Here is a 144179-nt window from a genome sequence, read left to right on the forward strand (position 1 = left end):
CACTTTCTGACAACAAAGGAGCTGCGGGGGCGGGGGGCGGTTGTTTAGCTTGCAAAAATGAAAACTGAGGAGAATGATAATAGCACAGGCTACAAATATTGAGAAAGCTGTTACGGGTAAGAAGGCAGAGCTGTTCCCTATTGGGAAAGACAATGACTAAATGATGATGATGATTTGTTTAAACAAAAGGAAGACTTGGGTTGTTGTTGTTGTTTTAAGGAGGGCTTTCCTGTCAGGGAATGCTGTTCAAGACTGGACAACCCTTTGTCTGAAATGATATAGGGCCATGATGGCGAACATACGGCAATTGTGCCACAGGGGGCACGCAGAACCCTCTCTATGGTAAAGTGACCAGATTTCAGCGATGGCAAAGCGGGACACCATTGACGGGGGGGGCACTGCGCATGCGCGCTGAGTCTCGCCACCTGGCTGAAGGAGGAGGAGCGGCTGCTGCTTCTCCACTCTTCCAGGCAGGCTCGGCTCTCCTCTCAGCTCTTCCAGGCTGGCTCGCCTCTCCTCGGCTCTCCTCTCGGCTCTTCCACGCAGCGGGCGATCTCGCGGCCCCTTCTCCACCACTCCCCCTTCTCCGCCTCCTCCTCCTCCTCTTGCGTTGCTGCCTCCCATTTTCAGAATGGGAGTGGGGGAAAAAATCGGGACTTTTTTGAAACGCGGGACAAATTATTAAAAAGCGGGACTGTCCCGCCAAAAACGGGACGTCTGATCACTGTACTCTATGGGCATGCGAGCCGTCGCCCAGCTCAGCTCCACTCCATATGCGAGGACGCCTCCCGCTGGCCAGCTGAATAATGAGACACGTGCGCATGCCCGGGGGGGGGTGAAGGGTCACATATGCATGCACAGAGACAAGCAGGAGCACGGGGGAGCGGTGCACCTTCCATGGCCCGTTTTGGGCCTAACTGGCCTTCCCACAGCCTCTTGGGACCAAAAAAGGGCCCCCGGGGGGGGAAGCAGCACTGTCCCTCAGCCCGTTTTTGGTCCCAAGAGACTGCAGAGAGGCCTGCTAGGCCCAAAATGGGGTGTGAGGGGGTCGCGCACTTGCACTGGGGGCGGAAGCGTGGGGGTTGCATGCGCATGCACAGGGGGCAGGTTGCAAGTTGCACGTGCATTGCATTATGGGTGCTGGCATGCGCGCACGCACTGTGGTACACACACTGTCACGCACGCACACATGCGCTTTCGGCACGCAATGACAAAAAGGCTAGCGATCACTGGTATAGGGTTTCCTGCTTGAGCAGGAGGTTTCCCTACAACAGGGGTCTCCAACCTTGGCCACTTGAAGCCTGGCAGTCTTCAACTCCCAGAATTCCCCAGCCAGCTCTATCTGTTTCTTTCTTTCTTTTTTTTTTAATCTCTTAAAGTGGAGAGATTGCAGAGGAAGGGATTACAAGAGAGTAAGCTTTGCTGGCTGGGGAATTCTGGGAGTTGAAGTCCGCCAGGCTTCAAGTGGCCAAGGTTGGAGACCCCTGGACTAGAAGACCTCCAAGGTCGCTTCCAACTCTGTTATTCTGGAACAGGGAATTTGTTCATTTGGGATGATTTAGAGCAGTGGTGTTTTGTTTTTTTTCTTTCCAAACTTCACAACTTGAAGATGTTGTGGATTTCGATTCCCAGAATTCCCCAGCCAAGCAAAGCTGGGAGTTGAAGTCCAGTTGGGAGGAAAGCTTTTTGTTTTAGCTCTTCACTGCGCCTTCCCCAACCACAAAAGAACACCGCCTTGTGTTCTGTCTGGAGTCACAACACCTTGTCTGTGATTGCCTTCCATCGCTTAAATTGTTTAAAGATGAGGAGGAGCAGCAAAATAAAGGATTACATTTTTAATCTCCCCACGCTGCTGCGGTTTAGCATTTTCTGTGTGCAGAATCTGTTCCTTGAGCTCTCTGCATTATTGATTATTGTTGGGAGATTATAACTTTCTACGCTCGGCTCAGAAAGCACCAGTGTTGCTTTTAGAGCAACTACCTTTGCTGCTTTAACAATTTCCTGTTGTATAGAAATTATGGTTTTTAATTTGGTTTTGATCTTGTATCTTGCCCAGAAAAAGGGAGGAGGAGGAGGGAGGAGGAGGAGGAGGAGGAAGGAAGGAAGGAAGGAAGGAAGGAAGGAAGGAAGGAAGGAAGGAAGGAAGGAAGGAAGAAGATGGATAAAGGAAGAAAAGGAAGGAAGGAGGGAAGGAGGGAAGGAGGGAAAGAAGGAAGGAAGAAGATAGATAAAGGAAGAAAAGGAGGGAAGGAAGAAGGAAGGAAGGAAGAAGATGGATAAAGGAAGAAAAGGAGGGAGGGAGGGAGGGAGGGAGGAAGGAAGAAGATGGATAAAGGAAGAGAAGGAAGGAAGGAAGGAAGGAAGGAAGGAAGGAAGGAAGGAAGGAAGGAAGGAGATGGATAAAGGAAGAAAAGGAGGGAGGAAGGGAGGGAGAGAGGGAGGGAAGGAAGGAAGAAGATGGATAAAGGAAGAAAAGGAGGGAAGGAGGAGGAGGAAGGAAGGAGGAGGAGGGAGGAAGGAGGGAAGAAGGAAGAAGATAGATAAAGGAAGAAAAGGAGGAAGGAAGAAGGAAGGAAGAAGATGGATAAAGGAAGAAAAGGAGGAGGAGGGAGGAGGAGGGAGGAGGGAGGAAGGAAGGAAGGAAGGAAGGAAAGAAGGAAGGAAGAAGGTAGAAAAAGGAAGAAAAGAAGGGAAGGAGGGGGGGAGGGAGGGAAAGAAGGAAGGAAGAAGATAGATAAAGGAAGAAAAGGAGGGAAGGAAGAAGGAAGGAAGGAAGAAGATGGATAAAGGAAGAAAAGGAGGGAGGGAGGGAGGGAGGGAGGAAGAAGATGGATAAAGGAAGAGAAGGAAGGAAAGAAGGAAGGAAGAAGGTAGATAAAGGAAGAAAAGAAGGGAAGGAGGGAGGGAGGGAGGGAAAGAAGGAAGGAAGAAGGTAGATAAAGGAAGAAAAGGAGGGAAGGAGGGAGGGAGGGAAGGAAGGAGGGAGGGAGGGAAGGAAGGAAGGAAAGAAAAAGATGGCTAAAGGAAGAAAAGGAGAGAAGGAAGGAAGCAAGGAAGATGGATGAGGGAAGGAGGGAGGGAAGAGAAAAAGTGAGCAAAGACTGGTGAAAAAGATGGCAATGAGAAAGTCAGAAAAGGCTCATCTTCTTGGCATAAACATTCCCTGGGTACCATTTCTTTGGTCGCGTTTTCATGATGTTTCTTTTGTCACATCCCCCACCCTTACTTGGGGCAGGTTTAAAGTTCTAAACACTCATCTGTGGAAGGCCAGATCCTGAAGCTGGAGCTCAAAAACTTTGGCCCCCTAATGAGAAGAAAGCACTCTTTGGAGGAGCCCCCGATATTGGGAAAGATGGAAGGCAAAAGAAGGAGGGGGACAGCAGAGGATGAGAAGACTAGAATATGGGCCACTGATGCAATGAACAGGAATTAGGGCAAACTGTGGGAGACAGTGGAGAACGTACTACACGTACGTAGAACGTAGTACTACCTGACGTACTACGGTCCATAGGATCACGAAGAATTGGACATGAGTTTTTGGTCACCACAATATAAAAAAAAAAGAAGTTGAGACTCTAGAAAGAGTGCAAAGAAGAGCAACCAGGATGATGAGGGGACAGGAGACTAAAACATATGAAGAACGGTTATAGAAACTGGGCCTGGCTAGTCTAGTGAAGAGAAGGACCAGGGGAGACATGATAGCAATCTTCCAATATTTGAGGGGCTGCCACAGAGAGGAGGGGGTCAAGCTATTCCCCAAAATACCCGACGGCCAGACAAGGAATGATGAATGGAAACTAAACAAGGAGAGATTCAAGCTAGAAATAAGGAGGAATTTTCTGACAGTGGCAGCAATCAACCCACGGAGCAGAAGTTGCCTTCAGAAGTTTGTGGGAGCTTCATCACTGGAGGCTTTCAAGAAGAGAATGGACTGCCATCTGTCGGAAATGGGGTAGGGTCTCCTGCTTAGGGAGAGATTGGACTAGATGACCGACATGGTCCCTTCCAACTCAAATCTGTCTGCTAAACAACTTAGTAATCGAATGACTAGGTCCTTGACTGGTTCAGTGGGTTGTGTGAACGCATGCCTTATTCCCTAGGGAAAGATCCCGGGATAGCAGCAAGGCAACCTAGCAAAGAAGAGGCAGGGGGGGGGGAGGTGTTGACATACACACACACCCCTGCCCTGGCCTCTGGATCACCCTTCCATGCCTCTCTCCACTGACCCAGCGTGGGCTTTGGATGCTTGCTAAAAATAACCATGGGAATGATGGATTGGGGGGGAGAGAGAGAGAGAGAGAGAGAGAGAGAGAGAGCAGGAGGGCATTGGTAAGGCGCTCATTTGGTGGCCTGCAAGTGAACCAGAATGATTAGGAGGAAACCTTGCCAGGCAGGAGACCCAGGGTGGGCTAAAGACTGGCAGAGCAAGCTAGGGAATAACTGCAGCATCCCATCAGCCTTCAGCATCTCCAGAGGCCTCAACACAGGAGGACCGCAAAAGGTCCTTGTTGACGAAGGCTCTCCTTGTCCAATGCACCCATCCAACCAGGGGTGAAATGTAAAATTTGTTACTACTGGTTCTGTGGGCGTGGCGTGGGGGGAGGGGTAATGTGACTGGGTGGGCGTGGCCAACTTTTTTTTCCTTTTAACTTTTAAAAGCATTTTTTTCTACCACCTCTTCAGCCGAAGAGGTTGTAAAAAAAATGCTTTTAAAAGCCTCTGATGATCAGGCAACTCAGCTGGGATCGCCAGAGGGAAAAAAAGCTTTTCAAGGGTTCTGACGATCCCAGCTGAGTTGCCTGATCGCCAGAACCTTTTAAAAACAATTTTTCTACTGCCTCTTCGGACGAAGAAGTTGTAAAAAAAAATGATTTTAAAAGTCTCTGATGATCAGGCAACTCAGCTGGGATCGCCAGAGGAGCCTTTTAAAAGCATTTTTTACAACCTCTTCGGCTGAAGAAGTTGTAGAAAAATTGCTTTTAAAAGATTCTGACAATCCCAGCTCAGCCACGCGATCATCAGAGGCTTTTTTTTTTACTTTTAAAAGCACTTTTTCAGCTGAAGAGGTTTTTAAAAAATGCTTTTAAAAGGTTCTGGCGATCAGGCAACTCAGCTGGGATCGCCAGAGGAGCCTTTTAAAAGCATTTTTTCTACAACCTCTTCGGCTGGGTTCTGACGATCCCAGCTGAGCCGCATGATCATCGGATGCTTTTTGGTTTTTTTCACTTTTAAAAGCATTTTTTTGTTTTGGCCAAAGAGGTGGTAGAAAACTAAAAAAAAAACCCTCTGAGGATCACGTGGCTCAGCTGGGGATGGCTGGGGTGGGGGGCGGGCAGGGATTTTTGCTACCAGTTCTCCGAACCAACTGCCACCATCGCTACCAGATCGGGTGATCCGGTCAGCATTTCACCCCTGCATCCAACCCTCAGCCCAACGGAACAAGGAGTTACCATTCAGCCTTCCCTGGTCGATCCACCTAGGGAGAGACCTTGGGCTCACCTTCTCCAAGCTGGCTGGCCTTCCGCTAGGTTGGAGAAGCTCTGAGAATGTCCAGCTGGTGTGGGCTGTCCCTGGGGGGCCGCCAGGAGTTCAGAGCACGCCAGCTTTTCCCCCCCCCCTTCTCTTAATTAAAATTCCCCAACCGGGTCATTGTGGATTGTCAGGCAGGAATCTTTTGATAATCAAGGGACCCCAGAAGCTTATTAAATCCCTAATGACAAGTTAGACAGATGGACCTTTTGCCATGTGGGTCAATCTGCACGCTTGGTTTCTTTGGGGAGAATGGTGGGGGGGCGGCTTCCAAGAAGCATCTAGACAGGGATGTCTATGGAGCTCCTCCGTCATCCAGGTCACGGTTGTCTCAAAGGTGTTTCCTTGGTTTTTCTTTGAAGACATTTCGCTGCTCATCCAAGGAGCTTTTTCAGATCTGACCGGATGGTGGGGAATGGAAGGATTTGTACTCCTTGTAGACAGCTGGCCATTTGCGTTGTTTTAGAGCAGGGGTCTCCAACCTTAGCAATTTTTTTTTTGTCACACAGTATATATAAGCATAAGCATGTAATAACTATACAATATATAAGCATATATATGAGTATGAGTATGTAATGACTATATTAATTGGATATAATGAAAGGAAACAATAGGACAGGAATGGTAGGCAAGCTTGTGCTCTTATGCACGCCCCTTACAGACCTCTTAGAAATGGGGTGAGGTCAATAGTAGACAGTTTTTGATTGAAGCTTTGGGGATTTTGAGTAGAGACCACAGAGTCTGGTAGTGTGTTCCAGGCATTAACAACTCTGTTACTGAAGTCATATTTTCTGCAATCAAGATTGGAGCGGTTAACATTAAGCTTAAATCTATTGTGTGTTCGTGTATTGTTGCAATTGAAGCTGAAGTAGTCTTTGACAGGAAGGACATTGTAATAGATGATTCTATGAGTTAAACTCAGGTCATGTCGAAGGCGGCGGAGTTCTAAATTTTCTAATCCCAGGATTTCAAGTCCGGTGGCATAAGGTATTTTGTTGTATTCAGAGGAGTGGAGAACTCTTCTTGTAAAATATTTTTGGACACGTTCAATTGTATTGATGTCAGAAATGTTGTATGGGTTCCAGATAGTCGAGCTGTATTCAAGAATTGGTCTAGCCAATGTTTTAATTCTGGGAGTTGAAGTCCATAAGTCTTAAATTTGACAAGGTTGGAGACTCCTGTTTTAGAGAGTTGTTGAAGCCACCAGGAGGTTTATCTGTATCTCCTGACAGTCACCTGAGTGGTGCAAATGGGTGTGGAGCCTTCTTGGAACTGTCGAAAGGACCATGTTGTAGACTGGAGATAGATGATGTCATATCCCCCCCCCCCGGCCACTTGTTTGAAGTCCATATTTTGGATAGAGAGGATTGCTGGTTTGAAAGAGGGATCAAAGAGGACATTATGTCAAAATTGAACAGCCCTCTCTCAGCAGAGAATAGAATAGAATAGAATAGAATAGAATAGAATAGAATAGAATAGAATAGAATAGAATAGAATAGAGTAGAGTAGGGTAGGGTAGGGTAGGGTAGGGTAGGGTAGAGTAGAATAGAATAGAATAGGGTAGGGTAGGGTAGGGTAGGGTAGGGTAGGGTAGGGTAGAGTAGAATAGAATAGAATAGAATAGAATAGAATAGAATAGAATAGAATAGAATAGAATAGAATAGAATAGAATAGAATAGAATTCTTTATGGGCCAAATGTGAATGGACACACAAGGAATTTGTCTTGGTGCATATGTTCTCAGTGTACATAAAAGAAAAGATACGTTCATCAAGGTACAACATTTACAACACAATTGATGGTCAATATATCAATATAAATCATAAGGATTGTCAGCAACAAGTTACAGTCATACAGTCATAAGTGGAAAGAGATTGGTGATGGAAACTATGAGAAGATTAATAGTAGTGCAGATTCAGTAAATAGTTTGATAGTGTTGATGGAATTATTTGTTTAGCAGAGTGATGGCCTTCGGGGAAAAACTGTTCTTGTGTCTAGTTGTTCTGGTGTGCAGTGCTCTATAGCGTCGTTTTGAGGGTAGGAGTTGAAACCATTTATGTCCAGGATGCGAGGGGGTCTGTAAATATTTTCACAGCTGTCTTTTTGACTTGTGCAGTATACAGGTCCTCCATGGAAGGCAGGTTGGTAGCAATTGCTTTTTCTGCAGAGGGGGAGGGATGCAACATCATCTCTCGCCAATCCGCAACACAGTCCTTCCAGCAGTTCCAAGAAGGCTCCACACCATTTGCACCACTCAGGCGACCCTGAGGACACAGATAAACCTCCAGGTGAGTTTAAAACCCCCCTAAAAGAATGCAAATATTCAGCTGTCTGCAAGGATTCCCCACCATCCGGTCAGAGCTGAAGAAGCTTCTTGGAGGAGAAGCAAAACGTCTTCAAAGAAAAACCAGAAAGTCCGGTTGCTTCCCGAAAAAGCACCTTTGGGGTGTCTACGGAGTGCTTCTGCGTTTATAGGTCTCCCGGAGAGCTGTATGTTACCCAGCCACCATGAATTAGAACTAAGGAGAAACTTCCTGACAGTGAGAACAATTGATCAGGGGAACTACTTGCCTCCAGAAGTTGTGGCTTCTCCACCACTGGAGGCTTCTAAGAGATCGGACAACTATTTGTCTGAAATGGCATAGGGTCTCTTGCTTGAGCAGGGGTTGGCTAAAAGACCTCAAAGCCCCCTTCGAACTGTATTATTCTGTTATTATTAGCAATGGTCTGCACCCAGTTTAATGTCGATGGAACCACAGTGCCCCCTGCTGGAACAAGCACCGTCTTCATCTCCTCCAGTAAAAATCAACCCCAATTTTTAATAAGCAGCTGTATATTCATAGAACAGAAACCTAGATAGGGAAGGGCTGAAGGCATCAAGTCCGAATGTCTGCCTCCATGAGAAACTCAAGTTCAAGAAATTCACAGCTGTCTCCTTTCTGCTCGTCCAGGAAAAGCAAGTCCATCAACTCTCAAAGTTGTCCTATTTTCTCACGGCTAAACTTTCCCAGCTCCTGTCCGCTCTATTTTCACAGGGCAAGGCTGCTGGTTCCCACCTCTGGAGTGATTCACATTTCATTGAACCCATCCGGATCCTGCTCAGAACTGGATACGGATCTCGGGGCGAGATCTAACCCCTTAAGGATGAAATGGAGCTGTCGCTTATGAAGATTTGGAAATAACGCCTCCATGGGAACAGTCAAAACTTGTGCTCGTATTGCTGGCACTCATTCATCAGCCTGTCACATTGTGAGCAGCTAGGATTCCTCCGTCCCCTTCATGTAGGTCAAATCAACCTCACTTCTCTTTGAATTGTTCACCTAAGTTTATAGGCAAGGTGGATTTGATTTGATTTAAATCAGGTTGGTTTAAATCATGATTTAAATCAAGTTGAATGATTTAAATCACTAGTAAAAAGGCTTGATTTAAATCAACCCGATTTAAATCATACTTTTTAAAGAGCAACTGGTCATCTCTGTCCCGCAGCGGCTCCTCCTTCGATCTGCTGTTGACTCACCGACAAGGGTACACGGTGGCTCAGTGCCTAGGACACTGAGTTTGTCGATCGAAAGGTCGGCAGTTCAGCGGTTCGAATCCCGAGTGCCGCGTAATGGGGTGAGTTCCCGTTACTTGTCCCAGCTTCTGCCAACCTAGCAGTTCGAAAGCATGTAAAAAATGCAAGTAGAAAAATAGGGGCCTCCTTTGGTGGGAAATTAACAGTGTGCCTTTGGCATTTAGTCATGCCGGCCACATGACCACGGAGACGTCTTCGGACAGCGCTGGCTCTTCGGCTTTGAAACAGAGATGAGCACCGCCCCCTAGAGTCGGGAATGACTAACACATATGTGCCAGGGGAATCTTTACCTTTATTCACCGACAGTCCCAATATTGCAGAATATACAGCATAACGAAGCTCCATTTCATCCTGAATAAACTAAATTGTTAATGCATCTTAAATAGAAAACTATCTTTAGATTGATTTTTACTCCAAAAGCATAAAATAAATTTGATAAAAATAAAAAAAAAATCCAATTTAAATTTTAAAAATCTGTTTGTTTTTTTAAAAAAAAAAATTAAAAATCGATTTTTATCCACCCTGGATATAGAATTGGCAGCAATTGCCACACGTACATCTGCTATATATACACTGTACGAGCGTTGATTTCTCAGGATGAAATAGAGATTAATAACTGGGATGCTGTGATGGCAAACCTATGGCACACATGCCACAGGTGGCACACTCATCCATATTTGTGGACACGCGAGTATTGCTCTAGCTCAGCTCCAGCGTGCATGCGCATGCCAGCCAGCTAATTTTCGAGCCTTCCGGACCCACCGGAAGTTGGGAAATGGGCCATTTCCAGCCTCCTGAGGGCCTCCAGGGATGAGTGGGGGGGGGTCCTTTTCGCCCTCCCCAGGCTCCAAGAAAGCCACTGGAACCTGGGGAGGGTGAAAAATGGGCCTTCCGGGCCCATTGGTAACCTTTTTGCTGTCGCATGCCAAAAGCGGGGGGAGTGCGAGGGGTCGTGTATGCCTGTGCAGAAGGGCGGGGACATTGAATTATGGGTGTGGGCACATGTGCATGTAACCCCCCCACGCTCCCCATGCTTTTGGCACCTGATGGCAAAAAGTTTAGCCATCACTGCTCTATTGCAACGGTTGTTAAGTTTGAAAAAATGTCACAAGCCACCTTTTTCAGTGGCGTTGTAATTTCAGTCACCGAATGTAAGTTGAGGACTACCTGGATACAGCTGTGGGCTCCTTCACCTTATCTGATCATTCCCTAAGCAAGAGCTTTCCTCCCTACCCAATCTCCCAAGGCTGTTCCCACAGACCACTGTAGGAAGCCCTCCAAAGTCCTTGGAGATTTTGAGCCAGACTCTGTCTGCCTTTCTCCCCCACCCCCTGGCCTACCTCACAGGATGGCGGTTGGGAGGTTAAAATGAAAACCCTGGGTAAGCTGCCTTGAATTCCTGGAGGAAAACCTCACAGGCATACACTATCTATCTATCTATCTGTTGTGACCCAGGTTCCTGGACCCGGACTCCTGGACTCGGATGATTCAGAAAGTGAGGGAGAAGACCTGGCAAGCCCTGCTTCTCTTGAGCCCTCTCCCTCCCTGGCACCCACTTAAAGGGAGGAGGAGGGGCCGGCAAGACCTGATTCTCTGGAGCCTTCTTCTGATTTGGCAACGCCCCAAGAACAGTTTTGGAGTGATGCAAGACTGCGCAGACGTGACCGGCGCGTGCAGCAGAAGCAGCGTTGGGATAAAGCCAAGTAATGATTGTCATGCAGTGACATCTGCAGAGACTATAAATAGGAGGCGGGACTTCCTGGTTTTTTGTCTTGGACAAAGCAATGAATTTGCGCGGGCAAACTGTATCAATGGAGGGAAGAATATATTCGTGAGTAATTCTGGCCTTATCTATAATTTCCTCGTTATCTCCAGAAACTTGGCAGGCCCGTGGGTAGACGTGGCCAGGACATTCATCTATGTAAATAAATGAGAAAAGGAGGCCTCTGACTGACTCTTTGCTGGGAGTATTGGGGGGAGGGAAACAGAACACTATCTATCTATCTATCTATCTATCTATCTATCTATCTATCTATCTATCTATCTGTCTATTTCTATCTCTCTGTGTGGGGGGGGATGTGTGGGTGTGGGTGTGGGTGTGTGAAAAAGAGAGAGAGAGAGAGTGAGTGTTGTGGTCCGCCAGAAGCCTGCGGAGCTGACAATGGAGTCGGAGAGCGATGAGGCTGAGGAAGAACATGGGCCAGTCCTGGAGGCTGGGGAAGGCCCGGATGAGGACTCTGCGTCGGAGGCAGAGCTGGGGCCAGGGCCATCTGGGAATGATGTAGCAGACTGCAGAGCCTCCAGAGACTGAGGCAGAGGAACAGGAGGAGCCTGTTCCTAATGCACGCATGAAAAGAGCTGCCAGAAGGCAAGAGCAGCTCAAGCAAAGAGAACAACTCGGGAGTAGGGCCAAGAGATGATTGGCCCCTCCCATAAGGCTTAAAAGACCAGCAACGGCATTTGGGCTCTGTCAGAAAACCAGCCTCTGGTGGCTCAACAGACTAAGACAGTCTGTTATTAACACAGCTGCCTGCAATTACTGCAGGTTCTAGTCCCACCAGGCCCAAGGTTGACTCAGCCTTCCATCCTTTATAAGGTAGGTAAAATGAGGACCCAGATTGTTGGGGGCAATAAGTTGACTTTGTATATAATATACAAATAGAATGAAGACTATTGCTAACATAGTGTAAGCCGCCCTGAGTCTTCGGAGAAGGGCGGGATATAAATGCAAATAAAATTAAAAAAAAAAAGAAACATTGATAGCCTTGCTCCTTGTCTTGCAGCATTTATTTCTCGTCGGCGTCTTCTGCTTTTGAACTTTTGCCAAAAAAAGCCTTTGGCAGTTTGCCTAATTAGACCAAGGTTTGGTGATAAGACTGAAGAATTGTGTTATGAAGAATTTGTTTTGATTTAGTTTGGACTAAATAAAACCTGTTTTTCAACTGATTGCATCTACTTTTACCTACTTGGGCCTGGGTCACAACAGTGAGCCTTGTGAAGAAGTCCAAATAGGAAGCACATCTACATCAGCTAATTCTGCTTTATCTGCAAGGCTATGTTCAAAGAATCTTGCAAATCCGAAAAACTACATTTCTAATACAAGATGTGTGGCTCAGGATTGAACTTGTGCAGTGTGTGGCTCTCTCTGAGCTTGGTTGTTTTCCTCCGGATGTTACCTAGTCCGATAAATGGGATTATCTGCAAGCAGTCAAGCTCAGAAACCATCACAAACTCCACAATACATTTCTGCCGTCGCCTTTGCAGCCCAAGAAACTTGGGAGGGTCCCTTCTGAGTTGCCTATCCCGTCCCCACCCCATTCCTGCTATGGGCTGAGCTGCCTCATATCCCATCGATGTTGTCTCCAAGGTCATTTACACATACCAACGCAGGGGGTTGTCAGTTTTGGAAGGCAATTTCCTTTTTTGCTTCTTAACTGCCACATATTTTAGCTGGGGAAGTTGGGAGGGGGTTGTTGTTGGAGCGGTAGAAAGTTAGTCATAACAACATTCCGTATTCAAGGACATCCTGCATCTGATGAGACTGCCTGAAGATTGTATCCAATTGAGTGTGTAGAGTTGATTGGACAATGTGATGAATTTGTGGGTGTGGGGCAGGACTGTGAACTGTCAACTGAATGTGGAAAATCTGGAAGTTTTCAGTTTCGGGTTTTCCCAGCTGTGCCAACATGACATCTCTAATAAATTGGAACTTTGAGGAACCTCAAGCCTCAGAGCTTTATTTTGCTGGGGGTGTTCCTTGGAACCCTGATAGGGGTCATGTTAAACACTCAAATGGGTGTTTTTTCCTGCTTTGCACACTTTGGCGGTATTTCTGGAAAAGGGTGGGATTCTTTATGATATCCCGAGCCTCTGTGAAGTTTTCCCACACTTACTAACTTGGTACTGTTATTTGTTTGATGAATGTCTAAGCCCATGATGGAGAACCTATGGCACATATGGCGGAAGTGGCACGCAGAGCCATCTCTCCAGGCATGCGAGCCGTTGCCCGTTGCTCTTCCTGGTTCCGACGCACCGACCAGCTCGTCTTCCGGACTCCGCAAACTCTCCTTCCAGACCTGTTGTGGGATTTTTCCAATTCCAGTCTTTTTTCCCAACCAACTTAAAAACAAACAAAAAAAACCAAAGGGGAAACTTGGCTTAACGGGAGAGAGGGATCTTGTGAGTCCTAGTGAACTATCACTTAAAGTGACCAGATTTCAGCGATGGCAAAGCGGGACACCATTGACGAGGTGGGGGGGCTGCGCATGCGCCCTGGGTCTCGCCACCTGGCTGAAGGAGGAGGAGTGGCCGCTGCACTGTTTCTCGGCTCTTCCAGGCAGGCTCGGCTCTCCTCTCGGCTCTTCCAGGCAGCCTCCGGCAGGCGAAGTCAAGCAGCGTCTCTCCTCCCACCTTCAGACGTAGACTCCATTCTTTCCCATTCTGAAAATGGGAGGTGGCAATGCAAGAGGAGGAGGAGGTGGGCGGAGGAGAGACGCTGCATGACGTCTGTAACACCCACTCCCCCGCCTCCGCGTCCTCCTCCTCCTCTTGCGTTGCCGCCTCCCATTTTCAGAATGGGAGTGAATGGAGTCTGTGCCTGAAGGTGGGATTTTTTTTAAAAAAAAAACTTTTTTTAAAAAAATCGGGACTTTTTTGAAATGCCGCGGGACGCGGGACAAATTATTAAAAAGCAGGACTGTCCCGCCAAAAGCGGGACGTCTGGTCACCTTAACTTAAATATGAGCCAACAGTGTGCGGCAGCATCCAAAAAAGCCGACACAATCCTAGGCTGCATTATCAGAGGGAGAGAATCAAGATCAAATGGAACGCGCCTCGATTCTTTAATAGGTTTTGTCATTCGTTCGTTCCTTCATTCATTCGTTCATTCATATAGCCTAGACACATTTCTAGGCTGCGTAAAACAGAGGGATAGAATCAAGATCACATGAAGTACTAGTACCACTTTACAATGCCTTAGTAAGGCCACACTTGGAATGCTGCATCTGCAGTTTTGGTCGCCACGATATAAAAAAGATGTTGAGACTCTCTGGAAAGAGTGCAAAGAAGAGCAGCAAAGATGATCAGGGGCCTGGAGGCTAAAACGCACGATGAACGGTTGCAGGAATTGGCTTTGGCTAGTCTGATGAAAAGAAGGATTAGGGGTGTCATGGTAGCAATGTTCCAATATTTGAGGGCCTCCTACTAAGACGTGGAGGGGGGTGGGTGTCAACCTATTTTCCAAAGCACCAGAAGGCAAAACAAAAAACAATGGAGGGAAACTAATCAGGGAGGGAAGCAACCTGGAACTAAGAAATTTCATTAGAAATTTCCTAATGGCGAGAGCAATCAACCAATGTGTCGTGTCCCACTCCTCCTCCGACGGCCGGGTCTGGGAAGTCTGTATCAAGCGTGGCCACGAAGCCTCTGCAGCTTTGCCAAATTCCTTTCAGATTTCTCAGGGCAGGCAGGAATCCAAGTTGTGACTTCAGCAAACCAGATGAGACTTTGCTTGACTCAAATTGCTTGACTCAAGCTGGTCTTTTATATAGGCCATGGGGTGTGGCTCCATGACTCAGCACTTATCCAGGCCTGCCCCTCCCTTCCTTCTGCTGACGTCGCCTCTCAGATCTCCGGAAGCGCGGATCCTCCCACTTTAGATTGTCTTCTGCTGTTTGAGAAAGGGAGGGGTCAGAAGGAGCAGGCCCGGGCAATTCCAATCCGTGGCTGACTGCCTGTGATGGCTGCGTGTGAGTGAGGTTTGTTTGTTCATTCCCGACATCCCCTCCAGGCATGGGGCCAGGGCTGGGAGCTGGAGGCATGCCAGGCCGTTCCTCTTCATTATCAGACTCTGAATCTGATAGCAGGCCCGGCAGGAGACGGGAGGGGCCCGGCTGAGGAGAGGAGGGACGACGAGGCACAACACAATGGAACAACTTTCCTCCAGAAGTTGTGGGTGCTTCACCACTGGAGAGTTTTCAAAAAAGAGACTGGACAACCATTTGTCTGAAATGGTATAGGGTCTCCTGCTCGAGCAATGGGGTGGACTAGAACAGGGGTCTCCAACATGGCAACTTTAAGACTTGTGGACTTCAACTCCCAGAGTTCCTCAGCCAGCCAACTCTGGGAGTTGGAAGTCCACAAGTCTTCAAGTTGCCAAGGTTGGAGACCCCTGGACTAGAAGACCTCCGAGGTCCCGTCCAACTCTGTTATTTCTTGTTCTACGTTCTATTCAGTCTTCAACCCAAAGGTGGAAAGCAAAGACAGGGTGGAAATACTTTTAATAAATAAAACATCCAGCCCTCCCAGTGCAGTTTAACAATCATCAAAGTCAGAACTGTGAAAACAGCAGCAGCAGTAGCAGCAAAATAATGAGTCGTCACAAAAGTCATAATAAATTATAACAAAGTAAAGAAAGTAAATAAAAGGCTGGGCGTTTTTTCTTCTCTTTTTTTTTTTTGTAGAAGGATTTCAGATTCACCAAGCAGCTCATTTTTGTTCTCTTCTGCAAAACGGGACATGAGATTTGCATGGATCTTCGCTCGACTGAAGGGTTAGCATAACTTTTTTCCTTCCAGCAGCCCAAAAGAAAGAAAGATGGGTTCGTATCCAGGGGGTGGGGAGGAGGGGGAATAAAAGAAAAGAAATATTCTGGTGGAAAGAAAAGACCAAAACCAATTCCATCCGACTCCTCCATCTCTAAAGTGGACACAGCCATTACTGGCTTCTCCTTGACGTTGCTGAGTCTGGAATTTGAAAGCCAAAGTGGTTCCTTTGGCATGGCCAGCTGGCTGGCAGTTCCTTCACCTGGAGGGGGTGGGGATAGGAGCTTCTCCATCCCTCCAAGGGCAACTCATCGGATCCTCATGAGTTGGACTCCTCCTGGGTTGTTCGTGGCAAGGGGTATTGACTCGGGATCTCGACCAGATAGTTGTAGGACAGCCCCACCATGACCTGCAGGAGAAAGAAAAATAACAGTAACAGAGTTGGAAGGGACCTATTATATTTGCAGATCACTCGCATCCTGGACATAAACTGTTTCAACTCCTACCCTCAAAATGACGCTATAGAGCACTGCACACCAGAACAACTAGACACAAGAACAGTTTTTTCCCGAAGGCCATCACTCTGCTAAACAAATAATTCCATCAACACTGTCAAACTATTTACTAAATCTGCACTACTATTAATCTTCTCATTGTTCCCATCACCAATCTCTTTCCACTTATGACTGTATGACTGTAACTTTGTTGCTGGCAATCCTTATGATTTATATTGATATATTGACCATCAATTTTTTCTTTTATGTACACTGAGAGCATATGCACCAAGACAAATTCCTTGTGTGTCCAATCACACTTGGCCAATAAAATTCTATTCTATTCTATTCTATCTAGGCCAACCACCTGCTCACGGAGGAGATCTGTATTAGGGATTCAAACCGCCGAACTGCCGACCTTTCTGATCGACAAGCTCAGTGTCCTAGCCACTGGGCCACCTGGGGAGGGGGGGTTGTTTACAGGAAAGGAAAGATTTGGCTGAAGAAGGATGGAAGGAGAGCAAGCCTGAATTTGACTCCAGGTAATTATTTATAGGTGGTCCTCGGCTTACGACCACAATGGAGTTCAATTGTGGTTGTACGCCGAGGACCACTTGTAAATAACTAAGCGAGACAGTTGTTAAATGAGTTCTGCCCCACTTTATGACCTACTTGAGGTAAACAGAGGTGCTCTATGTGTCCATCCGCACCCCGAAGCACTTTTTTTTGCCTTTAGCAATAGCACTTTAGACCAATGGTGGAATTCCAATTTTTTTTACTACCAGTTCTGTGGGTGTGGCTTGGTGGGTGTGGCTTGGTAGGCGTGGCAGGGGAAGGATGCTGCAAAATCCCCATTCCCACCCCACTCGAGGAAGTATATTGCAAAATCCCCATTCCCACCCCACTCCTGAGAGAAGGCTATTGCAAAATCCCCATTCCCACCCCACTCTGGGGCCAGCCAGAGGTGATATTTGCCGGTTCTCCAAACTGCTCAAAATTTCCGCTACCGGTTCTCCAGAACCTGTCAGAACCTATTGAATAGCACCCCTGACTTAAGACTTATATACCGCTTCAGTGCTTTACAGACCTCTCTAAGCCGTTTACAGAGTCGGCATAGTTACCCTCCAGCAATCTGGGCCCTCATTTGACCCACCTCGGAAGGATGGAAGGCTGAGTCAACCTTGAGCCGGTGAGACCTGAAATGCCAAACTGCTGGCAGACGGCAGTCTGCAGAAGTAGCCTGCAGTACTGCACTCTAACCACTGCGCCACCCTGGCTTTGCCTCTTAAGAACTATTCGGTTCCAGCAATTGTCTGAAAATGGTCATGGAAATACTTGGCTGCCTTCTGTGATCCTGCTCTGTCCCCCTCGCCTCAGTCCGAGCAATGACTTAATTAGCCGGCACTATCAGCTCTGGCAACAAACTAGCGAGTGTCTGCCAAGTGACTCTGTTATCTCTCTTGATGAGTCAACCAGGAACAAACAGTACTTCAGCTCTAGTCAAGCAGTTGATTTGCCTGCTACGAAGAGGTATAGCAGCCCTTGCTGCTTATATATCCTGTGGGGTGTGGCTCCATCACTCAGCACTTCCTAGGCCTGCCCCACCCCTGCTTCTGTTGTTCCCACCTCTCCTGCCTACGAAACCTAGGGTCCAGCCAGGCCTGATTGCCATCAGCTGGGTCTGGAGGCGTGGCCTGGGGGGGGAAGAGTCAGGGGATGGAGGCCTCGTTACCTCCTCCACATGGCCTGCCTCTGGCTCCTGGAGCTGAGCCAGGGAAGCTGGTGCTCCAGAGGTAAGTCCTGATGGCCCTTCCCCCTCACTTTCCAAGTCACTTTCTGGCAGGGGGCCCGGCTCGGGGGGCACAGACAAACTGATCCTCAGCTTTTATTTTTCTATTTTTTTCCCCCCACAGCTGGGGAAACCCAGGAAGATCTTCAGAACTGGGATCTCAGAATTACACTTTTAAAACTGGCCTTCGCACACTCACCATCAAAAGGCTGAGGAGCCCCATCATCACACCTAACATGATGTACAGATTATCCGTCAATCCTCCAGCCCACAAAGGCCCAAGGATGGTGGCAATTCCCCCAATGGAGCGACGGAGACCCTGGCTGAAACCTGCCAAAAGAAGAATGAGAGAGAAATAAAGGTAAAGGTAAAGGTAAAGGTTCCCCTCGCACATACATGCTGGTTGTTCCCAACTCTAGGGGGCCGTGCTCATCTCCGTTTCAAAGCCGAAGAGCCAGCGCTGTCTGAAGACGTCTCCATGGTCAAGTGGCCGGCATGACTAAACACCAAAGTCGCCCGGAACGCTGTTACCTTCCCACCAAAGGTGATCCCTATTTTGTCTACTTGCATTTTTTAGGTGCTTTCGAACTGCTAGGTTGGCAGAAGCTGGGACAAGTAACGGGAGCTCACCCCATTACACGGCAGCACTAGGGATTCGAACCGCTGAACTGCCAACCTTTTGATCGACAAGTTCAGCATCTAAGCCACTGAGCCACCCCGTCCCTATTCACCTTACAAAAGCACAGCTTAAAATTAAGAGACCCAGCTTTACACCTGGAGAAAGAAGGAGCCTCGTTGTTCGGCATCCTTGACGGGAGCCAAAGGAGAGGTGGTTGTCTTCTAATGTGGGATGGTATGAAGAAACGCATCGAAATAGCTTTTTTTTTTCCCCCAACTCGAGAGCCAGGTTGGGAGTAGCCATGCCTGGGAGATCGGAGGTGGTTGGAATCAGGAACGGGGTGGGCTTACCTTGTGTCCTCTCTGCTGTGACTTTAGAAAAGAGGGACACCTGGGAGACAGCCACAAAGGGCAGGCCCAAAACCTGCAAGAAGACACCTACGACCAGCTCCGTGAGGAGGACAGCGAAGGTACCTGCGTGAGGGATGGAGACACGCAAAACAAGGTAAGGAGAAAGTTCACAGCAGATTATTATTTATTTATTATTCAAATTTTTATACCGCCCTTCTCCGAAGACTCAGGGCGGTGTACAGGATAGGTAAAACACATATACAAAAAAAAAAAAAAATTAAAATACAATATATAGTTAAAAATCTGATTCCATGAGCTGAATATTTAAAATAAGTAGGTAAAATTATAAAATAACCCCGCTAAAACCCCACTAAAAACTCTCAATTAAAATTTATCATTAGGCCAGCCCTGCTTGATGAAAGAAAAAAGTCTTAAGCTCGCGCTTAAAGGTCCGAAGGTCAGGGAGTAAGCGTAGCCCCACGGGTAGTTCATTCCACAGGGCAGGAGCCCACACAGAGAACGCTCTTCCCCTGGGGGCCGCCAGCCGACATTGTTTGGCCGACGGCACCCTAAGGAGACCCTCCCTGTGAGAGCGCACAGGTCGATGGGAGGCTACTGGCGGCAGCAGGCGGTCCCGTAAATATCCCGGTCCTATGCCATGGAGCGCTTTAAAGGTGATGACCAAAACCTTGAATCGCACCCGGAAGACCACCGGCAACCAATGCAGCCTGCGCAGGAGAGGTGTTACATGGGAGCTACGAGACACTCCCTCTATCCCCCGCGCAGCCGCATTCTGCACCAGTTGGAGCCTCCTGGTGCTCTTCAAGGGGAGCCCATGTAGAGAGCATTGCAGTAATCCAGGCGGGAGGTAACAAGGGCATGAGTGACCATCCATAGAGAGTTCCGGTCCATAGAGAGTCCCAATCATACCAGTGTAAGTTACACCCTCGCTCAAAGCTGGCTTCCTCAGCTGGACGTCCGTCTTCAACTTGGCCATCCTAACTTACCCGTATTTTTCAGACCATAAGACGCACCTTAGTTTTTGGAGAAGAAAATAGCTGATCGGCAGGTGGATCAGCCTCCCGGAATACCCCCAATCAGCTGTTCCCAGAGGTGAATTTTAACAACAGGTTCCTTGGTTGTGAGCTCTTTGCCTTGCTTTTTTTTTTTTTTGCTTTTTTTTTTCTGCCTCTGAAACTGTTTCAGAAAAAAACTTTTTTCTGCCTCTGAAAGCCTGCAAAACAGCCTCTGAAGCTCTTTTTGGGGGCTTCTTTTCTGAAGAAAAGAAGGAGGAGTCTAAGCTATTCTCCGAAGCACCTGAAGGCAGGACAAGAAGCAATGGATGGAAACTAAGCAAGGAAAGAAGCAACCTAGAACGAAGGAGAAATTTCCTGACAGCGAGTACAATTAATCAGTGGAACAACTTGCCTCCAGAAGTTGTCAATGCTCCAACACTGGAAGTTTTTAAGAAAAGATTGGATAACTATTTGTCTGAAGTGGTGTGGGGTTTCCTGCCTAAGCAGGGGGTTAGACTAGAAGACCTCCAAGGTCCCTTCCAACTCTGTTAGTCTATCCTATCCTATCCTATCCTATCCTATCCTATCCTATCCTATCCTATCCTATCCTATCCTAATTCTACTCTATTCTATTCTATTCTATTCTATTCTATTCTATTCTATTCTATTCTATTCTATTCTATTCTACTCTACTCTACTCTACTCTACTCTACTCTACTTATATTCCTTGCAATCATCTGGTCATTAGCACTCTTTCTGAGAGTTGTTGAGGCCACTTTGAGGCCATTCTATAACTTGTTGCTGGCAATCCTTATGATTTATATTGCTATATTGATCATCAATTGTGTTGTAAATGTTGTACCTTGATGAACGTATCTTTTCTTTTATGTACACTGAGAGCATATGCACCAAGACAAATTCCTTGTGTGTCCAATCACACTTGGCCAATAAAATTCTATTCTATTCTATTCTCTACTCTACTCTACTCAACTCTACTCTACTTATATTCCTTGCAATCATCTGGTCATTAGCACTCTTTCTGAGAGTTGTTGAGGCCACTTGGGGATTTGTCTGTGTCACCTGAATCAGAGTGCCAACTGAGTGTGGAAATTTTTTTGGAACTGCTGAAAGGACTGCATTGTAGACAGGAAATGGGTGGTGGTACTGCATTCCTGCCCCCCCCCCCGCCCCCCCCCCCGCATCCCCCCGTTGAGAGACGGCTGTTTGATCTTAATGTGAAGAGCCTCTTTGATCCCTTTTTCAAACCTGCCATCCTCCCTGTCCAGAATGTGGGCGGTCACTGGGACAATCATGATCTAGGATCTGGGGTATCAAACTCGATTCCACTGAGAGCCGCATCAGGGTTGTGTTTGAACTTGGAGGGGCCGGAGGGGTGGGGGCATGGCCAGGGTGGGTGTGACCAGCTCAATGTCACTCGTGTTGAGAGCACGTGTGGTGGCCCGGGCGGGGTTGGGCGGGGGGATCCACTTTTGTTAGTACTTCTCTTTTGCCAGCACTCTGCCAGCCAAAACAGAGCTCAGGCAGCTGCGCGCGGCCCTCCTAGGCTCCGTTTTTAGGTGTGTTAGCCTCAGTGGTGAAATCTGAACCGGTTTATTACCGGTTTGCTAGCTGTGCAAAAAGGAGTTATGGGATAAGTAGAACAGTGCACGGTGTGTGTGTGTGTGTGTGTGTGTGTGTGATCAGCTGTGACACACAATCTTTTTTTTTTTTTTACTTTTAAAAGCATTTTTTTACAACCTATTCCTACCATTCGGGTGGGAAAAGCGAGTGAGCCGCAAAGAAACGGCAAAAGGGCAAGCAGGCAAGTGGGCGATTGGGTGGACATGGGGCTGGGGGGGGGCAGGGATTTTTGCTACCAGTTCTCCAAACCACCCGCCACCATCGATACCGGATCAGCTGATCCGGTCCAAACTGGGAGCATTTCACCTCTGGATGGCCTCCTGCAGCCCTCTACCAGCAAAAACAGAGCTCTGGGGGAGAGGGGGGGCTGCATGCATCCCTCCGAAGCTCCATTTTTACTGGCAGAGGCACCGCAGGCTGGTCCTTCACTGTTTCCAGGGCAGCCCCATGGGCCAGAATTAAGCCTTGAGTTTGACACCCTTGATCTAGATGACTAAGAATCTCCATAGAGATTCTATGGATTCTATGCTAGCATTGATGATGCCACTTCCTTAGCAGTAGTGGAACTCAATTTTTTTTTACTACCGGTTCTGTGGGCGTGGCTTGGTGGGCATGGTGTGGCTTGGTGGATGTGGCTTGATGGGTGTGGCAGGGGAAGGATACTGCAAAATCCCCATTCCCACACCACTCCAGGAGAAGGATACTGCAAAATCTCCATTCCCTCTCCACTCCTGGAGGAAGGATATTGCAAAATCTCCATTCTCACCCCACTCCAGGGGAAGGATACTGCAAAATCCCCATTCCCTCCCCACTCCAGGGGAAGGATACTGCAAAATCCCCATTCCCTCCCCACTCCAGGAGAAGGATACTGCAAAATCTCCATTCCCACTCCACTCCTGGAGGAAGGATATTGCAAAATCTCCATTCTCACCCCACTCCAGGGGAAGGATACTGCAAAATCCCCATTCCCTCCCCACTCCAGGAGAAGGATACTGCAAAATCTCCATTCCCTCTCCACTCCTGGAGGAAGGATATTGCAAAATCTCCATTCCCACCCCACTCCAGGGGAAGGATACTGCAAAATCCCCATTCCCTCCCCACTCCAGGGGAAGGATACTGCAAAATCTCCATTCCCACCCCACTCTATGGGAAGGATACTGCAAAATCTCCATTCCCACCCCACTCCAGGGGAAGGATACTGCAAAATCCCCATTCCCTCCCCACTCCTGGGGGAAGGCTACTCCAAAATCCCCATTCCCACCCCATTCTGGGGCCAGCCAGAGGTGGTATTTGCCGGTTCTCCGAACTACTCAAAATTTCCGCTACCGGTTCTCCAGAACCTGCTGAATTTCACCCCTGCTCATGAGGTAATGAAACATCCTCAAGAAAACAACCAAGTTCAGGCAGCACCAAGCGCCCCATGGTTCAATCCTGAGCTACAAATATTCTCTTCTACTAGAACTCTATGTCTCCAGGGCACCAAGAGGTCAGAAACCGAGAAGGTGGGAGCGAAGACACCTTCACGCTCTTCTCCAGCCGTCCAACGTCATTACCCTGGGGGCGTGCCAGGAACAGAAGGCACCAGATGCAGGCTACGTTGCAGATGACCAGACCCAGGAGCAAGATGAACCGATCTGATAGCCGGGCGCTGAGAAATCGCACCAGGAAGAAGCCAGCGATGACCTGAAAAAGAAGAGACGCAATGACAGTGTAATCAGACCCTGTGTGTGCAGTGACTCTCAGAGCAAGGCATGGGACAACTCGCTGCGATCAACTCACCGTGACCAACTCACCGCAGGACAACTCGCGATGGAACAATTTAACAATTCAATTTACCATATTTTTCGCACTATAAGACACATTCCCCCACACACACACACAAAAGGAGGTGAAAATTTGGGTGCATCTTATACACCGAATGTAGCCCCGCCCACCCACTGGCCCCCACCCTTTGGCCTCTGCCTCCCAGCAATTTGCCCCCTTACAGCAAACAGCCCGTTTCAGCTTCAGCACAGCCTGATTAGCACAAGCAGCTGATTGTCGGTTGGATCCGCCTCCCGGCCATCAGCTGTTTCAGGCTGCAGGGATTGCCATTGCCTATTGTCGCCTCCGCACGCCCCATTTTCGGCCTCCACTGTTTGCTGCAAGGAGGCAAATTGCTGGTAGGCAGGCAGATTTTTTTTTTCTTGCACTAATCAGGATGTGCTGAAAATGAAAATGAAACTGAAACAGGCTGTTTGCCATTGCAAGGAGGCAAATTGCTGGGAGGCAGAGGCAGATTTTTTTCTTGTTTTTTTTTTCTTGTTTTCCTCCCTTAAAAAGGTAGGTGCCTCTTATAGTCCGGGCATCGTATACTCTGAAAAATACGGTAATTATTTAAAATGAATATTTTAATTGTTGTCTTTCACATCTAAATTCTATTCCTCCTTTTGCATCCTTTTTTTTTAAGATTCTATGTCATGATTTATTTAATGCTAGTTTGACTCTTGTCCTGAAACAAGTTGTCCCACGGTGAGTTAGCCGTGGCGAGTTGGCTGTGGCGAGTTGGCCGTGGCGAAGTGTCATAGCCCCCTCATAGCATGCTTCCAGGTTGTCAATCAAAGAGATCAGGAATTACTCCAGAATCTCTCTGTGTTCAAAAGGAGGAGCCTGCCTCTGAATGGCTTTCCTTGACCACGAACCAAAGAATTTCAGTTAGTTAGATGGTGGGGTTTTGTGTGTATGACACAGCTTGTCAGGCAAACCACATCCCATTAGGTTAATTTATTTTATTCATCAATTCTGAAACCCTCCCTCCTTCCCTCCCCCCAATTCAACTTATGTGGAAATGGATTAAGCAGACTCATAAAATTTAGACTAATTCAGCGAATGGCTTAACGGTACTGTGTGAACACAGCCTAAATCATGAGATGGATACTGAAATGTAACTGGTGGCCAAGGCCTTCACATTTTTGAACGATAGAAACATCAACTGGAGGGAGGGAAGGAGAGCAGAGAGACCCTAAAACAGGGTCTATTTATACTACAGATTCACAGCCCCACTTTCTCAAAAGATTTGTCAGGTTCCTATCTTATTTAAGAACCTGCTTACCAGAGGCATTAGCTACATTAAAAATATCGCTTCCAAACCATTTTTAGTTCTTAATAACCGCCGTCTATCAACAGCCAAAATCTGATTTTATTTATTGGACTTGCTTGTCACCCATCTCGCCTAGAGATGGCTCTTTTAAGAGGGAGAGATAAAGGGAAAGGATTGTGCATTGCTTTAGTTTGATGTGGAAGAGATACATCGGAAGACCTGGCAGAAGAGACGCTGCCAAGCGAACAGCCAGATAAGAAGTAGCATAGCTCAAAGATGGATACAGGTAGTCCTTGACTTATGACCACAAGTGAGCCCAACACTTACCTTGTTAAGTAAAACTGTCAAGGTGTTAATTTAAGAGCTGACCAGCTGATGCAATGAGGGGAATGAGTCAGAAGGCTCTTTGGCTGTTATCCCTTTAAGAGCCTGTATAATAAGAGGCGGCCCTGCTGGAGTGTTGGTTGGTTCATCGAGTTTTTTCCCCTGCTGTAATTGCTGTTTGTTGGGATACTGCTTGTAGCACATGTGTGTATACTATTCCTATATTCCTACTGTAGATAAAAACCACTATTTGATACAAACCACTATTGGCTGTATTTGTTCCTGGGTTGATACACAGGATAGACCTGTGCACACTCCGACAGTAGTAAGTGAGCTTTGCTCCGTTTTATAATGCTTCTTGCCACTTATTAAATGAATCAGTACAGCAATACAGTTAAGTGTCCACGGAGATTCTCAATTACCCAAGTCATGGTTTTCCCAAAGGTGCTTTTTCTTTGTTTTGCCTTGAAGACCTTTGGCTTCTCATCCAAGAAGCTTCTTCAGTTCTGACTTCAGTTCTGAAGAAGCTTTTCGGATGACGAGCGAAACATCTTCGAAGGAAAAACAAAGTCCAGTTGCCTTTTGAAAAAGCACATTTGGGACATGGCTGTTAAGTAAATCTGGCTTCCAAGGTCGCAAAAGGCGATCACGTGACCCCGGGACACTGCAACTGTCATAAATATGAACCAGCAGCCAAGCCCCCCCGAATTTTAATTACCTGATCATGGGGATGCTGTAACAGTCGTAAAGCGTGCAAAACGGTCATATGTCATAGTTTTTTTTCAGTGCCATTGCAACTCAAGAGTCACTGAATGAATGGCTGTGGGTCGAGGACTACCTAAAATAAACAGGGCAAGCGGGTCAGAAGAGACCCTCCTAACTTCTTGGCCTGTAAAAGAGATGTGGTGGGGAGGAGGAAGGAGAGCAGAGAGACCCTAAAACAGGGTCTATTTATACTACAGATTCACAGCCCCACTTTCTCAAAAGATTTGTCAGGTTCCTATCTTATTTAAGAACCTGCTTACCAGAGGCATTAGCTACATTAAAAATATCGCTTCCAAACCATTTTTAGTTCTTAATAACCGCCGTCTATCAACAGCCAAAATCTGATTTTATTTATTGGACTTGCTTGTCACCCATCTCGCCTAGAGATGGCTCTTTTAAGAGGGAGAGATAAAGGGACAGGATTGTGCATTGCTTTAGTTTGATGTGGAAGAGGTACATCGGAAGACCTGGCAGAAGAGATGCTGCCAAGCGAACAGCCAGATAAGAAGTAGCATAGCTCAAAAATGGATACAGGTAGTCCTTGACTTATGACCACAAGTGAGCCCAACACTTACCTTGTTAAGTAAAACTGTCAAGGTGTTAATTTAAGAGCTGACCAGCTGATGCAATGAGGGGAATGAGTCAGCAGGCTCTTTGGCTGTTATCCCTTTAAGAGCCTGCTGGAGTGTTGGTTGGTTCATCGAGTTTTTTCCCCTGCTGTAATTGCTGTTTGTTGGGATACTGCTTGTAGCACATGTGTGTATACTATTCCTATATTCCTACTGTAGATAAAAACCACTATTTGATACAAACCACTATTGGCTGTATTTGTTCCTGGGTTGATACACAGGATAGACCTGTGCACACTCCGACAGTAGTAAGTGAGCTTTGCTCCGTTTTATAATGCTTCTTGCCACTTATTAAATGAATCAGTACAGCAATACAATTAAGTGTCCACGGAGACTCTCAATTACCCAAGTCATGGTTTTCCCAAAGGTGCTTTTTCTTTGTTTTGCCTTGAAGACCTTTGGCTTCTCATCCAAGAAGCTTCTTCAGTTCTGACTTCAGTTCTGAAGAAGCTTTTCGGATGACCAGCGAAACATCTTCGAAGGAAAAACAAAGTCCAGTTGCCTTTTGAAAAAGCACATTTGGGACATGGCTGTTAAGTAAATCTGGCTTCCAAGGTCGCAAAAGGCGATCACGTGACCCCGGGACACTGCAACTGTCATAAATATGAACCAGCAGCCAAGCCCCCCCGAATTTTAATTACCTGATCATGGGGATGCTGTAACAGTCGTAAAGTGTGCAAAACGGTCATATGTCATAGTTTTTTTTCAGTGCCATTGCAACTTCGAAGAGTCACTGAATGAATGGCTGTAGGTCGAGGACTACCTAAAATAAACAGGGCAAGCGGGTCAGAAGAGACCCTCCCTAACTTCTTGGCCTGTAAAAGAGATGTGGTGGGGAGGAGGGGGGAATTGTGCTTTCATACTTGCAAGATTCTATTAATGTAGCTTTGCAATAAAGTAGAATCAGCTCATTTGGTCATAATTCCTACCTGCTTTATCTGGTCAGACCGATACTGTACCTTATTAAAGTGGCACACAGCAAAATCTCCTATAACACACACAGAGCTCAGTTACAGGGTCACACCTTTTCGCCCTTACCTCCACACCACACAGGAAATACATGATGCTGTTCTCCAGTTCTCCGAAGTTCAAATACCTCTGCGTAATTGGAGTCACCATAGTCTGTAGAGGAAAATCAATATAAGCTTCAGGTTGTTTACCTATTCTTAGAATGACCTCCAACACTACAAGCAGCAACTTTCAATACATTAAACTCCTGGTTTGGATTCTCAACATTTCAACTCCCGAGTCTTCCAAATGAGGAAGAAGGAACTTGGTTCTGGGGGACCACAAGGTAGAGAAGTATGGTCTGTATCAGGGATTGTTCAAATCTTGGCAACTTCAAAACCTGTGGACTTCAACTCCCAGAATTCCCCAGCCAGCCATGCTTGACCATTTTAGGAATTGTGGACTTCAATTCCCAGAATTCCCCAGCCAGCCATGCTTGACCATTTTAAGAATTGTGGACTCCAATTCCCAGAATTCCCCCAGCCAACCATGCTAGCTAGGCAATTCTGGGAGTTGAAGTCTTCAAGTCTTAAAGTTGCCAAGACTGGACATCCCTGGTGTATATTGATTGATATATATGATGCACACAAATATCAAGTTTTGACCATACAGTCGCAACCACCATTGTGATTATTTTTGAAAGAAGTCCCAACCTTTATCCCTGATTTTGTATCATTTGTAAAGTTGACCAATGAAAGTTGTGGGTGGCTTTGAAGCATGAGGGGAGAGATTCCCTGAGTTCACACAACCAGCTAGGCTAAAATAGGGCTGGGTAGTTTGTGGTGGTTTGATGTGCTGTGAAAAATAGCTATTCCCATCACCCAGCTCCTCCCACTTATGACTGTATGACTGAAACTTGTTTCTGTAGCCTTACAATTTATATTGATTGTTTCCTAGTATGATTTGATTGCTTACTTGTACCCTATGACTAGCATTAAGTGTTGTACCTTATGATTCTTAACAAATATATCTTTTCTTTTTATGTACACTGAGAGCATATGCACTAAAGACAAATTCCTTGTGTGTCCAATTACACTTAGCCAATAAAGAATTATTTCAATCTGTCTGTCTGTCTGTCTATCTATCTATCTATCTATCTATCTCTATCTATCTATCTATCTATCTATCTATCTCTATCTATCATATCTATCTATCGAACTATCATATCTATCTATCATATCTATCTACCTATCCATCCATCCATCCATCACTATCTTATCTATCTATCTATCTATCTATCTATCTATCTATCTATCTCTATCTATTATATTTATCTTTCCATCCATCCATCCATCCATCCATCCATCCATCCCTATCATATCTATCTATCTATCTCTATCTATCATATCTATCTTTCCATCCATCCATCCATCTATATTTATCATATCTATCAAATCTATCTATCTATCTATCTATCCATCCATCTCTATCATATCTATCTATCTATCTCTATCTATCATATCTATCTTTCCATCCATCCATCCATCCATCCATCCATCCATCCATCCATCCATCCATCTATATCTATCATATCTATCAAATCTATCTATCTATCCATCCATCCATCCATCCATCCATCCATCCATCCATCCATCCATCCTTAATAGATTAGGTTGAACCGAGCCAGCACATTAATCTAGAATGGATTGGGTGACTTTGGGCTAATCGCTCCAATCTAAGCCATCTTGCAGGGTTGCTATAGGGTTGGGGTGGGGAGGAGAAGGAATAAATTGTAAAAATTAGAAAGGAGATTCTAGATCAAGGATGTCCAACCTTAACAACTTTTCAGGTGTGTGAACTTCAATTCCCAGAATTCTGGGAGATGTAGTCCACAGGTCTTAAAGTTGCCAATATCACCTAGTCCTGCGTTTTTCAAACTTCAACCCCCAGAACTCCCCATCTTAACAGTTGCCAAGTTTGAAGCGCACTGATCTAGTTCCAACCCCCCCCCCCTGCTTAATGCAGGAATGCTTAAATACTTGTTCTGGGAACACAAAAATCAGGCTTTAGTCAACCTAGCTGAAGGGTGTAGTGTGTTGGGTGAAGCCAGACAATGTATCCCACACAATTCCCTTTAGCTTGCTCCCTTTCATCCTGGAAGACAGACCCATGTTTTCTCTTCCCCGATTGCTCCAAATCTAAACAAGAGGGACTAGTGCTAACTTCCATATTCTTGTTTCAAAGATGCAGCAATAGAAGCAGAATGAAGGACATGCTGAGAAAAGCTCAAGTTAAGCGTCGGGGATTTGCGCAGCCGATGTCCAAATGAAGTCAGAGACGCTGACACGAACTTGTACTTTTATACAAATAAATATATTTTACAACTACAGTGGTGGCCAAAATTGCGGAAACCTTTTGGGAAAAGTGTATTTTTTAAAACTAACTAATAACACCACTTTTTTGGGGGGAAGTATTACCATAAAATTATATATCAATGGAAAAATAATTTAATCAAGAATGTGATGTGATAACTTTTATGGAGGATTTGCTATTAGAATGGCAGTTACAGTATAAAGAAGAAAACTGGAACACGTAGAAAAAACGAGATATACAAAAATGATCATTGTGTCAGTTAATACTTAGTTGGGTAACCTTTAGCATGAATTACGCCCTTACAACGTCTTCCCATGGAGTGAACCAAGTCTTTTAATTCTGCAGTCTGTTATCATGTGAAACCAAGATTGAACAATGGCTTCTATAAACTGGGTTTTATTGCTGGGTCCCTTCTGACTAACAAGTTTCTTTAGTCGGCTCCATAGATTATCAATTGGGTTAAGATCTGGGCTATTCCCAACAGCTGAATAGGATTATCTTGAAACTCCCCCCAAAAAACTGGTGTTATTAGCCATAAAACCTCAAAAATATACTTTTCCCAAAAGGTTCCCACAATTTTGGCCACTACTATATATGTACAGCACACTAGATAGCCAGGCAAACAGGAACATCATGAGGTAAATCAATACGGCAGGAACATCATGAGGTAAATTACAGAGCACATACAGGGCAAAAAAAAAGCGGGGGGAGGGGAAGAGAAACTCCGCCTCCACAACCACAGCAACCAATCACAACACAGATTGCCTCAGACAGGAGCCAGCAATCTACATCCAGCGCCGTGGTGGCGCAATGGTTAGAATGCAGTATTGCAGGCTAACTCTGCTCACTGTCAGGAGTACGATCCTGACCAGCTCAAGGTTGGCTCAGCCTTCCATCCTTCTGAGTTCAGTAATATGAGGATCCAAATTGTCGGGGGCAAACAGGGTGACTCTGTAAACCGCTTAGAGAAGGCTGTAAAAGCACGGTGAAGCCATATATAGGTCTAAGTGCTATTGCTAGAACTGTGTGTTCTGGCTCACTACACAACCCCACTGTTCCCAGCTACTGAATTTAAATATCTTAACATTAAGTCTTCCACTTTCTGCTTCAGAGCTCCCCAATGAGCCCAGGATCGATGCGCAACTAGGGCCTACTTACCTCCAACGCCGTTTGATTGAAGAGAGTAATGAACTGGGCGGTGAGGAGAACCACCACTTCCTCCCGCAAATATTCTGAAATGAAAACACAACCACCATCAAGTCTGGAAGAGCCTCGTTGAGGCTGAGGAGGCAGGAAGCCCTTTTTACTCTGGGGAGGTGAAAAAAATAATGAAGGATTAATCATAAAACCGTCCCTCTGGGTCTTTCTTTGAGAGCTCTACTTGGCAACGTTCAAGATTGGATTCACACAACCCTATGAATTAGGCTAACAAAAGACCCTGGTTATGAACTTTGTTAGAGATTTCTAAAGTTTATGGAGAAGTGCAAACTTTTGTGTATCTGGTTAATCTATAACGTGGATGCCAAATACGTTAATTCAGTAATTAAAATCATCGTAGGAGGAAAGCCGTGTTCGGCTACGGTAGCCAAAACATTCTTCCACATTTGCACTGCCTTTCAGTAACTACATTGCTTTACGTACTATAAGCGCACCAAGTTTTGTTATTGTATTTTACTGAATATAATTTATCTGATTCAATACAGAATTGAGGAGAAATTTCCTAACGGTGAGAACAATAAACCGGTGGAACACCTCGCCTTCAGATGTTATGGGTGCCCCATCACTGGAGGTTTTCAAGAAGAGACTGGACAGTCACTGGTCTGAAATCGTATAGACTGCCTCGCTTGTGCAGGGAGCTGGACTAGATGACCTCCAAGGTCCTTTCCTTTGTTATTCTACGTTCAATATATTAATAGGATTTTTTTTTTTAAATGCAGAATTCAGTGGCCATGTAGAAGACCACTGTTATTGTGTGGATTTAGTGACGCATTTCTCCTTCTTATTAAGATGAGTCTAGAAGTTTACAGCTCATTCTGAGCCAACCTGCTTGTTTTTCACTCTTGCTTTACCGAGCAAAGGAGAAGGCAGGGAGGGAAATCTTCACACGGTTTCAAAGTTTTCCCACTGTGAAAATCTCATCAGCCTTCCGATTCCCATCTCAGAGCAATATATATCATACACCAAGGTCAGATCTTGCAGTCTCCTGACTGTAACAGGGCCATGAAGTCATGGTGCCATGTTTCGATAAAGCCAGGGGGTTGTTGTTATTCGTTGGGAGCTTCTGAATGGAACCCAGCACTGGTTATTGTAGAAACTGGAGGTATCTCTGCTGTCCTTATTAAAGAACTCCTGGCAGCCTATAAGACGTTTGGGTATCACCTTGTTCGGTGATGTTATGCTTTTAATCCTGTTTGCTTGAGCTGATAAAGGTAAAGGTTCCCCTTGCACATACGTGCTAGTCATTCCCAAATCTAGGGGCGGTGTTCATCTCTGTTTCAAAGCCGAAGAGCCAGCGCTGTCCGAAGACGTCTCCGTGGTCATGTGGCCGGCATGACTAAATGCCAAAGGCACAGGGAACAGTGTTCCCTTCCTACCAAAGGTGATCCCTATTTTTCTACTTGCATTTTTTACATGCTTTTGAACTGCTAAGTTGGCAGAAGCTGCAACAGTAACGAGAGCTCACCCCATTACACAGCACTAGGGATTCGAACCGCTGAACTGCCGACCTTTCGATCAACAAGCTCAGCGTCTTACCCACTAAGCCACCGCGTCCTTTTTCTTCAGCTGATAATAAAGCTTAAAACCCCTTTATTTCCTGAAGCGTTCATTGTCTCTGGATCCCAAAGAATCATTTGCCAGGGCATCTCATCACTGCCCTGACACTGGGCAAAACATTCAGTAACCAGATCAGACTATTTGTATGAATCAGTCTCTATCATAAAATCTAATCCTGTTCCCCCACCTGGAGATTGGAAAGTATTTTTTTCGTGCGATGCTATGCATTATAATTATTCTGTACTTAAGACACAGACAAAACAACTTTCAGGTTTCCTAAATTCTTTGACACATGCCTAGTGATGGGAGATATAAAGTCTGTCCAGATTTGTCCAGATATAGAGTCTACTGCTTGAGCAGGGGGTTGGACTAGAAGACCTCCAAGATCCCTTCCAATTGTTATTCTATGTTCTATGTTCTAAAAAGAGACCACGTGCAACCCACAGCCTGGGTAACTATTGACATCACCTGTTTCTGCCACAATGAGGGTCACTCACCTTTCACAGAGCTAAATTGATGGAAGGGGTTCTTGTCTTCTTCAGCCGATTCTTCATCTGCCAAGTGTCCATTGGGCACATATCGGCATTCATCACCGAGGGAAGATTGTGGAAGTGCCACAGGGGTGCTGCCATAGCAGCTCCCCCCCGTGGCCTCTTCTTGGCCGCCCTCATGCCCTATCAGTGGCTTCTGCTCCTCTTCCAATGCATCCTGCTGCAACGTTGGTACACCCCTTGCAGTGTGAGTCGGTGGCTGTATGTCGTAGTACATCGTCATCACAATAATTTGGAGCAGAATCCACACCAGACACATGAAGAGCTGTCGACAGGAGTCAGAGCCGAGAACAGAAGAATAGAAAGCACAGAACTGAGCGCAGGGAATAAAAGGAAGCCCAGAAATAACAAGAAATCTTTTTATTCTATTTCATCAAAGGACAAAGGGTATCTATCCAATGCTGAAATTTTAAGACAGCACTGAAGACAACAAATGACATTAAATAAATATTTGACTAGCCTAAAGCTAGACTGAGATCTCCATGAACCGAAGGGGGCCTTGTTTCTGAGTAGGCTTGAATGATGATAGGAATTTAAAATCTTGCTTTTAAAAAGGGCTTTTTTTTAAAAAAAAAACCATGCTTTTTGAGCAGGTTTTTAACGGTGATTATTTAAACTTTGGATTTGAATTCAGTTCAACGTTACTGTAATTGTTCTTATGGTGAAGTGAGAGAAGAAATATACTTGGAAGAATGTGAACTATTGCAGTTTGGTCTAGTGCAGGGGTCCCCAACCCCTGGTCCGTGAACCGACACCGGGCCGCGGTATGCAAGCAGTCGGGCTGCGTAAAGAAGCAAAGCCCCATCCGGGAATCAGGAAGCACGTGAAACCATGCCCTCTCCATACCCGGAAAAACATTTCTCCAGAGACACCTGTCTCTGATGCCCAAAAGGTTGGAGAACACTGGTCTAGTGTTAAGACTTTGAGCCCATCAACAAGAGTTGGTGAATTCTAGTTCCACCTTAGGCATGAAAACGAACGGGTGACTTTGAGCCAATCATTAGGAGACAATGAATTCTAATCCCGCCTTAGGCATGAAAGTCAGCTGGATGACTTTGGGCCAATCACCGGGAGATGGTGAATTCTAATCTCGCCTTAGCCAAGAAAGCCATGCTGGATGACTTTGGGACAGTCACTCTCCCTCAGCCCAATCCACCTCACAGGGCTGTTGTTGTGAGAAAAATAGGAGGAGGAAGATGTGTTGGATAAATTCGCCACCTTGATTTATTTGTAAACATAATAAAGGTGGAATATAAATAAATAAATAAGCCAATGAGATGATCAAAGGGCCGGGGAATGTTTTATTTTTCACTATATAATTCTCTCCCCAGTACAGGTAGTCCTTAACTTACGATCAGAATTGAGACCACCAGAATTTCTGTTGTGAAGAAAAGCAGTCGTTAAGTGATTACTGCCTGATTTTATGACTTCAAAAACTGTTGGACTAGTTTTGTACCTAATCTTATTAATATTTTAACATTAACAGAAGCCATAGTGGCACAGTGGTTAGAATGCAGTACTGCAGGCTACTTCTGCTGACTACCAGCTGACAGCAATTTAGCAGTTTGATTCTGACCGGCTCAAGGTTGATTCATCCTTCCATCCTTCTGAGGTCAGCAAAATGAGGACCCAAATTGTTGGGGGGCAAATATGTTGACTCTGTAAAACCGCTTGGAGAGAGCTTTAAAGCACTGTGAAATGGTATATAAATCTAAGTGCTATTGCTAGTTGTGATATTAATTGTAAACCAACCCAGAGTCACTTTGTGGAGTGAGACAGGCAGCATGTGTACATTTAATAAATAAATAGTGCTTCCAAAAAGAACACATTCTTGAGACTTACCCCAGGGGATGTAAACTTATTGACCACGAAGGGCCCCAGATGGAAATTGCAGAGGCGCAGGAAAAGGTTACAGGCTGGCCCTGGAAGCAAATAGGACAGAACAGGTATATGAAGAAGGCATGCAGGTTACCTGCCAGGACCTTAGCATCTTCTGCAATGACCTTCCTTCAACCTCCAAGCCACCCAGAGTTGCTATATAGAAATTTAATCAATCTATCAATCAATCAATCAATCTATCTATCTATCAATCAATCTTCCTTTCCCATAGGATGGCAGCTACAAGAAAAACACTCTTCTTAGTGGTGGTGTTGCGGTCCGCTGGCAGCCTGCAGAGCTGGCAGCAGAGTCGGACAGTGAGGAGGTTGGGGAGGACAATGGGCCAGTCCTGGAGTCTGGGGAAGGCTCGGATGAGAGCTCTGCGTCAGAGGCAGAGATGGGGCCAGGGCCATCTGAGAGTTATGTGCTGACTCCCCGGAGCCTCCAGAGTCTGACATCAGCGAGGCAGAGGAATAGGGCTAGCCTGTTCCCAGTGCGCGCATGCGCAGAGCTGCCAGAAGGCAAGAACAGTTAAGTCAAAAGGGGCGAATCGGGAGTAAGGCTTGGAGATGATTGGCCCCTCCCATAAGACATAAAGGTGGAGCAAAGGGACATGAACCTTTACAGGAAGCAACTTTGTTCGTTTTGATCAGTTTAACTTCTGAAGCTCCGTTTTGACTCTGTGCTCCGTGTGGCCTTGCAAAGCTAATTGCCAATTAGGCCTTTGGCAGCATGTTAAGGGAGATAAAGGTAGGTGTTTATCAGCCTTATCCCGAAGGACTGTGGCAGACTTCTGTCGGACTCTTTACAAACTATTTGTGATTCATCACGGGCTGTGAATGAACAGAATTCACAGCCATTGAAATAAAAAGAGGGTTTTGGGGGATAGTTGTGTGCTTTTTACTGTCTTAGGAAGCCTAGGTCAGCACAGGTGGTATCCCAGCCACAGGTATGAAAGTTAACTTGTCCTAGAATTATAACTTTGTAAAAGGACCTTTAGGACCATCAACTCCAACAAAATTGTAATTATTTGGAAATGCACTAAAAGCCTTCTTCCTATTTGAACCTGGCAACATCTATTTTCTGCTGCGAGCTCATGAGGTTATCCTTAAGGGTCCCCAGTTCACGAGGCCGACGTCTTATTTCTACCAGCATTAAAACATTTTCCTCCCTGTTCCAACACTACAGATTGTCCTCAGCTTATGAACATTCATTTAGTGACCGTCTGAAATTACAACGGCACTGAAAGAAATGTGGCTTACGACCGTTCTTCACACTTCCAACCGTTGCAGCAACCCTGCGGTCAGGAGATCAAAATTCAGACGCTTGGCAATTGACTCATATTAATGACGGTCACAGTGTCCCGGGGTCACGTGATCCCCTTTTGTGACCTCCTGACCGGCGAAGTCAATGGAGAAGCTAGATTTGCTTTACAATCGTGTTACTAACTTAACTGCAGTGATTCACTTAACAACTGCGGCAAGAAAGGTCGTAAAACGGGGTAAAACTCACAACAACAGTCTCGCTTAGCAACAGAAATGTTGGGCTAAATTGTGATCGTAAGCCAAGGATACCTATACATGAAAGACAGCCCATGGATGCGTAAAATCTGCTAGGCTTAGTTCATTGTTATCATGAAGGAAAACCAAGGAAATGCATGACAAAGGTGAGCGGGATAGGGACTGGCAATGGGGAGAATTTCACGCTTGTGTTGTGGGCCGCCAGCAAATCTGGCAGCAGATTCGGACAGTGAGGAGGTTGGGGAGGAACATGGGCCAGTCCTGGAGTCTGGGGAAGGCTCTGATGAGGGCTCTGCGTCGGAGGCAGAGAGGGAACCAGGGCCGTATGCCAGTTATCAGCTGCCTTCGGAGTCAGACATCAGTGAGGCAGATGAACAGCTGGAGCCTGTTCCCAGTGTGCGCATGTGCAGAGTTGCCAGAAGAAGGGAACAGCTAAAGAACAAGGGTCGACTTGGGAGTAAGGCCACAGGTGGATGATGAATGGCCCCTCCCAGAGGGAATAAAAGAGGAGAGAAGGGGAATGGAGTTTGCAGGAGACAATTAGTTCATTCCTGCATTCTTGCTAAGTATTGCGGTATCTGAAAGATATCGGCCTGGCCGATCTCCAAGCCTGATAAAGGTCGGAAATTGTGAACTATCTTGAAAGACTGTGGGAGAGGAAAGACTTTGCTGGACGGGAATTCACTGTAAATTAAATAAAAGGGGTTTATCGGGACGAGGACTCGGCTTCATGTTGCTGGTGAAGCCTAGGTCAGAACAGCTTGCATAATTTTTCGGTGACAGGTGAACGCCATTATTCAGCTTTGACAAAAGATCCTAAGTCCCAAAAATTTTTGCAGAAAGATCAGGAAACTTGGGTCAACCCTGAAGCTGGCCTGACTGAGGCCATTTTTTAGGCTTCAGTGTTGCCAAACTGGAGCTGAGGGGGGAATAGAGATAGCTAGTGATGTGGTAGCCAAAACAAAATACTTTCTCCTGGGAACCAAGGTCATTCCCACAGGTGATCCGAGAAAGGAAGAGTGAAGTTACCAGGCAACCGGACAGCACCTTGATTGGACTATGTGACTGATTATTTGGAAAAAGGGGAAAAGTTTTATTTTAATTAGGTGAAAACCGCGGAAACATTCAGAGTCATTTTTCACCAGTCTGTTATCTCCAAATAAAACTGTTCTTTGAGGAATCTACCTGCCTCAGAGTTCTGTATAATAATAATAATAATAATAATAATAATAATAATAATAATAATAATAATAATAATAATAATAATAATAATAATAATAATAATAATAATAATAATAATAATATTTTAATTTGTATACCGCCCTTCTCCCGAAGGACTCAGGGTGTTAACAATAAATAAAATAACAGTCAAGACACATACAATATTACTAAAAACTAATTTAAAAACTTATACTTATTAAATTTGCTATGGGTGTATTACTTGGAACGCTGACAACTTGTGGTACTCCCAACGTAAAAGATTAAAGGTTTCCCCTGTCCAGTCATTTCCTATGCTAATGTTATTAGGGCTGATGGGTGCAACCACTATGGTTTTATTCAACATCTGGGCAGCTATACTGTAGGTTCCTCAACTTGTTCTAGAACTTCCAAGCAATTTACAGCATATAAATAATTCGTTCTAGTTGCTATTTATTTATTTATTTATTTATTTATCAAACTTCTATACCGCCCTTCTCCCGAAGGACTCAGGGCGGTGTACAGCCTTCATTTAAAACAATAAATATACATATTAAAATAACCATTAAAAAGCTTATTCAATGAAAGGCCAGATTAAAACCGTCGATTGACCATAAAAATACCCAATAAAATTACCATTAAAAGTTTAAAATTTAAATTTAGAATTTAAAAAGTCAGGCCAGTCCTGCTTGTATAAATAAATAAGTTTTCAGTTCCCGGCGGAAGGTCCGAAGGTCAGGCAATTGGCGTAAACCGGGGGGAAGTTCGTTCCAGAGAGTAGGTGCTCCCACAGAAGGACCTTCCCTGGGGCCGCCAGCCGACACTGCTTGGCGGACGGCACCCTGAGAAGACCCTCTCTGTGAGGCGTGCGGGTCGGTGGGAGGCATGTGGAAACAGCAGGCGGTCCCGTAAGTACCGGGCCCTAAGCCATGGGCGCTTTGAAGGTGGTAACCAAAACCTTGAGCGCACCGGAAGACCACAGGTAGCCAGTGCAGACTGCGCAGGAGAGGTGTTACCGGGAGCAGCGGTGCTCCCTCAATCACCAGCGCAGCTGCATTCTGGACTAACTGCAGTCTCCGGTACACTTCAAAGTAGCCCCATGTAGAGAGCATTGCAATAATCCAGTCAGTGGCGAGCATGAGTGACCGTGCATAAGGCATCCCGGTCAAGAAAGGCGCAACTGGCGGACCAGGCGAACCTGGTAAAAGCTCTCCTGGAGGCGGCCGTCAAGTGATCTTCAAGCGACAGCCGTTCATCCAGGAGAACGCCCAAGTGCGCACTCTTTCCGTTGGGGCCAGTGACTCGCCCCAACAGTCAGCAGCGGTTGCAGCTGACTGTGCGGGATACCGGCATCCACAGCCACTCCGTCTTGGATGGATTGAGTCTGAGTCTGTTTCTCCCCATCCAGACCCGTCGGCCTCCAAACAACGGGACAGCACTTGACAGCTTCGCTGGGGTGGCCTGGGGTGGAAAAGTACAGCTGAGTATCATCAGCGTACAGATGATAACTCACCCCAAAGCCACTGATGACCTCGTAGCGGCTTCATGTAGATGTTGAACAGGAGGCGAGAGAATCGACCCTGCGGCACCCACAAGTGAGGCGCCTCGCGGCGATCTCTGCCCCCTGTCAACACCGACTGCGACCGGTCGGAGAGGTAGGAGGAGAACCACCGATAAACGGTGCCTCCCACTCCCAACCCCTCCAACCGGCGCAGCAGGATACCATGGTCGATGGTATCAAAAGCCGATGAGAGATCCAACAGGACCAGGGCAGAGGAACAACCCCTATCCCTGGCCCTCCAGCTAGTTCTGCTGTTCTGCTGTTGTCTTCAAAATCAAAGAAAAATATTTGTGTCTTCATTGAAACAGCAGCTGCTCAGTACATATGCTTGCTTAAAAACTGTTCTGAAGTTCCAACTTTAGAGAAGTTTTATCTTCTCAAACTGGCTTTTTTCATGCCAATTTTAATTTCATCCACAAACTGCCTTGGCTGAATAAAATCCAGTGCTGGTAAAGGGCCTTACATAACCAGTCTTCTATATTTTTATTTGTTTTGATTTTCTCCTTCCAGAAACCCTCTCAGAGGAGGTAAAGAAGGCCAGTGACAAAATACAGGTATTCCTTGACTTACGACAACGATCGAGCCCAAAATTGCTGTTGGTCCCTCTTAAGTGAAACATTTGTTAAGTGGGTTTTTGCCCCCATTTTACGACCTTTCTTGCCACAAGTGAATCGATGCAGTTGATAAGTTAGTAACACGGTTGTTAGCAGTAGCACTTAGATTTATATACCGCTTCACAGTGCTTTATAGCCCACTCTAAGCGGTTTATAGACTCAGCATATCTCCCCCAACAATCTGGGTCCTCATTTTACCCACCTTGGAAGGATGGAAGGCTGAGTCAACCTTGAGCCTGGTGAGATTCAAATAGCCAAATTATAGGCAGCCAGCAGTCAGCAGAAGTAGCCTGCAGTACTGCATTCTAACCACTGCGCCACCACGGCTTTTACCGTATTTTTCAGAGTATAAGACGCACCGGAGTATAAGACGCACCTTAGTTTTTGGGGAGGAAAATTTTAAAAAAGCTGATTGGCAGGTAGATTGGCCTCCTGGAATACCCCCAATTAGCTGTTCCCAGAGAGGAATTTTAGCAACAGGTTCCTTGGTTGTGAGCTCTGTGCCTTTCTTTTTTTTTTGCTTTCATTTCTGCCTCTGAAACTCCGTTTCAGAAAAAACTTTTTTCTGCCTCTGAAAGCCTCCAAAACAGAACTTCAGAAAAAAAGCCTCTGAAGCTCTATTTGGGGGCTTCTTTTCTGAAGCTCCATTTGGGGGCTTTTTTTCTGAAGCTCAGTTTGGGGGCTTCTTTTCTGATGCTTTTTTCAGCCTCTGAAACCTCCATTTGAGAAGCTGGGTGGGGCTACATTCGGAGTATAAGACACGCCCAGATTTTCACCCTCTTTTCTGGGGGAAAAAGGTGCCTCTTATACTCCAAAAAATACGGTAAGTGGCTTTCCCATTGACTTTGCTTGACCGAAGGTCACAAAAGGCGATCACATGACCCTGCAACCGTCATAAATATGAGTCAGTTGCCAAATGGCTGAATTTTGATTACTGATGACCATCACTGCCATGGTCATAAGTGTGAAAAATGCCTAAGTCACTTTCTCCAGTGCCGTCGTAACTCTGAATGGTCAGGAATTGAAAGGTGGCAAGTCTACCTGTAACTGCAATGCAAATTTCCTGCGTTGACACAGACTATCAATTCTTGGGGGAGGGCTGTCAAAAGCAGAATCCTTACCAATAATCAGCCCAACCTGGCGGCATGCCATGACGGCCGCAAAGACCTTGGACCTGTCCTGCGAGTGGTAGAACGGGTGAGGTAGCCAAAGATGGAGGCACCTGCTCCAGTTCCCACACCTGATCCGAGAAAGGAAGAGTGAAGTTACCAGGCAACCGGACAGCACCTTGATTGGACCATGTGACTGATTATTTGGAAAAAGGGGAAAAGTTTTACTTTTAATTAGGTGAAAACCGCGGGAACATTCAGAGTCGTTTTCCACCAGTCTGTTATCTCCAAATAAAACTGTTCTTTGAGGAATCTACCTGCCTCAGAGTTCTGTATAATAATAATAATAATAATAATAATAATAATAATAATAATAATAATAATAATAATAATAATAATAATAATAATAATAATAATAATAATAATAATATTTTAATTTGTATACCGCCCTTCTCCCGAAGGACTCAGGGCGGTTAACAGCCAAATAAAATAACAGTCAAGACACATACAATATTACTAAAAATTAATTAAAAAACTTATACTTATTAAATTTGCTATGGGTGTATTACTTGGAACACTGACAACTTGTGGTACTCCTAACGTAAAAGATTAAAGGTTTCCCCTGTCCAGTCATTTCCTATGCTAATGTTATTAGGGCTGATGGGTGCAACCACTATGGTTTTATTCAACATCTGGGCAGCTATACTGTAGGTTCCTCAACTTGTTCTAGAACTTCCAAGCAATTTACAGCATATAAATAATTCGTTCTAGTTGCTAGTTCTGCTGTTCTGCTGTTGTCTTCAAAATCAAAGAAAAATATTTGTGTCTTCATTGAAACAGCAGCTGCTCAGTACATATGCTTGCTTAAAAACTGTTCTGAAGTTCCAACTTTAGAGAAGTTTTATCTTCTTAAACTGGCTTTTTTGATGCCAATTTTAATTTCATCCACAAACTGCCTTGGCTGAATAAAATCCAGTGCTGGTAAAGGGCCTTACATAACCGATCTTCTATAATTTTATTTGTTTTGATTTTTTCCTTCCAGAAACCCTCTCAGAGGAGGTAAAGAAGGCCAGTGACAAAATACAGGTATTCCTTGACTTACGACAACGATTGAGCCCAAAATTGCTGTTGGTCCCTCTTAAGTGAAACATTTGTTAAGTGGGTTTTTGCCCCCATTTTACGACCTTTCTTGCCACAAGTGAATCGATGCAGTTGATAAGTTAGTAACACGGTTGTTAGCAGTAGCACTTAGATTTATATACCGCTTCACAGTGCTTTACAGCCCACTCTAAGCGGTTTATAGACTCAGCATATCTCCCCCAACGATCTGGGTCCTCATTTTACCCACCTTGGAAGGATGGAAGGCTGAGTCAACCTTGAGCCTGGTGAGATTCAAACAGCCAAATTATAGGCAGCCAGCAGTCAGCAGAAGTAGCCTGCAGTACTGCATTCTAACCACTGCGCCACCACGGCTATTACCGTATTTTTCAGAGTATAAGACGCACCGGAGTATAAGACGCACCTTAGTTTTTGGGGAGGAAAATTTTAAAAAAGCTGACTGGCAGGTAGATTGGCCTCCCGGAATACCCCCAATTAGCTGTTCCCAGAGAGGAATTTTAGCAACAGGTTCCTTGGTTGTGAGCTCTGTGCCTTTCTTTTTTTTTTGCTTTCATTTCTGCCTCTGAAACTCAGTTTCAGAAAAAAAACTTTTTTCTGCCTCTGAAAGCCTCCAAAACAGAACTTCAGAAAAAAAGCCTCTGAAGCTCTGTTTGGGGGCTTCTTTTCTGAAGCTCCATTTGGGGGCTTTTTTTCTGAAGCTCAGTTTGGGGGCTTCTTTTCTGATGCTTTTTTCAGCCTCTGAAACCTCCATTTGAGAAGCTGGGTGGGGCTACATTCGGAGTATAAGACACGCCCAGATTTTCACCCTCTTTTCTGGGGGAAAAAGGTGCCTCTTATACTCCAAAAAATACGGTAAGTGGCTTTCCCATTGACTTTGCTTGACCGAAGGTCACAAAAGGCGATCACATGACCCTGCAACCGTCATAAATATGAGTCAGTTGCCAAATGGCTGAATTTTGATTACTGATGACCATCACTGCCATGGTCATAAGTGTGAAAAATGCCTAAGTCACTTTCTCCAGTGCCGTCGTAACTCTGAATGGTCAGGAATTGAAAGGTGGCAAGTCTACCTGTAACTGCAATGCAAATTTCCTGCGTTGACACAGACTATCAATTCTTGGGGGGGGGGGGGCTGTCAAAAGCAGAATCCTTACCAATAATCAGCCCAACCTGGCGGCATGCCATGACGGCCGCAAAGACCTTGGACCTGTCCTGCGAAGTGGTAGAACGGGTGAGGTAGCCAAAGATGGAGGCACCTGCTCCAGTTCCCACACCTGTAGCGGAGAGGCAGAAAAGTCCGTTGGAAAAGGGAAGAACGGTAAATCTTCGCTCATCCACCCATTCAAAGCACATTGTTCTGTCCTCCTTCGCCTCTGTCCGAGTGATGGCTTAATTAGCTGGTACTATCAGCTCTGGCAGCAGAATAGCCAGTGTCTTGCCAAGAGCCTCCGTTATCTTCCACGATGCTGGTGAGTCACTCAGAAACAAACTTCAGCTCTTAATCAGTGGATTTGCCAGCTACGAAGAGACACAGCAGCTCTGGCTGCCTTTATATCCTGTGGGGTATGGCTCCATGACTCAGCACTTCCTAGGCCTGCCCCACCCCTGCTTCTGTTGTTCCCTCCTCTCCTGCCTACGAAACCTAGGGTCCAGCCAGGTCTGATTGCCATCAGCTGGGTCTGAAGGCGTGGCCTGGGGGGGTAAGAGTCAGCGGACAGAGGCCTCGTTATCTCTTCCACCTGGCCTGCTTCTGGCTCCTGGAGCTGAGCCAGGGAAGCCGGTGCTCCCGAGGTAAGTCCTGACGGCCCTTCCCCCTCACTTTCCAAGTCACTTTCTGGCAGGAGGGCCGGCTCGGGGGGCGCAGATACAACACACGTTATCCAATTTAGCCCTCCCAGTCTGACACCTTCTCAGAGGCTACATCTTTTCTATTCTGCTCTATGGAATGGAGAGTTGGTCTCTGACAGAAAGCCACTGGAAGAGACTAGATCTCGGCTAGCTCAGCCACAGTTGTGTCAGACGCTGTGAGAAGAAACAAGCCAACTTGGTTTTCTTTCCAATAGTGAGTTTGTTTATTGGGTCTACTACAAACCGGGTCTCAGTAATAGTCGGGGTCTCTCTGTATAAAGTCAGCACTGAGAGCTTCTGCCTCTCAGCCCCTTTTCAAACATCCCGCGCTAGTCATGCCCCACCCCATGGCTGGACTGCTCTGTTGATTGGACGCCTGGCCGCTCTCTCCCTCCTCGTCTGACAGCCTCAGCTGCCACGTCATCTGCTAAATTCAGGAACTCAAGCAGCTCTTCCTAACGCCCAGCCCTCATCTCCCTCTATGCCGGCCACCAGTGTGCTGATTCTTTTCTCATGCTTGCCAAACGCAGATCCCTGCAGCCCTCAAACAAGTCCTTGGATCTTTGATTAGAGGCTGCTCCCATGATCTGGATCCCTGTAGAGTCATGTGTCGAGCCGGAGCTGGGTTCGACACTAGAACCGTGATGGTGAACCTAAGGCACACATGCCAGAGGTGGTACGCAGGACCCTCTCTGTGGGCACACGAGCCGTCGCCCCAGCTCAGCTACGCATGCATGTGTGTCTCCCACCAGCCAGGTGGTCTTTGGGTCTCTGCCACACATGCACGGGGCACATGTGTGGGGGGGTGGCGTGCACATGTGCGAGGGCCGCATGTGCAGGGGGCGGGGTGCATGCACAGGGCCACATGTGCGTTGCATTTTGGAGATTCAGGTGCACGCACATTCTCACACTCACACACATGCTTTGGGCAATCAGTCCGGAAAAGGTTAGCCATCATTGGACTAGAACAGTGGTCTTGGCTCTTTTAAGACTTGTGGACTTCAATTCCCAGAGTTCCTCAGCCAGCTCTGGGAGTTGAAGTCCACAAGTCTTAAAAGAGCCAAGTTTGCAGACCCCGGGACTACAAGCATTTGGAATGTGGATTTAGAGACCGCCATTACGTATAAGCAGGGCTGACAAAATCAGAAATGAGGAGATGATAAGCCGCCTGGGAAAGCCAAGGGAAATCATCCAAACCATTAAAAAAAAGAAAGTTAGAATATTTTGGACGTGTGGCGTGACACCCGGAAAAATACGGCATCCTTCACTTAATCCCCCAAGGAAAGATTGAAGGCAAACGAGATCCAGAACATCATGGCTTCAAAATCTAAGGGGCCACTTTGGACAAAACTCAGCAGCATTTTTTCGTGCTGCTGTTGATAAAAATAGGATCGCCAATATGATCGCCAACATCCGATGACGGACATGGCACAAGAAGAAATCTGACACCTTCAAGATTTGTCCAGTTAATATCTGGTTGGCTGGGCAAGATATTTTCTTCTGATGCAGTTCTGTTTGTTAAATTTAGAACAAGGGTAACAAGACCAAATGTAATACATTTCAAATGTAACAAAACCAGCTAAAAACTAGAAATCCAAAATACAATTAAAGTCCTGAACTTGTGCAATACTCTTAACTTGACACTCGGGCATTTTATTTTTATTTTTAATTTGCACAGTACACCCGGAAGTAAAGACTAACGAAAATAAGCTAGCTTGACCCAACAGGCGAAGTTGCAAAACAAGGTTATAACAGCACACTAATATTTTTTTTTTGCTAGGCCTTTTACCTAAGAGATTTAGTAAGTTGTGTGGACAGAGGAGGAAAGATGAGAAACAAAAGGGCTGATGGACTTGCAGAAATTTAAAGCCCACAAATTAAGGAAAAAGTGAAGAAAATTATCTTATTTGTACCTCAAAGCTCAATTAGTTGAGCTAGGTTACAGTTGAGTTAGACTCGGAAAGGATAATAGTCCCCAGTCCTTACCTGCTACTAGTCGGCTGCTGAGAAGCATCCATTTGGAGCCACCAACAAAGTACATGAAGTTTCCTGAAAAAAAAGGACAACGGTAAGAAAGACTAGAAGTAGCATGGTGGGGAGCTCAGCCATACGTCGCAGGATGAGAACTCAACCTGCAGGGAGGCAGCCCACGATGCCCACCAAAGTTGACGGCGCCCAATGCTAAATCATTTATGGACAGAATGATGCTGGTTGGGGTTTTGTGCACAGCAAAACAGCTCTCGCACTATGATCAGGGGAACAAGTGGATTATGGATAGATGTGTCCAGATGTGCAGGCTCCACATTTTTTAACAATCGATTCTCTGCCCTAAGGACTGGGAGGGTGGGCGTGGCTGGATGGGTGGGGTCATGTGACTTAAGTGGACGTGACCAACTCTAGGTCACTTGTATGGGTAGTACAGAGAGAGTGGAGAGAGGGAGGGAGACTGTGTCAAGCTAGACTGGGAAAGCTGGCTGCGAGAGGAAGAGAAACTGGATAAGCTGGACCCAGACGCTTCCCGGGTCCCCTCATTCCAGAAGCAGCAACCTCACACTCTCCCCTCTGCTAGCCCCCTTCTTCGCATGGGATCGCCCAGCAGCGGAGACGGAGAGGGAGAAGGGGCAGCGGAGGCCGCGAGCATCGAGGGGAGAGTGCCACACAGAAACGGGAGCACACAGAAACGCCGCCACCTTCTCCTTCTCCGTCTCCATCGCTGGGCGATCCCATGTTTCAAGAGTTCTACTTTCTTGAACGGAGAGGAGAGGCAGACCAGGGGGTGAAATGCTACCGGTTTGCTCCGGTTCTGACGAACTGGTAGTGATAAAAATGACCGGTTCAGTGAACCGGTAGTAAAAAAAAAAAATGCTTTAAAAAAGTAAAAAAATAAAGGTTCCGACGATCACAGCTGGGCCACGCAATCGTCGGAACCTTTTTTTTTTTTTTACTTTTTCAAAGCATTTTTTTAATTAGGGCCGGAATAGCTCAGGTTGTAAGGAGCCTGTTATTAGAACACAGTAGCCTACAATTACTGCAGGTTCAAGCCCACAGCCCAAGGTTGACTCAGCCTTCCATCCTTTATAAGGTAGGTAAAATGAGGACCCAGATTGTTGGGGGGGCAATAAGTTGACTTTGTAAATATACAAATAGAATGAGACTATTGCCTTATACAGTGTAAGCCGCCCTGAGTCTTCGGAGAAGGGCGGGATATAAATGTAAAAAAACAAAACAAACAAACAAAACAATTACCCATTCACCTGAACTGGTAGTAAAAAAAATACTTTAAAAAAGTAAAAAAAAAAAAAGGTTCCGACGATCGCACAGCATAGCTGTGATCGTCGAACCTATTTTTTTTAAACTTTTTTAAAGCACTTTTTTATTACCGGTTCGGACAAATAGGTAGTAAAAAATGCTTTTAAAAGTTTTTTTAAAAAAGTTGGACACGCCTACTTAGTCACACAACCCCTCCCCCTCCAAGCCACGCCCACAGAACCGGTAGCAAAAAAAAAATTGCATTTCACCACTGAGGCAGGCTCTTACAAAGGGACCTTGGAGATTTGAAGGGACAGAAGATGGCAAATTATCTTGTGAGGGCAACCTATGCCAGCCTCCCACGGCAGGGTCCACTCACCTGCTATCTGAAACAAGTTGGCAAACATGATGGTCCCCTTGGTTCGATGGGTACGATCGGACCAATATCCAAAGAAAGGGCCTGTGATTAATCCAGCAAAGCTAAAGGCAGAGAGAGCCAGGCCCAAGTAGTACGGTTCAGCATTAAGCTTTTGCAGATAAGCCCAAATGGTAGGCAGGATCACCGCTGGGTGAGGAGAAGGGAGGAAGAAAAGAGACACAAAAGTTAAAAAAAAACTTCTCTAAAGAAGCGTGCATCAGAAGACATCGTCCGATCAGGAGTGAAATGTTCCTGGTTCGGAATGGATCGTGAGATCCGGTAGCGATGGTGGCGGGTGGTTTGGAGAACCGGTAGCAAAAATGCCTGCCCACCCCCACCCACCCCCGCCCATGCCCAGCTGAGCCACGTGATCATCAGAGGTTTGGGGTTTTTTTACTTTCAAAAGCATTTTTTCTTCAGCCTAAAAAATGCTTTTAAAAGTAAAAAAAAAAAAGGCTCTGATGATTGCGCAGCTCAGCTGGGATCGTCAGAATCTTTTAAAACAATTTTTTCGGCCGAAGAGTTTTTTAAAAAATGCTTTTAAAGGGTTCTGGTGATCAGGCAACTCAGCTGGGATCGTCAAAACCTTTTAAAAGCATTTTTACAACCTCTTCAGCCAAAGAGGTGGTAGAAAAAATGCTTTTAAGAGTAAAAAAAAGGCTCTGATGATTGCGCAGCTCAGCTGGGATCATCAGAACCTTTTAAAAGCATTTTTCTTCAGCCTAAAAATGCTTTTAAAAAATGCTTTTAAAGGGTTCTGGTGATCAGGCAACTCAGCTGGGATCGTCAGAACCTTTTAAAAGCATTTTTTAAAAACCTCTTTGGCCGAAAAAGTGCTTTTAAAAGTAAAAAAAAAAAGCCTCTGATGATCGCGCAGCTGAGCTGGGATCGTCAGAACCTTTTAAAAGCCTTTTTTACAACCTCTTCAGCCAAAGAGGTGGTAGAAAAAATGCTTTTAAAAGTAAAAAAAAGTAAAAAAAGTAAAAAAAAAAAAGAGTTGGCCACATCCACCCAGTCACATTACACCCCCCCCACCAAGCCACGCCCATAGAACCGGTAGTAACAAATTTTACATTTCACCCCTGCCTCCGATAGCCAAAATTACACAAGATCTTCAACTTAAGGCCACAGTTCAGCCCAAAATTTCCATTGCAGAGTGAAACAGTTGTTAAGCAGGTTTTGCCCCATTTTACGACCTTTCTTGCCACAGTTGTTAAGTGAATCGCTGCATATCGGGATAGCTCAGGCTGTTAAGAAGCCTGCTATTAGAACACAGCAGCCTGCAATTACTGCAGGTTCAAGCCCGGCCCAAGGTTGACTCAGCCTTCCATCCTTTATAAGGGAGGTAAAATGAGGACCCAGATTGTTGGGGGGCAATAAGTTGACTTTGTAAAAAAAATATACAAATAGAATGAGACTATTGCCTTATACACTGTAAGCCGCCCTGAGTCTTCGGAGAAGGGCGGGATATAAATGTAAACAAAAAAAAAGTTATTAAATTAGTAACACCGTTGGTAAGTGAGCCTGGCTACCCCATTGACTTTGATGGTCAGAAGGTCGCAAAAGGGGATCAAATGAGCCCCAGGACACCGCAACTGTCGTAAGTACATGCCAGTTGCCAAGAGTCTGAATTTTGATCACGTGACCATGGGGATGCTGCAAAAGGTCATTAAGTGTAAAAAACAGTCACAGGCAGGGATGCAATCCAGCAGGTTGTGATAGGTTCTGGAGAACCAGTAGCAGAAATTTTGAGCAGTTCGGAGAACCGGTAGTGGAAATTTTGAGTAGTTTGGAGAACCGGCAAATACCAGAGCGGGGTGGGAATGGAGATTTTGCAATATCCTTCCCCCAGGAGTGGGGTGGGAATGGAGATTTTGCAGTATCTTTCCCTGCCACACCCACCAAGCCACACCACGCCCACTAAGCCACGCCCACAGAACCAGTAATCAAAAAAATTAGATTTCACTACTGGTCACGAAACAAATGGTTGTAAATCGAGGATTACCTGCATCATCTTGAATCTAGGGGCCGGGATAGCTCAGGCTACAGAGAAGCCTGTTATTAGAACACAGAGCCTGCAATTACTGCAGGTTCGAGCCCGGCCCGAGGTTGACTCAGCCTTCCACCCTTTATAAGGTAGGTAAAATGAGGACCCAGATTGTTGGGGGGGCAATAAGTTGACTTTGTAAAAATATACAAATAGAATGAGACTATTGCCCTATACATTGTAAGCCGCCCTGAGTCTTCGGAGAAGGGCGGGATATAAATGTAAACAAAAAAAAAAATGAAGCAGATTCCCACCAAACCTAAGTTTCTTGTCTTATGCCCCAGCCATTTCCTTTCTCATTTTGAAATCCCTGGTTTTCCTTTTCTGGCTGGATGGCAAGTTCAACTCTGCTAAATTCAAGTTTCGGATTGCAAAACCTTTGATCCCAGCGACGCAGCCGCTGCGGTTAGCCACGTTTCATATAAGCTCTGAACCAAGCCGGGTGACTCCTTTGAACCTTTGTTGGCTGGGATTATACAAAAGGCTAACCCCAAACCAAAAACAACAAACCCACATTACAGCGTAACACCAATGTCCTAAGCGGGCTCTTATCTTGCTTGTTTTCCCATTAAGAAAAAAAAACCCACCCTCATTTCTATTGCCTGTAATGTGAAACCACAACTAAGGGAAGGGAAACAAAACCGAGGATTTTATACATATATCTGCCTGGGGACTATTTTTATTTTGGTATGTGCTTATATTTAAATGCAGTACAAGATGCGCTCCCCACGAAGGCCACCCTGTAGATTAGGTTGGACTGAGCCAGAGGTCAGCAACCTGCGGCTCTGGAGCCGCATGTGGCTCTTTCACCCCTCTGATGCGGCTCCGTCACTCAAAATATGCATCACAACCACCAATGGGCAACACCTGCCGGCACGTGATTTATTGAGCTTTTCAATAAATTTCAATTTTCAACCCCCGGTAGGCCAACCACGGATAAATCCAAGAAAAGAAAAGTTTCAGAAGAAAACAGAACATTTATTTCAACTACATATGCTAGTTTTGTGGCTGCTCAAGAAATAGTCAGGCACGGGAAGGGTTTTGTTATTATTATTATTATTATTATTATTATTTATTAAATTTTTATACCGCCCTTCTCCCGAAGGACTCAGGGAGGTTTACAGCCATAATAAAAAACAACAGCAATATACACATAAAACCATAATTAAAAAAACTTATTATACAAATGGCCGAATTAAAACATTTAGAATAAAACCCCAAATTTTAAAATGTTCAAACATTAAAACTAATTAAAATCCTATTAAAATCCTATGCCAGTCCTGCGCGAACAAACAAATAGGTCTTCAGCTCTCGGCGGAAAGTCCGAAGGTCCGGCAGTTGCCGAAGTCCAGGAGGGAAGTTCGTTCCAAAGGGTGGGAGCCCCCACAGAGAAGGCCCTCCCCCTGGGGGCCGCCAGCCGACATTGCTTGGCGGACGGCACCCTAAGGAGTCCCTCTCTGTGTGAGCGTACGGGTCGGTGGGAGGCATTCGGTAACAGCAGGCGATCCCGTAAGTACCCTGGCCCTAAGCCATGGAGCGCTTTAAAGGTAGTCACCAACACCTTGAAGTGCACCCGAAAGACCACAAGTAGCCAGTGCAGACTGCGCAGGAGAGGTGTTACATGGGAGCAACATGTGGCTCCCACTATCACCCGCGCAGCTGCATTCTGAACCAACTGGAGCCTCCGGGTTCTCTTCAAGGGGAGCCCCATGTAGAGAGCATTACAGTAGTCCAACTGAGAGATCCTGTGTGTTTTGTGGCTCCTGGTGTTTTCTTTTCAGTAGGAACCTGGTCCAAATGGCTCTTTGAGTGTTTAAGGTTGCAGACCCCTGGACTGAGCTATAGGTAGCCCTCGACTTGCAACCATTCACTTAGTTACTGATTGTTTTTCACACTTACGACTGTTGCACCATCCCCATGATCACGTGATCCAAATAAAGAGGCATGTATTTATGACAGTTGCGGTCTTCCGGGGTCATGTGATCCCCTTCTGCGACCTTCGGACGAGCAAAATCAAGGGGGAAGCCCGATTCGCTTAACATCCGGGCTATTAACTTAACAGGTGCAGCGATTCACTTAACAGTTGTGGCAAAGAAGGTGGTAAAATGGGGCAAAAAACTCACTCAACTATCTTGCTTTGCGATGGAAATTTGGGGCTCAATTGTGGTCATAAGTCGAGGACTACCTGTATGACTGGCCCACTGTCACCCAACAATCTCCTAAGAAACAAAGAAACGCAACCCTGTTTTCTTGGCTGGCGAACACCACAGCACACAATGCAACATATTGCGTTCGACCAGCTTTTTTTAAATCTTGGGTTTAGAAAACTTAGAACTCCGCTGCCTTCGACAGGACCTGTGTTTAACTCACAGAATCATCTATTGCAATGTCCTTCCTGTCGAAGACTACTTCAGCTTCAATCACAACAATACAAGAGCAAACAATAGATTTAAACTTAATGTTAACCGCTTCAAACTTGATTGCAGAAAATATGACTTCTGTAATAGAGTTGTTAATGCCTGGAACACACTACCCGACTCTGTGGTCTCTACTCAAAATCCCCAAAGCTTTAACCAAAGACTATCTACTATTGACCTCATCCCATTCCTAAGAGGTCTGTAAGGGGCGTGCATAAGAGCACAAACGTGCCTACCGTTCCTGTCCTATTGTTTTCTTTCATTATATCCAATTAATATAGTTATTGCATGCTTATGCTTATATATAAGGGACACGGTGGCTCAGGGGCTAGGACGTTGAGTTTGTAGATCGAAAGGTCGGCAGCTCGGCGGTTCGAATCCCTAGTGCTGCTGTATAACGGGGTGAGCTCCTGTTACTTGTCCCAGCTTCTGCCAACCTAGCAGTTTCGAAAGCACGTAAAAATGCAAGTAGAAAAAATAGGGGCCACCTTTGGTGGGAAGGTAACAGCGTTCCGTGCGCCTTTGGCATTGAGTCATGCCGGCCACATGACCACGGAGACATCTTCAGACAGCGCTGGCTCTTCGGCTTTGAAACGGAGATGAGCACCGCCCCCTAGAGTCGGCAACGACTAGCATGCATGTGCGAGGGGAACCTTTACCTTTACCTATGCTTATATATATATATATATGCTTATATATTATAAAGTTACTTTCATGCTTATGCTTATATATACTGTTGTGACAAAATAAATAAATAAAATAAATAAATAAATAAAAATAAACTTTATAACTTTATTGTCATTGTACGTATATACACAGTATACCCGTAAAACCAAATTCACTTAACACCCGAAGACCGGGCCCAACACACATAAAAATCCCCAAACACACCCACCACCCACCAAAAATTCCCCGCCTCTAAACCACCCAAACATCCACACAACAGACCAAGTAATGCGGTCCAACAGCTCACTGACGGTGGCCCTTTAGTTCATTGTTGAGTGCAACGATAGCTCTGGGATAAAAAACTATTCAGAGAAGGCGTGGGGTCCGAGTTTTAACTGTTAAGTATCTTCTGCCAGAAGGCAACAGCCCAAAAAGATTGTAAGCAGGATGGGAAGAGTCTCTGGGAATGTTATGCAACTGAATAATATTTGTAGTTCTATATCCAGTACCGTGTGCAAGACAGTTGTCTCCTCCCCTGGAATTTTGAAGCTAAGGTTCTGTTCTACCTCTCGTCTTCCCTCGTTCCCAACCCAAAAAAGGAGCACAGCGTTCCCCAGAGGTCTTCTAGTCTAACCCCCTTGTTGTGTCTCGTCCGATCTCACCACAGCCGGGGCCTTCTCATCTGCTTCCGAACACGGAGGAATATCCTAGTATGCCTCCCGGCCCCAGCCCTGACTCCATGCCCAGACAGGCTGAAGAGGAGGAACTATCTCCAGCCCCCAGCTCTGGCTCCATGCCCAGGCAAACGGAGCAACTAGACCCCTCCCCCTCCTCCACAGCATGAGAACCTGAAGGAGGTCAATTGCCAACAGCTGCAGACTGGTGTGACCCTCGCGTCAGAAGACTTGATAGACGGAGGCAACAGAAGGAAGGGAGGGGCAGGCCTGGATAAGTGCTGAGTCATGGAGCCACACCCCATGGCCTATATAAAGGACCTGCTTTCTGGCATTCTCTGAGTCAGGCAAAGTCTAAACATATCTTGCTGAAGTCACTTTCTGGTCTCCTGCCTGCCCTGAGGACTTTGCTAGGACTTTGGCAGAGCTGCAGAGGCACACCTGATTCGGATTTCCCTGACCCAGCCGTCAACGGAGGAGTGGGACACGACACCCCTGCTCAAGCAGGAGACCTTAGAGCGGTGGTTCTCAACCTTTATAGTGCTGCGACCCCTTTAATATAATTCCCCACGATGTGGCGACCCCAATCATAAAATTATTTTCGTTTTGAATTTATAATGCCTGAAGACATATTGGCTGGCGATCTGAACTGCTTGCGATTGCCTTGAGGACGGAGGCATTAAAGCAGAGACTCCTCCCCTATTAAGTTTATCTCACTTGAAGCCAGATTAGGCTATTGATTGGGAGTGATTGCAGCTGGCTTGAGAGGGAGACATCAGAGCAAAGATTTCTCTCTTTTTTAATTCATTGCGCCTGAAGCCGAATTCAGCTAGCAATTTGAAAAGCCTGCAGCTGGCTTGTGGAGTCAACCATTGGAGCGCGATTCTTCGACTTGCAAGTATACTTCCCATATTTCCGATGGTTTTAGGCGACCCCTGGCAAATCGTCATTCGACCCCCAACGGGGTCCCGACCCATAGGTTGAGAACCGCTGCCTTAGAGCATGCCAAACAAATGGTTGTCCAATCGCTTCTTAAAACCTTCCAATGATGGAACACCCACAACTTCTGGAAGCAACAGTTCAATTGTTCTCACTGTCAGAAAATTTCTCCTTCTTTCTAGATTGCTTCTCTCCTTGATTAGTTTCCACCCATCGCTTCTTGTCATGTCCTCAGGTGCTTTGGAGAATAGCTTGACTCCCTCTTCTTTGGGGCAGCCCCTGAGATATTGGGAGACTGCTATCATGTCAGCCCTAGTTTCAAGAAAGGTGCATTGTCTTTAAACAATGGATCTATGAGGTTAACCCATTCTTTGGGTTTGCAGCACAACACACTAAATCTTAAATAGACAACGTGAGGCTGCATAAGAAGACTGAGTCTACTCGGTCATTATCTTGTCACAATTAGACACACCCTGCTAACCCAGATAATGGATTAAAAAGGCAGAATTCATAAAGCAGGATCCCACGCATCCTTCTTCAAGTATCCTGACCCAAAAAGCAATTTTCTTTCTTTCTTTCTTTCTTTTTCTTTCCTTCGTTCCTTCCTTCCTTTCTTTGGAACAAGATCCAAGGTTCATGAATAGCTAAGGCTTCTCTCTGGAATGAAGAAATCCTATCCTCTCTTTGCAGGCAAAGATGGGAGAAATTTGGGGCTTTAAATAAGGGATGTGCTAGTCATTCCTGACTCTAGGGGGCGGCGCTCATCTCCGTTTCAAAGCCGAAGAGCCGGCGCTGTCCGAAGACGTCTCCGTGGTCATGTGGCTGCTATGAATAAATGCTAAAGGCGCACGGAATGCTGTTACTTTCCCACCAAAGGTGGTCCCTGTTTTTCTACTTGCATTTTTTACCTGCTTTCAAACTGATAAGATTGGCAGAAGCTGGGTCAAGTAACGGGAGCTCACCCCATTACGCAACACTGGGGATTCAAACCGCTGAACTGGCGACCTTTTGATCAACAACCTCAGTGTCTTAGCCACTGAGCCACTGCGTCCCCTATACATTCCTCTTCTACTTTTCTCCAAAGGGAAGAATGCAAGTGGTTTTATGGATATTTTAAGTCATTTAGGATAAACTCAATCCTCATATCCTACATTAAAATCCTAATATATTTTTTTTTCATTTATATCCCGCCCTTCTCCGAAGACTCAGGGCGGCTTACAGTGTGTAAGGCAATAGTCTCATTCTATTTGTATATTTACAAAGTCAACTTATTGCCCCCCCAACAATCTGGGTCCTCATTTTACCTACCTTATAAAGGATGGAAGGCTGAGTCAACCTTGGACCTGGTGGGACTAGAACCTGCAGTAATTGCAGGCAGCTGTGTTTTAATAACAGGCTTCTTACAGCCTGAGCCACACCGCGGCCCTATAAGTTCCTATAAGTTAAACATCCTTGAGATATTTTGCAATCTAACAAAAAAAAAGGAATACTGCCAACTTTTATGATTTTTTACAAATCTGCTTTATGGAGATATAGGTAGTCATAATGCCATGCTATTTAGCCACAGTTTCGAGGCCCAAGACAGCTAAGTGAGGTTTGCCTTATTTTATGACCCAGTTCTTGTCCCAGTTGTTAAGTGAGTCACTGCAATTATTAAGGTAGTAATACAATTGTTAGGTGGATCTGGCTTTCCCACTGTCTTTGCTTGTCAGAAGGTCACAAATATTCTAGGAAATATTTAAAAGCAGAATATTATACCTTCCTGGATGAGAAATGGAGAAACATATTTTAGACAATAGACTTCATTCTATTTGTATATTTATATACAAAGTCAACTTATTGCCCCCAACAATCTGGGTCCTCATTTTACCTACCTTATAAAGGATGGAAGGCTGAGTCAACCTTGGGCCTGGTGGGACTTGGACCTGCAGTAATTGCAAGCAGCTGCTGTCAATAACAGACTGCATTAGCAGGCTCAAGCAAGCTTGAGAGACAGCCAGCAAGGCTAGCTAAGACCCCCACCCCCTGGGAGTCTGACAACCAATCAGGATACTCTTCCTGTGCCCCAGAAAGGTCAAAGCTCAGAAAAATCATAAAACCAGGGAGCACACAGGATCTCAGCCCCTTTTTCTGTTCAGGATCTCAAGCCATGTGATCCTGACCACCATTAAACCATCTTTCCAAGCAGCCTCCGTGTTTCCAGTGTCTTTGTCCCCGGTCATAACTCTGAAAAAAGAATCGTAAGTCACTGTTTTTGAAGCCATTGTAACTTTGAACGGTCACTAACTGAACTGTTGTAAGTCAAGGACAACCTCTTTCTGTTCCATGAGGTATACTTATTGCTTCTGGGCTCAGCTCACAATTGATTAATTATTCCCACAATGATTGATTGTTCTCACTGTCAATGATTAATTGATCTCATCCTCTCCTTAGCTCTAGGGTTTTTTTTGGTGTTTTTTTTATTTACATTTATATCCCGCCCTTCTCCGAAGACTCAGGGCGGCTTACAGTGTATAAGGCAATAGTCTCATTCTATTTGTATATTTTACAAAGTCAACTTATTGCCCCCCCAACAATCTGGGTCCTCATTTTACCTACCTTATAAAAGATGGAAGGCTGAGTCAACCTTGGGCTGGGCTTGAACCTGCAGTAATTGCAGGCAGCTGTGTTCTAATAACAGGCTTCTTACCAGCCTGAGCTACCACAGCCCTTTAGGTTGCTTCTCTCTTTGTTGTTTTGTTAATTCTTCGGCATTTCTTTAATGTTTTGTGAGTCTTTGGCAGGATGTTATTTGCCCTATTCTAAAATCTAGACCAGGAAGAGATACTTCCAAACAGGTTAACCTTTTACCAGCAGATGAAAATTCTAAATTTAGAGGCAACTGCCAAGATTTTTAACTACGGCTACAAAAACAAGGCCCTTAGTAACACAAATCAGGGGTCTCCAACCTTGGCAACTTTAAGACTTGTGGACTTCAACTCTCAGAATTTCTCAGCCAGTTTTGCTGGCTGAGGGATTCTGGGAGTTGAAGTCCACAAGTCTTCAAGTTGCCAAGGTTGGAGACCCCTGACACAAATAATTTGGAGTTTAAAGCGTTTTCTGTAATATTTATTACATTACATTACTTGTTAAATAAAATGCCAAAGTTTAGATTGTATTTGCAACTTTCTATTTGGATCTTGTGGCTATACATAATTTTAAAAAAAAAAAAAACCTTGCTCCTTTCCAATAGTCAATGATTTATCAGACATTGGATATACAAAGCAGTTCTTGATTTCTGACTGAAGATCAGGTGTCATCACATTTTCAAATAATAACGGAGAGAGAGAAAGACAAAACCTATTTTCTATTGTAGGAATTTAGCACCCACCCCCCTCCTACAAGAATGAAATATTTTAGAAAATATTTAAAAAGGCAAAATATATTTCCCTGGATGAGAAATGGAGAAACATGTTTTAAAGACAGCAGCTTCCTGACTCCCCCCCACCTTTGTCAATGGGCCATTAAAAGCCTCAGCTAAGCTCACTCATTCTCCCCACCTTTGTCAATGGGCCATTAAGACTTGAGCCAGTCCATTGTCTACATGACAAAGATAGGATTAGCCCCTACCCATCTAGCAACAGAATCTTACCACATGGCAAGGCTCAAGCAAGCTTGAGAGACAACCTACAACATTAGCTAAGACCCCCACCCCCTGGGAGTCTGACAACCAATCAGGATACTCTTCCTGTGCCCCAGAAAGTTCAAAGCTCAGAAAAAGCATAAAGCCAGGGAGCACACAGGATCTCAGCCCTTTTCTGTTCAGGATCTCAAGCCATGTGATCCTGGCCACCATTAAACCATCTTTCCAAGCAGCCTCCATGTTTCCAGTGTCTTTGTCCCCACTTGGAACTGAACCCAGATGGATATTTCTTCCAACACTATCTACTCTCTCTGCTCCATTTACAACAGGGGTCTCCAACCTTGGCAACTTTAAGCCTGGCGGACTTCAACTCCCAGAAAACCCCAGCCAGCAAAGCCCCTGATTTACAATTTAAGAAACCCAGATCCTCTCCCTCCTTTCCCACTTCCGTTCACTTCTCTCTGAGCTAATTAGCCTAAGTGACTTATTAATGTCTCACATGTGTCTCTCACCTTCCTTCCATTATGGTGTGCTTAAGTTTTTCCTGGCAAGCTGGATCCTAGATGATGACAAACCCCAAATGTCTCACCTTCTCGTGTTCAACACGGCCCTCTGGCCATTAAGCCAGACTGACTCAAGCTACACTTTAACCCAGTTTTTATTCCAGTAAGATTTATTATGCCAGGATCAAATTCAGGGTGATTTTTTTTTTAACCACAAACTATGGTGGGATGTGCTCCGAATTAACATCCTTCAAATAAGCATCAATTGGAAGAAATGTCCATCTGGGTTCAGTTCCAAATAGGGAGAAAGACACTGGAAACATGGAGACTGCTTGGAAAGATGGTTTAATGGTGGACAGGACCACATGGTTTTGAGGTCCTGGGCAAAAAAGTGCATGGCTGTGTTGGAAGAAATATCCATCTGGGTTCAGTTCCAAGTGGGGACAAAGACAGAGAGAGAGAGAGAGAGAGAGAGATGGTTTAATGGTGGTCAGGATCACATGGCTTGAGATCCTGAACAGAAAAGGGCTGAGATCCTGTGTGCTCCCTGGTTTTATGCTTTTTCTGAGCTTTGAACTTTCTGGGGCACAGGAAGAGTATCCTGATTGGTTGTCAAACTCCCAGGTGGTCTAGGGGTCTTAGCTAATGTTGTAGGTTGTCTCTCAAGCTTGCTTGAGCCTTGCCATGTGGTAAGATTCTGTTGCTAGATGGGTAGGGGCTAATCCTATCTTTGTCATGTAGACAATGGACTGGCTCAGGCCTTAATGGCCCATTGACAAAGGTGTGGGGAGTTGCTTTGACTTTAAAACATGTTTCTCCATTTCTCATCCAGGGAAATATATTTTGCATTTTAAATATTTTCTAAAATATTTCACTCTTCTAGGAGGGGGGTGGGTGCTAAATTCCTACAGCTGAGAGAGAGAGGGGGTGGAGGGAGGGAGACAGAGAGAGAGAAAGAGAGAGAGATTTATACCCTCTGTTGGGCTTTTGAATTTGAGCTTGTATTCTGATTAGTTTTCTGACTCCCATGGGGCCATGCAGGGGTAATTTTGTAGGTTGTCTTTTGAGTCCCAGGCTTGGTTGAGCCTTGCTGGGTGATGCAGTTTCCCCAGGTGCCATGTGGTGAGTTCTGTTGCTAGAGGGTTAATCCTATCTGTTGGATTTTGGGTGAGGGCATTTGCTCATGAATAGAACTAGCTATCTCTTTATCTCTTAAGTGAGGACATCTGCTGTGGGCTATTAACATAATAACAGAGTTGGAAGGGACCTTGGAGGTCTTCTAGTCCAACCCCCTGCCCAGGCAGGAAACCCTACACCATTTCAGACAAATGGCTATCCAACATTTTCTTTAAAATTTCCAGTGTTGGAGCATCCACAACTTCTGGAGGCAAGTTGTTCCACTTATTGATTGTTCTAACTCTCAGGAAATTTCTCCTTAGTTCTAAGTTGCTTCTCTCCTTGATTAGCTTCCACCCATTGCTTCTTGTTCTACCCTCAGGTGCTTTGGAGAATAGCTTGAAGGCAGGACAAGAAGGAGGGTGGGGGCTATTAAGAGTAAGTCTGCTTCCTGCCTTAAAAAAAACATGTTTCTCCATTTCTCTTCAGGGGAATTTAATAGTCTGCCTTTTTAATATTTCCTAGTGTAGGAATTTAGCACCCACCCCCCTCCTAGAAGAATGAAATATTTTAGAAAATATTTAAAAAGGCAGAATATATTTCCCTGGATGAGAAATGGAGAAACATGTTTTAAAGACAAAGCAGCTCCATGCAACTTCCTGCCACCCCCCACTTTTGTCAATGGGCCATTAAAGCCTCAACCAAGCTCACTCATTTCCCCCCACCTTTGTCAATGGGTCAGAGGTAGAAACTCATTCTCCCCACCTTTGTCAATGGACCATCATCTGCAACATAATAGGACCCATCTAGCAACAGAAACTCACCACATGGCAAGGCTCAAGCAAGCTTGAGAGACAACCTACAACGTTAGCTAAGACCCCTAGACCACCTGGGAATTTGACAACCAATCAGGATACTCTTCCTGTGCCCCAGAAAGTTCAAAGCTCAGAAAAAGCATAAAGCCAGGGAGCGCACAGGATCTCAGCCCCTTTTTCTGTTCAGGAACTCAAGCCATGTGATCCTGACCACCATTAAACCATCTTTCCAAGCAGCCTCCATGTTTCCAGTGTCTTTGTCCCCACTTGGAACTGAACCCAGATGGATATTTCTTCCAACACTAGAATAGTTCATTCTTCTAGGAGAGGGGTGGGTGCTAACTTCCTACACATCCAAAGATTAAGAAATTGGCTGGAAAAAAACCTCAAGGTCAGCTGATAAGTGAAAGACCCTTTAATTTATTAAATCCTACCTTTTTTCAGAGCAAAATCTACTACATTTAAAAAGGAGGTCTACCTAATTCTATGCCTACGATTACAGTCCTAGTTAGATGTGCAACTGACTCTCCATGCTCCAAATCGTAACGCTTAACATCTCTAATGGCTCCTGAAGACCAAGACTCAGAAAGCTAGACAGAAAACTTAATTTAAATTTAACAAACTTACTTTAAATTAAGAGACATTGACTGAGATGGATGGCTATGGAAACGGATAAACAAATGAAGGTGTGCTCATCTACATTACTGAAAACATAGTTTAATGAATAATTTATATTTAATAATTTATATGTTTTTTAAGTGCCTGTTAACCGCCCTGAGTCCTTCGGGAGATAGGGCGGTATATAAATATGATTAAATAAATAAATAAATAAATAAATAACTGGTTGGGTACACATAACAGATAATAGATTAACAGTGTTGGAAGCGACCTTGTAGGTCATCTAGTCCAACCAACCCCCCGAAGCAGGAGACCCTACACCCGTGATGGCGAACCTATGGTACGCGTGCCACAGGTGGCAAATGGAGCCATATTTGTGGGCACGCGAGCGTTGCCCTAGCTCACCTGCAGTGCGCATGCATGTGCCAGCCAGCAGATTTTTGGGCCTTCTGGGACCACCAGAAGTCGGGAAACAGCTTTTTCCTGCCTCCGGAGGGCCTCCAGGAGGGTGAGAAAGGCCATTTTCACCCTCCCCAGGCTCCTAGAAAGGCTCTGGAGCCTGAGGAGGGCGAAAAACAGGCCTTCCAGGCCCACCATGCCATCGTGTTGTAAGGTTCACTTATTAATACGTCTAAACTCATAACTGCCAATCAAGAGACTTAAACAGAGGCTTGAGTAAAATAGCATTTAATCCTGATCAGGTTCAAATGGATAGTCGTTCCAAACACATAAGATGGTACATACATGCAAGGAAGGAGCTACCAAGCTCATGAGAGAAAGCAATGTCCTCTTATACCAAAAGGAGGTCTTTGAAGTATCTTTAGGGATGTCATAAACCATCAACTGGCATCTGCATATCCTGGAATCTGGTTTGTATATCCCATAGTAAAGGTCAGTGATATAAACTAACTCTAAATTTGCAGTCCTCTGTAGTGTTATCTTTTCCTTCTTTTTGTCTTTCTAAATAGCCACTTGGTCCCCTATTAGCACTACAAAGGTGTGTAGATTGCTTCTGCTAGTTTGAGATACTGACAATTTCTTGTGGGAAACAGAGTGGCATTTTATGGAGGTTTTTAGATCTTAATGCAGGTTAATGCAGGAAGGATGTACTTTTACAGCAAAGTATGTTCTTCATGAGAAAGGAAATGCAGGTATCCAAAGACATCAGTATATATGTTGCAGGAAACAATTCTAGTATTTTAGTATATATGTTCCCTTCAGTGTGTCGAAAGCGGAGGGAATGTGGGGGTGGGAGTCATGTGCACATGCACGGGGGAGCTGGGCGCATTAAATTATGGGCACACACATGCGTGACACACACCCCGGTGCTCCCCCAACTTTTGGCACATGACGGCAAAAAGGTTAGCCATCGCTGCCCTACACAATTTCTGACAAATGGCAGTCCAATCTTTTCTTGAAAGTCTCTCAAGTGCTGAAGTTCCCACAACTTCCAAAGGCAAATTCTGTTCCACTGGTTGATTGTCCTCCCATAATTCTTGTTTTATGTCTGCCCTTCCAGTTGAACCAGGCAGGAAACACGACTAGGTGAGCTAATTCTACTTTATTGTAAGGCCACATTAACCTAATCTTGCAGATCTGAAGGTATAAATCTCCCGTCACCATTTTCAAGCAACTGAACAATTAGGGACTGTCCTGCCTAAGATTCTTCCTCACCGTTGAGTCACTGAGGACACCTGTCACTCTTATCTGATCGTTTCCTAGGCGCCATCTCTTCCCTTCATTCCTCAAGGCCATTTCCACATCCCATTACACTTGATGAGGCAGGGTGCCATGAGAGTTCACACCATGATAGATTGATTTGATTTGGCAAACAAATCTTATTTTCATTCTTTGACAAAGTGGACCAGTGAAATGCAGTGAACGCAGTATACTTGAGTTCAGTAAGGCAATTGACAAAGTAGACCACAAACTACTTCTTGGTAAGCTTAAAAAAAAAAAAAGATGGGATAGCCACAGGGATGGGATTCAGTCGGATCAGACCGGTTCGGACGAACCGGTTGTTAATTTTAATCTGGTTTGCCAAACTAGTAGCTACAAGGACTGGCTGACCCCGCCCACCCCTCCCCTCCCTTTCCTGGAGTCTCCACGCAGCCCGTTTTGGATGCGAGGTAAGTGCAGGGACTGCACTGACACTCTGGAAGGGCGAAAAATGAGCCTACCGGAAGTACCAGGAGTCCAGAAATGGGCCCCTTTCCGCCTCCAGGAAAGCATCCGGAGCCTCAGGAGGGCTAAATGCCCCCCCCCACCATGGTGCAGGAGGCCGAGTATGCCAGGCCCATCCAGCAACCGGGCAGCGAACTGGTTGTTGAAGTTTTCAATCTCACCCCTGGATAGACAGCATCACCACCAGATGGATTTGTAACTGCCCGACAAACTGTACTCAACCAGTAGTTCTTGACGGCAGTACGTCTACATTAGTGGTAGGAATCAATTTTTTTTATCAACAGTTCTGTGGGCATGGCTTAGTGGCCGTGGCATGGACTGGTGGGCATGGATTGGTGGACGTGGCAGGGGAAGGATACTGTAAAATCTCCATTCCCATCCCACTCCAGGGGAAGGTTACTGCAAAATCCCCATTTCCTCCCGATCAGCTGGGACTTGGGAGGCAGAGAACAGACGGGGCCAGGGCCAGTCAGAGGTGGTATTTGCCGGTTTTCCAAACTATTCAAAATTTCTGCTACCGATTCTCCAGAACTGGTCAGAACCTGCTGAATGCCACTTCTGGTCTACATGTAGAGGAATAAGCAGTGGGGTAGCCCAAGGTTCCATTTTAGGCCCAGTACTCTTGATCTAGGCAAGGAAATAGAAGGGGAACTCATCAAAATTGCAGATAACACTAAGCTGGCGGGAATAGCCAACACTCCAGAAGACAAACTCAAAGATCCAGTTGGATCTCAACAGACTTGAACACTGGGCCCTATCTAACAAAATGAAATTCAATGTGCATAGAATAGAATAGAATAGAATAGAATAGAATAGAATAGAATAGAATAGAATAGAATAGAATAGAATAGAATAGAATTTTTTATTGGCCAAGTGTGATTGGACACACAAGGAATTTGTCTTGGTGCATATGCTCTCAGTGTACATAAAAGAAAAGATACCTTCATCAAGGTACAACATTTACAACACAAATGATGGTCAATATATCAATATAAATCATAAGGATTGCCAGCAACAAGTTACAGTCATACAGTCATAAGTGGAAAGAGATTGGTGATGGGAACGATGAGAAGATTAATAGTAGTGCAGATTTAGTAAATAGTTTGACAGTGTTGAGGGAATTATTTGTTTAGCAGAGTGATGGCCTTCGGGAAAAAACTGTTCTTGTGTCTAGTTGTTCTGGTGTGCAGTGCTCTATAGCGTCGTTTTGAGGGTAGGAGTTGAAACAGTTTATGTCCTGGATGTGAGGGATCTGTAAATATTTTCACGGCCCTCTTCTTGATTCGTGCAGTATACAGGTCCTCAATGGAAGGCAGGTTGGTAGCAATTATTTTTTCTGCAGTTCTAATTATCCTCTGAAGTCTGTGTCTTTCTTGTTGGGTTGCAGAACCGAACCAGACAGTTATAGAGGTGCAAATGACAGGCTCAATAATTCCTCTGTAGAACTGAATCAGCAGCTCCTTGGGCAGTTTGAGCTTACTGAGTTGGTGCAGAAAGAACATTCTTTGTTGTCCTTTTTTGATGATGTTTTTGATGTTAGCTGTCCATTTTAGATCTTGTAAAATAAAAGTAAGGATTTACTCTTACGTAAGAAAAACCAACAGCGTAGGTAGGTATTGTTGTAGACTATGTGAAACTTGGCTTAATGCCAGTAACTGTGAGAGATTCCTTGGGAGTCCTAGAGGAGAATCACTTAAATATGAGCCAGCAGTGTGTGGCAGCAACCAAAAAAAGCCATTGCAGTCCTAGGCTGCATTAACAGAAGGACAGAATCAAGGTCATATGAATTATTAGTACTGCTTTATCAAGCCTTCGTAAGACCACCCTTAGAATACTGCATCCAATTTTGGTCACCATATTATAAAAAAGATGTTGAGACTCTGGAAAGAGTGCAGAAAAGAGCAATAAAGATGATTGGGGGCTGGAGGCTAAAACATATAAAATAGAGTTGCAGGAATTTGGTATATCTAGTCTAGTGAAAAGAAGGTCTAGGAGTGACATGGTAGCAGTGATCCGATATTTGAGGGCTGTCACAAAGAAGACTCAGCCTATCCTCCAAAGCAGCAGAAGGCAAGATAAGAACAATGGATGGAAACTAATCAAGGAGAGAAGCAACCAAGAACTAAGGAGAAAATTCCTGACATTCAGAACAATTAATCAGTGGAATAACTTGTAGTCCAGAAGTTGTAGGTGCTCCATCACTGGAGGCTTTTAAGAGACTGCACAGCCACTTGTCTGAAAAATGGGTTGGAATAGAAGACCTCCAAGGTCCCTTCCACTTCTGTTATTCTGTCTGATATTCTGTTTTAGGAACCACACAGATTATCTCCATGACAACATGGCCTTAGCTTATTTATTTATTTATTCATATTTTTTATTTATTTATTTATTTATTTATTTATTTATTTATTTATTTATTCGTCGTAACAATATATACAAGTATAACATAGAGGATTATATAATATATAAACATATATATGAGGAGAAACAAGGTACTATAAACACATATAAATATAGGGGAAGAAACAATAGGACAGGAACGGTAGGAACGTTTGTGCTCTTATGCACGCCCCTTATGGTCCTCTTAGGAAAGTGGTGAGGTCAACCGTGGATAGATTTAGAGTAAAACTTTTGGGGTTATGAGAAGAAACCACAGAGTCAGGTAATGCATTCCAAGCATATATAATTCTGTTACAGAAATCGTGTTTTCTGCAATCTAAACTGGAGCGGTTGACATTGAGTTTAAATCTGTTGGTAGCTCTTGTGATATTGTTATTGAAACTATATATATATATATATAAAATATATTTTTATACCACCCTTCTCCGAAGACTCAGGGCGGTGTACAGCCAATAAAATGACAAAAATCCTAACAAATTAAAATACTATATCAAGTTTAAAAAACTGATTCAATCGCTGTATACTTAAAATATTAGCTAAAATTTTTATCAAAACTAAAACCCTAATAAAACCCTATTAAAACCCACTAAAACCCCCCTAGTCCTTTGGATCTTTCAATGGTGCGCTCATCATAACAATTAATTAATCAACCCTGCTGTTGGTTATCCTCCTTGTCTCTTTCCTTCAGGTTCATACCTTACACTAGTGGTGGAGTTCGATTTTTTTTTTACTACCGGTTCTGTGGGCGTGGCTTGGTCGGCGTGGCAGGGGAAGGAGACTGCAAAATCTCCATTCCCTCTCCACTCCTGGGGGAAGGATATTGCAAAATCTCCATTCCCACCCCACTCTGGGGCCAGCCAAAGGTGATACTTGCCGGTTCTCCGAACTACTCAAAATTTACGCTACCAGAACCTGCTAAATGGCAACCCTGCCTTACAGTAAACCAAAACCTAAGAAATCCACATGACAGCTGAGCCTACTGGGCAAATCCAACCAGAAGTGGCGAGAATTAGGAAGTGGCTGAGCCAAGAAAGGAAGATGGGCCTTGTAAACCAGTTCCATCAGTCCCGTGTAGATGTGTCAGGCATGATGGGAATTGTAATCCAAGACAGAAGGCCTCAAATTAAGAAAGACTGAGATGCACCCAATCTGTTCACACTTCCTCATTATTGGTAAATTTGAGGAAACAGACAACTTATTAAAGTGTTTGTGAGTTTAGTAGTTCTGATTATCTTGGTTTCCTGCAGCAGTTGTTTGAATCTGTTCTGTCCCCCCTTGCCTCCGTCCGAGCAATGGCTTAATTAGCTGGCACTATCAGCTCTGGCAGCAAAATAGCGAGCATCTGTTATCTCCCTCGACGCCGATGACTCACCCAGGAACAAACAGTACTTCAGCTCTTAGCTCAGCAGTTAATTTGCCTGCTACGAAGAGGCACAGCAGCTCTTGCTGCCTTTATATCCTGTGGGGTGTGGGTCCATGACTCAGCACTTCCTAGGCCAGCCCCACCCCAGCTTCTGTTGTTCCTGCCTCTCCTGCCTACGAAACCTAGGGTCCAGCCAGGCCTGATTGCCATCAGCTGGGTCTGGAGGCATGGCCTGGGGGGTGGGGGGAAGAGTCAGGGGACGGAGGCCTCGTTATCTCTTCCACCTAGCCTGCCTCTGGCTCCTGGAACTGAGCCAGGGAAGCCGGTGCTCCAGAGGTAAGTCCTAATGGCCCTTCCCCCTCACTTTCCAAGTCACTTTCTGGCAGGAGGCCCAGCTCAGGGGACGCAGACACAACACTATCTCTTTTCCTAACGTTATTCTTCTATTGCATCCCAGTGATGTCTATGGAGATTCTCAGTCATCCAGGTCATGGTTGTTCCAAAGGTGCTTTTCCAAGAGGCAACTGGACATTCTGGTTTTACTTTGAAGATGTTTTCGCTTCTCATCCATGAAGCTTCTTTAGCTCTGACTGGATGGTGGGGAATGGAAGGATTTCAGTTAATGAAAAAAAACACCTTTGAGTGCTTTTTGGGATCCCTGTGATGTTTATCTTCAGCTTGTCCACAGCCCAGATGTGGGATGAAGTTAAAAGTTCCCAGCATTAAAGCAGCATTTTCTCTCTTATTCAAACTCTACCCAAGCCTAGTCTCCAAATGGATAAAATTGGTTGAGCTCCACGCCTTATAGTCTTCAAGGAAAACCAGCTGTCTTTTCACAGTTGGGAACAGATAGATCATCAAAAAAGACAGCATTATTAACGCGGCTATAAATTTCTGTCAACCTAAAGGTGGAGCAAGAACTTTCATTTTGTGGCTGTGAGGTGAGCAGATTTGGGCGCCTCTCCCCAAAGGTTGTGCAGGTAACACCTCTGCTACATGAACTGCATTCGGTGTCACTTTGCTTCAGAGTCAAATTTAAGGTGTTGGTCACCACCTTTAAAATCAGAATCAGAGAGCTGGAAGGGACCTTGAAGGCCTTCTAGTCCAGCCCCCTGCTCAAGCAAGAGGCCCTATTCCAGTGATGGCTAACCTTTTTGCCACTGCGTGCCAAAAGCGGAGGGAGTGTGGGGGGTCGGGGCGTGCGTGCCCACATCCATAATTCAATGCGCCCTGTCCTCCCATGCATGCTCACACGACACCCCCCATGCTCCCCGCCCCCATGCTTTTGGTACGCAGTGGCATGGTGGGCCCGTTTTTCGCCCTCCCCAGGCTCCTAGAAAGGCTCTGGAGCCCGGGGAGGGTGAAAATGGCGTTCCCCACCCCTCCTGGAGGCCCTCCGGAGGCCGGAAACGGCCTGTTTCCCAACTTCCAGTGGGACCGGAAGGCCCAAAAACCAGCTGGCTGGCGCACGTATGCGCACTGGAGCTGAACTAGGGCAACACTCGCATGCCCACAGATATGGCTCCGCATGCTACCTGTGGCACGCGTACCATAGGTTCGCCATCATGGCCCTATACCATTTCAGACAAGTGACTGTCTAGACGCTTCTTAAAAACCTCCAGTGATGGAGCACCCACAACTTCTGAAGGGAACTTCTGTTCCACTGGTTAATTGTTCTCACGGTTACGAAGTTTCTCCTTAATTCCAGGTTGTTTCTCTCCTTGATTAGATTTGATCGCGATTTGATCGCAGACCCAAAAAAAAAAATTTTGCTTCCACACTTCAGAAAGTTGGAAAGGAAGTCAAAATATTTATTTTATTTATTTATTTAATCGCATTTTTATACCACCCTATCTCCCAAGGGACTCAGGGCGGTTTACAGCCTAATAAAAACATACATATAAATACAAAATAAAACACCAATTTAAAAAACTTATTAAATAAGGCTGAATATTAAAACTACAATAAGATAATAAAACCCCGTTAAAACCAAATTTAAAATTTGAAATTCTAGTCCAGTCCTGCGCAGATAAATAGATGTGTCTTAAGCTCGCGGCGCAAGGCTCGAAGGTCAGGAAGTTGGCGAAGTCCTGGGGGAAGTTCGTTCCAGAGGGTGGGAGCCCCCACAGAAAAGGCCCTTCCCCTGGGTGTCGCCAGCTGGCACTGCCTGGCTGACGGCACCCTGAGGAGTCCCTCCCTGTGAGAGCGCACGGGTCGGTGGGAGGCAATCGGTGGCAGCAGATGGTCCCGTAAGTAACCCGGCCCTATGCCATGGAGCGCTTTGAAGATAGTTACCAAAACCTTGAAGCGCACCCAAAAGGCCACAGGTAGCCAGTGCAGTCTGCGCAGGAGAGGTGTCACATGGGAGCCACGAGGGGCTCCCTCTATCACCTGCGCAGCCGCATTCTGGACTAACTGGAGCCTTCGGGTGCTCTTCAGGGGGAGCCCCATGTAGAGAGCTTTGCAGTAATCCAGACGAGATGTCACGAGAGCATGAGTGACCGTGCACAGGGCATCCCGGTCTAAAAAGGGGCGCAACTGGCGAACCAGGCGAACCTCGTAAAAAGCTCTCCTGGATACGGCCGTCAAATGGTCTTCAAAAGACAGCCGTCCATCCAGGAGAACGCCCAAGTTGCACACCCTCTCCATTGGGGCCAATAACTCGCCCCCAACAGTCAGCCACGGCTGCAGCTGACTGTACCGGGGTGCCGGCATCCACAGCCACTCTGTCTTGGAGGGATTGAGCTTGAGCCTGTTTCTCCCCATCCAGACCCGTATGGCCTCCAGACACCGGGACAGCACTTCAATAGCTTCGTTGGGGTGGCCCGGGGTGGTGAAGTACAGCTGAGTGTCATCAGCGTACAGTTGGTACCTCACACCGAAACCACAAATAGTGATTTTGACGCCTGCAAGCCAGTAGAAATGTCAACATTTTCATCTGTTAGCTGCCAAACATACCTTAAAGAAGGACAGGTAGAAGCTTGTTGGCTTGCAATCTGAAAAACACGCCACTGTAAAACAGGCTCCTGGTTTTGCAACCTTACTGAGTCTGCCAGTGGGCAGATCTGAGCCCCTGTTGTGGGCGAAGTTGAAGGAAAGGCTTGGAAAAAGTTCACCCATTTTCTTTTCTTTCCTCAACTTTTGTTCTCGCCCAGTGGTAAAATGTAAAAATTCGTTACTACCGGTTCTGTGGCTTGGTGGGGGGCAGGGGTAATATGACTGTGTGGGCAGGGCCAACTTTTTTTTTTTTTTTACTTTTAAAAGCATTTTTGCTACTAAAGGCTCTGACGATCAGATCCTTTTAAAAGCATTTTTTACAACCTCTTCAGCCAAAGAGGCTGTTAAAAAAAATGCTTTTAAAAGGCTCTGACGATCCCAGCTGAGCCACGCAATGTTGAGGAAATTAAACAAATAATTCCCTCAACACTGTCAGACTATTTACTAAATCTGCACTACTATTAATCGTTTCATAGTTCCCATCACCAATCTCTTTCCACTTATGACTGTATGACTATAACTTGTTGCTGGCAATCCTTATGATTTATATTGATATATTGATCATCAATTGTGTTGTAAATGTTGTACCTTGATGAACATATCTTTTCTTTTATGTACACTGAGAGCATATGCACCAAGACAAATTCCTTGTGTGTCCAATCACACTTGGCCAATAAAAAAAATTCTATTCTATGTTCAGAGGCTTTTTTTTTTTTACTTTTAAAAGCAAAAAAAGCAAATGCTTTTAAAAGTTAAAAAATAAAAACCTCTGATCATCGTGCGGCTCAACTGGGCATGGGGAGGGGCAGGGATTTTTGCTACCGGTTCTCCGAACCACCCGCCGCCATCGCTACCGGATCGGGCGAGCTGGTCCAAACCGGGAGCATTTCACCCTGTTCTTGCCCCTCCTTTGCTTTCCATCAAATAGCACAATGTGGGACGGACGACAGGGCATGAAAGGGTGAGTTTAGGAACCTTGCAGGCTGCAAGCCCAGAGTGTAGTGGCCCGCCAGCGGCCAGCGAAGCTGGCAGCAAGCTCAGACAGTGAGGAGGTTGGGGAGGAACATGGGGAAAGCTCTGATGAGTGCTCTGCATTGGAGGCAGAGATGGGGCCAGGGCCGTCCAACAGTTATCAGCTGCCTTTGGAGTCAGATATCAGTGAGGCAGAAGAACAGTTGGAACCTCTTCCTGATGTGCACATGCACAGAGCTGCCAGGAGAAGGGAGCAGCTAAGGAACAAGGGCCGACTCAGGAGTAAAGACATAGGTGGATGGTGACTGGCCCCTCCCATAGGGAATAAAGAGGAGCAAAAGGGGAGGGCAATTTGCAGGAGAGAATTAGTTCAATTCACGAGGGTGAAGATCTGTTCCTGAGTTCTTGTTGTGACCCAGGCCCAAGTAGGTAGTAGGAAACTCAAGTCAGTGGAAAAATAAACAAACAAACTTTATTCTCAGCTGAGAATTACTTCATTCCCAGTGTCGTTCAACTAAATTAAAGCAAATTCCTCCCAACACAAATTCCTCAGTCCTATTGCAAACCTTGGTCCAATTAGGCAAACTGCCAAAGGCCTTTCTTGGCAAAAATTCAGAAGTCACAGATACAAAAATAAATGCAAGACGTAGACGAAGAAGAAGACGAAGCTACCAACGTTGTTTTCCGGCAAAGCTCAGACAATGAGGAGGTTGGGGAGGAACATGGACCAGTCCTGGAGTCTGGGGAAAGCTCTGATGAGTGCTCTGCATCGGAGACAGAGATGGGGCCAGGGCCGTCCAACAGTTATCAACTGCCTTTGGAGTTGGATATCAGTGAGGCAGAAGAACAGTGGAGCCTGTTCCCAATGTGCACATGTATAGAGCTGCCAGGAGAAGGGAACAGCTAAGGAACAAGGGCCAACTCAGGAGTAAAGGCACAGTGGGTGGTGAATGGCCCCTCCCATAGGGAATAAAGAGGAGCAAAGGGGAGGGGAGTTTGCAGGAGACAATTAGTTCAATTCACGAGGGTGAAGATCTGTTCCTGAGTTCTTGTTGTGACCCAGGCCCAAGTAGGTAGTAGGAAACTCAAGTCAGTGGAAAAATAAACAAACAAACTTTATTCTCAGCTGAGAATTACTTCATTCCCAGTGTCGTTCAACTAAATTAAAGCAAATTCCTCCCAACACAAATTCCTCAGTCCTATCGCAAACCTTGGTCCAATTAGGCAAACTGCCAAAGGCCTTTCTCGGCAAACGTTCAGAAGACACAGATACAAAAATAAATGCAAGACGTAGACGAAGAAGAAGACGAAGCTACCAACGTTGTTTTCCAGCAAAGCTCAAAGGCCATTTCTGGTCTGTTTTAAGCCTTATGGGAGGGGCCAATCATCGTCCTCTCTGCCTGAGCTGCTCTTGCCTTCTGGCAGCTCTTCTCATGCGTGCATTAGGAACAGGCTCCTGTCGTGTCCCACTCCTCCGCTGACGGCCGGGTCAGGGAAATCCGAATCAGGCTTGCCTCTGCAGCTCTGCCCAAAGTCCTAGCAAAGTCCTCAGAGCAGGCAGGAGACCAGAAAGTGACTTCAGCAAGATAAGTTCGACTTTGCCTGACTCAGAGACTGCCAGAAAGCAGATCCTTTATATAGGCCATGGGGTGTGGCTCCATGACTCAGCACTCATTAAGGCCTGCCCCTCCCTTCCTTCTGTTGCCTCCGCCTATCCAGTCTTCTGATGTGAGGGTCACCCCAATCAGCAGCTGTTAGAAATAAACTTTCCTCAGGCTCACATGCTGTGGAGGAGGGGGAGGGGTCTAGCTGCTCCGTTTGCCTGGGCATGGAGCCAGGGCTGGGGCCGGGAGGTGCCCCCTCCTCTGCAGCCTGCTTGGGCATGGAGCCAGGGCTGGGACCGGGAGGTGCCCCCTCCTCTTCAGCTTGTCTGGGCATGGAGCCAGGACTGGGGCCGGGAGGCATACATTCCTCCGTGTTCGGGAGCAGATAAGAAGGCCCCGGCTGCTGTGAGAGCGGGCAAGACACAACAGCTCCTCCTATTCCCCTGCCTCACTGCCAGCTCCGTAGGCTGCTGACAGACCACAACACCATGTCCCTCTAGTCCTTGACTTACAACCATTCATTTAGTGACCCTTTGAAGTTACAGCACCGCTGAAAAAAGTGACTTAAGACTGTTTTACGTGCTTTCGAACTGCTAGGTTGGCAGAAGCTGGGACAAGTAACAGGAGCTCGCCCTGTTACGCGGCACTAGGGATTCGAACCGCTGAACTGCAGACCTTTCGATCGATAAGCTCAGCATCTTAGCCACTGAGCTACCACGTGTTGTGACCTAGACCCAAGTAGGTAGTAATAAACTTAGTCCGTGGGGAAAAAAAACTTTATTCAAACAGCTGGGAATTACTTCATTCCCAGAGTCGTTCAACTTAAAGTAAAACAAATGCCTCCCAAAACAAATTCCTCAGTTATCTCACAAACCTTAGTCCAATTAGGCAAACTGTCAAAGGCCCTTCCTGGCAAACGCCCAGAAGCCACAAAAACAAAGATGCACACGAAGCAGAAGACGGAGCAGAAGACGCAGCTACAACGTTGTTTTCCAGCAAAGCTCAAATGCCGTTGCTGGTCTGTTTTAAGCCTTATGGGAGGGGCCAATCATCTCTTGGCCCTACTCCCAAGTTGTCCTCTCTGCCTGAGCTGCTCTTGCCTTCTGGCAGCTCTTCTCATGCGTGCATTAGGAACAGGCTCCTCCTGTTCCTCTGCCTCACTGCTATCAAGCTCTGGAGGCTCTGGAGTTCACACCTCACTCCCCAATGGCCCTGGCCTCACCTCAGCCTCATCGCTGTCTGACTCCGTTGCCAGCTCCGTAGGCTGCTGACAGACCACAACACCATGTCCCTCTAGTCCTTGACTTACAACCATTCATTTAGTGACCCTTTGAAGTTACAGCACCGCTGAAAAAAGTGACTTAAGACTGTTTTACGTGCTTTCGAACTGCTAGGTTGGCAGAAGCTGGGACAAGTAACAGGAGCTCGCCCTGTTACGCGGCACTAGGGATTCGAATCGCTGAACTGCAGACCTTTCGATCGACAAGCTCAGCATCTTAGCCACTGAGCTACCACGTGTTGTGACCTAGACCCAAGTAGGTAGTAATAAACTTAGTCCGTGGGGAAAAAAAACTTTATTCAAACAGCTGGGAATTACTTCATTCCCAGAGTCGTTCAACTCAAAGTAAAACAAATGCCTCCCAAAACAAATTCCTCAGTTATCTCACAAACCTTAGTCCAATTAGGCAAACTGTCAAAGGCCCTTCCTGGCAAACACCCAGAAGCCACAAAAACAAAGATGCACACGAAGCAGAAGACGGAGCAGAAGACGCAGCTACCACGTTGTTTTCCAGCAAAGCTCAAATGCCGTTGCTGGTCTGTTTTAAGCCTTATGGGAGGGGCCAATCGTCTCTTGGCCCTACTCCCAAGTTGTCCTCTCTGCCTGAGCTGCTCTTGCCTTCTGGCAGCTCTTCTCATGCGTGCATTAGGAACAGGCTCCTCCTGTTCCTCTGCCTCACTACTATCAGTCTCTGGAGGCTCTGGAGTTCGCACCTCACCGCACCAGCTCCGCAGGCTGCTGGCGGACCACAACACTTCTTGCCGAGTAATTGCTGCTACCGCCTGGCATTGTATATTGGTCTGGCAGCTCTCCAAGCCTGATAAAGGTCTGTAATTGTGAAATCTCATGAAAGATTGTTTGCCGGAACTTTGCTGGAGAGGAATTCCCTTTAATCTAAATAAAAGAGGTTTTATCAGGACGAGGAGTCCGCTTCATGATCTTGGGAGGCCTAGGTCTCAACTTACAACCGTAATCAACCCTGGAATTATGTAAGTCATGGTAGTCATTAAGCAGGTTACCAGGTGACTGTGTCCAATTTTACAACCTTTGTAAAACTGGTCATGAAGCAAAAAAAGCATGGTTGTTAAGCGAATAACATGATCGTTATTTAGTCATATTTCTTCATTCGATTTTTACCTGCCTTTATGACTTTTGCAAGTAACTCAAGGTGGCTAAGATACATAATACTACTTCCTGCTCCACTTTTTCCTGACAATAATGACCTGTGAGGTAGGTTGGGCTAAGGGGGGGGTGGGGACTGGCACAAAGTCACCTAGTGGGCTTTCATGCCTAAGGTGAAACTAGAACTCACAGTCTCCTGTTTTCTAGGCCAGCACCTTAACCGCTACAGCAAATTGTTTCTTCCTTAAGCGAACGCTGCAATTATTAAACAAACAGTTTTAACTAATGGGCAATTTTATTTTATTTTTTTGTTTGTCTGCTGGAAGCTGGACAAACAAAGTTTCCAGCTAGACATGCCAAAAATCGCTATCACATGATTGCGGGTTGCTGCCGATGGCCATAAGGGTGTGCTGGTTGCCAAGCACCCAAAATGCATTCATATGATCGCACAAGGGGAAGGGTGGCCGTTGGATCTTCAAAAAACTGGTCATAAGAAGCTCTGGTGAGGACTGTGGTAACTTCGAAGATTACAAAGCGAATTTAAATCTAAATCTAAACTATTTTCATTCAACTCTTGTGCATGACTGTGACCATTTATATATCATCCCATTATTGTTCTCCTATACTCTATATAATTTTACTAAATTGCATTTCTAATTCTAATTAGAAAATTGTTTAACTGTTAAAATTCAATAAAACTTAATAAAATAAATAAATCTAAATCTAAATCTAAATCTAAATCTAAATCTAAATCTATCTATCTATCTATCTATCACAACCAAGCCCCCACCCAAACAGGACACAGACCCCAGCCAATCAGAGCACAAAAAAACTGAAAACAACAAAATACCTTATCCCACCAGACTTGAAATCCTAGGCTTAGAAAACTTGGAACTCCGTCGCCTTCGACAAGACCTAAGTTTAACTCACAGAATCATCTATTGTAATGTCCTTCCTGTCAAAGACTACTTCAGCTTTAATTGCAATAATACAAGGGCAACCAATAGATTTAAACTTAATGTTAACCGCTTTAATCTAGATTGCAGAAAATATGACTTCTGCAACAGAATCATCAGTGCTTGGAATACTTTACCTGACTCTGTGGTCTCTTCCCATAATCCTAAAAGCTTTAACCAAAAACTTTCTACTATTGACCTCACCCCATTCCTAAGAGGACCATAAGGGGCGTGCATAAGCGCACGAACGTGCCTACCGTTCCTGTCCTATTGTTTTTCTTTTCTTCTTCCTATATATGTTTATATGTTTATATACTATATAATCTTTTTGTATGATGTTGTGACAAAATAAATAAATAAAAATAAATAAATAAACTCATCCAATCAGAGTACAGCCAAGCTCCCACCCAATCAGTTTAAACCCCCACTAGCAGTTAAAAGGAAGAAACAGCTGCGATCACACATTGCTCCCAGAAGCACAAAGCTGAAGCCTGAAGATGACGAATGAGACCTCGTTGAAACGTCGCCAAGACACTTCCAATTTTACGCGGGAGAAAACCCGAATAACCGAAGACCTACATACAAACACCCGTGAAAACCTCAGAAAACAACTATCTATCTATCTATCTCCCATTTTTATTTACTAACAAAGTGTCTATGAAAATTCTCAGCCATCCAGGTCACGGTTGTCCCAAAGGTACTTTTTTCCAGAGGCAACTGGACTTTCTGGTTTTTCTTTGAAGATGTTTCGCTTCTCATCCAAGAAGCGAAATATCTTCAAAGAAAACCATCCATCCCTTGCTACCTGGAGAATTCTGGGAGTTAAAAGTCCACGCCTCTTAAAGTGGCCAAGATTGAAAATCCCTGCTTTAAGGAATCGGCAGCAATAACCGTAAGTAACAAAGGAGTTTCACAGTGTTGACCTCACGTCCAACAGCAGTCAGAAATAGTTAGCAGACAACCGTAGAAAACGTGCAGCTGTGACCAGCCTCCACAGCTGGAGTCACCATGGCAGCACTTAATATCCCCAAAGGTTGAACCCAGTTGGCAAACTGGTACCATTCTCAGTAAAAAGAATGTGGCTTTGCAAAATCTCTTGCTGGCAGAACTGGCAGAAAACCTGCTAATTGCCCTACGGCAGGAGTCAGCAACCTGAGGCTCTGGAGCCGCATGTGGCTCCTTCATCCCTCTGTTGCGGCTCCCTGTCACCGGTCAGCACCACAATTTTGAGAGGTGGGGGGGAAGCAGGGCGTGCCAGGAGGAGTCTCTACGGTAAAAGGGGTGTTTCCGGTCAGCTCCACAATTGATAGGGCTTTCAGTTAGGACTGGTAGAGGAAAAAGGATGCCGCACTAGATGGAGACTATAGTGGGGGAACCGGACTTCCGGTCGGCTCCAAAATTGAACGGGGGGCTTCCTGTTAGGACCTTTGTGGCTCTTTGAGTGTTTAAGGTTGCCGACCCCTGCCCTACGGTAACAAAGCAGCTTTTCGAACCCAGCTCTCTTTCAGAGTTTTAATCAATCTTCTCTGCAGCGCTGGAATTGTGCGTTTTCAACGGAAGGCTAATTCATACAGGTAATCCTCGATTTACAGGATTTGCGACCATTCAAAGTCACAACGGCCCTGAAAAAAGTGACTTAGGACCGTTTTCGAAACTTATGACCGTTGCAGCATCCCCATGGTCGCGTGATTCAAATTTTTTTAATATATTTATTTACATTTATACCCCGCCCTTCTCCGAAGACTCAGGGCGGCTTACACTATGTCAAGCAATAGTCTTCATCCTATTTGTATATTATATACAAAGTCAACTTATTGCCCCCAACAATCTGGGTCCTCGTTTTACCTCCCTTATAAAGGATGGAAGGCTGAGTCAACCTTGGGCCTGGTGGGGCTTGAACCTGCAGTAATTGCAGGCAGCTGTTGTTAATAACAGACTATCTTAGCAGTCTGCGCCACTCAAGGACCCTTCAGATGCTTGGCAACTGGTTTATATTTATGATATATTTACGCTGCATCCCAAGGTCATATGTTCCCCGTTTCCAACCTTCTGAAAAGCAAAGTCAAGGGGGAAGCCAGGTTCACTTAACAACCGTTACTCCTTTAACAACTGCAGTGATTCACTTAACGTCCATGACAAGAAATGGGACAAAACTCACTTAAGAACAGAAATTTTAGGCTCCGTTGTGGTCATTAAATCGAGGACTACCTGTGCAGTAAAGCGACACACAAATCCTAACCATGACTGTATCCTTAACCACACTAACCATGAAATATCCTTGATTAGCCGTGGTGGCGCAGTGGTTAGAGTGCAGTACTGCAAGCTAATTTCTACTGACTGCTGGCTGCCTGCAATTTGGCAGTTCGAATCTCACCAGGCTCAAGGTTGACTCAGCCTCCCATCCTTCCGAGTTCGATAAAATGAGGACCCAGATTGTAGCGGGTAAATATGCTGGCTATGTAAACTGCTTATAGAGGGCTGTAAAGCACTGTGAAGCGGTATATAAGTCTAGGTGCTATTAGGCAGAGAAGACAATAAGCACAGTTTTCAAACTAGAATTGCGAAAGAGGATTTTAAACAAATGTGGGTGCGGACTAAGGATGTTAGGAAGTATAGAACAGAATATCAGAGGCTGAGGATTGAACTCGAAAATCCTTGGTGTTCTCTGAGGTTAGTTCTTCGTTTGCAGACTTTTAATCACCCAGCTAGATAACATCATCAGAACACCCAGGACGCCACGTGTGAAAACATGAAAACCCAGGATAATAACTAATTCCCAGGGAAAAGAGAACCAGTTTGGTTTAGTGGTTAAGGCATTACGCTAGAAACCAGGAGCTGTGAGTTCTAGCCCTTGCCTGAGGTATGAAAGCCAGCTGGGTGACTTTGGGTCCTTCTCTCTCAGCCCAACTTATTTTCCTCACAGGTTTGTTGCGGGAAAAATAGGAGGAGGAAGGAGCATCAGGTGTGTTCGCCACCTTAGTTGTTTATAAACATAATAACAAAGGCGGGATCAAAATAAACGTATAAACTATTCAGAACTCAGCTTGGAAAAGCAATAGAAAAACCTTGTTGATCCCTCGCATCCTGGACATAAACTGTTTCAACTCCTACCCTCAAAACGACGCTATAGAGCACGGCACACCAGAACAACTAGACACAAGAAAAGTTTTTTCCCGAAGGCCATCACTCTGCTAAACAAATAATTCCCTCAACACTGTCAGACTATTTACTGAATCTGCACTACTATTAATCGTTTCATAGTTCCCATCACCCATCTCTTTCCACTTATGACTGTATGACTATAACTTGTTGCTGGCAATCCTTATGATTTATATCGATATATTGATCATCAATTGTGTTGTAAATGTTGTACCTTGATGAACGTATCTTTTCTTGTATGTACACTGAGAGCATATGCACCAAGACAAATTCCTTGTGTGTCCAATCACACTTGGCCAATAAAAATTCTATTCTATTCTATTCTATTCTATTCACTTATAGATCCAGACCTTTTGGCAATCTAGAACAGGGATTAAATGTTGCACAAATTTACAATTTTAAGAATGCTGTTCCTGCAAGACAGCGTACACGGAGAGCTTCGGCACAAATCCCTTGTGGATCTAATCACACTTGGCCAAAGTACAGGTAATCCTCGATTTACAACAGTTCATTTAGTGACCGTTCAAAGTTACAACAGCACTGAAAAAAGTGACTTAGGACCATTTTTCACACTTTACAAGCATTGCAACATCTGCCCAGGGTCACGTGATCAAAATTCAGACACTTGGCAACTGTCTCATATTTATAACGGTTGCAGTGTCCCAGGGTCATGTGAAATGCGTTTGCGACCTTCCGACAAACAAAGTCAATGGGGAAGCCAGATCCACTTAGCAACCGTGTTACTAACTTAACTTCAGTTATTCATTTAACAACTGTGACAGGAAAGGCCGTAAAAGGGGGCAAAATTCATTTAACAAATGTATCGCTTAGCGACCTAAATTTTGGGCTCAACGGTGAGTCATAAGTCAAGGAGTAACCTGTATTCGAATTCAATTTCAAATTCTCAACTGTGGCAACTTTAAGACGTGTGGACTTCAATTGGGCCGTGGTGGCTCAAGGCTATAAGAAGCCTGTTATTAAAACCAGCTGCCTGCAATTACTGCAGGTTCGAGTCCCACCAGGCCCAAGGTTGACTCAGCCTTCCATCCTTTATAAGGTAGGTAAAATGAGGACCCAGATTGTTGGGGGCAATAAAAGTTGACTTTGTATATAAATATACAAATAGGATGAAGACTATTGCTTAACACATTGTAAGCCGCCCTGAGTCTTCGGAGAAGGGCGGGATATAAATGTAAACAAAAAAAAACAAAAAAAAAAATTCCCAGAATTGAAGTTGAAGTCCCCACATCTTAAAGTGGCCAAGGTAGAGCAGCATTTCTCCAAGTGTTTGGTGAAGCTTCCTTCCAGCAGCCCCTCCTGATATCTGGGGTTATCCAGCGGCCAAGCCCCCCTCCCCCCATAAAATGGGGTAAAGACCCTAATTATTTTTTTTTTATTATTTTTTTATTATTATTATTATTTATTTGATTTTTATACCGCCCTTCTCCCGAAGGACTCAGGGCGGTGTACAGGCAAAAAATAAAACAGATAATACAATATACAATTTAAAAAGCAGATTAAAAAACTTATTTTAAAATTAGCCTGATAGGTTAAAATATACTAGACTAAAAAACCCCATTTAAAATTAATTAATAAAATTTAAAATTTAAAATTAATAAAATTCAATTCAAGCCAGCCCCGCGCGAATGAAAAGATGTGTCTTCAGTTCGACGGAAAGTCGAAGGTCAGGTATTTGGCGTAAACCCTGGGAAGCTTGTTCCAGGTGTGGAGCCCCCACAGAGAAGGCCCTTCCCCTGGGGGCCGCCAGCCGACATTGTTTGGCGGACGGCACCCTGAGAAGTCCCTCTCTGTGAGAGCGTACGGGTCGGTGGGAGGCATGTGGTAACAGCAGGCGGTCCCGTAAGTACCCAGGCCCTAAGCCATGGAGCGTTCCTATTTTTCCTATTTTATATCTCAATTCCACCCCACTTTCTTTTGCCCAAAGCAATGCACAGGACCCTGGCACGAAGAAGACCAGAGGACAAGAAACAATGGATGGAAACCAGTCACGGAGTGAAGCAACCTGGAATTAAGGAGAAACTTCCTAAACCGTGAGAACAATTAACCAGTGGAACAGCTTGCCACCAGAAATTGTGGGTGCTTCATCACCGGAGGGTTTTTTTTTTCCAATCAGAACAGAGCTGGAAAGCGGCTTTGGAGGTCTTCCAGTCCAACGGAAGACCCCATATAGACCATTTTGGACAAGCGGCTGTCCAGTCTTTTATTTAAAAAAAAAAAAAACAGTTAAAAAAAAAATTCCAGCACCACAACTTCTGAAGGCAAGATGTCCCCCTGGTTAATTGTTCTCACTTTTAAGAAGTTCCTCCTTAACTCCAGATTGCTTCTCTGGACTTCCCACCCATTCCTAAGAGGTCTTTAAGGGGCGTGCATAAGAGCACCAGTGGTGCCTACCTTCCCTGTTCTAATGTTCCCTTTTTAATTGTATCCACTTGATGTATTCAATTCATGCTTATACATATACATATACATACATACATACATACATATATATATATATATATATATATATATATATATATATATATATATATATATATATATATAATCTATTTTTAACAAAAAAGAACAATACATAACATACTTTGACATAAAACATATATTCCTTCTTTACGTCAGCTTCGTGTCCTTATCCTTCTCATATTTACATCCTTATTCCCCCTCTCGTTTCATTTAATTATACTTTTCTTTTTTGTCCCGTTCTCTCCCGTTTCTTTTTATCTTCTATCCTATCCATCCTTCTAACTATTCATTTTCTTTCATACATTGCCATTTTATATTATACATACATACATATCTATATATACATACATACATACATACATACATACATACATACATACATATATATATATATATATATATATAAGCATTTCACATTTTTTCATCATCTAGTATTTCTAGTCTCTAGCCAATTATACAATTTGTTCCATACTATGTAATATTCCAACTCTTCTTTTTCTTTTAACTCCTTTGTTAAAAATCTGTTTGTTAAAAATCTCAGCGCAGTCCAAGATTTTATATATATATATATATATATATATAAAATCTGATATGCACTCGACAAAATAAATAAATAAAATAAAATAAAATTTAGTTTAAGACAAGACTTGTCTGAAATGGGTTCTCCTGCTTGAACAGGGGAGGCGGGGTCAGACTAGACGACCTCCAAGGTCCCTTCCAGGCTCTATTCTGAATTTTAAAAAGATGCCAACAGCCAGGCTAAAAGCCGCACCGGGGTCCCCCTCCCCAATTTTCCCCGCCGGTGATCCGCTCACCGACCGACCCCCGGACAACCCTACCATACTCGATCCCTCCGGATAGGAAAAGCAGCCCGATGGTGAAGCCGGTCCGTTTCTTCTTCCGTTGGGAATCCATCCATGCGCCTGGCGCTCCCAGCGCTCTCCGGGTAACAAGATGCGGAGCGAGGGGGTCCGGGGTGGAGTTGCAGCCGGTCCGCCCTCCGCCGGGCGCTTATAGGTCGGCCGACCCAAGCATCCCCGCCCGCCCGACAACCTCGCACCTTTTCCGGCTCGTTACGCGGCTCACCTGGCTGGCTGGCCGGCAACTCCCTCCCTCCGCGACCCACCCCCGCGAGAGCCCTTTGGGCCGGCCCGCAGGCCCCGGGAGGCGTGAGCGAATGGAAGGTACCAAATTGGAGGTGGGGGGGGACGATCTTCGCCAGGGTTGGCGCGGCTTCCGTTTCTGTTTTCTTCCCGAAGAGCGAAGAGCGGAAACAACCGAAAGGCGCCGAAGCCCATGGATTCCGAATGGCTTCATTCCAAAAGCTATTGCATAGAGTGTGTGGTTTACTGTGTACCATACGTTTGTGTATGTGTGTGTATGTATATCTACCTATATGTATGTACATAAATGTATGTATATGCATTATATATGTATAATGTATGTATATACATTATATATGAATGTATATAAATTTATATACACAGGTGTATATATAGCATATATACATTATATATGTATGTATATAAATGTATGTATGTATATTATATATGTATGATGTATGTATATATATTATATATGTATGTATATAAATTTATATACATAGATACATATGGTGTAGGTTTTGGCATATTCGGGTCTGTTCCCGTGTAAGGTTGAAAGTATTTAGGCGACGTTTGGACGAGGTCTCACTCGTCATCTTCAGGCTGGAGTTTTTGGCTTTGTGATTATGCGAGCAAAGTGTGGTTATAACTGCTATTTCTCTATAAATAAATAAGCACGAAGCCAAAAACTCCAGCCTGAAGATGACGGGTGAGACCTTGTCGAAACATCGCCTAAATACTTTCAACTTTACACTGGAAAAGACCCGAATATGCCAAAACCTACATACCTATACCCGTGAAAACCTACGAAAACAAAGAAAACATATCGTATATATACATTATATACATATATATATATATATATATATATTCATTCATTATATATGAATGTATATAAATTTATATACACAGATATAGTATATATACATTATGTATATAAGTTTATATACACAATCATATAGTATATATACATAAGTACATTTACACACATTCTGACATATGTATGAATATATATGTATACATACATACACATACACACACATATTCATTTAACAACTGGCAAAAAAGGTCACAAAATGTGGCAAAACTCACTTAACAAATTTCTCAAGCCCTGCAAGCTTAACATAAATTTGGGGCTCAAATTGTGGACAGATCGAGAACTACCTATAGAATACGCTTGGGTATATTTGTATATATTTATGTAATATGTGTAAGAGATGACATTTGTTTATAAAATTGTGTGGTGTACATAAAAATACATATAAACATATACAAGTACATACACATATACCGTGTACCTACTGGACCGTCTGCTGCCACCGATTGCCTCCCACTGACCCGTGCGCTCTCTCACAGGGAGGGACTCCTCAGGGTGCCCTCAGCCAGGCAGTGCCGACTGGCGACACCCAGGGGAAGGGCCTTTGCTGTGGGGGCTCTCACCCTCTGGAATGAGCTTCCCCCAGGACTTCGCCAACTTCCTGACTTTCGAACCTTTCGCCACGAGCTTAAGACACATCTATTTATTTGCGCAGAACTGGACTAAAATTTTAAATTTTAAATTTGGTTTTAACGGGGTTTTATTATTTTTATCGCAATTTTTTAATATTCGGCCTTATTTAATAAGTTTTTTAATTGGTGTTTTATTTTGTATTTATATGTATGTTTTTATTAGGCCGTAAACCGCCCTGAGTCCCCCGGGAGATAGGGCGGTATAAAAATGTGATTAAATAAATAAATAAATAAAATAAATAAATATATATAAAATCTCCACCCAACTCACTTTACAGAATTGTTGTGAGGAAAATGGAAGAATGAAAGTTTGTTCATTGCCTTAAACTTATTTATCCAAAAATTATAATAAAAAGAAATCAATATTTATCAAACTTAGGGGACTGGAAGCTAAAACATATAAAGAACGGTTGCTGGAATTGGGTATGTCTAGTTTAAGGAAAAGAAGGACTAGGGGAGACATGATAGCAATGTTCCAATATCTCAGGGGCTGCCACAAAGAAGAGGGCGTCAACTTATTCTCCAAAGCACCTGAAGGCAGAACAAGAAGCAATGGGTGGAAACTAATCAAGGAGAGAAGCAGCTTAGAACTAAGGAGGAATTTCCTGACAATTGGAACAATTAATCAGTGGAACGACTTGCCTGCAGAAGTTGTGAATGCTCCAACACTGGAAATTTTTAAGAAAATGTTGGATAGCCATTTGTCTGAAATGGTATAGGGCCGTGACGGCGAACCTATGGTACGCGTGCCAGAAGTAGCACACAGAGCCATCTCTCTGGGCACACCAGCTGTCGCCTGTTGCTCTTCTTGGTTCTGGCATGTACATGTGTGCCAGACAGCTGGTCTTTACACGCCAGAAACTGAAGAAGCAGCTTCTTGGCGCACATGCATGCTCCTGGAAGCTGAGTGTCCGGTTTCCGGCATGCACATGCGCGTCGGCCAGATGATCTTCACCTACACATAGAATAGAATAGAATAGAATAGAATAGAATAGAATAGAATAGAATAGAATAGAATTTTTTATTGGCCAAGTGTGATTGGACACACAAGGAATTTGTCTTGGTGCATATGCTTTCAGTGTACATAAAAGAAAAGATACGTTCATCAAGAATAGAATAGAATAGAATAGAATAGAATAGAATAGAATAGAATAGAATAGAATAGAATAGAATAGAATAGAATAGAATTTTTTTATTGGCCAAGTGTGATTGGACACACAAGGAATTTGTCTTGGTGCATATGCTCTCAGTGTACATTCACGCCAGAAACCATAAGACTAGGTGACCAGTGCATGCGCATGCCAGAAACCAGAAACTTAGCTCTTCCAGTTTCCAGTGCTCCTCCAAGCACATGCACACACTCCTGTTTCGGCACTCAGTGCCGAAAAGGTTTGCCAAAACTGGTTAGGGTCTTCTGCCTAAGTAGGGTTTTGGACTATGAAACTTCCAAGGTCCTTTCCAACTCTGTTGTTCTATTCTAAATCTGTATAGCTGCCCATCTCACAAAACAGTGACTCTAGGCAGTGTGTAATATTTAATGGATTATATGGGTATATTTGTGTGTGTGTGATGTATATGGATAATATTTGTGCATGTGTATTTATGGGTAGGGGACATGGGGGCTCAATGGCTAAGACGCTGAGCTTGTTGATCGAAAGTTCAGCAGTTCGAATCTCTAGTGCCGTGTAACGGGGTGAGCTCCCGTTACTTGTCCCAGCTTCTGCCAACCTAGCAGTTCGAAAGCAGGTAAGAAATGCAAGTAGATACTTCATTTATTAACGGCAGCAAGGATCGCTGTAGCATATGTATGGAAACAAAATGATGTTCCAGTAGAGGAAATAATAATCCGAAAAATTTTACAGTGTGCAGAAATGGACAGGATGACGTTAGAAATTAAGGAGAGCGAAGAGTCAGAATATTACAAAGTGTGGGATAAATTATATGATTGGTTGGAAAAAGAAATCAAAATTATAAATTGGATTGTTAATCTAACTAAATTAAAATTAGGAAATGTATATAACTGGATTGTTAAATAGAAACCAATGTAAATATAAGTATGTATAGGATTGAGTAAAAAAGAACAGAGAATTGTCAAAATTGGCAATGCTTTATCAAATCCTGTTCCTATCCTATTGTTTTTCTTTTCTTCTTCCTATATACATATATGCTTATACCTCCTTATATTTACCCATATATGTGTTTATATATTATATAATCTTTTTGTATGATACCTACATATATTGTTATGACAAAAATAAATAAATAAATAAAATAGAATATATACCATTGCCGATACGACAAGCTGTAAAATATGTAACACTATGTTTGTTATGTGTTTTTAATGTGTTTTTTTGTTGTTGTTGTGTTTTTTATTCATTTTGTTTTTAAGGGTGAAAAGCTTAATAAAAATTACTTTAAAAAAAAAAGAATGCAAGTAGAAAAATAGGGGCCACCTTTGGTGGGAAGGTTAACAGCGTTCCATGCGCCTTTGGCGTTGAGTCATGCCAGCCACATGACCACAGATATGTCTTTGGACAGCGCTGGCTCTTCGGCTTTGAAAAGGAGATGAGCACCGCCCCCTAGAGTCAGGAACAACTAGCACATATGTGCGAGGGGAACTTTTACCTTTACCTTTATTTATGGGTACTTGTGTGTCTGTATGTACACACCATGTAAACTCACACCCAAAAAGAATGTAGATCTATAGAGACAGTACATAGATCTAGTGTTTCTCAACTTTAGTAACTTTAAGATATGTGGACTCCAATTCCCAGAAATCTCAATTAGCATTCTGGGTGGGGAATTCTGGAAATTAAGTCCACGCATCTTAAAATTGAGAAACACTGATTTAGATGCTATAGATATACAGCCATTGTCTCTCAGCTCAACTCAACTCACATTGTTGTGGAGAAAACACAAAACTCTGCATTAAACCCTGATCAAAACTATACATTAAAAAAGCAGGATGAAAATATAATAACATAATTATAAATAATGCATATACAATATAATAAAAGGGCTATTCAACAACCAAAGAAAAGCACTCAAGATGGGCTCATAAAAATCCTCAGTCAACGCCTGAGGGGAAAAACACTTTAAAAAGGTAGGTTTATTGCATTTATTATGGAATAAATCAGTCCTGACGGGATCATACTACACATTAAATTATAACCATATAAAGCTCCACATTGGGAAATCATGATGTGCAACTCTACCTCTCCTGTTTTGTAATTTATAATTGATACCTTCCAGAGGGGGTATAGATCTTTAGCAATGTGGTTAGTAATACAGAACGGTTAATTAAATTATGCCCACCCAGAAGACTCTAGTCCCAATGTAAAAATTCAATAGGGAGAAATATTTGGGTATCACTCCACATGCATTATTTTCTTGACAAATTTCTGCCTGTGCAGAAATTCAAAGGAGAAAACCAATGAATAGCTGTAGTGTTAAACACACAGAGACTTTCAATTTTAGCCTTTCTTTTTAAAAAAAACTAACTATACTTTCAAAATGGGAGGGAAATCAAGAAGTGGGTTTCAGCAGGTTCTGACCAGTTCTGGAGAACCGGTAGCGGAAATTTTGAGTAGTTCGGAGAACTAGTAAATACCACCTCTGACTGGCCCCGCCTCCATCTATTCTCTGGCTCCCGAGTCCCAGCTGATCGGGAGAAAATGGGGATTTTGCAGTAACCTTCCCCTGGATTGGGGTGGGAATGGAGATTTTACAGTATCCTTCCCCTGCCACGCCTACCAAGCCATGCCACGCCCACCAAACCACACCCACAGAACCGATAGTAAAAAAAATTGAAACCCACCATTGAGGGAAAACCATACTTAAATCCTTTATTGGTGTAAACATGTGATGTCTCCCTGAGACCACTACCCAGATTCTTCCTCAGAGGTCAGCTCAAGGGAGAATGAGTCCATTAGAGCAAGTACAATGACTAGGGGTGTGAGAAACGGACAAAAAGCCTATTGGACTACCAGAGTCCATAGGTCTCAGGAGGATAGCAGACCGTAAAAAGCTACACGAACCGAAGTTTTAGATAGAAAGATTTCAAAGTGTATCAGAACTATTTGTAATCCTGCTGAGGTGTTTCTGTGCAATGTGATTTTGCAAGTACGTACCATGTTTCCCTGAAAATAAGACCCTGACTTATTTTCTTTATTATTATTACTTATTACTTATTACTTATTACTTATTATTACTATTTTATAAGACCCTGACTTACCAAAACCCCCAAAACTTTAACCTTAGACTGGCTACTGTTGACCTCACCCCATTCCTAAGAGGTCTGTAAGGGACGTGCATAAGAGCACCAGCGTGCCTGTCCTAATTTTCTCTTTAATTGTATTCAGTTTATGTATATTTTTTGAACCCCAAAACAAGCGCTTGGCCTTATTTTTGGGGAGGTCTTATTATTTTTGGGGCCTCTTGCCATCTTACCTGAGTTCTCCATTCCTCTGATTACAACAAAAAACCTTATGCCACCAGACTTGAAATCCTGGGTTTAGAAAATTTAGAATTACGCTGTCTTCCACATGACTTGAGTTTAACTCATAGAATCATCTATTACAATGTCCTTCTTGTTGAAGACTACTTCAGCTTCAATTGCAACAATACACAAGCACACAATAGATTTAAGCTTAATGTTAACTGCTCCAATCTTGATTGCAGAAAATATGACTTCGGTAACAGAGTTGTTAATGCTTGGAATATACTACCTGACTCTGTGGTCTCTTCCCAAAGCTTCAACCAAAAACTGTCTACCATTGACCCCACCCCATTCCTAAGAGGTCTGTAAGGGGCGTGCCTACTGTTTCTGTCCTATTGTTTCCTTTCTTTATATCCAATTAATTTAGTTATTAAATACTCATACTTATATAAATACTTATATATTGTATAGTTATTTCATGCTTACACTCATATATACTGTGTGACAAAAATAAATAAATAAAAAATAAAATAAAGATTTCCAGCTCTCCCTCCCTAACCAGAGGAAATGGCGGGGACTGGCTGTGCATGCAGTTAAATATTTTTGGGGAGGGCTTATTTCAGGTGGGCCTTATTTTAGCGCATGCACTCAAATGCCCGATTGGGCTTATTATCAGGGGATGTCTTATTTTCATTATTTCCAAATATATTTGGAATCAGAATGTTGAAACGGTGAGAAATAGGGAACTGAAAGTAGCTGATGGATAGAGGTTTGAGAGATGTACGGAGGTATATGTGGAGACTGACTGTCAGTAAGAAAGATAAGGAAGTAAGTTGTGAAATGCATGCAGAAAAGTATAAAAAGAATGTCTTGGGATGAGTTCAGGGCCACTGGCAATCTATTCCTTGCTAGACCTAGCTATTGTCTCTGGACCTCATTGCAATGGGTTATTGATGTTGTGATGGCTTTCATGTTCCAAATTGCCCATGAAATAAACCTATGAAACTTAAAGTAAGAATTGTTTATTGTATTGCTGTCTACTGTTTCTTTTATTGGAATATTTTTTATGACAGGACTGGAGGCTAAAACATGAAGAATGGTTGCAGGATTTGCGTTCGGCTAGGCTAGAGGAAAAAAGGACTAGGGGGGACATGATAGCAGTGTTCCAATGTTTGAGGGGCTGCCACAAAGAAGAGGGAGTCGGGCTGTTCTCCAAAGCACCCGAAGGCAGGACAAAAAACTGATCAAGGAGAGAAACAACCTGGAATTAAGGAGAAACTTCCTAACAGTGAGGATAATTAAACGGTGGAACAGCTTGCCTCCAGAAGTTGTGGGTGCTTCATCACTGGAGGTTTTTAAGAAGAGACTGCACTTGTCTGAAATGGTATAAATTCTTCTGCTTGAGCAGGGGGCTGGACTAGAAGACCTCCAAGGTCCCTTCCAACTCTCTTATTCTGATTCTGAGTCATTCCTGGCACGTCGGGACTGAATGGCTTGCCAGAAGAAATTTGGAGGAGGCTTCAGCTGGGGAAAGCTTGCAGTGAGCACAATTTTGTACTTTTACATAGTAATATAAACATCATTTCTGTGAACAAGTATCTAATTGGTAAAACCCAAAATCAAGCACAAAGTCCAGAAGTGGTTTCCAAGTAGAAACAAAAGTACTATAGTTTTTTTTCTTTTTTTCATCAAAGCAATCAATTTAGCCATTTCTGCTAACTCCGACAACTTTTGCAGCCATTCCATTGTGGGGACTGAAGCGTCCGGTTGTCCATTCTATTCTCAGGTTGTCTTCTCCAATACCAGCGGTTCAAAAGTGTTGATACTCTTCCTATCCTGGTTCTTCAAAGTCCAACTTTTGCTTCCCTTGAGTGTCACAAGGATTACCACCATGGCTCGCACGATTCTGATCTTTGTAGGTAACACACCAACAGTCCCCAACCTTTTTGGCACCAAGGACGGGTTTCATGGAAGACAATTTTTCCATGGACTCAGGGTGGTGGTGGGGAGGGAAAGAGGACCATGCAACCTAGAATTATTGAGTCTGTCATTTGCACCTCTATAGCTGTCTTGTTTGGTTCTGCAGCCCAAAAAGACAGACCCAGACTTCAGGGGAGAATTAGAACTGCAGAAAAAACAATGGCTACCAACCTGCCTTCCATTGAGGACCTGTATACTGCACGAATCAAGAAGAGGGCTGTGAAAATATTTACAGACCCCTCACATCCTGGACATAAACTGTTTCAACTCCTACCCTCAAAACAACGCTACAGAGCACTGCACACCAGAACAAATAGACACAAATGCCATCACTCTGCTAAACAAATAATTCCCTCAACACTGTCAAACTATTTACTAAATCTGCACTATTATTAATCTTCTCATCCTTCCCATCACCCATCTCCTTCCACTTATGACTGTAACTTTGTTGCTTGCATCCTTACGATTTATATTGATATTGTTTCCTGATTGTTTATTTGTACCCTATGACTATCATTAAGTGTTGAACCTTATGATTCTTGATGAAGATATCTTTTCTTTTATGTACACTGAGACAAATTCCTTGTATGTCCAATCAGACTTGGCCAATAAAAAATTCTATTCTGTTCTATTCTATTCTATTCTATTTCGCACATGCAGTTTTTGTTTTTTTATTTGCATTTATATCCCGCCCTTCTCCGAAGACTCAGGGCGGCTTACACTATGTCAGCAATAGTCTTCATCCTATCTGTATATTTATATACAAATCAACTTATTGCCCCCAACAATCTGGGTCCTCATTTCACCTACCTTATAAAGGATGGAAGGCTGAGTCAACCTTGGGCCTGGTGGGACTAGAACCTGCAGTAATTGCAGGCAGCTGTGTTAATAACAGACTGTCTTACCAGTCTGAGCCACAGAGGCCCAGTTTGACCCTCCTGCCCCTCACTTCCAGTGGTACGGCCCAGTTCCTAACAGGCCACGGACTAGTATCAGCCCATGGCCCAGGAGCAACAGGGCATTTGAATTTCTTTTTCCAATTGTTTCATATTTGGGAAAATATTTAAACATTTTTCGAAACTTAGCTTCCAGCACAGCCTTCCCAATCTCTGGGCATTATGTGTGACCTATGCATAGCTTCCACTTAGTTTCTCTTTTTGTCCATTCTTCCACCACCTTTGTGGATGAGGACCATTGCCCAATCTGCTGGGCTGTGCATGAACTTCCTTGGCGAGAGTCTTGTGCCAGGGTGGCGCTACAACTCCCATCATTTCCAGTCAAGGCTGCCCAGAAGGAGGAGTCATTGCAAAAGGCGAAGCTCATTCATTTAATCCGCATTTAAAAGGCAACCGGTAGACTCTTTCCCCAGTACAGGTAGTCCTCAACTTACAACAGTTCATTTAGTGACCGTGCAGAGTTTACAACGGCACCTAAATAAAGTGAGTTATGACTGTTTTTTTTCACACTTGTGACCGTTGCAGCGTTCCCCGTGGTCATGTAATCGAACTGGGCAACTGGCTAGGTGACTCAGTGGCTAAGATGCCAAGCTTGTTGATCAGAAAGGTCGGCAGTTTGGCGGTTCGAATCCCTAGTATAGGTCTCCTGCGTGAGCCGGGGGTTGGACTAGATGACCTCCAAGGTCCCTTCCAACTCTGTTACTGTTACTTTATGACGGTTGCAATGTGGGGGGTGGGGTGGGGGTCATGCGAACCCCTTCCGTGACTCTCTGACCAGCAAAATCAATGGGGAAGCCAGGTTCATTTAACAAGCACATTTATCCACATTATCGCTTTATCCATTGTGCCGATTCGCTTCACAACTGCAGCAAGACAGGCGGCGAAATTTTATTTATTTATTTATTATTCTGATTTATATACCGCCCTTCTCCCGAAGGACTCAGGGCGGTTTACACTATGTCAGCAATAGTCTTCATCCTATCTGTATATTTATATACAAATCAACTTATTGCCCCCAACAATCTGGGTCCTCATTTCACCTACCTTATAAAGGATGGAAGGCTGAGTCAACCTTGGGCCTGGTGGGACTAGAACCTGCAGTAATTGCAGGCAGCTGTGTTAATAACAGACTGTCTTACCAGTCTGAGCCACAGAGGCCCAGTTTGACCCTCCTGCCCCTCACTTCCAGTGGTACGGCCCAGTTCCTAACAGGCCACGGACTAGTATCAGCCCATGGCCCAGGAGCAACAGGGCATTTGAATTTCTTTTTCCAATTGTTTCATATTTGGGAAAATATTTAAACATTTTTCGAAACTTAGCTTCCAGCACAGCCTTCCCAATCTCTGGGCATTATGTGTGACCTATGCATAGCTTCCACTTAGTTTCTCTTTTTGTCCATTCTTCCACCACCTTTGTAGAGGAGGTCCATTGCCCAATCTGCTGGGCTGTGCATGAACTTCCTTGGCGAGAGTCTTGTGCCAGGGTGGCGCTACAACTCCCATCATTTCCAGTCAAGGCTGCCCAGAAGGAGGAGTCATTGCAAAAGGCGAAGCTCATTCATTTAATCCGCATTTAAAAGGCAACCGGTAGACTCTTTCCCCAGTACAGGTAGTCCTCAACTTACAACAGTTCATTTAGTGACCGTGCAGAGTTTACAGCGGCACCTAAATAAAGTGAGTTATGACTGTTTTTTTTCACACTTGTGACCGTTGCAGCATTCCCCGTGGTCATGTAATCGAACTGGGCAACTGGCTAGGTGACTCAGTGGCTAAGATGCCAAGCTTGTTGATCAGAAAGGTCAGCAGTTTGGCGGTTCGAATCCCTAGTATAGGTCTCCTGCGTGAGCCGGGGGTTGGACTAGATGACCTCCAAGGTCCCTTCCAACTCTGTTACTGTTACTTTATGACGGTTGCAATGTGTGGGGGGGGGTCATGCGAACCCCTTCCGTGACTCTCTGACCAGCAAAATCAATGGGGAAGCCAGGTTCATTTAACAACCACATGACTCGCTTCATCCATTGTGCCGATTCGCTTCGCAACTGCGGCAAGACAGGCGGCGAAATTTTATTTATTTATTTATTATTCTGATTTATATACCGCCCTTCTCCCGAAGGACTCAGGGCGGTTTACAGCCAAATAAAACAGAAATACAAACAATACAAAAGTTAAAAACGTATTTTGTTTAAAAAACTAATTCAATTTGGCAAAAAGATTAAAAACTCTTAACAAAACCCCCCATTAAAACTATTGGGCCAGGGTCAAAAATGGGTCAAAATTCACTTAACGACTGTCTCGGTTAGCAACAGAAAGATGGGGGGGCTCGGCTGTGGTCGTAAGTCGAGGACTACCGTACAGCGACGCGAGGCTTTTTCAACAGCGATACAACTATTCGAGATTTTCATTGGCGCCTTAAAAAGAGGGCGGGGTCCCGAGCGCCTGCGCCTGCGCGGCTCAAAGACGTCTTCGTTCCTCCGGAAGCGCTGTTCTCTCTCTTTGGTTTGTTTTTTTTCCCTCTTTCCGCCCCTCCCTCTCGGCCTTTCTCTAGGCAACAATACGGCCGGGGCGTCTTCCATCCTCTGACGTCATCGTCGGGCGCCGGAAGCGGAAGACCGCGAATTTCCGGCTTTTCCATGCAAGAGTCTCTGGAGGCGTGGGTGCTTCGCGTGGAGTCGTGTAGCTGCTCTGGCTCCTAGCAGAGGGTCGGGGTGACCCTCGGCTCTCCCGGTCCTTGTTTAAATCCTGCGTTCGGCCTGCTCTTCCTCCTCTCGCCATGGCGGGCATCCTCTTCGAAGACATCTTCGACGTGAAGGACATCGACCCCGAGGGCAAGAAATTCGACCGGGGTGGGGCTCAGTTCGCCTTTCCCCCACCGACCCCCTATTATCCCTCGGTTGCGCTTCCGAGGAGGCCGGGTTTTTTTAAAAAAATAACATTAACAGAGTTGGAAGGGACCTTAGAGGTCATCTAGTCCAACCCGCTCACCCCCCAACAACAGCCCTGTGAGGTAGGACAGGCTTTTGCGGTGCTGCGCAAGCCCCAGGTCCTCCGAAGGAGAGAGTTGGCGCCTCTTGATGTTTCGATTGGAGGCCAGCTGCTTGTTCCAGCTTTTGAGGCTGCAAGTGCTTTAAATTGGGAAGTCGTTTAATACAGGGGCCTCCAACCTTGTCAACTTTTAAGACTTGTGGACTTCAGTTCCCAGACTTTTTAAGAAGAGACTGCACAGCCACTTGATGGAGGTTCCTTCCAGCTGTATTTAGATGGATTGATTGACTACAAGCATGATGGATTCCAGAATCTCCCACTGTCCATCTTCCAATTGGATGCACAGCAATTAGAATTCAGATCCTTTCATGACCCAAACTAAGGGGGGGGGGGAGGAGAGAGAGAGAGAGCTTTGGGCTTTGAATTTGTGCTTGTATACGGATTGGTTGTCAGACTCCCAGGGGGCCATGCAGGGGTAACTTTGTAGATTGTCTTTTGAGTCCCAAGCTTGGTTGAGCCTTGCTGGGTGATGATGTCTTAAAGTTGAAGTCCACAAGACTTAAAGTTGCCAAGGTTGGAGACTCCTGGTTTAATATGTGTTGGGTTGCAAAACCACTTGGACGTGACCGTGAAATCCCCGTGGACGCAACTCAAGTCTGGAAAAACATGACTTTTTTGGGGGGGTGGGAAGGGGCAAAGCATTCTGGAAAGCAGCAGATGGAGGTGGGGGAAAAACTGGCTTCATTTGGCTAATGCAGCATAAGGGGTAGAATATTTTCTGCTACTTGACGTAGCCCGCCTCACAGGGTTGTTGTAAGCATAGAAAAGAATTATTGTTGATTATATACTTTTACCAAGGCAAAATATAAATCAGGGGATTTAGGAAGACTGGACTGTTCCATCGAGCCTTAGGGTAGGGCTGCTATGATTACCCCCAATGGATGAGTCATTTTAATTGTGTTTTTTTGAATGTTTGGTTCCCACTGTATATAGTTATTTTATGAAATATAAAAATTGGTTTTACTCTGACTAGCCTGTATTTATTTTAACCCAGTCACAGTTTTGGGATGTTGCATGATGGTTGCTTGATAGAGCAGCCAAGGAGGCGTATAAATAAAATGAGTTAACATCTATCTATCTATCTATCTATCTATCTATCTATCTATCTATCTATCTAGCCATGCTGGGTTCCTTGAGGGGAGTATTTATTGGAACAACTAATACCAGCTTGACTATGGACTGTAAGGGTTCCTGGCCTCCTGTGTGACGTTTGTGGTAGAAAAGTACCACTGATGATCCCCATTCTAAGAATAGGATACTACTGCTTGTCCCTCAGTAAGATTGTGATTTACTGCAGCCTTCAAATCTGGCTGTGTATAGGTACTCCTTCAACCTATCAATGAAGACTGAGTGGAGCAAGTGGCCAGTTTTAAGTTTCTGGGTGTTATCATAAAAGAGGACCTGACTTGGGGCTCTCACATTGCAGCCCTGATCAAAAGGGCCCAATAGAGATTATACTACCTGAGACTTTTCAGAAAACAACAACTGAATGAAAAACTGCTGGTGACCTTCTACCGCTGCACCATAGAGAGTATTTTAACTTACTGTACCTGTGTGTGGTTTGCAATTGCACAGTGGCAGATAGGACAGCACTCCAGAGGGTCAACGTCATTGCCCAGAGGATCAGTGGTTGCCCTCTCCCCTCTTTGGAAGAGCTTGATAGCTCCTGCTGCCTTAAGAAAGTTTGAAATATTCTTAAAGATCCATCTCCTGGGCACCCTTTTCTTTTTTAACTATTACCATCTGGCAGACGGTACAGGATATGAAAAACAAAGGAGAAATAGGCTGAAAAACAGCTTCTATCCCAGGGCGGTAACTATATTGAATTCTACTGTATAGTGCAATATTAAAGCAATATTGGGGGTTTTCAGTTCAATTGTATAGAGTGTGAAAGATGTGTATGTTTTATTTTTATAGTTATAATGTATACTGAAGATGGCATTTAATTTCATTGTACGAGGTGCAATGACAATAAACTGAACTAAACTTGTGGTATCTGTTACCCAAATAAATGGAAATCCAAGAATTTTATTGTATGCAGTTGAATGTTGAAGAATTTTCAACACGCTGTAGAAAACTTGGATGAACTGGAAACTTTTCCCTAACCTTCACATACTTTTGGAGTGACATTTGAGCAGTAAGCATCTTTCTTGAAGATTTTACCTTTCAACAACTAACATCCTGGCATGTCTTTAGTTTCCCGGCTGCACTGCGAGAGCGAGTCTTTCAAAATGGATCTGATCCTCGATGTGAATGTACAAATCTATCCAGTTGATCTTGGTGAGTACATACCTAGCAATGTTTTTTTCCTATTTCCTTGTAAAATATATTTGGATGATGTTTTTTTTCCTGCAACGTAAGATTTTCACTAATATAACAGCTTAGGGTGGAGCTGTGAAGTCCTTGGTGCTCTCTGAGCTTGATTGCTTGCAGATGTTTCATTACCCAACTAGGTAACATCATCAGTGGAATTGAGAGTGGAGTTTATTCTTTGTTCATTTACAGTAGCTTACTTTATTCTTTGTTTATAGACAATATCCTGTTGGTGAGGTCTGGTTTTCTCCTTGGTAGTTCCTTAATTAGGGTATCATTTTTTGCTTGATTGCTTGGTGTTAATCCCTGCTTATTTGGGAGTTGGCTGCTGAAAAGGATATATTCCTTTCCTTTCGTATGTTTCCTTGTTTTTTGTTTTTTTGTTTTCTTAAATGGTATGTAAAAGATAAACCAATTATCTTGAGGGCAAACAGCTAACCAAACAAGCAAGCAACCAAGCATTAAAAGCACCAAGGACACTTCATTATTATTTTTTTGCTTATTGCTAAAGAACAATTAGCAACATCTAGAATATTCTAGGTTTGCATAATGCATTGCATCATGAATTAAAGCTGTCTGGAATCCCTAGTAAGGGAGATGGGTGGCATAAAAATTTATAATCATATTAACTAATCAAGAGACTTGATTCAATATAGCATGTCAAGCAGTGGTGAAATCCAATTTTTTTTACTACTGGTTCTGTGGGTGTGGCTTGGGTGTGGTGTGATTTGGTGGGCATGGCCGGAGAAGGATAGTGCAAAATCTTCATTCCTACCCTACTCCTGGGGGAAGGATGCTGCAAAATCTCCATTCCCGCCCCACTCCTGCGGGAAGGATGCTGCAAAATTTCCATTCCCTCTCCACTCCTGGAGGAAGGATATTGCAAAATCTCCATTCCCAGCCCACTCTGGGACTGGCCAGAGGTGGTATTGGCCGGTTCTCTGAACTGCTCAAAATTTCTGCTACCGGTTCTCCAGAACCTGTCAGAACCTGCTGGATTTCACCCCTGATGCCAAGTTATATTTAGAAAACCCTGATCAAATCTAACATATTCATAGCTTAGTAAATAAGTGTTGTGCCAAGTCCCATACATTTCAGAGTTTGTCTTCCGATATTTCTTAAGATGTTTACCTCAAGAAAGCTCTAGGCTGGTCATTCATGCACATTTCTTTTCAAGTCCTACACTCGGATCTCCCCCAAATATTATTAGGGACCTTGACATAACCGGAATTGCACATTCCCCCACTGAGGGGGGGAATGATTCACAGGCTTTCCATGATAAATCTGGAGGGTCTGATTCACAGGCTTTTTGCTTTTGCGTTTTTGTACTTCACGCCTAATATTTCTCGTTCCTTGCATTGCAGGAGACAAATTCCGCCTTGTGATAGCCAGCACTTTGTACGAAGATGGGACACTGGATGACGGCGAATATAATCCTACAGATGATAGACCCTCCAGGTGACAAAAAGCTTTCCCTTCAGAGCCTAGGATGGAGGCCTGTTGTGTCTTGCCCGCTCTCACCGCAGCCGGGGTCTGCTTATCTGCTTCCGAACGCTGAAGAATGTCCTCCCGGCCCCAGTCCTGGCTCCATGCCCAGACAAGCTGAAGAGGAGGGGGCACCTCCCGGTCCCAGCCCTGGCTCCATGCCCAAGCAGGCTGCAGAGGAGGGAGCATCCCCCGGCCCCAGCCCTGGCTCCATGCCCAGGCAAACGGAGCAGCTAGATCCCTCCCCCTCCTCCACAGCATGTGAGCCTGAGGAAAGTTTATTTCCAACAGCTGCTGATTGGAGTGACCCTCGCATCAGAAGACTGGATAGGCGGAGGCAACAGAAGGAAGGGAGGGGCAGGCCTTAATGAGTGCTGAGTCATGGAGCCACACCCCGTGGCCTATATAAAGGATCTGCTTTCTGGCAGTCTCTGAGTCAGGCAAAGTCGAACTTATCTTGCTGAAGTCACTTTCTGGTCTCCTGCCTGCTCTGAGGACTTTGCTAGGACTTTGGGCAGAGCTGCAGAGGCAAGCCTGATTCGGATTTCCCTGACCCGGCCGTCAGCGGAGGAGTGGGACACGACAAGGCCAGTGTAAAGAAAATGCGGCAGTTGTCACAGATCTGATTCTTTGGTCTTGTCGTGTCCCACTCCTCCTCTGACGGCCGGGTCAGGGAAGTCCGTATCAAGTGTGGCCGCAAAGCCTCTGCAGCTTTGCCAAAGTTCTGTCAGAGTTCTCAGGGCAGGCAGGAATCCAAGGTGTGACTTCAGCATCCAGATGAGACTTTGCCTGACTCAGAGAGTGCCAAAAAGCAGATGCTTTATATAGGCCATGGGGTGTGGCTCCATGACTCAGCACTTATCCAGGCCTGCCCCTCCCTTCCTTTTGCTGACGTCGCCTCTCCATTCTCCGAAAGCGGGGATCTGTCCACGTTTTGTCAGCTGCCGGCAATTCTAGCTCGTGGCTGGCTTCTTGCTCGTGGCTGGCTTCTTGCTCACACGCTGTGGGGGGGAGATTTATTTTCTCAGTCTGTCCGGGCATGGTGCCAGGGCTGGTGGTTGGAGGCATGCCAGCCCATTCTTCTTCACTATCAGTCTCTGGCTCAGATAACAGGAGATGGGAGGGGCCCAGCTGCGGAGAGGGGGGCGGGCGAGGCACAACAGGTCTCCTCATCTAAGCTTTGACTTTTTAGATCTGGTGGAGTAATAATAAGGGACTCCTCTCCAGCTGGCTGGAGAATTCTGGGAGTTGAAGTCCACAACTCTTAAGGAGACTCCTGATCTAGAGCAGGGGTCTTCAACCTTGGCAACTTTAAGACTCGTGGACTTCAACTCCCAGAATTACTCAGCCAGCTTTGTTTTGCTGGCTGAGGAATTCTGGGAGTTGAAGTCCACAAGTCTTAAAGTTGCCAAGGTTAGAGACCTCTGATCTAGAGGAACAAATACTGTATTTTCCGGCGTATAAGACGCACCTTAGTTTTTGGGAAGGGAAATAGGAAGAAAAAAAATCCTGCCTACCAGGTATTCATCTGCCTAGCGTCCTTAGCCTGGTCAGCTTCAGCACATTAGTTTGCTTGCTGGTTTTGAGGTTGGGGCTGAAAAACAGCTTCAAAAGCACAGCTGATCATCGGAGGAAGCTGCAGTGATTAAAGCAGGCGAAGCGCGGAAGGAGTAAGAGGAGGCAGCAGCTGTTCCGGGTAGCCATTTTGGGCACCACGCTCAGTGTTACATTCGGAGTATAAGACGCAGCCAAATTTTCAGCCACTTTTAGGAGGGAAAAAAGTGTGTCTTATACTCTGAAAAATACGGTATTGCCACCTGGATTTTAGGATGTCAGACTAGTCTACAAATGTGTCCCTTCCCTTCCTCCACCATGCCAGTCCTGTGAGGTAGGTTAGGCTGAGAAAATGTGCTTGAGTACTGTTACTCAATCATCTTCATGGCTGAACCAGAGTGGAACCTGAAATACAGGTAGTCCTCAACTTACAACAGTTCATTTAGTGACTGCTCCAATGGCACTGAAAAAAGTGACTTGTGACCGCCTGTTTTTCACACTGGTAGCATTCCCCACGGTCACATGATCAAAATTCAGACGGTTGGCAGCTGGTTCATATTTACGACGGTTGCAGTGTCCCTTTTGCGACCAAGTCAATGGGGAATCCAGATTCACTTAACAACCATGTTACTAACAACCAGCGCAGTGATTCACTGAACAACTCTGGCAAGAAAGGTGGTAAAATGGGGCACAACTCAATTAAATGTTTCACTTAGCAACATAAATGTTGGCCTAGATTGTGGTCGTAACTCGAGGACTCCCTGTAATCCAGTCTTAAGTGTGCAGAGCCATAGAATGATAATGTAAGAATTCAAGGCAAAGACATTTTTGCTCTTTTCACAAAGGAATGTTTTGATGACTGTATGTCACAGAGGGAAGGCTTGAGTTTTGGATTGATGCTGAATGCGTTCCTTCGTTTTTGGCGTTTCTGGTATTTTAATGTATGTTCCCTTCTTTTGGCCGGCTCTTCTTATTCACAGGGCGGATCAGTTTGAATACGTGATGTATGGAAAGGTGTACAGGATTGAGGGCGATGAGACATCAACAGAAGCAGCCACGCGCCTGTAAGTCTCCTTTTCTGAAACAGGTTGAAAAGCAATTGTGTTTTGACATCATACAAAGCCGTAATTTGATTGAATGGGTTCAGGCTGAGGATGTTGTTTGTGTTGTGGTCCGCCAGCAGCCTGCGGAGCTGGCAACAGTCGGACAGCGATGAGGCTGAGGAAGAACGTGGGCCAGTCCTGGAGGCTGGGGAAGACCCAGATGAGAGCTCTGCGTCAGAGCAGAGGTGGGGCCAGGGCCATCGGGGAGTGATGTGCAGACTCCGGAGCCTCCAGAGGCTGACAGTGGTGAGGCAGAGGAATAGGAGGAGCCTGTTCCTAATGCATGCATGAGAAGAGTTGCCAGAAGGCAAGAGCAGCTGTTGTGCCTCGCTCGCCCCCCCCACCCCCCGCAGCCGGGCCCCTCATCTCCTGCCAGACGCTGATAGTGCAGAAGAATGTCCTGGCATGCCTCCAGCCCTGGCACTATGCCTGGACAAACCGAGCAAGACAAATAGCCTGACATGCCTCCAGCCCCCAGTCCTGGCACCATGCCCGGACAAACAGAGCAGCTGGGCCCCTCCCCCACAGCATGTGAGCCTGGGGAGTGTGAAGCCAGTCAAGAGCTGGAATTACTGGCAGCTGGAGGCTGGAGGGACCCACGCTTCCGGAGAGTGGAGAGGCGACGTCAGCAAAAGGAAGGGAGGGGCAGGCCTGGATAAGTGCTGAGTCATGGAGCCACACCTTATGGCCTATATAAAGGATCTGCTTTCTGGCATTCTTTGAGTCAGGCAAAGTCTAAATTGGATTGCTGAAGTCACATCCTGGTCTCCTGCCTGCCCTGAGAACTCTGACAGAACTATGGCAAAGCTGCAGAGGCACGCTTGATACGGACTTCCCTGACCCGGCCATCAGAGGAGGAGTGGGACACAACAGCAGCTAAAGCAAAGAGGATGACTCAGAAGTACAGCTAAGAGATGATTGGCCCCTCCCATAAGGCTTAAAAGACCAGCAATGGCGTTTGGGTTCTTTGTCGGAAAACAATGTTGATAGACTTGCTCCTTGCTGCATTTATTTCTTGTTGGCATCTTGTGCTTTTGAACTTTTGCCAAGAAAAGCCTTTGGCAGTTTGCCTAATTAGACCAAGGTTGATGATAAGACTGAAGAATTGTCTTATGAAGAATGTGCTTTGATTAATTTGGACAACGCTGAGAATGAGTTAATTCTCAGCTGTTCTAATAAAGTCTGTTTGTTTTTGAACTGATTGCATTTACTACTATCTACTTGGGCCTGGGTCACAACACCTTCGTTCCTGGGGTTTCTCAATCTCGGTTGCTTGAAGAGGTGTAGACTTCAATTCCCAGAATTCCCCAGTCAGCCATTCTGCCTGGGGAATTCTGGGAGTTGAAGTCCACACCTCTTCAAGCAGCCAGGGATTGAGAAGCACTGATGTGGCATGTGGCAGTGTGACCTATTCAGGACATTTTAATCTCTTTGCAACTGTAAGATGAATGCTGTCTCTATCTCATCCTTCTCTCTCCAGCTCTGCCTACGTCTCCTACGGTGGCCTCCTCATGAGACTCCAGGGAGATGCCAACAACTTGCATGGCTTTGAAGTGGATTCGAGGGTCTACCTCCTGATGAAGAAATTAGCCTTCTGAGCAGCTTCCGCCACCAAACAGGTTGGAGGCTCGATCAGCAGCTTGGGACATTGCAGAAAATAACATCCGTTGCTTCCTCTGCTTCCCTTCGGAAGCGTTTGGAGCAAAGCTCGGCAACAAATTAGAAGCACCCTTCCGATGTTCTCCACCGGCTTTAGCATCCACAACCGGGACAATTTTTCTCCATGCCGTTTTCCCAGGGCCCTTTGCATTAGGAAGAAGCTGCCAGGCTACATGGCAGCATTCCTTATGAAACTGAAGAGTAGTTTTATCTCCTGGTGCCGGAAACGATACACTTTTGATAAGGTGGTCTGTTTTACAGTGCATTTTTCTACAAAGGCAGCACTACTATTTCTGGTAAACTGGGCCCCTTTTGGTCAAAAAACACAGAGCAAAAGAAGTCAGCTCCTGCGTCAAACTCCTTACAGGTAATTGTTACTCCTTTTTTAAAAAAAACCTCGAATAAATATTTTTTATGAATTTGTATGGTTGTCTGGGCTGTTTACAGGAAGGCCCTTCGGTATCTCTTTGATTAACAGAGCCAATCAGTCTGGAGCGCAAAGCATCTACCACCTCTCCCAATTTTATGTTGATCTTATAGAACCGTGATGGAGTTCCTATGGCCCCACGTGCCACAGGTGGCATGCGGGGCCATATCGGTGGGCATGCGAGCTCAGCTCCGGAACACATGTGTCAGCCAGCTGATTTTCGGGCCTTCCGGTCCCACCTGAAGTCAGCAAATGGGCCATTTCCAGGTTCCGGAGGGCCTCTGGGCTGGGGGAGGCCATTTTTGCCCTCCCCAGACTCCTAGAAAGGCTCTGGAGCCTGGGGAGAATGAAAAAAAGGCCTACTAGGCCCATCATACCATGGCACACCAAAAGCGGAGGAAGCGGGGGAGGGGTCACGCACGCAGGGGGGCTGTCGTGTCCCACTCCTCCGCTGACGGCCGGGTCAGGGAAATCCGAATCAGGCTTGCCTCTGCAGCTCTGCCCAAAGTCCTAGCAAAGTCCTCAGAGCAGGCAGGAGACCAGTAAGTGACTTCAGCAAGATAAGTTCGACTTTGCCTGACTCAGAGACTGCCAGAAAGCAGATCCTTTATATAGGCCATGGGGTGTGGCTCCATGACTCAGCACTCATTAAGGCCTGCCCCTCCCTTCCTTCTGTTGCCTCCGCCTATCCAGTCTTCTGATGCGAGGGTCACTCCAATCAGCTGTTGGTAATAAACCCTCCTCAGGCTCACATGCTGTGGAGGAGGGGGAGGAGTCTAGCTGCTCCGTTTGCCTGGGCATGGAGTCAGGGCTGGGGCCGGGAGGTGCTCCTTGTTCTGCAGTTTGTCTGGGCATGGAGCCAGGACTGGGGCCGGGAGGCATACATTCCTCCGTGTTTGGGAGCAGATAAGAAGGCCCCGGCTGCTCTGAGGGCGGGCAAGACACAACAGGGGCAGGTCACATAGAATTATGGGTGTGGGCACGCATGCGTGCAACCCCTCGCGCTCCCCCTGCTTTTGGCAAGCAATGGCAAAAAGGTTAGCCATCACTGCTATAGAAGGACCCAGAAGGCAATTTGGGTGCCCTCCGTATGCTTAGGAGCTCTATGCATATCAGCCACAGCTCCTGTGATGTAGCGGAAAGGGATTTGTGGGAGCTGGAATGGTATAGTGGTTAATCTTTCCGATGTGGAGGGCCTTTTTTTTTTTTTGCATTTATATCCCACCCTTCTCCGAAGACTCCAGGCAGCTTACATTGTGTAAGGCAATAGTTTCATCCTATTTGTATATTTATATACAAAGTCAACTTATTGCTCCCAACAATCTGGGTCCTCATTTTACCTACCTTATAAAGGATGGAAGGCTGAGTCAATTTTGGGCCTGGTGGGACTTGAACCTGCAGTAATTGCAAGCAGCTGCTGTTAATAACAGACTGTCTTAGCAGTCTGAACCACCAGAGGCCCTTGGGTTCAAGTCTTCGAGTAAAAAAATTCAAGGGTGAATTGGGAAATGGTTCATGTTTCAGCTCAATTAATCTCACCGGGTAGTAAAGATACAATAGGGGAAAAAATCCTGTTTGCTGTTTAGAAATGTCCAAAGAAAAATGAAATAGGAATGTTTGGCAATTTTTATTTTTTTTGGTGTGTGTGTGTGTGTGTGTGAAATTCTCTCAAGATATGGATTTGCAAAAATCTCTTACGCTAGTTGGGGATAGCAAGAATTACCGTATTTTTCAGACTATAAGTCGCACCTAAATTTACAGGAGGAAAACAAGAAAAAAATAGTTTTTGGCCTCCGCGTGTTGGATTTTCGCCCTCCCAGCCCCCCAGAAGCACTCTGCAGTGCTCCGCACAGCCTGTTTTCACCAAGAAAAAGGGCCTGTTTTTGGCCTGCAGAGTGCTTCTGGGGGCCTGGGAGGGCGACTTTGAAACTGAGAACGCCCTCTAGAGTCGGGAACGACTAGCACATATGTGCAAGGGAAACCTTTACCTTTTATTCTAGGTTTCAATTCTGGTCCTTGAGAAAACCCCAATATATACATACTGTTGTGACCCAGGTTCCTGGACCCGGACTCTTGGACTCAGATGATTCAGAAAGTGAGGGAGAAGACCTGGCAAGGCCTGCTTCTCTTGGGCCCTCTCCCTTCCTGGCACCCACCCAAAGGGAGGAGGAGGGGCCGGCAAGGCCTGATTCTCCCTGGCCTTCTTCTGATTTGGCAACGCCCCAAGAACAGTTTTGGAGTGATGCAAGACTGCGCAGACATGACCGGCGCGCGCAGCAGAGGAAGCGTTAGGACAAAGCCAAAGAATGATGGTCATGCAGTGACATCTGCAGAGACTATAAAAAGGAGGCGGAACTTCCTGGTTTTTTGTCTTGGACAAAGCAATGAATTTGCACGGGCAAACTGTATCAATGGAGGGAAGAATATATTTGTGAGTAATTCTGGCCTTATCTATAATTTCCTCGTTATCTCCAGAGACTTGGCAGGCCCGGGGGTAGACGTGGCCAGAACATTTATCTATGTAAATAAATTAGAAAAGAAGGCCTTTGACTGACTCTTTGTTGGGAGTATTGGGGGAGGGAAACAGAACACATACCCACTAAGGATAGGTTAAACCCTAGGTCATGGCTGCAAAAAAACAAAATGTAGAGCCACTGTTTCAAAGCCCAGAATATCATCATCCGTCCTTAATGACTAATTAATAAGATCACCACCTTCATTATGAAGAAGTTGGTTTACACAAGACAAGTTATGGAGAGCAATGGGGTCGCTTCGCCGGATTCTCACTCGATGGCCCAGAATCGATCGAGCAAGAGGGGTTGAATGCCTTCCTCTGTTCCACTGAGTTTCCCTAGAGTTCATTGGAGTTGCTTATTCCAGGAGAACGCCGACCGGGTCAGACGAGAAAGATGGTGAGGCTCGGGTTCCATTTTAGGGGATAGACGAGCTAGCCTTGAACAACTCCATAAGTTTTGCAGTTTGGTTTGGTTTTTTGCAGGCAGCTGAAGCAAGCCGGTACGAAATGCAGAGAATCGGGATCTCCAGGATTAACACAACGCCCCTCCCTCTTCCCTTTTTTCTTCCCCCACCACGTTGAGGGCTTGGCCAGCCCTGTTCTTCCACCCCAGCGATGGCTTTTTTCTCCTCCAATAGCTGCCCTTGTCGATGTCTCTTGCCAGCCCGCCTGCAGGATGAGGCAGCGCCCTCTTGATGGGATCAAGGTGCTAAGGTGGAAAAGCAACCCCAGGTGGATGGTCCTCCTCAGCACAGGAGTCTTTCCGGAGGTCATAGAACAGGAAGTTCAGTTTTCCTCGCAAAAGCTGGACGTAGGTCCAGAAGACCGTCCTGAGGTTCCTCGTCAGAATCAGTTTGGGGACGTTTTCTGGCTGTGTAGTTCCGCTTTGTTCCTAGGGCGAGAGAAGAAAGCAGTCAGAATGCCTGTTGAGCAACCTTCACGCGATTAGAAGGTGCCCTTGGCAGCTTTTGGAGCAAATTCTTGAAGGAAGTTACCTGGGCCATTGCTCTATGGCAATGCGTGGCGGAAGCAGCACGTGAAACCGTCCCGCGAAGAATGCAATGCCTTGCAGGCTCCTCTCCTGTGTTTCTGTGATCACACGTGCGCTGGTCAGCTGGCCATCGCGCCCACGGGAGCGGCAGAACCCGGAAGAGGGGCGTTCCGGCACAGATGTGCAAGCCGTCACCCAAACTTCTGGGTTGATGTTGCGCGCATGCGCGATGGCCAGCTGTTTGTTGGGCGCGTTTCCATGCCGGTAATTGGGTGTTCAGGTGCCGGCTCGCACATGTGCGCTGGATCCTCTTCCTTCCGGGTATCGGCGCTCCCGTGTGCACCAACACCAGGGGGGCCGCGCATACCTCGTGGGATGGTTTCGCGTGCCACTTCTGGCACGCAGGCCGGCACGCGGGAATGTCAAAAGTTCACCATCATGGCTCTAGCAGTTTTCCAAACATGGAAACTTTTAAGGCAACTCCCAGAATTCCTCAACCAGCATGCTAGGGTTCACCCACCTTAAAGTAGCCAAGTTTGAAAAACGCTACAGGTAGTCCCATTCGTTTAGTGACCGTTTATAAAGTTACAGGAGTGACTTATGACCATTATGACCACCTGCGCAGGCTGCACTGGCTACCTGTGGCCTCTCGGGTGCACTTTAAGGTGTTAGTTACGACCTTTAAGGCGCTCCATGGCTTAGGACCTGGGTACTTACGGGACCGCCTACTGCTACCACATGCCTCCCACCGACCCGCACGCTCTCACAGAGGGGCACCCCTCAGGGTGCCACCCGCCAAACAATGTCGGCTGGTGCCCCCCAGGGGCCGGCCCTTCTCTGGGGGGGCCCCCACACTCTGGAACGAACTCCCCCCGGGCTTACGCCAGATATCTGACCTTGGACATTCCGTCGCGAACTGAAAACATATCTTTTATTCGCTGGGCTGGCTTGAATGAAATTTTAAACTTAAATTTTTAGCAATTTTAATGGGGTTATTGGTTTTATGGTAAATTTCTTAAATTTTTCAGGCTCATTTAATAAGTTTTTAACTGATTTTAATTTTGTATATTGTATATTGTTCTTTGTTGGTTTTATTCTGCCTGTACACCGCCCTGAGTCCTTCGGGAGAAGGGCGGTATAAAAATCAAATAAATAAATAAATAAATAAATAAATAAATTATTTCAGTTCTTATACTCACTTAACTGCATTCACTTAACCACCGTGGCAAGAAAGGGGGTAAAAAGGGGGCAAAACTCACTTAAGAATTGCCTTGCTTGGCAGTGCAGTGGAAATTTTAGACTCAATTGTGGCTATGTGTTGAGGACCCCTGTAGTTGCAGTTGAGGGTAGGAAAGAATATCATGAACAAGGACACATATTCAATTTTGCAGCCCTACCAAGATTGCTGGACGAGCAGGTACAAAAACAGCCAGGGAAGTAATAGCAGCCTGGGAAACCGGTCCATCGTCAGTCAACAGGAATGCTGATTTAGTACCAACCTATCAAGTACTTGGAAGTCGAGGGCTGGGCAGTACAAACGAACAACAGCGAATGACTTAAAAGCCCGTCACCAACACACCCTAATCAACATCTAAAAAGCCACTTACAACAGGCGCTATAAATATCACACATAGAGCAGCGCACACTTTGCTAGGGAGAACTTCCCCGAGGATGGGCTCCAGCATGAGTCCGAAAGCTCGGAAGATTAAACCACTAATCCCGATGATCGATCCAGATTGGATCCTGCAACGTTATCCTTGGACGCATATATTTGCCTTCATTTGTGAATGTCAAGGTTGCTTATAAACATGAAGCCACTTGTAGGGCAAACATTGCAAGGCAATTACATACCTGTTACAACTATACAACCTGCATTTTAACCAACTGCGTTGCACAAATGAGATCCTGGGTTAGTGAACATTAGATACCCAGGTTATGAGTGTCATGTCCAGAGGGAACAGTCCGGCAACATATAAACACAATAAATGCAGGTAGTCCTCAGTTAATGACTGCCGTGCTTGGTAACCAAAGTTCATGACTGCAGAAAAAGCCACTGCCAAATCTCAATCCCATGATGGTTCACCTAATGACCATGGGTGATTTGCTTAATGACCGACTAGAAGTGAGGTCATAAGTCCATCATAGTTCATGTGACAGCTCAATTGGGCCTCTGGTGGCTCAACAGACTAATGCAGTCTGTTATTAACAGCAGCTGCCTGCAATTACTGCAGGTTCAAGTCCCACCAGACCCAAAGTTGACTCAGCCTTCCATCCTTTATAAGGTAGGCAGATTGTTGGGGGGGCAATAAGTTGACTTTATATATAATATACAAATGGATGAAGACTATTGCTTAACACAATGTAAGCCGCCCTAAGTCTTCGGAGAAGGGCGGGATATAAATTCAAATTTTTTTAAAAAATAACGAATAAAAAAAATAACTGGCTTAGACTTAGAATAACTTATTGTCATTTTGAATGTACCAATCGGCATACATTAACATGGGATTTTGTTGCCTATAGCTTTCAAAGGGTCACTACCTCCAATATGCGCTACATAAACATGACAAAAATATAAATGAATAAATTATGCAAATGCTGCATCATTCAGTGATGAGTTGCCAGTGCTGATCAATCAACCGAGGACTACTGTGTGAATACAAGGGAGTCTATGAAAAGAAAATACTTTACGCTTCTAAAACAACCCAGCTTCAGGGAACTTTGATTTAGAATAATAATAATAATAACAGAGTTGGAAGGGACCCTGGAGGACTTCTAGTCCAACCCCCTGCCCAGGCAGGAAACCTTAGACCACTTCAAACAAATGGTTATCCAACATTTTCTTAAGAATTTCCAGTGTTGGAGCATTCACAACTTCTGCAGGCAAGTTGTTCCACTGATTAATTGTTCTAACTGTCAGAAGCGATGGGTGGAAACTAATCAAGGAGAGAAATTTCTAAGGAGAAATTTCTCTCCTTGATTAGTTTCCACCCATCGCTTCTTGTTCTGCCTTCAGGTGCTTTGGAGAATAAGTTGACGCCCTCTTCTTTGTGACAGTCCTTGAGATATTGGAACACTGCTATCATGTCTCCCCTAGTCCTTCTTTTCATTAAACTAGACATACCGAGTTCCATACCGACCGTTCTTCGCATGTTTTAGCCTCCGGTCCCCTAATCATCTTTGTTGCTCTTCTCTGCACTCTTTCTAGAGTCTCCACGCATCCTTTTTAGATTGTGGCGACCAAAACTGGATGCAATATTCCAAGTGTGGCCTTACCAAGGCCTTATAAAGTGGTATTAACACTTCATGCGATCTTGATTCTATCCCTCTGTTTATGCAGCCCAGAACTGTGTTGGCTTTTTTGGCAGCTGCTGCACACTGCTGGCTCATATCTAAGTGGTTGTCCACTAGGACTCCAAGATCCTAACTGATAAGGTGCCTTTGATGGTGAGAAAAGCATCTAAGATTTGCTCAAATTCTTGTATCCTATTACCAAGAGCATTCACTGCCTCTCCATTATTTTTTTGTGCCAACAAATGTCCATCACAATTACAATATGCTGTATATATCGACCCTTCACACCTTAAAAAAATTTCTCTTCTCCAGAATCTCAACTCTTTCATCTGTCTGGGACTTTCTTCCCTTTCATCTCCACTCGTTCTATCATTAAACAGTTGAGGAGATGTCCCACATTCTTCCTGTTCAATGTTGACTCATTAGCCGCTATTCCAATTTACTTTCAGGCATGGTTTCTTTAAGCCAGATGCCACTTTTCATGCACTCATCAAACACCGATGATGACTCCGTGTTTTCGCTTTCCATAATTCTCTACATTCTGTAAATCAGGGGTATCAAAGTCAAGGCCCGTGGGTCAGATCTGGCCCATGGAGTGCTTAGATCTGGCCCGTGGGGCTGCCCTGCAAACAGCAAAGGATCAGCCAGTGGTGAAACCTGAATCAGTTTAAGACTGGTTTGCTGGCTGTGCATGCGCAGTGCGCCCCACGCCCCAAAAAGGAGGCATGGGGTAAGCAGAACAGTGCATGGCGGGGGGGGGGGTGATCAGCTGTGGCATGCAATCTTACAAACCTACCCATCCCCACAAATTCTGGGATCGGCTCACCTGCCCTTGGAAGTTTCTTAAGTGCAGAAGGAAGAAGTTGACCTTCTCATAAAGCTGCTGAAGACGTACCAGGATGCAGGTCTCGTTCGTCGATCGCTGGGCCGCGGCTATGCCATCCATCAGTTTGACCAACACTTGGTGGATTTCCTGTGTCTTGGCTTCGTTCTGAAATAGAGTCAGCAATTTTGCCATCTCGAAGACACCGTATTTCAACCTTGGCAAATTTAAGAGGTGGGGACTTCAACTCCCAGAATTCCCCAGCCAGCCAGCCTTGCCTTGCTGGCTGGGGAATTCTAGGAGTTGAAGTCCACCCAGTCAAAGACCTTGGAGTCTTCATATCCAATGACCTAAGTGCCAAAGCCCACTGCAACTACATCTCAAAAAAGGCTTTAAGAGTTCTTAACCTAATCTTACGTAGCTGCTTCTCCAGAAACACTACACTACTAACCCGAGCTTATAAAACATTTGCTAGACCAATACTTGAATACAGCTCATACCACATTTCAGACATCAATACAATTGAACGTGTCCAGAAATACTTTACAAGAAGAGTTCTTCACTCCTCTGAATATAACAAAATACCTTATACCACCAGACTTGATATCTTGGGTTTAGAAAACTTAGAACTCCGCCGCCTTCGACAGGACCTATGTTTAACTCATAGAATCATCTATTGCAAAGTCCTTCCTGTTGAGGATTACTTCAGCTTCAATCACAACAATACAAGAGGAAACAATAGATTTAAACTGGAAGCTCCAAGAAATCCTCTGGAGCCTGGGGACGGCAAAAAATGGGCCTACCGGAAGTCCAGAAATGGGCCGTTTCTGGCCTCCGGAGGCTTCAGGGAGGCCTGCTAGGCCCAAAATGGGATGGCGGTGGGGCTTGCGTGCGCATGCAAGTGAAGGGTGGGGAAGCGCAGGGGGGTCATGCACACATGTGCAGGGGAGCGAGGCACATGGGGGGGTTGCACGTGCATGCGCAGGGGGGTTGGAGGGTGCGGAGGGGGCATTGCATTATGGGTGTGGGCACGTGGCATCACTGGTATAGGGTCTCCTGCGTGAGCAGGGGATTGGCTAGAAGACCGGCAAGGAAGGGTAAAATCCAGCAGGTTCTGACAGGTTCTGGAGAACCGGTAGTGGAAATTTTGCGTAGTTCGGAGAACCGGCAAATGCCACCTCTGGCTGGCCCCAGAGTGGGGAGGGAATGGGGATTTTGTAGTATCCTTCCCCGAGGAGTGAGGAGGGAATGGAGATTTTGCAGTCTCCTTCCCCTGCCATGCCCACCAAGCCACGCCCACCAAGCCATGCCTACAGAACCAGTAGTAAAAAAATTTGACTTTCCCCACTGCTCCAAGGTTCCTTCCAGTTCTATTATTCCGTTATTAGGATATGATGCCACCTATCTCCTGCCCACAACACAAAACTTTCAGCAGTCCCAAGAAGGTTCCAGGCCCATTTGCACTCTGATTCAGGTGATTCTGAGGATACAGGTAAACCCCCAAGTGGCCTGAATGACTCTCAAGAGAGCTAACAAACGGATGACTGCGAAGAATAAATCCTTCCATCCATTCCCACCATTCAGTCAGAACTGGAGGAGCTTCTTGGATGAGAAATAAAATGTTTTCAAGGAAAAAAAACACCAAGAAAGGCCGTTTGCCTTTTTGGAAAAACACCTTTGCGGCCCAGATGGTGAAGCCCAAAGAACCATGACATCCATACAGGCTATGTCAGGGTTCCAAGGAACACCCCCAACAAAATAAAGCTCTGAGGTTTGAGGTTCCTCAAAGTTCCAATTTATTAGAGATGTCATGTTGGCACAGCTGGGAAAACCCGAAACTGAAAGCTTCCAGGTTTTCCACACCCAGTTGACAGTTCACAGCCCTGCCCCACACCCACAAGTTCATCACATTGTCCAATCAACTCTTCACACTCAATTGGATACAATCTTCAGGCAGTCTCCATCAGATGCAGGCAAAAGTCCTTGAGTACAGAATGTTGTTATGACTAACTTTCTACCGCTCCAACAACAACCCCCTCCCAACTTCCCCAGCTAAAATATGTGGCAGTTAAGAAGCAAAAAGAAAATTGCCTTCCAAAACTGACAGCTTACATACTTACCGTCTTTGTCTTCCACACCCTGAGGCTCAACCCCACCGAGGGTAAATGCATAGGTTCCAGAAGCGAAGGAAGTTCTTCGCATTGGCTCTGCAGAGACAGGACAAAAGCAGAGGAAAATCCACCTGAGGCTGGCTAAATTTCACTCCTGCCTTTCTTTTACATCCCTTCCAGGAAACAAGAAACAGGAATATTCTTATCAGAAATGCAAATATTATTATGGGGACTAAATTGTACAATGGAAGGTTATCGGAAGTGCAGGAAGTTAGCACCCACCCCTCTCCTAGGAAAATGGGATATTTCAGGAAAAATTAAAAGGGCAGAATATTTCCCTTAAAAGGGAGGCAGAAACTCAGACTTCAGAGGATAATTAGAACTGCAGAAAAAATAATTGCTACCAACCTGCCTTCCATTGAGGACCTGTATACTGCACGAATCAAGAAGAGGGCCGTGAAAATATTTGCAGATCACTCGCATCCTGGACATAAACTGTTTCAACTCCTACCCTCAAAATGATACTATAGAGCACTGCACACAAGAACAACTAGACACAAGAACAGTTTTTTCCCAAAGGCCATCACTCTGCTAAACAAATAATTCCATCAACACTGTCAGACTATTTACTGAATCTGCACTACTATTAATCGTTTCATAGTTCCCATCACCAATCTCTTTCCACTTATGACTATATGACTATAACTTGTTGCTGGCAATCCTTATGATTTATATTGATATATTGACCATCAATTGTGTTGTAAATGTTGTATCTTGATGAACGTATCTTTTCTTTTATGTACACTGAGAGCATATGCACCAAGACAAATTCCTTGTGTGTCCAATCACACTTGGCCAATAAAATTCTATTCTATTCTATTCTATTCTATTCTAAACTCAGCCCCCCCACACACACCTTTGTCAATGGGCCACGAAGGCCTGGGCAGTCTATTCTACATAACAGAGATCTACCTCCTTCAGGCAGAGCCATAGTAGGAATTGCCCAAAGCCCTTTCATTACATCATCACCCAGCAAAAGTCAACCAAGCCTGGGACTCAAGACAACCTACAAAGTTACCCCTGCATGGCCCCATGGGAGTCTGACAACCAATCAGAACCCAAATCAGAGTCCAAAACCCAGGGACTCTCAGCATCTCTTCCCTTTTTCTGCCCAGGATCTCCAAGCCATGTAATAATAATAATAATAATAATAATAATAATAATAATAATAATAATAATAATAATAATAATAATAATAATAATAATAATAATAATAATAATAATAATAATATAATAGTAGTAGTAGTAGTAGTAGTAGTAGTAGTAGTAGTAGTAGTAACAACAACAACAGAGTTGGAAGGGACCTTGGAGGTCTTCTAGTCCAACCCCTTGCTTAGGCAGGAAACCCTACACCATCTCAGACAGATGATTATCCAACATTTTCTTAAAAATTTCCAGTGTTGGAGCATTCACAACAATGTGATCCTGTTCATCCATAAACCTTCTTTCCAAGCAACTTCCATGAATCCAGTGTCTTTTCCCCCCCACTTGGAACTGAAGATATTTCTTCCAAAAGAAGTGTGAATGTCTAGTCTAAAGAAGGGAAGAACTAGGAGTGACGTGATATCAGGGCTCCAATATTTGAGGGGCTGTCACAGAGAAGAGTGGGGGGGGGTGTCAACCTATTCTCCAAGGAACATGAAGGCAGGACGAGAAATAACAGTTGGAAACTAAGGAGGAATTTCCTGAGGGTGACAACAATGGATCAGTGGAACTGATGGCCTCCAGAAGTTGTGGGTGCTCCATCAATGGAGGCTTTTAAAGAAAAGACTGGAATCGGGGGTCTCCAACCTTGGTCCCTTTAAGAATTGTGGACTTCAACTCCCGGAGTTTCTCAGCCAGCAAAGCTGGCTGAGGAACTCTGGGAGTTGAAATCCACAAGTCTTAAAGGGACCAAGGTTAGAGACCCCTGGATTGGATAACCATTTGCCCAGAATGGTACAGGGCAGGTGTATCAAACGCGATTTCATTGAGGATCGCATCAGGGTTATGTTTGACCTGGGGGTGGGAGGGACATGGCCAAGGTGGGCATGGCCAGCTCGATGTCACTCATTGAGGCTCTATTTTCAGCCGTGAAGACCTCCTGCAGCGATGAAAACGGAGCCTGGGAGGCCTGTCTCCCATCCCGAGCTCCATTTTCGCTGGCAGAGGCACCGCGGGCTGGATCTATGCATCTTGTGGGCCCATGGGCCTTGAGTTTTTCACCCCTGGTATTTGGTCTCATGTCTCAGGGCTCTCCAACCATGTTCTTGTTCAAGCTTTTGCTAGCTGAGGAATTCTGGGAGTTGAAGTCCGCAAGTCTTAAAGTTGCCAAGGTTGGAGACCCCTGGACTGGAAGACCTCTAAGGTCCCTTCCAACTCTGTTATTCTGTCCTCCAAAGCAGGGGTCCCCGACCTTGGCAACTTTAAGCCTGGTGGACTTCAACTTCCAGAATTCCCCAGCCAGCTTTGCTGGCTGGGGTATTCTGGGAGTTGAAGTCCTCCAGGCTTAAAGTTGCCAAGGTCGGGGACCCCAGCTCCAAAACATCTGAAACAGGCTAAGAAGGAGGAACTAGTTGTCTTCAAACGTAGCGTGCTTGGACGGACCAACAGGTGCTTTCTCACCAACGTTTCCTCCATTTCCACCGCTTCCGCCACGTATTTCTGGATTAGTCGCCTGTCACATACAAGCTCCGTAGGCCACATCCCCGACAGTCTCATCTGGAACAGGAATACAACAAAGACCAGCAGCCCTGGAAGGGAGATAAATGAGATAAGCCAGAGAAGGACTAACTTAACTATCTTCTGCTGGAGTTTGATGGTGGGCACGCTCACAAAATGGAAATGCTTGCCCAATCCACAAGCAGCTAAAATGTACAGGTGCAAACCGTCCCCAGCTTACATTGATTATTAGAAGACAAACCGTGATAGGGGTTTCCATGAACAGATGCTCTCCCCCACAATGCCACCACGATCAACCTTTCTCTCATTTCCAGCGTTTTTTGGGTGTGTTTTATTCTATTTTGTTTTCCGAGCCGGAAAGTATTTTTGTTTTAGTTGCAGTTTGGTTCTGCAACCCAACAACACAGGCATTTTCACACACTTATGATCGTTGCGGCCTCGCTGTGGTCACGTGGTCAGCGTTCAGCCGCGTGTCAACTGGCTCATATTTATGACGGTCGCAATGTCCCAGGGACAGGCGATCGATCGCCTTTGGCGACCTTCTGACAAGCAAAATCAACGAGGAAGCCCGATTCACTTAACAACCGCATTATTAATTTGACAACGGCAATGATTCACTTAACATCCGTGTCAGGAAAGGTCGTAAAACAGGGCAAAATTCTGACTCGCTTAGCAACTTAGAAATGGTGGGCTCCGCTGTGGTCGTAAATTGAGGGCTTGTATATTGCTGAGGCCTCCTCCACCTTGATAACTTTTGGACCACCCTCGGCTGAAACCCCTGCAAAGCAGTTGGACTTCAACCTCCATCATCCCCAGCTGAGGCGGCTTTATTAATAGGATCCCATCTTTGGCCAAAAATCCCATTTTTGGCCTTTTTAGCCACACTAGATGCTGTTTCCAGAGCACGATTACCATAGTCTTTTGAGACTGAAGGATGCCAATAATAGCATTTTTGGCCAAGCTGAATTGCAGATTCCTAATTCTAACCCCCAAACCTAATTATCTCTTAAGCTCTAGATAGAATGCCTCCCCATTTGGAAACTTCCTATAAAGAGTTAACATTCAGTCTTCCCCAGACCACATCCTGGGTTGTTGCCCTCTAGCCTCAGCTCATATGCAGAGTGCCTTTCCCCTTGCATGCTACTTTTTCCAAGAAAGAACCCAGTCCATTTGGGCTCCTATCCTCCCCTCCCTCCCTAATTCAATTTGCTGTCAATCAAGGAGAATATTTGTCACCCGGGGTTGAAAACGAGGGGTCCTCGGTGGTCTTTGAACTTGGTGGCTTCCTTGCAGACCTTTCGTTACCCAAACTAGGTAACATCATCAGTGCCAGGGAAACACTTGCCACAAAAGCAACCACGTTCGGAGAGCACCAAGGATCGCTGACTTCAGGGTGCCCTGCCCTGCCCTCTCCTGCCAGGCTGGCACTCACGGTTCAACTCCATGCCCCCCTGTCCATCTGGTCACCTCCTCGCTCCGCTGGGGGACAACAGCTGCTCTCCAGCTCCTGCCCGGTGTCCATTGAAGACGGCTTGACCACGCAACCCTGCAGCAGCGCAGCGGCCGGAATGGGAGAGAGCCCAGAGTTTGCTGGCTTCTCTTGCCAGGCACTTCTGCTGCGCAATTCCAGCTTTCCAAGTCAGGGTTGCGTCGCTTCCTGTTGTGTTGCTGCTACTGGTGGTGCTGACCTCTGGGCCAAGGCACTAGAGAAGGGAACACGGCCGGCCGTCAGGAAAACTTCTCACTTCCAGATATTTCCGTCTTGGCTCCAGTGCTGATGGAGGGAGGGCAGCACAGGCTACGGAGCCACGAGAAGCCATCCGCAGGGATCTTGCAAACACGTTCCAACCTCAGGGCTTTGAGGCACCCCGTGCAGCCCCCAGGGCCTTGGAGAAAGAAAGGCAGAGAGATTTGGGGTGCCGGGCGCTGCCCGCCAAGCCCTATGGGCAGTGGTGGGATTCAAGTAATTTAACAACCGGTTCTCTGCCCTAATAATTTCTCCCAACAACCAGTTTGCCAAACTGCTCAGAAAGTTAACAACCGGTTCTCCTGAAGTGGTGCGAACTGGCTGAATCCCACCACTGCCTATGGGACATGGGTGTCACTGATGGATGTCCCCAAAGCTGGATCTTGACTTTGCTGCCTCTGATTGGGATCGACCAAATCTAGAATGTCTGGAACAAAAAAACCCCTAAAAGTATCTTAAAGCAAACTTTAGGGTCCCAAAAGTGCTTTCTGAGGAGGCAATTGGACTTTCTTGGTTTGTTTGTTTTTTCCTTTTTTTCACCCAGGTTTCTCCTGGTTCCTGCAGTCTGCAGTTTTTCCTTTGGAAATCCGTTCCTTCTCCCACACCATTCAAAACGTGTTGGGAGTAGGAATGGCTTTTCAGAGGGGACAAAAAATGCACAGGAACCAAGAGCACTATTCAGGGTGACTCCGAGGACACAGATAAACCTCCAAGTGCTTCTTCAATGACCCTCTGAAAGGATGCAAATGACCAGCTGCCTGCAAGGAATATCAATCCTTCCATTCCCCACCATCCGGTCAGAGCTGAAGAAGCTTCTTGGATGAGAAGGGAAATGTCTTCTTCCAAAGAAAAAACAAGAAAGTCCAGTTGCCTCTTGAAAAAGCACCTTTGGGACAACCTGGGTGACTGAGAATCTCTACAGACTTTCAAACTTTAGGGTGGTTTAAACAAACAACCAGGTGTTTTGCTAACTAAACCAATTGGGATATTACAGGTAGCCCTCGACTTAGAACCACCATCGAGCCTCAAATTCCTGCTGCTAAGCAAGCCAGTTGTTAAGTGAGTTTTGGCCCAGTTTCAGGACCTTTCTTGCCGCCGTTGTTAAGTGAATCACTGCAGTTCTTAAGGTAGTAACCCGGTTGTTAAGTGAATCTTGGAACTGGTGAAAGGACTGTTGTATCCCTCCCCCTCCATCGAGAGAGGGCTGTTCAGTTTTGACATAGATGGCCTCTTTGATCCCTCTTTCAACCAGCAGTCCTCTCTGTCTAAAATGTGGAGTTATAATATAATATAATATAACAGCAGAGTTGGAAGGGACCTTGGAGGCCTTCTAGTCCAACTCCCTGCCCAGGCAGGAAACCCTACACCATCTCAGACAGATGCTTATCCAATATTTTCTTAAAAATTTCCAGTGTTGGAGCTTTCACAACTTCTGCAGGCAAGTTGTTCCACTTATTAATTGTTCTAACTGTCAGGAAATTTCTCCTTAGTTCTAAGTTGCTTCTTTCTTTGATCAGTTTCCACCCATAGCTTCTCATCCTGCCTTCAGGTGCTTTGGAGAATAGTTTGACTCCCTCTTCTTTGTGGCAACCCCTGAGATACTGGAACACTGCTATCATGTCTCCCCTGGTCCTTCTTTTCATTAAACTAGACATACCCAGTTTCTGCAACGGTTCTTCATATGTTTTAGCCTCCAGTCCCCTAATCATCTTTGTTGCTCTTCTCTGCACTCTTTCTAGAGTCTCAACATCTTTTTTACATCGTGGCGACCAAAACTGGATGCAATATTCCAAGTGTGGCCTTACCAAGGCATTATAAAGTGGCACTAACACTTCACGTGATCTTGATTCTATCCCTCTGTTTATGCAGCCCAGAACTGTGTTGGCTTTTTTAGCAGCTGCTGCACACTTTGTTTGTTGTCTTCAAAAGACTGGTCTTTTGAAAAAGCACCTTTGAGACAACCATGACCTGGATGACTGAGAATCTCTACAGACATCTCAATCTCCTACTAAGTTGACCTGTCTAGCAAACACCGATGCTCTGAGACATAACCTCCTCTGAGACGTAACCGATCTCTGGGAGAGCCGGGGTAAAAGCACTGAAGAGGACTGAGTTACAAGGGAGCACGAAGAGAAGGTTTAATGATAAGGAAGGTCAACTGACTCGGCTTCTGGCACCCTGAAGCTGCCATAGCTCACGCAGGCAGCTGGGCACCTGCCAGAATCCCTCCGGTTCATGACTTTCCCGGTCATAGTAAAAGCTACAAGTGGGATTTCCGAGCAATCCAAGGGCTTTGGCGGGAAATCAGCTTCTTCCAGCTGCAGGAAGCTGGTTAAAGGCTTCATTCCTGTGAAGATCTCTGGAAATTAAGACCTAATTAAGATCTCTGGGGTCTCCAACCTTGGCAACTTTAAGACTTGCGGACTTCAACTCCCAGAATTCCTCAGCCAGCTTTGCTGGCCAAGGAATTCTGGGAGTTGAAGTCCACATGTCTTAAAGTTGAAGCCCATGACAAAGCTTTACTGGCTGAGGAATTCTGGAAGTTCAAGTCCACAATCTTAAAAGTTGCCAAGGTTGGAGACCACGGTCTCTAATCTAGACATATAACTGTCACTTGGCTACTGCAAATTAGGGAACAATCTCGTGGCGCTTTAAAATCTGTCAAATCTATTTGGGCCAATGGCCAGTTTTCCTCAATCTGGGTACAGCAAAGAGGGAGGAGTTTCATATAGGTACGTCCTCCACTTACAACCATCTGTTTAGTGATCCTTCAAAGATACGACGACACTGAAAAACTGACTTACAATCATTTTTTAGGCTTACGACCATTGCAACATCCTTCCGGTCATGTGAACAAAATCAGGATGCAACTGGCTCACATTTATTTTATTTTTAAATTTTAAATTTTATTTATACATTTTTCTTTAATATACATAACTGCTTAATAAACAGTGTATTGTCTGGGTCAATTTACATAATAATAATAATAATAATAATAATAATAATAATAATAATAATAATAATAATAATAATAATAATAATAATAATAATAATAATAATAATAATAATAGCATTGAAATGAAATTCAATGGTGAAAAAAGTAAGGTTCTACATTTAGGCAAGAAAAACAAAATGCACAGATACCGTATATGTGGTACCTTGCTCAATAGTAGTAACTGTGAGAGGGATCTTGGAGTCCTAGTGGATAACCATTTAGATATGAGCCAGCAGTGTGCAGCAGCTGCCAAAAAAGCCAACACAGTTCTAGACTGCATAATAAAGGATAGAATCAAGATCACAAGAAGTGTTAATAACACTTTATAATGCCTTAGTAAGGCCACACTTGGAATATTGCATTCAGTTTTGGTCATCACGATCTAAAAAAGATGTGGAGACTCTAGAAAGAGTACAGAGAAGAGCCACAAAGATGATTAGAGGACTGGAGGCTAAAACATATGAAGAACGATTGCAGGAACTGGGTATGTCTAGTTTAATAAAAAGAAGGACTACAGAGACATGATAGCAGTGATCCAATATCTCAGGGGTTGCCACAAAGAAGAGGGAGTCAAGCTATTCTCCAAAGCACCTGAGGGCAGGACAAGAAGCAATGGTTGGAAACTAATTAAGGAGAGAAGCAACCTAGAACTAAGGAGAAATTTCCTGACAGTTGGAACAATCAATAAGTGGAACAACTTGCCTGCAGAAATTGTGAATGCTCCAACACTGGAAGTTTTTAAGATGATGTGGATAACCATTTGTCTGAAGTGGTGTAGGATTTCCTCCCTAAGCAGGGGATTAGACTAGAAGACCTCCAGGGTCCCTTCCAACTCTGTTATTCTATTCTATTCTATTCTATTCTATTCTATTCTATTCTATTCTATTCTATTCTATTCTATTCTATAACTTGTTGCTGGCAATCCTTATGATTTATATTGATATATTGACCATCAATTGTGTTGTAAATGTTGTACCTTGATGAACGTATCTTTTCTTTTATATACACCGGGAGCATATGCACCAAGACAAATTCCTTGTGTGTCCAATCACACTTGGCCAATAAAAATTCTATTCTATTCTATTCTATTCTATTCTATTCTATTCTATTCTATTCATGATAATATTATTTCCTTGTATTGTACTGTATTCTTCCAACTTCTAATTTCTACCCCTATTATCTAACCATTGGTAAAAGAAACCCCATGTTAAAAAATATTCTCTGTCTTCTTTATCCTTTATCTTTAATGTTAACCTATCCATTTCTACACAGTCTCCCATTTATGACAGTTGCAGCATGCGATCCACTTTGTGACTTTCTGACAAAATCAATGGGAAACCAGATTCACTTAACAATATTACTAGCTGAACAATGGCAGCGATTCGCTTAACCACGGTGGCAAGAAAGCTCATAAAATGGGGCAACGCTCACTTAACGACGGTCTCGCTTAGAGACAGAAATGTTGGGCTCCATTGTGGTCGTAAGTCGAGGACTACCCGTGCAACTGTTGCAGTATCCGGGGATCATGTAATCCCGATTTGTAACCTTCCTAGCCGCCTTTTGGAAAACCGGATTCGCTTAATGACGTGATTCACTGGACGACCGTAGGAGAAAAGATTGTAAAATTGGGCACGGCTCACTTAGCAACCGCATCCCTTCGCAAAGGGAGTTAAAAATCCCAATTGCGGTCGTAAATCGAGGACTACCTGTCGCCTGCTCTTACATGGCAAGGGAGCAAAATGTTTAATCCGATTGCAATATCACAGGAGGACAGCAGAGGGCAGCAAAGGAACGTTGTTTTCAAGTGAGGGAATCGCTGGAACTCGCTTAAATGCGGGGAATTTTCCTTTCAAATTGAAAAGTAATCTTGAATAAATTAAGCTCCAATTTGTGAACAGCGAGTTCATGAAAAATTGAGCTCCTTCCTTTAATCATTTCTCATTCTCTCTCTCTTTTTTTTTTAAATCCTCCAGCTGCTATCCAGTTAGAAAATTGTAGCATTCTCCAGTCTTATTGATTCCTAGGATCTCCTGGTGACTTCATGGACATCTGGAGAACTTTCCTGTTCTGAAGCAATTTAACAGAATAACAGAGTTGGAAGGGACCTTGGAGGTCCTCTAGTCCAACCCCCCCCCCTGCTCAAGCAGGAGACCTTATCCTATTTCAGTTAAATTGATGAACGTATCTTTTCTTTTATGTACACTGAGAGCATATGCACCAAGACAAATTCCTTGTGTGTCCAATCACACTTGGCCAATAAAAATTCTATTTCTATTTCTAAAATGGCTGTCCGATCTCTTCTTAAAAACTTCCAATGATGGAGCACCTACAACTTCTGGAGGCAACTTCTGTTCCACTGGTTGATTGTTCCAACTGTTAAAAACTTTCTCCTTAGTTCTAAATTGCTTCTTTCCTTGTTTAGTTTCCACCCATTGCTTCTTGTCCTGCCCTCGGGTGCTTTGGAGAATAGCTTGACTCCCTCTTCTTAGTGGCAGTCCCTCAGATAATGGAACCCTCCTACCATGTCACCCTGTTGTGGTCTGCCAGCAGCTGGCAATGGAGTCGGACAGTGATGAGGCTGAGGTGAGGTCAGGGCCATCGGGAAGTGAGGTATGGAATCCAAAGCCTCCAGAGACAGATAGTAGTGAGGCAGAGGAAGAGGAGGAGCCTGTTCCTAATGCAGACATGAGAAGAGCTGCCAGAAGGGAAGAGCAGCTAAAGCAAAGAGGACGACTCGGGAGTAGGGCCAAGAGATGATTGGCCCCTCCCATAAGGTTTAAAAGACCAGCAATGGCGTTTGGGCTCTTTGTCGGAAAACAACTTTGATAGCCTTGCTCCTTCTCTTGCTGCATTTATTTCTTGTCGGCGTCTTTTGCTTTTGAACTTTTGCCAAGAAAAGCCTTTGGCAGTTTGCCTAATTGGACCAAGGTTGATGATAAGACTGAGGAATTTGTGTTGAGAGGAATTTGCTTTAATTTAGTTGAATTATGCTGGGAATGAAGTAATTCTCAGCTGTTCGAATAAAATTTGTTTGTTTTTTCACTGCCTGAGTTTCCAACTACCTACATGGGCCTGGGTCACAACACACCCCTAGTCTTTCTTTTCATTTAAACTAAAAGGTAAAGGTAAAGGTTCCCCTCGCACATACATGCCAGTCATTGCCGACTCTAGGGGGCGGTGCTCATCTCCGTTTCAAAGCCAAAGAGCCAGCACTGTCCGAAGACATCTCCGTGGTCATGTGGCCGGCATGACTCAACGCCAAAGGTGCACGGAACACTGTTACCTTCCCACCAAAGGTGGTCCCTATTTTTTCTACTTGCATTTTTACGTGCTTTCGAAACTGCTAGGTTGGCAGAAGTTGGGACAAGTAACAGGAGCTCACCCCGTTACACGGCAGCACTAGGGATTCGAACCGCCGAGCTGCCGACCTTTCGATCGACATGCTCAACGTCCTCGCCCCTGAGCCACTGCGTCCCTCCTTCATTAAACTAGACATACCCAATTCCTGTTCTCCATATATTTAGCCTCCAGCCCCTAATCATCTTTGTTGCTCTTTTCTGCCCTCTTTCCATAGCCTCTACATCTGTTTTATAACATGGTTACCAAAACTGGATGCAGCATTCTAAGTGTGGCGTTATTATCAAACCTTACTATTATTATTATTATTATTATTATTATTATTATTATTATTATTATTATTATTATTATTATTATTATTATTATTATTATTATTATCAAACCTTACATCATTAAAAAAGGACAACAAAGAATGTTCTTTCTGCGCCAACTCGGTAAGCTCAAACTGCCCAAGGAGCTGCTGATCCAATTCTACAGAGGAATTATTGAGTCTGTCATTTGCACCTCTATAACTGTCTGGTTCGGTTCTGCAACCCAACAAGAAAAACACAGACTTCAGAGGATAATTAGAACTGCAGAAAAAATAATTGCTACCAACCTGCCTTCCATTGAGGACCTGTATACTGCACGAATCAAGAAGAGGGCCGTGAAAATATTTGCAGATCACTCGCATCCTGGACATAAACTGTTTCAACTTCTACCCTCAAAACGACGCTATAGAGCACTGCACACCAGAACAACTAGACACAAGAACAGTTTTTTCCCGAAGGCCATCACTCTGCTAAACAAATAATTCCATCAACACTGTCAGACTATTTACTGAATCTGCACTACTATTAATCGTTTCATAGTTCCCACCACCAATCTCTTTCCACTTATGACTGTATGACTATAACTTGTTGCTGGCAATCCTTATGATTTATATTGATATATTCATAGTTTCATAGTTCCCACCACCAATCTCTTTCCACTTATGACTGTATGACTATAACTTGCTGCTGGCAATCCTTATGATTTATATTGATATATTGACCATCAATTGTGTTGTAAATGTTGTACCTTGATGAACGTATCTTTTCTTTTATGTACACTGAGAGCATATGCACCAAGACAAATTCCTTGTGTGTCCAATCACACTTGGCCAATTAAAAAAAAAAATTCTATTACTAAGGCTTTATAAATTTGGCACAGTCCATCTTCCAAAACAACGTCTCTCAATTTTAGCAACTATAAAACGTGTGGACTCCAACTCCCAGAATCCCCCAGCCAGTGCTGAGCTCTAATTTTATTATGATTTACTTTATTCATTAAACATGAAACTCGGTCAACTGAATATTCAAAAATGCATCACAAATACCATTGACTGGCACTGATGGTTGATACGGATTGCTGCCAGCGTCCTAGGTATTAACCAAGTACCTACTTAACATGTACGATGTTCCAAGTAGCGCAGTTTTTTCCAGTTCTGCTGGTGTTATTGCAGGAAGCCACAATTTGTTGATCTATCTTATAAAATTCTTGGATATGGTACCAAGTGCCCCGATGACAGTGGGTACCATTGTTACATGTTTCATCCTTAGCCATGTAGTTTCAATGGCCGGGTCGCAATATTTCATGATTTTTTCCAGTTCTTTTTCTTCAACTCTGGCATCACCTGGTACCACGATGTCAATAAATTGTACATTTTGATTTTCCACAACTGTGATATCTGGCGCGTTGTGTTCCAAGTGACGATCCGTCTGTATTCGAAAGTCCCACAAGATCTTCGCCTTCTCATTTTCTATAATTTTTTCCACTTTATGTTCCCATGACTTTTTGGATACTGGCAAGTCGTATTTTTTTACATAATGACCAGTGGATTAATTTAGCAACTCGGTCGTGTCTAGCTTTGTAATCAGTTTGTGCGATTTTGTTGCATTCACATATTAAATGTGAAACAGATTCAAGTTTGTTGTTGCAAAGTCGGCAGTTTGGATTGTCAGTGGATTTTTGAATCTTTGCTTTCATGGCATTAGTTTGTAGTGCTTGTTCTTGAACAGCGAGTATTAAACCTTCCGTTTTTTCTGATGGTTCCCATCTTAAGCCATGCCCATGTAAAGTTGTCATCACATTTTCCTTCAATGTTTTTCAAGTGCTGTCCAGGCAAAGCTTTGGTTTTCCATCCATTTAACCTGTCATCCAGCTGCTTTTCTTTATATTCTGCCTTTGTTTATGTTGTTTTTATAATGTTTTCACAGCCTGCAGCAATTGTTCTGTACTTTGGTTCACATAATCATTCAAACTTCGTTTTTCTTCTTCTACAGTTTGATGGATTTGCAATAGTTCTCTGCCCCCTATTTTTCTTGGCAGGTAATACCTGTCAATGTCACTTTGTGGATGTAAAGCGTGGTACATATTCAAAAGTTTACATGTTTTCCGGTCCAAGTTTTCCAGTTCAGCCAAAGTCTAGTTGATGATTCCAGCTGAGTAGCGTATCACTGGAACTGCCCATGTATTAATGGCTTTAATTATGCTTCCAGCATTCAGCTTTGATTTTAATATTTTGCGGACCCTCCTGATGTATTTCCTTTTGCGTTGACTCTTTGACTTTTCCAGTCAAATGTTACCTGTTTCCAACATGCCTAGGTACAGAGGAATTATTGAGTCTGTCATTTGCACCTCTATAACTGTCTGGTTCGGTTCTGCAATCCAACAAGAAAGACACAGACTTCAGAGGATAATTAGAACTGCAGAAAAAATAATTGCTACCAACTGGCCTTCCATTGAGGACCTGTATGCTGCACGAATCAAGAAGAGGGCCGTGAAAATATTTGCAGATCCCTCGCATCCTGGACATAAACTGTTTCAACTCCTACCCTCAAAATGACGCTATAGAGCACTGCGCACCAGAACAACTAGACACAAGAACAGTTTTTCCCCGAAGGCCATCACTCTGCTAAACAAATAATTCCCTCAACACTGTCAGACTATTTACTGAATCTGCACTACTATTAATCGTTTCATAGTTCCCATCGCCAATCTCTTTCCACTTATGACTGTATGACTATAACTTGTTGCTGGCAATCCTTATGATTTATATTGATATATTGATCATCAATTGTGTTGTAAATGTTGTACCTTGATGAACGTATCTTTTCTTTCATGTACACTGAGAGCATATGCACCAAGACAAATTCCTTGTGTGTCCAATCACACTTGGCCAATAAAAAATTCTATTCTATTCTATTCTATTCTATTTGTAACCATCATCTTTTGCTAATGCTCTGTGGCTCAGACTGCTAAGACAGTCTATTATTAACACAGCTGCTTGCAATTACTGCAGGTTCTAGTCCCACCAGGCCCAAGGTTGACTCAGCCTTCCATCCTTTATAAGGTAGGTAAAATGAGGACCCAGATTGTTGGGGGCAATAAAAGTTGACTTTGTATATAAATATACAAATAGGATGAAGACTATTGCTTGACATAGTGTAAGCCGCCCTGAGTCTTCGGAGAAGGGCGGGATATAAATGCAAATTTTTTAAAAAATGCTTTTACTATGTTTCCATTTCCCAGTTCTATTCCTTCTATTTTTTTCCATTTTTCCTTGCTGCATGGATAATATAGCACGTTTTTCAAGTCCAAAGTTCATTTTGATGTCGCTGCTGCTGCTACTGATGATGAGGATGATGAGGATGATGATGATTTGAAGAGTGTGTCCAGGAAAGTCACAGAGCCTCCTCAGTAGTTTTGGTTGAACTTGGAAAGCTAAGACCTAAAATAAAAAAAAGGAAAGAAATTCTTAGCTCTTACTTAGCAGTAGCAATAGCAATAGCACTTAGGCTTATATACTGCTTCCTAGTGCTTTTACAGCCCTCTTTAAGCGGTTTTACAGAGTCAGCCTATTGACCCCAACAATCTGGGTCCTCATTTTACCCATCTTGGAAGGATGGAAGGCTGAGTCAACCTTGAGCCTGCTGAGATTCGAACTGCTGAACTGCAGCTAGCAGTCAGCTGAAGTAGCCTGCAGACTGCCATTTTCTGAAAACGGCAATTATAAATGAATAAAACATAGAATCTTAAGAGATATCTGATTGCCTTTGAATAATTAGGATGTATTATTTTAGAATGTAATGGAGGGAGGTTAGGAAATGAAAAGACTCGGATGAGGCTAATTGGATTAGAAGGGAAAATCTTACTCTGTGCTTGGTCTATTATAACAATACCTTGTGATTGACCCGGGAAGGGGGGGGATGAAGGGAGGGGGGAAAGGGGTTGGGAGGGGGGAGGGGGGGAAGAGGCGGAAAAATGTTTTTGTTTTTTAAAACTTTTTCAATAAAAAAATAAAAAAAAATAAAACATAGAATAAATTTAGTATAGTTGATATCCCTGTTATCCTCCTCACCCTTCATGGTTTTCAGAATAAAATAAAATAAAATAAAATAAAATAAAATAAAATAAAATAAAATAAAATAAAATAAAATAATCCTAGCTCCTAACCTCCTGCCATTTTCTGAAAATGGCAGTTATACAGGACTAAATCATAGAATAAATTTAGTATAGTTGATATCCCTGTTATCCTCCTCACCCTTCATGGTTTTCAGAATAAAATAAAATAAAATAAAATAAAATAAAATAAAATAAAATAAAATAAAATAATCCTAGCTCCTAACCTCCTGCCATTTTTTGAAAATGGCAGTTATACAGGACTAAATCATAGAATAAATTTAATATTGTTTTTATATTGTCTGAAATGGTAGAGGGTTTCCTGCTTGAGCAGGGGGTTGAGCTACAAGACCTCCAAGATCCCTTCCAACTATTGTCAGTCTGTCATTATTATTTCTCCCCCCACCATGGTTTTCACAGACCAAAAGACCTTTAAAAAAAAAGTTATTCTTAGCTCCTACCCACCCCCTACCATCTTCTGAAAACCAGAAAATAAATCACATCTTTTTCACATCTTATCACCTGTTAATGCCAGCCTCTCAAACTGCAATTAAGGTCCAGCAGCCACTTCTATCCAAAAGCAGGCAGCCCTTGATTGGCTACTAATTGACATCACAGCTCCTGGGGAGAAAAGCAAATGCAGCTGTTAATGATCTGGGGATGGATTTATACCTTTCAATTTAACTGGAGGTGTCAAAATCAAGGTTTCAAGTCTTTGGAGGCCCCAGGCGGAGGGATGGAATCAATCCACATTGGCCCCAAAAAAAAAAATGGGCTTGATATTGTTCCATTCATTGCAACAATCTCACTTTAATTTAGTGATAAGCACCAAATCAGCATAGCAGCCACTTGAGTCCTCTTCCACGGCTATTCCTGTCTTTTATCAGATATAGAGATAGATGGGGAAGAAATGGAGGTAGTGACAGATGTTAGTTTCCTGGACTCCAAAATCACCGCAGATGGGGACTGCAGCCAAGGAATTAAAAGACGCTTGCTCCTGGGGAGGAAAAGCTGTGGCAAATCTAGACAGTGTACTAAAAAGCAGAGACATCACCCTGCTAACAAAAGTGCATATAGTCAAGGCTCTGGTTTTCCCAGTTGCAATGTATGGCTGTGAAAATTGGACCATAAGAAAGGCTGAGCGCCAAAGAATTGAGGCCTTTGAACCTGGTGCTGGAGAAGACTCCTGCGAGTCCCTTGGACTGCAAGGCGAACAAACAAGTCAGTCCTAGAGGAGATCAACCCTGACTGCTCTTCAGAAGGCCAGATCCTGAAGATGAAACTCAAATACTTTGGCCACCTAATGAGAAAGAAGGACTCACTGGAGAAGAGCCTAATGCTGGGAAAGATGGAGGGCAAAAGAAGAACAGGACGACAGAGAACGAGGGAGCTGGATGGAGTCACTGAAGCAGTCGGCGTGAGCTTCAATGGACTCCAGAGGATAGTAGAGGACAGGAAGGCCTGGAGGAATATTGTCCATAGGGTCACAATGAGTCGGACATGACTTCACAACTAATAACAACAAGAGATATACACATACACATACACACAGAGAGAAGCAGTCTGCATGAGAATGCAGGCAAACCCATTTCTGAGATTCACCTGCATCTAGCCATCATTGGAAGCTCCCCTCCCCCCCCCCCCCAACAGAAATGGAAAAATCCCTCTAGCCTCCCCAGGGAAGAATGGATGGAAAAAAAGAGATGAAACTGACAAAGAGATGGCAAAATGGACCGTTTTAATTAGAAACAAATAATTAATCAATTTGGCTTTAGATAATCCAGGTTTGGTTCTACCTGGAAACTTTTGTTTTTCTGGAGACAGGAGAAAAAAATCTTGACTTTGAGTTTAGCTTAATTAAGATTAGTTGATTATAGAAAGGGCTCCTACTTGTTAAGCCGGTAAAGTCAAAAGTGGAGGCTGCAATTCTATTTTGTACTTTTCTGCACTGAAAAAATAAAATAAAATGGGAAGTAATGTTTTTCTCTTTCTTCTTTCCCTTTTATCTTATACAGGTAGTTCTCAACTCGCCACCCCACTGCAACTACATAGCAAAAAAAGCTCTAAGAGTTGTAAACCTAATTTTGCGTAGCTTCTTTTCCAAAAACACCACACTACTAACCAGAGCATATAAAACATTTGCTAGACCAATTCTAGAATACAGCTCACCTGTTTGGAACCCTCACCACATCTCTGACATCAATACAATTGAACGTGTCCAGAAATATTTTACAAGAAGAGTTCTCCATTCCTCCGAAAACAACAAAATACCTTATCCCACCAGACTTGAAATCCTAGGCTTAGAAAACTTGGAACTCCGTCGCCTTCGACAAGACCTAAGTTTAACTCACAGAATCATCTATTGTAATGTCCTTCCTGTCAAAGACTACTTCAGCTTTAATTGCAATAATACAAGGGCAACCAATAGATTTAAACTTAATGTAAACCGCTTTAATCTAGATTGCAGAAAATATGACTTCTGCAACAGAATCATCAGTGCTTGGAATACTTTACCTGACTCTGTGGTCTCTTCCCATAATCCTAAAAGCTTTAACCAAAAACTTTCTACTATTGACCTCACCCCATTCCTAAGAGGACCATAAGGGGCGTGCATAAGCGCACAAACGTGCCTACCGTTCCTGTCCTATTGTTTTTCTTTTCTTCTTCCTATATATGTTTATATGTGTATATACTATATAATCTTTTTGTATGATGTTGTGACAAAATAAATAAAATAAATAAAAATTTGCAAAGTGAGTTTTGCCCCCTTCCTTTTACGACTTTACTTGCCACAGTTGTTAAGTGAATCATTGCAGTTGTTGAGTTAGTAACAGGGTTCTTAAATGAATCTGGCTTCCCCATGAAAACTTTGCTTGGCGGAAGGTGGCAAAAGGGGATCACATGACCCCGGGACACTGCAACCGTTATAAATAGGAGTCAGTTGCCAAGCGGCTGAATTTTGAAGTGTGACCATGGGGATGGTCATGAGTGTGAAAAATCACTTTTTTCAGTGTCGTTGTAACTATGAACAGTCACTAAGTGAACTGTTGTAAGTCAAGGACTACTTGTGCATTTCCTTCTTCCCCTTGCTTTCTCTTTCCCATTCCCTAGTATCTTTATTTCATTTGTATGGTATACTATGATTTTGTACCAGGATTTAATATCCCAAAGGTGTGTTGTTTTTTTTCAAGAGGAAACTGGACTTTCTGGTTTTTCTTTGAAGACGTTTCTCTTCTCATCCAAGAAGCTTCTTCAGCTCCGACTGGATGGTGGGGAATGGAATCCAGTTGGAGAGGAAGAAGCTTCTTGGATGAGAACAGGGGTGAAATCCAGCAGGTTCTGACAGGTTCTGGAGAACTGGTAGCGGAAATTTTGAGCAGTTCGGCGAACCGGCAAATATCACCTCTGGCTGGCCCCAGAGTGGGGAGGGAATGGGGATTTTGCAATATCCTTCCCCCCAGGAATGGGGAGGGAATGGAGATTTTGCAATATCCTTCCCCCAGGAGTGGGGAAGGAATGGGGATTTTACAATATCCTTCCCTTGGAGTGGGGAGGGAATGAGGATTTTGCAGTATCCTTCCCCCAGGAGTGGGGAGGGAATGAGGATTTTGCAGTCTTCTTTCCCCCAGAGTGGGCAGGAAATGGGAGATGTTGCAGTATCCTTCCCCTGCCACGCCCACCATGCCCACCAAGCCACGCCCACAGAACCAGTAATAAAAAAAATTGCATTTCCCCACTGGATGAGAAGCAAAACTTCTTCAAAGAAAAAACCAGGAAGTCCAGTTGCCTCTTTAAAAAAAAAGCACCTTTGGGACAACCATCACCCGGATGGCTGAGAACCGCCATTAACATTTTGACCATTACTACAGGTAGTAGCCCTCAACAAACAACCATTTGTTTAGTGACCGTTCAAAGCTACAATGCCACTCTTCAGTTACGATTTAAGGAAGTTCCTTTTTCCTTTCTCCCTCTCTTCGGGCAGCACCAAAAAAAAAGAAATCTCTTGGATTCCAACTTCTCTTGGTAGATTTCCCGTGGAAAGGAAAAGAGATGGACAATGGACAAAAAAGAGGGGTAGAGATGGGAGTTGATGTCATCTATGCATCTACAAACACACTCAACAAAAAAAACAAAAACCCTTTGGGAATAAGGCAGAACTATTGCATAATACAAGACTGAACTAAAACCGACCAGAACAAACAACGAACGAACAACACTGGAACGTTAATATCGTCTTTCTTCCGGTGAACAAGATCCAAGAGCCAGCAGGATTGCTCAGTCTATTTCAACTCTTCTCTGATCTTCTGTCGCCAATATTTATTTAATGCAGTTATTTGATGTCTTTTTACAAACAGCTCTACGCCACCCAGCTTGCAAGAAATGTGGGGGGGGGGGACTAAATGGAGATGAAAAGCCATCTATCAAAAGAACTAGCAGGCTATAGTAGCTTAGATGTCGGATTTGGTTCGGGTGTATCTGGGTTCAGTCTTGACACATTCAGAGACATGGGAGTGGCGACCAGACTCCAAATTTTGGGCTTAGATAGCTTAGAACTACGCGGACTTCAGTTTGACCTAAGTATAGTACATAAAATGTCCTACCTGTCAATGACTACTTCAGCTTCAACCACAACAATACACGAGCAAATAATAGATACAAACTCAAGGTAAACCTCTCCAAACTCAATTGCAGAAAATATGACTTCAGCAACAGAGTGGTCAATGCCTGGAAAGCACTACCTGACTCTGTAGTTTCTTCCCCAAACTCCCAAAAATTTAAGCTTAAACTCTCTACTGTTGACCTCACCCCATTCCTATGAGGTCTGCAAGGGGCGTGCATAAGTGCACCTGTGTGCCTACTGTCCCTGTCCTAATATTCCTTTTTTACTTACTCTTTTCCTGTAACCAAATTATGTTTATACTTTTACCTGTTATCTTATTGAGGACCTGTATACTGCACAAGTCAAAAAGAAGGCTGTGAAAATATTTACAGATCCCTCACATCCTGGACATAAATTGTTCAACTCCTACCCTCAAAATGACACTACAGAGCACTGCACACCAGAACAACTAGACACAAGGACAGTTTTTTCCCCGAACACCATCACTCTGCTAAACAAATAATTCACTCAACACTGTCAAACTATTTACTAAAGCTGCACTACTATTAATCTTCTCATCGTTCCCATCACCCATCTCCTTCCACTTATGACTGTATGACTGTAACTTTGTTGCTGGCAATCCTTATGATTTATATTGATATTGTTTCCTGATTGCTTATTTTTTCCCTATGACTATCATTAAATGTATCGTTGTGTTAAATTTGTAGTACCCTATGACTATCATTAAGTGTTGTACCTTGATGAAGGTATCTTTTCACCATCACCAATCTCTTTCCACTTATGACTGTATGCCTGTAACTTTGTTGCTGGCAATCCTTACGATTTATATTGATATATTGACCATCAATTGTGTTGTAAATGTTGTACCTTGATGAAGGTATCTTTTCTTTTATGTATGCTGAGAACATATGCACCAAAGACAAATTCCTTGTGTGTCCAATCACACTTGGCCAATAAAAAATTCTATTCTATTCTATTCTTACATATGATTGACAAAATAAATAAATAAATAAAATAAATAAATATAAATATAAAATGAGAGCAAATCTCACCCCCTACTAACGTTGATGATGTTACCTAGTTTGGGTGACGGAATGCCTGTAAGAAAACAACCAAGCTCCGAGAGCACCAAGGACCCCCTCATTTCAACCCTGAGCTACAAATACCCTCTGTTGATATTGGATCCTTTTGAGTGGGAAGGGATCCAAAAGATCTTCCTGTTGTACTGTAGTTAAATTTATCATGAATACTGAATATATTCTACATGTGCATGGCAAGTGAGAACAGTCAACCCATGGAACAGAAGTTGCCTTCAGAAGTCATGGGAGCTTCATCACTGGAAGCTTTCAAGAAGAGACTGGACTGCCATCTGTCAGAAATGGGGTAGGGTCTCCTGCTTGGGTAGGGTGGGGGTTGGACTAGATGACCTACAAGGTCCCTTCCAACTCTGTTAATCTGTTAAGACTGTTGGTGTGTTGCTACATTAGTCTTGATCCTCATTCCTTGGTATTGGCAACAGGCTATTTATGATTTTGGGTCCTTATTTGTTGGTGGTCTCATTACCACCCAGTGGTGGGTTTCAAATTTTTTTATTACCGGTTCTGTGGGTGTGGCTTCGTGGGCGTGGCATGGCTTGGGTGTGGCTTGTGGGCGTGGCAGGGGACAGATATTGTAAAATCTCCGTTCCCACCCCAATCCAGGGGAAGGTTATTGCAAAATCCCCATTTCCTCCCGATCAGCTGGGACTCGGGAGGCAGAGAATAGATGGGGGCGGGGCCAGTCAGAATTTTTACTACCGGTTCTCCGAACTACTCAAAATTTCCGCTACCGGTTCTCCAGAACTGGTCAGAACCTGCTGAAACCCACCTCTGTTACCACCCCATGTTGCCCATGGCCTAGCCTTGAGAGACAAAGGGGAGCTGATTTGCAAAAATGAAGCATATAACTATGCTTCTTTGGTGGGGAAAGTGCAAAGAAGAACAACTAAGATAATTAAAGGCCTGGAAACTAAAACATATGAAGAATGGTTGCAGGATTTGGGTTTGTCTAGTCTAGAGAGAAGAAGGACTGGGGGGACATGATAGGAGTCTTCCAGGATTTGAAGGGCTGCCACAAAGAGGAGGGGGTCAGTTTATTTTCCAGAGTAGCAGAGGGTTAGGACAAGAAACAATGGATGGAAACTCATCAAGGAGAGAAGCAAATTGGAACTAAGGAGAAATTGCCTAACAGTGAAGACAATTAACCAGAAGATGATGGTGCCTTATCACTGGGAGTTTTTAAGAAGGGACTGGACAGCCACTTGATGGAGGTTCCTTCCAGTTCTATTCAGATGGATTGATTGACTACAAGCATGATGGATTCCAGAATCTTCCACTGTCCATCTTCCAATTGGATGCACAGCAATTAGAATTCAGATCCTTTCATGACCCAAACTAAGGGGGGGGGGAGGAGAGAGAGAGAGAGCTTTGGGCTTTGAATTTGTGCTTGTATACGGATTGGTTGTCAGACTCCCAGGGGGCCATGCAGGGGTAACTTTGTAAGTTGTCTTTTGAGTCCCAGGCTTGGTTGAGCCTTGCTGGGTGATGATGTTTTAAAGTTGAAGTCCACAAGTCTTAAAGTTGCCAAGGTCGGAGAGCCCTGCTCTAGCTGGTCTATTTCTGTTTCCCCAAGTGCTGACTGGGGATTCTGGGAGTTGAAGTCCACAAGTCTTAAAGTTGCCAAGGTCAGAGAGTCCTGCTCTAGCTGGTCTATTTCTGTTTCCCCAAGTGCTGACTGGGGATTCTGGGAGTTGAAGTCCACAAGTCTTAAAGTTGCCAAGGTCAGAGAGTCCTGCTCTAGCTGGTCTATTTCTGTTTCCCCAAGTGCTGACTGGGGAACTCTGGGAGTTGAAGTCCACACATTTTAAAGTTGCCAAGGTTAAGATATACTGACATAGAGCTCAATCTAGATCTGAAGCTGATCTTTTTCCTAAACATGATGCTGGTATGAGTTTTTGTGTGTGTGTGTGTGTGTGTGTGCAGATCAAGTTTCTATTCCCTTTAGAGGCAAAACTTTAGAGGCAAAATTTGGACAGGCAACAGAGTTTTTCTCTTCAGTTCACCGTTCGGTTTTTGCAGCATTACCACCAACCCAAACAGTGGAACGTTTGCAGGGGGAAAAAAGGGTAATTTAAAAAAAAATAGCAATGTGTCTTTGGCAAAGCCATGTTTCTCCAACTGGGTGGTACTAACTTCATCACTTCCCCATAAATATTGGCAGTGCCTCTACCGTGTCCATAGTTAATGCTTCCAAATATTTCTGCGTATCTTTCTTTTTTTGGGGGGGGGGGAAATGCTTGCATTATTTAGCCTCAAGAAACTGCCTGGATAGTCTTTTAGCTGAGAGAAGGAAAGTGGAGATGAGACACAAAAGTCATACGTTGAACAATAAATTCCATTCTGATGCAATGTGATTCCCCTTGCTGGCTGGGGAATTCTGGGAGCTGAAGTCCACAAGACTTAAAGTTGCCAAGTTGGACACCCCTGGTCTAAATCGCATCTTATTTATTTGCTTGTTTGTTTATTAAATTTATATGCTCGGACCTCACTATCACATGACTTACAATCTAATAAAACAATATTATCAAAGTTTAGAATCAGAACAAAATAGAGCTGGAAGGGACCTTGGAGGTCTTCCAGTCCAACCCCCTGCTCAAGCAGAAGACCCTATCCCATTTCAGACAGGCGGCTGTCCAGTCTCTTCTTAAAAACCTCCAGTGATGGAGCACCAACAACTTCTGGAGGCAAGTTATTCCACTGACTGTTTAGTCAGGAAATTTCTCCTTAGTTCTAGGTTGGTTCTTTCTTTGATTAGTTTCCATCTGTTGTTTCTTGTTTTGCCTTCTGGTGCTTTAGAAAATAGGTTGACCCCCCTCTTCTTCGTGGCAGCCCCTCAAATACTGGAATACTGCTATCATGCCCCCCCCACCTTCCTTTTCTCTAGACTAGCCAACCCCAAATCCTGCAACCATTCTTGATATGTTTTAATTTCCAGGCCTTTAATCATTTTAGTTAATAATAATAACAACAACAGAGTTGGAAGGGACCTTGGAGGCCTTCTAGTCCAACCCCCTGCCCAGGCAGGAAACCCTACACCATCTCAGACAGATGGTTATCCAACATTTTCTTAAAAATTTCCAGTGTTGGAGCATTCACAACTTCTGCAGGCAAGTCGTTCCACTTATTAATTGTTCTAACTGTCAGGAAATTTCTCCTTAGTTCTAAGTTGCTTCTTTCCTTGATCAGTTTCCACCCATTGCTTCTTGTTCTACCCTCAGGTGCTTTGGAGAACAGCCCGACTCCCTCTTCTTTGTGGCAACCCCTGAGATATTGGAACACTGCTATCATGTCTCCCCTAGTCCTTCTTTTCATTAAATAGATATACTCAGTTCCTGCAACCGTTCTTCATATGTTTTAGCCTCCAGTCCCCTAATCATCTTTGTTGCTCTTCTCTGCACTCTTTCTAGAATCTCAGCATCTTTTTTACATCACGGCAACCAAAACTGGATGCAGTATTCCAAGTGTGGCCTTACCAAGGCATTATAAAGTGGCACTAACACTTCACGTGGTCTTGATTCTATCCCTCTGTTTATGCAGCCCAGAACTGTGTTGGCTTTTTTAGCAGCTGCTGCACACTGCTGGCTCATATCTAAATGGTTGTCCACTAGGACTCCAAGCTCCCTCTCATAGGTACAAGATTCCTCTCACAGGTACTACTATTGAGCTCCCATTTAGTTGTTCTAAATCATCTTTGTTGCTTATTTAAAATAGTCAGAGAATAAATAGAACCTTAAAATGAACAGAGAAATAGCTAATTAAGAGGGGGCTGGGAATAGTATATAATGGACTGGGGATGGGATCTTCTATTTAATCCATTAATCACCTCCAGAAAGAAACCCCCTCCCCCCATCTCAGGCAAGGAAACCACTCTCCAAATTTGCATCTCTACATAGAAATCGGCAGCTCTACCCAGACATTGGCACACACAGTTTCCTTGCAACACAAAAGAAATCTGCATAGTTTGGTGGTTCTCTTTTGTGGCTGATTGTTTTTCCTTGGGGGGGGGGCAGGGGGGGGCAGAAAGAGCCAGCAAATGTGGAATTGGCCCCACTTTGCTCCTGCTGAAGAGGTGGGCTCGCCTGGCACCACTTTGCACTCTGTTGGCAAGGGGCTAAAGGATCCTGCAGGGTGCCAACTATGTGAGATGGAAGTGAGAGGAGGAGGAGGAGGAGGAAGAGAAGGAGGGGGGAATGAGGAGGAGGAGAAGAAGAGGAGGAGGAGGAGGAGGAAGGAGGAGGAGAGGAAGGAGGAGGAGGAAGAAGAGGGAGGAAGAAGAGGAGGGGGAGAGGAGGGGGAGAAGGAAAAAAGGAAGGAGAAGAAAGAAGAAGAAAGAGGGAGGATGAGGAGGAAGAAGAAGAAAGAGGAAGAGAGGAGGAAGTGGGAGGAAGAAGAGGATGAGGAGAAGGAGAGGAGGAGGGGGGAGAGGGAAAAAAGGAAGGAGAAGAAGAAAGAAGAAGAAAGAGGGAGGAGGAGTGGACAAACCCCCTTCAATCTAGATTAGACTATGGCTCATATTGCTGCAAAAGGGCAACAATGTGGAAGAGACAGTGTAGGCTTGTCCTGGGTCTCCAGTCCTAGATTGAGCAGAATCATAAAATCATAAGCTCAAAGGGACCCCGGAGGTCTTCTAGTCCAACCCCCATCTCGGTCGGACACATGGTTGTTCAATCTCTCCTTAAAAACCTCCAGGGATGGAGCACTCATTACCCCGGGAGGCTAAGCTACTCGGCTGATTAATTGTGCCTCCGTGTCAGAGCATTTCTCCTCTCTTCTGTGATCACTCAACCATGACTTCTTGTCCCTCCCACTCTCTGGCGACAGGTGTGTGCTAGGTTGGAAAAGCATTGGTTGGCTGGTTGGTTGGTTGGCTGGTTGGTTGATTGGTGGTTGGTTGGTTGGCTAGTTGGTTGGTTGGTTGGTTGGTTGGTTGGCTGGTTGGTTGGTTGGTGGTTGGTTGACTGGTTGGTTGGTTGACTGGTTGGTTGGTTGGTTGGTGGTTGGTTGGTTGGCTGACTGGTTGGCTGGTTGGCTGGTTGGTTGGTTGACCAACTTTCTTTCTCTGGAGATTCAGTGCAAAGCAGATTTGTCTCAGAAATGGTAGAGAAGAAAGAACCCTGCGGCTTGGAGCCTTCCTGAGGTTGGGTACCATCGTCATCCCCAGACTGCGTGCCTCAGAATCTCAAGCTGGAGAAAACTAGCTGGCATCCACATTTCTTCCTGATGTTAAGATTCAATCATTTCATTGCATGCTTCCCTATAAAATTATCTTCTTTGAGCAGAGGTTTCTGTTTGATTTCTTAGCACCGGGACATTAAAAAAAAGGGGGGGGATCTTTATTTTTGCACAAGTAGTGCAGGGGTGAAATCCAGGAGGTTCTGACAGGTTCTGGAGAACCGGTAGCGGAAATCTTGAGCAGTTCAGAGAACCGGGAATGGAGGATTTTGCAATATCCTTCCCCCAGGAGTGGGGAGGGAATGGGGATTTTGCAGTATCTTTCCCCTGCCATGCCCACCAAGCCATGCCCACAGAACCCATAGTAACCGGTAGTTTGGATTTTTCACCACTGAAGTAGTGTTATTGCTTTATCATTCAGTTGCTAAGTTGTGTCTGATTGTGCGTGACCCCATGGACCCTATCACACATCTGGGCTCCCACTGTCTTCCATTGTTTCCTGGAGTTTGGCCAAGTTCATGTTCATTGCGTCCATGACTCTTATCTAACCGTCTTATCATCTGCCGTCCCCTTTCTCCTTCTGCCCTCCATATTTCTCAACATCTTTTCCAAGGACTCCTCTCTTCTCATTGGGTGGCCAAAAGATTAGACTTTCAGCTTTAGGATCTGACCTTCCAAAGAACAGCCAGGGTGGATTTCCTTTAGGATAGACCGATTGGATCTCTTCACAAGCCAAGAGACTCTCAACAGTCTTCTCCAGCGCCACAATTTGAAAGCATCACATCTTCATCGCTCAATCTTCCTTATTCCTAATTTCTAGGTTCTACCGAATCGCAAGATCTAAAATGGACAGCTAACATCAAAAACATCATCAAAAAAGGACAACAAAGAATGTTCTTTCTGTGCCGACTCAGTAAGCTCAAACTGCCCAAGGAGCTGCTGATCCAGTTCTACAGAGGAATTATTGAGTCTTGTCATCTGCACCTCTATAACTGTCTGGTTCGGTTCTGCAACCCAACAAGACAGACACAGACTTTAAAGGATCATTAGAACTGCAGAAAAAACAATGGTTACCAACCTGCCTTCCACTGAGGACCTGTATACTGCACGAATCAAGAAGAGGGCCGTGAAAATATTTACAGACCCCTCACACCCTGGACATAAACTGTTTCAACTCCTATCCTCAAAACGATGCTATAGAGCACTGCATATCAGAACAACTAGACACAAGAATAGTTTTTTCCCGAATGCCATCACTCTGCTAAACAAATAATTCCGTCAACACTGTCAAACTATTTACAAACTCTGCACTACTATTAATCTTCTCATTGTTCCCACCACCCATCTCCTTCCACTTATGACTGTATGACTGTAACTTTGTTGCTTGTATCCTTATTATTTATATTGATATTGTTTCCCGATTGCTTATTTGTACCCAATGACTATCATTAAGTGTTGTAAGTGTTGTACCTTGATAAAGGTATCTCTTTTTTTATGTACACTGTGAGCATATGCACCAAGACAAATTCCTTGTGTGTCCAATCACACTTGGCCAATAAAAAATTATGCTCTGTTCTGTTCTGTTCTGTTCTCTTCTCTTCTGTTCTCTTCTCTTCTGTTCTCTTCTCTTCTATTCTATTCTCCAACTCTCACAGTCCATTTCGGAAGGCTTTCTTGACTCCTGGTGAACAAGGAAGAAAGAGAAAAACTTAATTTTTTGTTGTTGTGCAGTCGCTAAATCGTGTCAAATTCTTCGTGACCCCATGGACCACAGCATGCCAGCCTCCCCCTGTCCTCCACTGTCTCCTGAAGTTTGCCCAAATTCATGTTCATTGTGTGGATGATGACCCTATCTAACCATCTCATCCTCTGCCCTCCCTTTCTCCATTTTTCCTTCCCTCTTTCCCAAACATCGGGGTCTTTTCCAATGAGACAGCCCTATTGCAAGGGGCCTTAAAATACATATTCATTGACTTACTGAATATGAACGTATTTATTTATTTTATTAAACAAAGTTTACATGGGCCGCCCAGCTCATACGCAAGTGACTCAGGGCAACATACAATATTAAAAATATCCAGAGCCTAAAAAACCCAGTAAAAAAAAAATAGACGTATTTTCCATGCTTCCTGAAACAGGTGTTATCTTTGTTCTCTTTCCCATTCTCCAAAACCTCTGAAGGGGTCTTTTAGCTGTTTTTTGTGTTTTTCCCCCCCTCCTCAACTAACACATTTTAATCAAAAGCATAAGCTTTCAGGAGCTGCACTCCATGAGTGGGAACCTTTCGCCGCGAGCTGAAGACATATCTATTTATTTGCGCAGGAATGGTGTACTGTAAGATTTCAGTTTTAAATGGGGTTTTTATTGTTTTGATTATATTTTAATTTGGGCCAATTCAATAAGTTTTTTAAATATTGTTTTTATCTTGTATTTATTCTTGTCTATTTTTATCTGGCTGTAAACCGCCCTGAGTCCTTCGGGAGATAGGGCGGTATAAAAATCTAATTAAATAAATAAATAAATAAATAAATAAGAGGCCTCTAAATTTGACAAATACGTACCAATAAATAGATAAGCTCCTTTCAATGTTTTACTACCAGAAACTAGCTGGTCAGGGTTCAAAAAAACCCCACCCCCAATGAAATATATATGAATTATATAGTATATAGTATATACTATATAATCTTTTTATATGATGTTGTGACAAAATAATTAATTAAATAAATAAATAAATGTGGCAGTCAGGAAGCTAAAAGGAAAAAAAATGGCTTCCAAAACTGACACTAGCTCATTTTTTATCCCCAAAAAATTCTGGATATTGGATTAGCCCAGCGATCCTGTCTGCCCATCGAGTCCATAATTCCCCTGCCTAGTTTGAGTTTGTACACCGCTCGCCTTGAGGTAGCTGTTAAGCCAATTGCAGCACCTGCAAAGTAAAGAAATAAAACAAAAATAAAACAAAACCTTTAAAGAATTCAAACTCTTTTGCAGACACTGGGCCCATCCGTGTGCTATTGTCCCCAATTTATTTATTTATTTTTATTTATTTAATTTTGTCATAACAATATACACAAGCATAACACAAAAGATTATATAATATATAAACATATATATGAGGAGAAACAAGGTAGTATAAGCATATATATATATATTTGGTTGTTCGGGTTTTCTCCCGTGTAAAATTGGAAGTGTCTTGGAGAAAACCCGAACAACCAAAGACCTATATACAAACACCCGTGAAAACCTCAGAAAACAAATATATATATATATATAGGGGAAGAAACAATAGGACAGGAACGGTAGGCACTCTTTGTGCTCTTATGCATAGTCCTCTTAGGAATGTGGTAAGGTCAACAGTGGATAGATTTTGAATAAAGCTTCTGGGGTTATGAGAAGAGACCACAGAGTCAGGTAATGCATTCCAAGCATAGATAATTCTGTTACAGAAATCGTGTTTTCTGCAATCTAAACTGGAGCGGTTGACATTAAGTTTAAATCTGTTGGTAGCTCTTGTGTTATTGTAGTTGAAACTGAGGTAGTCATTGGCAGGAAGGACATTATAACGGATGATTCTATGAGCTAAACCCAGGTCCTGTCGAAGGCGACGAATTCACGGGGGACCCTCTTCGCCTCCTCCCCGCCTTTTCCAAAACCCTGAGTTATCACCCTGACATTAAAGCCCTCCTGTTAGCATTGCTTGCAGGAGGTCAGGATGAAACTGGGGTCTTTGGGGGGGGGAATGAGGTTCTTTTGAAACTGGACAAAATGGGGAAACAAAGAAAAGTTTGAGTAGCTAATCTTTCAACAAACAGACAGACTAAGCAGGGAGGCCAAATACAACCCCTTTAAACCTGGCTACTGAATTTGCCTCCAGAAGCTGTGGGCGGTTCGATCCCTGGAGGTTTTTAAGAAGAGGTTTGGACAACCTCTTGTCTGAAATGGACCGTAGGGTCTCCTGCTTGAGCAGGGGTTGGGGGTTGGACTAGAAGACCTCTAAGGTCCCTTCCAGCTCTGTTACTCTGCTGCAAGGAGAGTAACGAGGACCAGTTGTAAGTCACATTTTTTCCCGCCAGTGGCATTGTAGGGGTCACTAAACAAATAGTTGGTTGTTGAGGGTGGCCTGTAGTAATGGTCTAAATCAGGGGTCTCCAACCTTGGTCCCTTTAAGAGTTGTGGACTTCAACTCCCAGAGTTCCTCAGCCAGCTTTGCTTACTCTCTTGCAATCCCTTCCTCTGCAATCTCTCCACTTTGGCAGGTAAGAGAAAAAGAAACAGACACGTCTGGCTGAGGAACTCTGGGAGTTGAAGTCCACAAGTCTTAAAGGGACCAAGGTTGGAGACCCCTGGTCTAAATGTTTATGGAGATTCTCGGCCATCCAGGTGATGGATGTCCCAAAGGTGCTTTTTTTTCTTCTACTTCTTTTAAATATTTTTTTTTATTTTTTTAACAAAAAAACAACAAGAAGACATAACAAACACTAACATAAAACATATACTCCTTCTTTACATCAGCTTCGTTTCGGTATTCCTCCATTATTTACATTTTTCCTGTCCTCGTTTCCTTTAATTATACTTATCTTTTTTTTGTCCCATTATCCCTTATTTCTGTATATATATATATTCCATCATACCTATCATTATAACAATTCATTTTTTTTCATGCACTACCCGTTTTTGTATGTGTATATGTGACCCTTTCCCCTTTTTCGTCATTTACCATTTCTAATTTCTATCCAGTTATACAACTTATTCCACACTATATAATATTCTGTATCTTCCTTTTCTTTTATCTCCTTTGTTAATTTGTCCATCTCAGCACAGTCCAGGATTTTCCTTATCACTTCCTCCTCCGATGGTATATTCTCATTTTTCCAATTCTGTGCATAAGGGCCGCGGTGTGGCTCAGGCTGTAAGAAGCCTGTTATTAAAACACAGCTGCCTGCAATTACTGCAGGTTCGAGTCCCACCAGGTCCAAGGTTTACTCAGCCTTCCATCCTTTATAAGGTAGGTAAAATGAGGACCCAAATTGTTGGGGGGGGCAATAAGTTGACTTTGTAAATATACAAATAGAATGAGACTATTGCCTTACACACTGTAAGCCGCCCTGAGTCTTCGGAAAAGGGCGGGATATAAATGTAAAAAAAAAAAAAAAAGATATTCTTGCAGCTGTTATTATGTGTAAGATTAGATATACAAAGGGGCTTTTTTTTTTCCAAGAGGCAACTGGACTTTCTGGGTTTTTTTTCCTTTGAAGACGTTTCGCTTCTCATCCAAGAAGCTTCCTCAGTTCTGGCTGGATTCCG

General features: G+C 44.5%; 3 protein-coding genes across 5 annotated transcripts; 1 reads left to right on the forward strand and 2 right to left on the reverse strand.

The window, feature by feature from the left end:
* Positions 1-15355: 15355 nt before the first annotated feature.
* LOC131201121 (major facilitator superfamily domain-containing protein 8-like) lies at positions 15356-82561 on the reverse strand. Of its 2 annotated transcripts, XM_058188739.1 has the most exons (12): positions 82284-82561; positions 47472-47657; positions 45830-45892; positions 43150-43269; positions 34840-34919; positions 32944-33262; positions 30830-30903; positions 27389-27472; positions 23107-23236; positions 18897-19019; positions 18127-18257; positions 15356-16053 (listed from the first exon to the last, which is right to left on the reverse strand). In XM_058188739.1, exons 1-12 carry the CDS (start codon positions 82357-82359, stop codon positions 15964-15966), a joined length of 1476 nt encoding a protein of 491 aa, XP_058044722.1. In that variant the 5' UTR covers positions 82360-82561; the 3' UTR covers positions 15356-15963. The 2 variants fall into 2 exon arrangements, with proteins under 2 accessions (XP_058044722.1, XP_058044723.1); XM_058188740.1 differs by lacking the exon at positions 43150-43269 and having other exon boundaries at positions 82284-82560.
* An 11481-nt stretch (positions 82562-94042) lies between these two features.
* On the forward strand, positions 94043-103008 carry POLR2H (RNA polymerase II, I and III subunit H). The gene is made up of 5 exons (XM_058188621.1): positions 94043-94272; positions 96668-96751; positions 98149-98242; positions 100804-100887; positions 102407-103008. The coding sequence occupies exons 1-5, from the start codon at positions 94200-94202 to the stop codon at positions 102522-102524; spliced, it is 453 nt and encodes a 150-aa protein (XP_058044604.1). The 5' UTR covers positions 94043-94199; the 3' UTR covers positions 102525-103008.
* Positions 103009-106010: 3002 nt separating this feature from the next.
* On the reverse strand, positions 106011-117160 carry LOC131201069 (thrombopoietin-like). Of its 2 annotated transcripts, none has more exons than XM_058188619.1 (5): positions 116932-117160; positions 115408-115535; positions 112753-112839; positions 110636-110800; positions 106011-106419 (listed from the first exon to the last, which is right to left on the reverse strand). In XM_058188619.1, the coding sequence occupies exons 1-5, from the start codon at positions 116984-116986 to the stop codon at positions 106237-106239; spliced, it is 618 nt and encodes a 205-aa protein (XP_058044602.1). In that variant the 5' UTR covers positions 116987-117160; the 3' UTR covers positions 106011-106236. The 2 variants fall into 2 exon arrangements, with proteins under 2 accessions (XP_058044602.1, XP_058044603.1); XM_058188620.1 differs by having other exon boundaries at positions 116897-117156.
* Positions 117161-144179: the final 27019 nt, after the last annotated feature.

This window comes from Ahaetulla prasina, chromosome 6, assembly GCF_028640845.1.
Source record: "Ahaetulla prasina isolate Xishuangbanna chromosome 6, ASM2864084v1, whole genome shotgun sequence".
In the NCBI taxonomy this organism is placed as follows: domain Eukaryota; kingdom Metazoa; phylum Chordata; class Lepidosauria; order Squamata; family Colubridae; genus Ahaetulla; species Ahaetulla prasina.

Coding starts and splice junctions, on each gene's coding strand:
- POLR2H (XM_058188621.1), top strand. CDS start 94,200: ATGGCGGGCATCCTCTTCGAAGACATCTTCGACGTGAAGGACATCGAC. Junction 94,273..96,667: donor GGGCAAGAAATTCGACCGGG/GTGGGGCTCAGT, acceptor GCATGTCTTTAG/TTTCCCGGCTGCACTGCGAG. Junction 98,243..100,803: donor ACAGATGATAGACCCTCCAG/GTGACAAAAAGC, acceptor TCTTATTCACAG/GGCGGATCAGTTTGAATACG.
- LOC131201069 (XM_058188619.1), bottom strand. CDS start 116,986: ATGGACACCGGGCAGGAGCTGGAGAGCAGCTGTTGTCCCCCAGCGGAG. Junction 112,840..115,407: donor TGGAAATGGAGGAAACGTTG/GTGAGAAAGCAC, acceptor CTGTCTCTGCAG/AGCCAATGCGAAGAACTTCC. Junction 110,801..112,752: donor GGGTGTGGAAGACAAAGACG/GTAAGTATGTAA, acceptor ACTCTATTTCAG/AACGAAGCCAAGACACAGGA.
- LOC131201121 (XM_058188739.1), bottom strand. CDS start 82,359: ATGGATTCCCAACGGAAGAAGAAACGGACCGGCTTCACCATCGGGCTG. Junction 33,263..34,839: donor ATAAGTTTACATCCCCTGGG/GTAAGTCTCAAG, acceptor TCCTGTCGACAG/CTCTTCATGTGTCTGGTGTG. Junction 30,904..32,943: donor TCAATTTAGCTCTGTGAAAG/GTGAGTGACCCT, acceptor TTTTCATTTCAG/AATATTTGCGGGAGGAAGTG.